We start from the raw sequence: 143,766 nt of genomic DNA, 5'->3' as shown, positions 1-143,766 counted from the left end.
ACCTGTCCTGGAGTTGTAAATAAAATCTGCCGTTAGAAAATGAATGAACTGGGAAACCTACAGGGGATGATGGTGGGGATGACCAAAAAGAGAAACAAAACCAAAAAAAAAGTAAAACCTTTTGTTCACACTTCCTACTAATAACACAAGGAGGCCTACATGCGAGGGTCAGACATTCAGTGTCCAGGGGATGGTGACAAATAGATCGAGTAGAGTGGCCTGCTTTTTGTATTTAAACTAAACGAGGCTTTTGGCCTTTTCTTTCTGAAATGGATTAAAACACTAACCAGCAGCATCTGTTCAAACCATTTTCTGATCATATAATCTTAGATCTACATGACAGGGTTGAAAAGTCTCGCTGACATTTTTGTGTTGACATTGGAACATTTGGTTGACGCAATAAGAGTAAAAAAAAACAACAACATCAGAATAGAATATAAATATTTATTCTCATGGTATTTTGTGGCCCATCCCAATCAATAACCTGATTAAATAGTTCAGATTTTTAAACTATAATACAAATGAAGTGATTCTTTCCTGCACATCTGTTATCTGCCCCCTTGATTTGCAAATGAGTCCCATAGGAATCACCATGTAGTCATTGATTTCTAACCCCAATATTTGTACTAATTTATATGTACCTGTTATGTTTCGAATGTTATGTCATGTCAGGTTTTATATCAAATTAAAAAAACAGTACAAAAAAAAACTACCACTTGCATGGGATTTCTGGTATTGTTCTAAAGTGAGGTAACTTTATTCGTATAGCACCTTTAAAACGCTGAGGCAGTGCACAAACATGCAGGGTGAAAACATTTAGAAAGACGTTAAAAAGCTAATAAATTGTAAGTCACTTTGAATTCAATAAGGAACATAAAAAGTAATATTTGGTCAAAGCTAAAGGATAAGCGCTGAGCTTGTGAATGGATAGAGTTGTGGTATATTTTAAGATTCATGTGTGTTATGTTGAGGCCATGTTCTTCAAACAAATGTTTTAGGCCAAATTAATCGAGAAATTTATCAACCAGCATTTATATTAAAATCTCTTCTATAAATGAACAGGAAGCCAGAGTAACTATTTAACAAAAGAAGTGTTAAAACAGCATTTTGAACGCACTGAAGTTGTCTAGTTGTATTTTTGGGGAGATGAGACGAGACACAATAGATGAAATAGTCCATGCTGCTGGAGATTGAGGCATAAATGACTTTCTCATGCGACCTCTAATTCTGTCTTTGAGTTTGAGATTGTAAAAAGTGTATTTAGTTAATAACCTGTTGTAGCTGCTGAAGCTCGGGAGGGAAACTAAAAAGGTGTCTCTTATTCAAAAAAGAGAGCACAGGAAAACTTTTTTTACAAAATGTATTTGAGGCCCTGATGAAGTGAAAGCACAGCAGGGGAGGTGCGGGCTGCACAAACATTAACCAGGCTTACACTGCCACCACGTGGCAGCAGTGGAAAATGGTCAACTTATTTCCACGTCCTGGATATATTCTTTGCCGCTGATATATATAATGACACACGCACACACACACACAGAACAACAGAGATCACGTACTCACCGTCGGATGTCCCATCAGTCAGCAGGAACAAGGCGTCCGTGATGAGGTCTTCTCCACGCGGGTTGCATATAATCCGTTTTCACGCTGCGTGTCTGAACGTCCCTCGCTGATTTCCATACAGATGGGGTTTTTTTTGTTGTTTTTTTTTTAACCTTGTTCTCTTCTCTCTCCAGGTGAAACCTATCACAGGTAAACTGAAACCCGGTCAACTTGAGCAAAACGTCTGCAGGGGAAAAAAAAAATTGTTTTTCCAGAACTGTCATCAATATTATCAAAATGAACAATTGAAATAGTGTAAAATAAGTTTGCTTAAAACGTGAAAAATGTAAATGAAAAAAAATTATTTATTTATGAGTTTGTTCTAATATGCATGTATCTGCATCTAATAACTTCAAAGGCCTTATAGAAATCCCTTGTGATAGATCTGAACATTATGGTCATGGAACGATCGCTTATAAGATACTATATGATATGATATGATATGATATGATATGATATGATATGATATGATATGATATGATATGATATGATAATAAATTATAATATCAGATATGATTATTATAAAAACACATTCAGTGAAGTGAAAATGTAAGAGAACAAAAGTAATGTACAAATTGATGAAAATATAATAGCAGTTATTTTACAGTAAATTAACTGTCATGTGTAAACTGAGTAAGCAATGCATACTGTGAGTTAGTGGTAAATTAACAGTCGCTTAACAGTAGATTGCTATAGTCTACTTATATGTAAGTTTACAGTAACATCTACTGCAGATTGTGGAAGACTGCATGAAAATGATGCAATCATTTCACAGAAACGGGGAGCTGCATGATGGAGAAACTTATTTTATTATTATTATTTTTATTTGGTGTTATTTCTACAGCAAGATCAACCAATGAGCAAATTATGAACTTTATGCTGTGAAGTTGTTTGATGCAGGCCTTGATCTTAAATGTCAAAACAAAGCACTTGCTGCTTCGTGGCTCTTTATTTTAAAGACACGTATTTCAGGGTATGGACACTAGAGGGAGCCATCTACACGGTCTCCACATTTTCCTGAACTTAAATAAGTGTTCAAGTATGTAAAATCCATCTGAACTAAAGGTGACATAAGGTCAAGGGACTGGTAACCCAATGAGTTTTTGGAGTGGACGTAAAAAATAGCCTAAAAAAACAAAACAGGATGCAAATAGGTCCCGGGGGTTGGTAGAAGACTCGGCACTGAGTCAGCTCCTCCATACCATCCACACACATACACTGGACATACATGCAGTCCACACATCTGGATTTCAGTAGAGGTCAGGGGGGTTCTGTCACTGTTCTCTGACCTTCTCTCTAAATTTACCAGGACTTGACATCACGCGTGTCTCATATTTCTGCCGGCCGATGGGACCAGCTAAGAATAGCACAGACACAGATTATCACTGCTGGTCCCGGTCTCCCTCTCACTCTTTCGAAAAACCAATTATTTTCCATCTGTCACTCTTACAGACCCGGACCTTCTCCTTCGCTACGAGTGTCTTGACCTTTTCCTATGTTTAACTACTGACCTCGTCCATTATAGTTTATGGAGGGAGAGGAGCTCACTGCAGAAGCTGCAAAGCAAAAATACATAAGCACTCAATAATTTGAACAGAATGGATAACATATAATGATTGTCTTCATGTGAATTTGTAGCATATTTATCGGGCCAGTGAAGGGATTGCAATGATGGTAAATCATTTGTTTCTCTTTTTTTTGGTGAGAAGCTGCTGCATGTTACGTCTTTGTGCTCTCACATTGGACTGCCTGTTTTCCCAGCATGTGCCAACAAAACTTTTAAATACACTTTACAGCTGTTTGCAAAAGAATACATTTTACAACCAGGAAACGTCCTTCACACAAAACTTCATCCAAGACGTTGAATGTGTAGCAGTATAGCAGACAAGAAAGACAAGAGAGTCACCTCCAGTGAAATGTCACATCTAATCCTGGGATGGAGCAGGATCTCCTGGATATGTGGGGTTGTCCCTCAGAGAAAGAGGAGTGGTGATCCAGCATCCGCCAGACAACCAATCACAGTGAGTCATCTAAAACCTGACTGGCTCCTCTGCAAGGCTGTTTGAGGTGAACTTTCAATCCATCTTTCACTTGCCTGTTCCTTCAGTCTTCCTCTGACGTCTTCGCACTGTGTTTCAATTGACTGTGTTGATGTATGTGTGTGTGTTGGTGTGTCCAGGTCATATCAGTTAAGAGTTTGAAGATGGAAAGTTACAACAGTACCTTTGATTACTTTCTTCAAACACCAGCTTTGTTGCGTAACACAACTCCAATGAGCATTTAGATTAGCTAAAGGCCAAAGCAAACACACCTGACTGACAGGCGGTAACGCAAACAGGCCGAAGGGAGGCTACTGACTGATATACACCTGCTGAAGATAAGCAACTGTGTTGTCCATATAGTGGCTGCTGTTAGGGTTTTATTTGACACATTTTCTTATATGATATGAAATAGACTGGATCATTTTTCATGATATTTTTTTTTAATGACTTCTGGGTTGTTTGTAGGTGGATTTATTTATGTATTTAGAGCTGCTGTTTTTAGTTCCAGTCCACTTTTAAGCCCAAAGTTGGGTCAAAAAAGTGGCACAGATGACTGAACTGTGTCAAATAGGCTATACATAGGTTCAAGACTCTTAAGTTTCCAGTTTCCATCTAAACTTCTTAGAATTACACATGTACAACGTGAGGTTGTTTAAATCCGGCTTGCTACTTCACTATTCAGTTTACCTTAATGACCACAGAAAGCTGGTGGTATTCTGTTGTGGTACATTGTGTAACAACCCCGTTGCATCATAAACATACAGTAGCTATGTAGCCACTATTTAACATCAGTGGGATGCCACAATTACATCACAACATTTAGGTACAAGGTAGTGATATATAAGTATATTTTTGAATCCATTTTTCCTGGACTATTACTTTTAATTCAAATAATTCCAGTAGAAAAACATGTTTTGTAATTTACCATGTCACCTAATTATATGATCATGGGTATGCTGATATAATCAAATGTGTTTACTCGTAAATGTGCTTGACTTTGCTGATTGTGGGTCCAATATTTGTTTGTTCATTTATGAAGAAGCAAATTAATTTTAAAAATCATGAAAAAAGCAGATACACATTATCATGCTAATAATTGTGATTACTTTATCAAAGCTAATTTGTTGGTTTTAACACTAGAGACCTCCCCAGCCAGGTGGAATTACAAGCCCTGATTTATGTCTTTCCACTTGTCGGTCCATACTGCGGGCTGTGGACAGCTGAGTAAACATGTAAATTAGTTTATTCACTGACAATAAGAGCTTTATGACATTTTGTTTGCCAGTCATCATGACTGAGTGCATTTAAGACACCATTAAGTCGGTAAGCAGAGAACAACATTTATCTACTGCATCGCAGATATCTGGCTAAACACAAGCGATAGGGCTTATCTTGAACGATAAATCTGCCAGTGAAGGCAAAGTGAACCTTTTTCAAGGTGATAAAGAGGAAGGTTGTGTTTAGACGTTATAACACGCCAGCTAATGGCCTTAATAGGTGGAGAGGCTAACAGTGAGTGAGTGAAGAAATGACATAGTAAATAAACGAGTGGCTTTGTGAGTAGAGTGCTCAGCTAAATGCTGATGTCAGCAGTCTATGCTCTCAGGGAAAGTGCTTTCATGCTGATGTCTGGCAGGTACAATGTTAACCATATGAACCATTGTACTTTTAGGATGTTAGCATACTAACTAATAAGAAGTAAACACAGAGTGCACCTGAAACTACTGTACAAAGTGTGATGGCAATCCATCCTGTTGAGATATTTCATTTAAAACCAAACAATGTCAACCTGATGACGACATGGGAAGAGAAAAAAAAAAAGGAAGAGGGATTACCAAAGTTATTAGGATTCATTTTCTGGGGACCATGAGCGTAAAATATTTTGTGACAATCCATGCAGCCTTTTAGATGTTAGAGGTATTTCATCAGATAAGTGAACAATAGGACCTGCTGGCAATTAGATTGTTGTTGAGACATTCAGAAAAATATTCCAACTTTTATATATTATTATTTAATTATTTAAACAGTTTATTTTATCATTATACGTTAATCCTTACGTTAATTTAACAATTCCTTATTTTCTGAGACAGTCATGCTGCATCTGGCCTCTGGTAAATAATTTCTGACATTTCATTGTGATCACGAGAAGAGAAGAGAAGAGAAGAGAAGAGAAGAGAAGAGAAGAGACGAGAAGAGACGAGAAGAGAAGAGACGAGACGAGACGAGACGAGAAGAGAAGAGAAGAGAAGAGAAGAGAAATATTATAAAGTGACTTTGAGGAAATGGATCCAATTTCCTTTGAGATTCCTATCTTACATTCTTGTAATGTAAAATTATCTTGATGATGATAACATTAGTGGCTGGGGTAGTATTCTGAAGAAAAATGATATATGATCATGAGGCCCAAAAGCAATAACAAAAGCTCTGGTGAAGCTGTGGTCAATTGAGTCAAGTTGCTGTTTCAAATCTATGAATGAGTATCAGTTTGTCAGTCGAATCCCTTCTCACATGGAGCTCTCTGCCTGTGTTCCTGGCACTTTCTACAGTATAATAAAGCTAAACATGCCATTTAAAAGGAACTGTGGTCATTTGTTTGGATCCCCAATAGCTTCTGCCACAGCAGCTTCCTGGGGTCCGCAATGGTATATGGCATATTATCACAATACATTTTGAAAACCAGATTGCTTTGAGTAATTCTGTGATTCTAAATATTTGACATAAGGGATTTTGTTGGTGATCTTCTCAAATATATTCTTCTGCGAGCTTCTGTTTGAGAGATGTGATGATATTTCCATGCACAAAATCAGTATTAAACAATATCGCCAATGATCATAATCAGAAGGTGTTACGTACCTGCATATTCTCTTATTTTGCACTTTATTGATGATGTGTTTATGTTCAGAAACATTAAAAAGTAAGATGTTTTATCTGTAAATTGAGTCCACAGAGAGCAGTGTAATTTATATTTGGGTAGACTCCTTCAGGTTATTATAAAACCTTCACATTTTCAAAAGCAACACTAAGAACATGACCTATATTTCCTGCCTATAGATACTCTCGCAGTTATGCCCCCTAAATTCAGACTTTACAGTGTCCAAAAAAAAAAAAAAACTAAATCACGCATGCAAATAGTGGAGTTCTTAAAGGGATATGTGCTGTATTATAAAAGGCACTAAATAAATAGTTGTGATACTTTGTGCAGCCCGACTCTGAAGCCTCGGGGCGGTACGAACTTCAGCAGGCTGCGCGAGAAGAAGGGAAAAAAAAAAAAAAGCTCCTTTGACGTCAGCCACGTTAGATTTCAGTAGTCCAAGATGGCGGAGGTGAGCGCGCTGAGGAGCAGAAATCACTTCGAGCCCAACTGCAAAAACCGAGTCGTTAAGGAAGGTAAATCGTTGTCGATTTTGTTTGTTGGGTGTGTGACGGCGGGTCGATCAGGAGCGCGAAGCTGAGGGGCTGATTGCGATTTCAACCGCTCGTGTTTCTGCGGTCTTTTGTCAGTTGCTTTTCCGTTAGCCAGACGCTTCTGTTTTCGGTTGGGGACCCGCGGTGTCCTGCCAAATGTGGTCCCGCTCCCGCTCCCCAACCTCCACCCTCCGCCCTCCACCCTCCACCTAACCGTGATGCGTCTCCTGCAGCCAGCAAAACACAGTGTCAAAACAGCCCAAACTGTGGAGGGGGGGGGGAATCAGCCACAGCGAGATCCGTTTTGTCAGCCTGTGTTTGGTTTTTTTTGTGTTTTTTTTCTCGGTTCAAATGTGTTTTTTTTTTTCTGTCGGTAACTTGGGCAGAAAAAAATAAAATGTAAACAAAAAACAAAAAACAGCTGTTGTCTAAAAGTGATTCTGACCCGGATACAAACATTTAACCGCGACACCTGTCGGCTCATTTGTCGCGGGGCCGTCACTTTCACCTGACCCGGAGGAGAGCGGAGCGGAGCGGTCCGGTCCGGTTCGTCCGGTCCGATCCGGTCCGGTCCGGTCCGGGGTTTCTTCTCTCTAAACCTGCCTTTTATTTGCTCAGTCACCCCGAGTTGCTTTCGAGTGTGTTGTTTCTGAACTTTGAAACCAGTTTCCTGAAACGGAGTACCGGTCAATATAGACTAAACGTTACACTTAATCCCACTAATGAGTCGGATATATTTAAATACCCTATTATTAGTGTGTTCAGTTTGGCAGCAGACTTGATCCACCTCTCTGAGGCAATTTGTAATACACAACTGCATGTCTATTTTACAGGCAGAAGGAGACTTTTGTCAGTCACAACAAAAGAAAAGACGTAAACCGTGAACATAGAGGTTTATTTACATTGAGGTATTTTGCTTTACTCAGTGTGGCATCTAATTCAGTTTAATACCGACTATCTCAGGGTGGGTTGGTTATAAATGTAGATATGACTCGTTTCTGTTCAGCACCTCCTTTGACCGGGGTTCAAAGTCATTTTTTAATTTTTTTATATCATGATCAAGCGGTTCATTTAGAAGTATTAATCAATCAGTAATAAAAAAAAAAAAAAAAAAAAAAAAAAAGATCAGAGTCTAAGGCTGTGACCATCTTTGATGTTTTCCATATCGGGTCAATTTCATCCAAATACCTGTGAATGACTATTTAAGTGTCTCTTTCTGTTAATTGTCTTCCACTATTATAGTAAAAGCATTTAACACTGGAGCGCAGATACTAATTTAGCCTTTTAGGTAAGATTTGACATAAATCACAATTTGAAACCTATTACTGAAATATACAAAGAAATTGCTGACAGACAGTTAGCCATAATTGAAAATAAACAATGCACTATAAGGGAGCTCATTAGCCAGTCCTGCCATTAAGACGTAATGCAGCTGTTTTCATACAGATGAATGGAAACGATTCTAACTAGCTCAAATAATTGCGATCAGCCGATTAATGTAATAATCGGGACTGAGCCTTAGGAAGTTATTATTTGAGGAAAATATGATGCAGATTAATTGATAACTAGACTAAATTGTATAGTTGCAGCCCTTGTATGTGGTGTTAGTCAGTCGCTTTGTCAAATGGGAGGATGTATTGCTAATACCAGCACCTTGTTTATCAGTACAGTTTACATTCACTACACCTCGTCGAGACGGGCAAAAAAATACCTAAGACCCAGCGCCCGAGGCTGATCTGGAGAAATGATCAGGAGGACCTTAACCTGATAACCTTTATGCCTACTTTCATGCAAGCCAGCAGACTCTGTGGCAACACCATTCACTGACTGCGGCTGCTCTCAATCTGCACTTTGTCCTCTCCGTCTCCCACTCGGTCCGCTTGCTGCAGCTGAACGTTTGGCCTCTTTGACTCGAGTCCAGAGAGGCCGAGTCAGGTTGTCTTTTGGTGCCGGTGTGCGGGGAAGTCAGTGTACTTGCATCCTAATAGGCTACAGTGGATTCCTCCGGCTCTGCAGGCTTGTTGTCTTCCCATAGAATAAACAAACACTGCCTGGCCACTCGCGGGGGTGTTTTAAGTCTAAAGGAGGGTTTTGTAACTCTGCTTCAGGGTCACTGGCATTAATGATCGGTGCTGCAACAGCAGAGAGGAGGTGGTTGCTCGAATTTCCCTTGCTTTCTCAACACTTTAAGCCCCAGCTTTCTCCCTCATGATCCCGAAGAAAAGGTGAAATGTCATAACCGACAACACGTCAGCGAATATTTGACACAATCTCGCTTGACGTACTAGCTCGACTACTTTACCCCCACAGGTTTCATTTCTCCACTTAATCTTTTAAAAGTGTCGCTGAAATGACCTCTTTCGAGTTCGAAAGCGTCCATATTCGGTCAGCTGCTTGGGGTTGAGTGGACCACGGTGCTGCGAAAGTCTGCCTCAGATGTAGTGCAGGAGTCGAGGGAGGGGAGAGCTGATTCGGGACATGTAGGCCAGTCAACATCTGCTCAGCGCCTCCACAGGATCAGAACTCACGTGGCTAATTTCAGTTCTGTCCTGGTTTTCTGCAAGTCGAGGAGCAGTTAGCCGCTTTATCACGAAGGGTTATCACGTGTGCGCATATTGGCAGAGCTGGGGGTTTTCTGTGTGTGTGTGTGTGTGTGTGTGTGTGTTTTTGTTGACCGGCTGCTTCTTTGCATGCTTATTGTGTTTTGTCTCTCACTCACGTTCTGCTGCAATCCAGAGTCCTCGCAGACCCGGCAGAATAGTGTCTTTGTGTGGGTGTCCCCTCTATGGCTGCATTCTGTGCCACTTCATTCTGCTGAGTGCTGCTCTGGACTCGATGGGGACCTGCAGTGCAACAGACTGGGGGGAAACGTTCAGGGCTTAATTTGTGTGCGGAGCAGATTACTGTAACTGCCCTGCGCTCGCAGCACTGCAGCACCTCCCGGTCGATCTTCAAATGTCCTATTTATTTACAGTCGTCCTCCGGAGCGAGAATCGCTTTGTATTAACAAAACTGCCCTTCAGCCACCTTGAAATGTTACTGGGCTTCCACTGTTGTCGTCGTTGGTTATAAACCCGCTAGTTTTTTTTTTTTTTTTAAGATTAATGATTTGCTAGTAAAATGGTGAAAATGCAATTTCCCAAAGCGGCACCTTCAAAAGTCTTTTTTTTTTTTTTTTTTTTGTCCAACCAACATTGGTTGGACAAACTTTAAAACCTTAAAACTTTTAATTTATCTAAATCACGAGACAAAGAAAAGCAGTAAGTGTCACAAATGACGAGCATGAAAAGTAGTTAAAGCGATCAATTGTTCTACAGAATAGTTCAAATAATGCAAAACAAGATTGCCTTCATTGCCTGAAGTATGCCATCAATTTATTTTGACAAACGATGAACCTTTTTCACCAATTCATCATCAAACTTGTTGAGGATTCTTTAACATGTTAATTGACTCATTGTTCCAGCTTCAGCTTAAACCAGCAGATTGACTGTGCAAGTCACAGAGAACCATTATTTGATGGAAATGCTCACTTTAAGTTCACGATGCTTCGTGTATTTGTGGGGAAGTAATGATCCGTAACTGGTTTTTAACTTGTTAAGCACAAAATCTAATATTTGTGAGTTTGCCGCTGAGTTCCCTGATGGGACTTGTTGGACTCGGGCTCCTGCTAGTACAAAGCCAATATGTGTAAAGCCCCCAGTCCTGCATGTTCTTTAATGAGGCAATAGGAGAAGATGTCAGGCTTCAAGGTGTTTATTTAACAGCAACAGAATAATCAGTGTTACAGAGCTCTGGGTCCAGACTATGTTTCCCTGACCGCAACAGAGTATGTGTCAGTTCACGAAGTCTGACCTCCTGACCCAGTCTTCTTATAGTACAGGAACCAAAAACTCATGTATGGTGATGTGTCCTTTGTTGATTGGTCGAGGTGGGCCGTCTTGCCTTGTAGGGACGTGTTTGTTCAGGTCAGTAACTTATTCCTGTTTTATGACTCGGAAGAAATAAGAAAGACGGGAGGCGAAACTAATGGTCGTGCCATCAACCGTTACAGCTGTGGCCTTGTTATTATGCACAGCAGCATGCTGACCCCAACAGGATCGCTGACCTCAGCAGTATCGCTGACCTCTACAGACACAACCTGTTGCATACGCCTGAGGATTAATAGTTGATTAATACGAGATTGTATATAAGGAATATAATATGGCATACATATATAGTATTATTGTAAGCAAAGACTAGCATAGGACAGCACAGACTCCGCATGCATGGAAGAAGTTTGAAATGAACGCCTGTACAGCGTAAAGTCTTCTCGTCCTGTCAATCACACAGGCGAGGTATCGGCATCCGATACTCAACAAGTTTGTTTTATACGAGTTTCACCACTTTCAGTCCTCTTTCTGTGAAACACTCCGACATGGAGACAATTGGGTTGGAAGAAACCAGTAAAATCTGCATTATAAATGACAATAAAAGAGCCAACTCGTGACTCTGATCATCTTCATCTTGTGGTAGTTATCAACCTACAGATGAAACAATTGATCCATTAATCGTTTAGTCATTCAACACAAAACTAAAACGTAACACTCCCCAAATCGAAACCTATTATTTGTGATGATTTGTCGTTGTTCTTTGTCTCACGTGATTCTTATGATAATTCAATATCTTTGAGGGTTTTAGAAAGTTTACTGACCTTTTGTGATTACTATGGATATCAGTGACTGATGTTTGTCATGTACTTATCACGAGTGGCTGCCAGATTTGGAGAGATGAGTTGTGATGGTTTGCTGCCGAAACCTAGTTTAAATCTTGTGAGAGACTCGCTGGATCAACATCTAATTACGAAAATATTTGAATGAGCAATGCTGAATATTTGTGGTCAAACCTGTTCGATGGACTCTCGAGTTGTACGGCCGACGGGGTTGTCACGTTCAGTCTGTACTCGAGGGAGTGTCATCCTGGACCTGTGGTTTCTACACCTGCAGAGGAGGTGAAAAAAAAGATTGTATTCTTCCCAAGAGAACATGAAAACTTTGGTAAACTATGACAATGAACCAAGCATATTTCTTCTTTTTTTTTTTTTCTAGAAGCTTAATTTGGGAAGGAATTGAACCAGCAAACATTTCAATCACTGATTCATAATTTGGAGTCGTTTTTGAGGCAGTTCCAGTTTGTGAGGAGTCTATATTTTATGCTTTCCCTGCTCTCGCATAATAACACGCTTTGAATATCTTTGTGTTTGGAATGTACCGAAATAATGCTATGCAGACGAACTACTAACCCACATACGTCGGAGTTTGTGGTTCAGCCCTCTCGCTCATACTGCAGCGGTGGTAGTTTGATAGGAAGGAAGGAAACGAGGTTTAGAATTTCACAGGAACACAAGACGAGTGTGAAAACACTGTCCTGGTAACTTACTTTACTCGTTTCCTTTTTTTTTTTTTCTGGTCCTTTGTGATTTTCGCTGCAAGGCTATTTTTGAACTTAACCTAAATGGGAAGATCAGAGTGGAAAACGGTATTTAGCCCAGCGCACAATGCCGGAAAAAGGTTTCTGTCTTCATTTTTGATCCATATAAGGCGTTTCACTTTCTCCTCATCTTCTCGGAACAATAATCCATCCCTCACGCAAACCAACTTATGACAACAAAAACCTTGTCGCTCTTAAAACGTGAACCTGCCGCCAAGTCCTTCTCCTTCTCACTGTAACTTTTAACATGCTGCGTGATGTGACGTAACCAGTGTAATTTTATCTTTTCCTCCGCTGTCCTTGTTTTTTTTTTTGTTTTTTTTTTAAGGCTTGAGCGGCGTGGAAGATGTCCCCATTTTTAGGCAAAATCAGAGGCCTCCTTTAGCCATGCCCGAAGACCTGGACGATGACTTGCTTCCCAGCAGAGGGGCCTCCAACTCGGGCAAAATCACCAGCCTCACTCACTCAGCAGATGAGGAGATGCAGGAAGAGGAGGTGAAGAGTTCAAGTGTTTGATAAATGTGTAACACTGTTCTGGACATTATCGTAGAACATTTTTGTTAAGAATAATAGCACAGACTATGCATTTTAAGGAAAGTCCAGATAAATGGTCTCCATTTCTCATCAACAGTTAGGACCACAAATATTGGTTGTATTCACAGTTATGGTAAATTATATTGTCTTTCTTAATTAATCAAGTAATTGTTTGGTCGATAAAACACCAGATATTGGTGAAAATGCCGGGTGATGTTTTTTGTTCAGCCAGCAATCAAAAACCAAAAGATACTTAAACAGAGAAAATACATTTTCTGTTTTACAAGGCAAAGCACAAAATGTAGTTATTCTGGCATTTTTCTGTATTTACCATGTTGAAATCTTTTGAGTTCCAGCAGTGTTTCTTTACACCAGAATGAGTTCATGTGATGTTTTGCTGGAAGATCTCAGCTTTGTAATTTTCAGTTCTCTGTCCCCCTCCCTGAAATCTGCCTCATCAGCACTGTAATGACTTGAACCTGTCTCTGTGCCAAGGAAAGCCCCTGATTGATTTCCAACTCGTGTCTTCAGGCTGTGGTGGAGGAAGAGAAGGCCAGGCCCGTCCAGATCGTCCTCGCCAACGATGACGAGCACAGCTTCGAGCTGGACGAGGCGGCGCTGGAGAAGATCCTGCTGCAGGATCACGTGAAGGACCTGAACGTGGTGGTCGTGTCCGTGGCTGGAGCTTTTCGCAAGGGCAAGTCCTTCCTGCTGGACTTCATGCTGCGCTACATGCATCAGGTGAGATGAACAACGTGTTCTTTCCATGTTATTGGACTTGCAAAGGAACATGTTCTTGTGGGGATTCATACAAATAAAGACAGTTACTCAGCGAAGTACCAAACACATAATGTTGTTGCAGATGCAGGCTATTTGGAAAGATCCGATTTGTTCACATGTCTTCTGACTTATCTATTAATCCTAAACTGTTTCTAAGGAGATAAGTACACGTAGACCAAGATGTACATTTATTCAGACATAATTTACATAATTTGTGAGTCCTTTAAAGTGTCCTTTCAAGACGCTGACTGTGACTGGTTTTTTTTTAAATTTATATCAGTAAGGAATAATCTGATCTGTTGAAGAATCACAGCAGCTTTTACAAAGGCACATATTTGATATCAACTTAATCAGTTTAAAAAAAAAAAAAACACTCTATTAGGTACACCTGTACCATCTAATGTCATCCAATACAACAGCCCGGCCATAAAATCGAAATGGCAAAACGTATAATTGACTAAATAACTGACGATTCATAAATGTTGACCATACAGCAGAGGACTCATCCACCATCCATATTTTCAGTGAGATCAGTAAAATAAATGGTTGACATTAGTCCCAACCTTGAAAGGCCCCCACAGTTAACAGACAACAGCTCATCGTCCCCCTGGGGCTTCATACTGTCACACTTGCAGTCAGCACAGATTGTGAAACCTGCCGGGCTAAATGAACAAGGTCAACAGATGAGATTACATCGAGTACTCTCGTGTGAAGGTGACAAGCAAAGACAAGTGCTATGAGTCAGGTCTCGTACAGAGATACTGGTTCACCCAGGAGAGGTCGATGTGGAAGAAAGTACATAAAGTAGACGGGGTGGTTGAACTGGTCCGGAAAGGGCGATTCTAAACAATAAATCTTCAGAATAGGAGTCGTAGACTTGTTGGTGTTGAATTCTAATTTTTTTTTTTTAACAGTTTTGTTTTCATTTTCCTGTGTGGTTACTGGCTCTTGTATAAATGTCTGTAAATATGAGCGAGAAAAAAAATTGCACGCTACACACACATGTACGCACAGGGCACGCAAACACACCTTCTTGTTAATGTGCATCTAACAAATGTGTACGACACAAGTGTCAACAGCCAGTCCTGCAGACCATCTGACTGCAGCTAAAAACACAAGTAACCGGGATCACCTTACACTCTCTTGCAAATACTCTTGATAACGCAATCACACACACACACACACACACACACACACACACAGACACACACAGACACACACACACACACACACACACAGACACACACACCATGAAAACACGAAGGAGCGTTATGACTCACAGCTGCTCGGGACCATGAACGTGGGCATTCATGCAAGTCTCCGCACATTTTCACACTGATGCTGTTGCTTCAACTGTTGACAGTTAATGTTTCCAGTAATTTTAATAAGTGTGTACAACTTTAATGGCTGTGCGTTTGGAGTATTATCAGATCGCAGGTATTTGCTATTATCAAATGCCACGTTGTCACCTTGCTCTGTCATCAGATCAGAGTTGGACCCGGAACTCAGATGTACTTTATGGTTTTCGTAATCAGGAATCAGTGTCTCCACATTCTGACGTGCAAATTCAGCTATTTGTTTTTGGAGCCGTTTTCCCTTCTTGTCCTCACCTGACTCTGGCATAAACGGACAAGATCTCAATAAGTTGATTTTTTTTTTTTACTCGATCTTTGTGTTCATAACAATTGTTTTGCGAGAAATGGCACGAACAAAGTGTACACTATAATCCCCAAAAATTATTTTCGGGGAGTATTTTCAATTTTTGCGGCGTAATGCTGATCTTTTCTTGCGTAGTTCAAACCTGTGACGGGAAGCTCTAAAAGACTGTGAACCACAGAAAGAGTAAAAGAGTGATTTGGGAGGATCGTGAGATAAGGGTGTAATTTTCTCCGTAATAATTGAACTGTTAGATGACATGTTAGTTATGACGCTAGTCAATAAGTGGCCTGACTGTGGGGTCAGCAATCTCGATACTTTTTCAAACAAAAGTGTGAATTTGCAGATCAGATTTCACACCGATATGGACTCGGGGTTTGAAGATGGTGTGGTAACAAAAGGGAAGGTAAATAAAACAATAAAATAATATCATTCTCCATAAATCCCTGTTCAAATCAGCTGCTGGTGAAACATGAATGTCTCCCTCTGGTGCTAATCTGTGACCAACGCTGGCCGACTTCAGTACGTTGACCTTCTGTTCCATTTTTCCACTCGTGCCATTATTTCTCCACCTCGTCGCCGCGATCTGTCTCGTCTTGCCCGTCGCACTTTACTCGTCTGTCCTCTCGATCCACGTGGTTTTCCTTCTTAACCAAACCATCTCTTCTTCCATTTCTTTTCTTTCTCCCCCCCCCCCCCTTCCTTCCGTCTCCTCCGTCGTTCCCTCTGCAGCAGTGCGACTCGTGGATGGGAGGCGACGATGAGCCCCTGACGGGGTTCACCTGGAGGGGCGGCTGCGAGCGGGAGACCACGGGGATTCAGATCTGGAGCGACGTCTTCGTGGTCGACAAACCCGACGGCAGCAAGGTGGACCGTCTCCGGCTGCGCTTGTCTTAACTTCAGCTTTTGTCGACGAGTTTTCACACGAATCGCGGACTCGTACTGACTCGCTCTCTCTCGTGCGTGTCGTCCCGACAGGTGGCCGTGCTCCTCGTCGACACTCAGGGAGCGTTCGACAGCCAGTCCACCATAAAGGACTGTGCCACCGTGTTTGCCCTCAGCACGATGACCAGCTCTGTGCAGGTGACACTTAAAAGCAGGGTTGTTGTTGCTGTTGTTGTTGTTTTTTCTGGAGACAGCGCCTCTGCCTTTTGTCTCTTAAAACATCCAACACTTCTGTCTCGTGTTGCGTTTGTTTCTTCTGTGTTTCAGGTGTACAATCTCTCCCAGAACATACAGGAGGACGACCTGCAGCATCTGCAGGTTGGCGTCACTTGTTCTTCTTCTGCAAGTAAAAAAAAAAAAGTAGCATCAAAGTCTTGTTTTTTTTAATGTTCTTATTTTTGTCTCCTTTCATGTGTAGCTATTCACAGAATATGGCCGGCTGGCAATGGAAGAGATCTATCTGAAACCTTTCCAGGTACTGACGGCTTCTGTTGTCAAGTCGTGTAATTAGAATCAATAATATGGAACTGAAAACCTGAACGCGATGGATATTAGTCGGGGTGGGGGGGGGGTGGGAGAGGGGTGTAATCGGAGAAGAGATCAATATCAAGCCGCACAATCGATATTAGTATCCAAACCACAATTTTTTGTTTACAAAATCAACTAGAACGCGTCTCTTTGCTGTTGGTTGCGTGTTTCAGTCTCTGATGTTCCTGATCCGGGACTGGAGTTATCCTTACGAACACTACTACGGACTGGAAGGAGGGAACGCCTTCCTGGACAGACGACTGCAGGTGAGAATATCTTTTCAAACTGTTTTTGTTGTTGTTGTTGTTGTTGTTGTTGTTGTTGTTGTTTTTCTACCCCGAAATTTCCGCGCGTTGTTGACGCACTCTCTCCGTGTTTGCTGTTCGCTGACGCAGGTGAAGCAGAACCAACACGAGGAGCTGCAGAACGTGAGGAAGCACATCCACTCCTGCTTCTCCAGCATCGGCTGCTTCCTGCTGCCCCATCCCGGCCTCAAGGTGGCCACCAACCCGTACTTTGACGGCAGGCTGAAGGGTGAGCAGAAGATGCTGAGCGACGGCTGCGGCATGCTGGACTGAACCGCCGCGCACCAGAACACCAGTCAGGGTTTGTTTGTTTGTTTGTGTGTTGCAGACATCGACGGCGATTTTAAAAAGGAGCTGGCCGAGCTGGTGCCTCTCCTCCTGGCTCCGGAGCGACTCGTGGAGAAGGAGATCGGAGGAAACAAAGTCACCTGCAGAGATCTTCTGGAGTACTTCAAGGTCCTGCAGGATTTTATTCAAGTCCGATGGTTTTCACTCTGATAGGTCAAAGTCTCGTGTTGTGCAATCTGCCATTTGAAAAATAATTAACAAAAGCTTTGAAGTGAATAAACGACACAAAATTGATTTGGGATTTTAGTCAAAGGCGATTCCAAGAATCCCCCCCCCCCCCCCAAAAAAAAAAACAGTGGTCAAGTTTTTGTGTTTTTTTTTTTTTTTTTTTAAATCCACTTAGTTTGACACACAACCAGCAGACTTGCGTCTTAAGTTCTTGTCACGTTGTTAATTCCTTGTATTTGCTGCCAGAACATCAACGCTGCATATGAACCACGTTTGTGAGCACACGCGTCGTTTTCCTTCCCTGCAGGCTTACATAAAGATCTACCAAGGAGAGGAACTGCCTCACCCAAAGTCCATGCTGCAGGTTAGTTACTCTCCCGAAACCGGGGGGATGATTTTAAGTCTCGTCTCACGTCATAGGTTTCAATCCTCATCTCCTACGACCAAGTCATCTCCAATCTCATTTGTCTTTCCCCGTTCGTCAGGCGACGGCAGAAGCCAACAACTTGACCGCTGTGGCAGGAGCCAAAGACATGTACAGCAAGAACATGGAACAGGTTAGGACGCGTTTCTCTTTCCCCGACATCATGAACCGTGATCAATTCAAACGAGTCCCAAAAGATTTCGGAGAGCGGCGGGTGTCGCTGCAGGACGGCGGCGACACCGGTCGTGGCCCGATTTTCATGTCGTTCTCGGGAAGCTGACAGCACAGCTCCTGCAAAGACGGACGTCGTGAACATCTAACCGGAGTTGCAGGAATTCCCAGTAAGTCTTCCTCTCTTCTGCCAGTCACTCACTCTTGTCACTGATTTCCACAGATCTGCGGCGGGGACAAGCCTTACATCGCCCCGGCGGACCTGGAGCGCTGCCACGGGGAGTTCCGCGAGCACTCGGTGGGCTACTTCCGCTCTGTCAAGAAAATGGGCGGCGATGAGTTCTGCCAGCGCTACCAGAACCGGCTGGAGTCGGAGCTGGACGAGGCCTTCGCCAACTTCTCCAAACACAACGACAGCAAAAACATCTTCTACGCGGCACGCACGCCCGCCACGCTCTTCGCCGTCATGTTCGTCACCTACCTGGTGTCGGGGGTGACGGGCTTCGTCGGCCTGAGCACCCTGGCGGCGCTGGCGAACCTGGCCATGGGCGTGGCGCTGCTGTCGCTCTGCCTCTGGGCCTACGTCAAGTATTCCGGAGAGTTCCGGGAGGTGGGGACGATGATAGACCTGGTGGCCGAGACGCTCTGGGAACAGGTGGGTCGTCTGTGTGAGAGGTCGGCAGAGTGTGTGAGGACGAGTGTGTTCGTGCGAGTAACAACAAGCCCGCACGGGGAGAACAAAGAATGTCCAGATGTTTTGGTTTTGTTTTTTTTTTGTTTTTCTTGGTTTTTGGTCAATTAAATGTCTATATTTGTGATATTTGTGATGATTACTGTTGTTGTTGTTGTTATGGCAGTGGCTGGAAATATTTTGGGTATTAAGACGGATGAAAAGCAAATCAAAGCGGGTTCAGTGTCTGCGTATGTCAGGTGATCAGTAAAAGCACGTGGCAGCACAGAAACGACGTGTTTTAAGGTGACGGAGAAACTATGACTCCACCGCAATCTGGCTGAAACTAGCGACAGTTTACTTTATCGTGTTTTCATGTTCTTTTGTCAATTCAAGACTTAAACTAGACGTATAACTGAGTATAAATCACCAGCTGATTTTCAACCCGTTTTCTTTTGCATCTATTCATAAATAATCCACTCATTTTTTTGACACTTAATTGAGAACAGAAACGAATCATCACATTTCAGAAGCTGCAACCAGCAAACGTTTGAAATTTGTATTTGATAAACAAATTTATCCCGTGATTCATTTTTCTGATTATCCGTAAGTGGACTAATTGTTTCATCCTGCAGAGACCGAGAGCTCTGAGAGGTACATTTATAAATGATTAAACCTGCCTCAGGTCAGACTGTTCTTTTATTTTACTGCAAATTACCATAAACGGTTTCAATCTTTTTTTATTTTCTTTGACATTTTCTCTTGATGCTGCTGTGTGATGCTGTTGCCAGTGTTTGGTTCTCCAACATGATTTCTTATGTTTTTGTTTGTGATTTTTTTAATTTTTTTTTTTATAATATTGTTTAAGATACATTTGTGAACACCAGGTATTCGTTTGGATTAAGTTGGAGTTCGGTTGAAATCAAAACTTAAAGTTAAGAGAGCAAAAAAATGTTTGAACTTGTTTTTCTCTACGGGAATATAATAATGCCGCACGTGTGTACAGAAGAAGTATTTTATCTGAAACTCGGCTCGTTGCCTTTTCTTTTCTTTTCTTTTCTTTTCTTTTCTTCCCCTGGGTGTCAGGTTTTGTCTCATGATTTTCTTCCACGTCTTCATCATCCATCGCACCGAGTCCAAAGATTCGTGCTTTCACGTTCAGAGTTCCTTCCTCGCAGCTCCCCTTCTTCCCTCGACCTGCGCTGACGTTGCTCGGCAGAACAAATGTGAAGCCGGAGTTTTGTTTGTTGTCCGTTTCGGAGATTTTGATGAACGTTTGGGATTCGCCTCAAACGCAGCCGTCACTCACGTCTTCTGTCTTCTCCCTCCTTGCTGTGTTTCTCTCCGTCTTCCCGCCTCTCCTGCTTTACAGAGGACGGTCAGAAAGGTGAGACGTGTCGCTTCCCGTTTCTCTGATCTGCCGCCTTGCCTGCCTGCCGTCCTCGACATCCTGCCCGATTTCATTTCCTCCTCAGTTTTTATTCGTCGTTTGTCGTAATGTGCCTTTTTTTAATTTATTTTTTTAATATTTTTGTATTTTTCCTTAATCTCCCTTCAGACTTCCGTTTCGATCCCTCTCATCTTTTTTTTTTTTTTTTGTCCCGCCCTCTGCTCCGCTGTCCGTCTTGGTCCTTGTGTAACTCTCCTGTTGTCCTCTCAGGTGTTTTCCAAACTTTTGGAGCCAGTCAGGAGCCGCCTGGCGTGGCCCGTCTCTCTTCTCCCTTCCCTCCCGTCAGGAGCAACAATGGGACTCGGAGCTCTGTCTCCTCTCAACAACAACAACAACAACTACAAGAAGACTAACTAGCTGCTGGCGGATTCACAGACTGTTAAACTTTCTTCTCATATCAAAACTTCTGCAGTTTGCTGGCTTTTTTTTTTTAATTTTTAACTTTCAGTCCAATGGTGCTGGATTTTTATACTTTAACTTCCTGCGTGTGGACGTAGACGCCTGAAGAAAAAGCCCGTCTCAGGATCTCGAGGACCCGGACCTGCCCACATGGTTTTTAATCAGCTTTTACTGAGTGTGGAAAGAAAGTTTTTTTGTTGTTGTTGTTTTTTAAACTTCTTTTCAGTTGAAGATGTTTTGTTGAGTTGTGAATTTGGATGCTTTGGATGCGTTTCTGTGGTCGACATGTTGAAGACTACATTTTATTTTGTTCCTTTATTTGACCTTTAAACGTTTTTTCTTCCCTAACTGGCTTTCTTTCATTTCGTCTGTCCCCATTATTGACTGTTTGTTTTTTTTTATAATTTGTTCTCGCACTAAACCCCCTTTTTTTGTCTCCTCTTTCGTCTCCTGCAGGTTTTGAAGCCACTAAGTGAACATTATATGGAGGACAACGTCAGACAGACGGTGGTTAACTCTCTCAAAGCCACCTTGACAGAACAGGGCTCGCAGCGCACCAAGTTAAAGACTCACTGACGCCCTTCCTCCTCCTCCTCCTCCTCCTCATCCTCCCCGTCATACTCATCGCCCTCCCGCCCACTCACTCAGCGTGTTCAGTCCTAGAACTATGGAACTAGTTCAACACCAAAGCTGACCCCCTTTTTATTTGTCCTCCCCGAACGCCCACCCATCACGTCTTCTTTTGTCCGTCGTGGACCTGCAGGATCACAGTCTGCCCTGCTCTTCATCGCCCCCCAGTGCCACAGATCAGATACTGCATGTTCATGAGAGAAGAGCGGCGCCTCTTGCCAAAACAGGACCTGAAGGATCTTCTCCAGTGTGCCATGCTGTGATAGACGCAGTGTTCTTTGTAACACATACTGTAGGCTGACTGACACACACACACACACACACACACACACACACACACACACACACACACTCACACACACTGTCGCTGGTAGCAGAGATGTAATTCAGGGAAAACTGAGGCTGCTGTGTGCAGCTACTATCAACATTGTATGCAAGCTGAATCACTGTAATGTGCATTTAATCATTTTGTCTTACAGGCAGACAGTTCAGAGCTCAGTTTACTTTCTCTTCAGCCTGTTAATAACATTTCTGACAAGCACAAGAGACGAATCAAATAATGACAAGGTGATTGTTCTGAATTTTCTTTCAGTAAAATCAACCAATTTGATTGTACTGTGGTGACTAGATTCAAAAAAAAAAAAAAAAATCACATTTATCTCTGAACTGAAAAGATGAGCGCAGGAAATGAAGCAAAGCTGTATTTCTTTTTTTCTTTTTTTTTTTTTTTTTAAATCAGTCTGCCTCGATTCTTTGGTTTTTCACACTAAGTTCAGAAGGCCAAGTAAACATTTGTATAATCTGGGCTCAGGTTGCTTCTAGATGATCTGTACGTCTTTCCCTTTAATATTATGTGACTTCTCAAACTAAAGAGCTGCAGGAAGCCTCTCGGCTGATTCTCTCCTCCTTTTTTTTGTTTTTTTTTGTTTGTTTCATTTTGTGTTTTAGAAAACTGACGTGTTTTATCTGAACTTTGGCGTCTCGTAGCGGACTTTGACTCTCTGCATGGCGTTAACACCGACTGTTGTCGCATCACGAGGAGTTGTTTTTTTGTAGAGCTTTTCAGAGCTGTAGTGAGGAAACATCCTCCTCCACCGCCTTCCACTGAAGCTGCACTAGCTCCGACTGTTCGCTCCAGTTTTAGGCTGCAAGTTTGATTCTTGCTTTTGGGAGCTCCAGCTCAAATGTTTTGCGAGTCATTCATTGTTATAATACTTGTTTGAATTGTTGCCCTTTTTTTTTTTTTTTTTTTTTTTTTTAACCCCTTTAAAGGATTTTTGGGAAAATTTATTTATTTTGTTGTCTTGCTGAAAGTAAAAAAAAAAAAAAAAAAAAAATGACAGGACACGCTGCTCTCGCGGTTGTGTGTGAAATGTGAAGTTGCACACGGCAGCTGGTTAGCTTAGCTTAGCACAAAGACTGGAATCAGGGGGAAACTGCTAGCCTGCTTGCAATTTTCATAGTCTTTCGTGCTAAACTTAAGCCGGCCAGCTGTTGGCTGTACTGCAGCATCGCGTGTAACTGACGAGACGTGAGAGGGGTGTCGATCTTCTCATCTACCCATCAGGAAGAAAATAAATCTCCCAAAACTTGTCTTAACTTCACATGTGATAATTCAATCCACTGCCTTTCCTTTTTTTTTTTTTTTTTTTGCTGTCCCCCTTTTTGAGGCGGCGGCAATTCAGGCTGCTGACCGTTCCTCCATCACATCTGGATCTCCCCCAGAGGCTGCTTAAATAAAAAACAAAAAAAACAAAACGCTTCCTCCAAGGCAGGAAGCTGATCTGACATTATTTAAAAGGACTGACTAAATCCGCTCGTCACACTTAACAGCTGCAGCACATCTGTCTGTGCGTCCCGATTCCATCCACATTATTTCTCACCTCAAGCGCCAGTCTCGAAACTGTACAGTCTTGTGTTCACGTCACAAATCGGGCATGTATGTTGAATTCAATATTTAAATAAAGTTTGTATATGTTTTCTAGTGGATGAGCTGACGACGGCTGTTTCTTTTTGTTTTTTTGTTTTTGTTTTTTCTCCTCTCGATCAGTTTAGCAGTCTGTGGTTTGTTAAAAGAGCGACAAGTCTCTGCTGTAGTTTTACATCAGTTTAAGAAACACACGGTGTGAACACTCGATTTATGAATGGGGGGTGGGGGGGGATCTCTTGATTGTCTCGAGTGGGTTGGAGACAAATGTCTTGTCTGCCTTTTGAAGATATCTCCGGTAATTTATTTTTGAATAAAATGTTTACCTTAAGAATAAATCATCAACGCAACTCTTTGGGCTCCTTTTTTTTTTTTTTTTTTTTTTTGTCTCTTTATTTCTTGAACCGGGCCTTTCATTTGAAGCAGTCGAGCACTTCTCTGTTAATTGTTAATTGACATTTGTTTGAGTTGCTCTGACCACAAGATGGCGCTACAATGTCTGGAGGAGAGACTGCAGGTGCCTCCAACGATGGTTTAATTATTATTGATGTGTATGGGGCTTGGTCTGGACCTCCCGGCTCCAGTAGTTAAAAACTACTGTATTGCAACAGATACTGACCTTGTACCTCTTAATATCTTAAAACTGTTCTGCCTTCCTTTCACCGTTTTCTCAAACACAGGTGGATTTATTTCAGTTTCGCTCGACAGGAACTTAAAGCGAGCGCCTTTCAAAATAAAAGCGTCTAAAAATGAAAACGGGGAAACAAGACCGTGCGAAACTCAAAAGTATGGTAAAGTACAAAATAAAACGGCAAAATGAACTGTTTAACAAGGTCAACCTTAGCTAGAGGTGAAACATAAATTGGGTTATTTACAGCTCCCTTTTGCCCCCCCGGGGCTAGGAAAGCTTTCACACGGGCATGTTCCAAACTTGGCCGACCCTGACTTCATCCCACGGCTCGCTGGCTCTGCTGGAGCAAAGTTAACCCTGATTTCAGAGGCCTAGCCCTTCAAAAAGAAAAAAAAAAATTACTTAACATGGGGCTAAAAGGCACCCGTGTGAAATGGGGTTGTAGTAAAATTATCCAGTGTCTCAGACATTTAACTCAGGGCAAGTCTGATGGAAGTGTCACTGGTGTAACCCTGTATGTGTATGTGTGTGTGTGTGTGTGTGTGTGTGTTAAATATGTACGTGGTGCTTAAAGATGCTGAATACCAGGATTTAAAATTCTTCCTCTTAGCAGGGAATCAGTGGCCTTGTTACACACAAAACATGTGACTTCATACATTAAGATGCTTTGTTACGGGTCAAGACACTTAGAGCTGAAAACAATCAATTTATGTATTGACGGTAAAATCATTCATTTAAAAAAAAGAAAAATAATAGTGGAATCATTTTTTTGTTGCAAAATTTGGCTGACAAGAGGTGGTGACACTTGGGGATGTTTAACAATCTATTGATTAATCAAGGAAACGATCATCAGATTATTACATAATATAAAAAAAAAAAAGCATTCTTGTATAAAACCAGCCGTGACAGTAAAATGCTCTTCACACAGTCACAGTAAACTTTTACTTTAATAACTTTAAGTGTATTTTTTTGATTTGCATAATTGGATTGAAGAAGGATTTTCAGTCCTCACTTTCACAATGAGGTAGTAGTTCTTTTACTTCTGAATACTTCCTTCAACTGCAGGACGTGAATGAAGGGCTTTTTGTATCAGCACCTGATTAATGTTGAGCGCTGCACTTCCAAGAACGGCCAACCGGAGGAGCCAGAGTCTTAAAAATACACATTTATTATTTCTCGTCACAGAACTATTTTAAGCTGAAATACAATTTAAGTAACATTTAAATAGTCTTATGCCAGACTCATCAGCAGAGGGACAGACCAGCGTTATGCTATCAAACAAGCAAACTGTCAGGATATCAATTGCTGGTTTTTATCAGTGTACAATTAAAAAACAAGCATCAAAAAGGCCACAGAAATGCACATAAACAAAAATATAGTCCTTCCATCCTCCAGAGAGGAAAATACTAAAAACTACTACTTGTATAAAACTTGTCTTTTCAATGAGAACACATTTGATGAGAAACAACCTCTTAAGAGGGAGATTTAAAGTCTCCTGATCGCACTCACGATGGCACACTTCACGCTTCTGAGAGCAGCGTATTTTCTGCATATTCATGTTTTATCAGGAAGACACAGCAACAGTAAAAAAAAAAAAAAAAAAAAAAAAAAAAAAGAAACCCATATGTTGTCTGAAAATTGCGACAGGAAATGTGAAGTCAGACAGAAGGAAGAGAAACGCACCGAGGCTGCGAACACAACTTGGTCTAAAAACTACAAAACACTCGGCGAGACGATGAAGATTCAGCAGGAAAGCTTCCGGACAGTCAGCGGCCCAGATTACACATTAAAAAAACTCACCTTCAGGACCGAGTCCCGTCCTCACATTCTTTGAGAGTTTACCGATCAGTTACGAGAAAGCTTAACGACAGAAGTAACCTGATTCGAAACGCTGAGAGCAGAGAGAAGGAGCGAAACGGTTCATTAGCTGTTTGATGGGTCGAGACTTCCCTTCAGAGTTCATGATTTTCCCATGTTGTCTTTGTGTATTTGGCTTGTTCAGAGTCAAAAGCTGCAACAGTCGGGAGTGATGCAACAGTCACGTTTCATGTTTGATGTGCAAAGATCATAAAAACAAAACAAAAAAACAACAACAACATCAACTTAATGATAACAGCTCACAAATTAAGATTTACTGAGTGGACGAACCGAACGGCAGCATCTCACAGCCTCATTCATAATCTGTTTTGACATTATTCACACACCGTATAATAATTAAATATGATTTCTAAGAATGCGATTGCTCTAAAAAAAAAAAGTTTTTAATGTAATCTTACATTAAGATTTTTTTTTTTGATCATTTCGAGCAAACTAACTTTTTATGAATGAAGCTGTGGGACGCTACGAGTACAGGCTGCTCAAGATGAGGCAGTTTGTACAACAAGAAACCGTTTTGGAGAATTTCTGCCGTCTTCTATAACAAGTCCACTACAAATGATTATTTTTTTTTACTTTTGATTTTAATTCAAACGATCTGTTTCGATCAGCGGTATTGATGAAGATACGTCTCCGGGAGAGACAGAGAGCGTTTGCACATTAAAAAAAAAAAAGAAAAAAGTTCAGTAACAGATTTCCACTTCAGTTGGCTGGATGAGTCTCTGCTGTTCACATCAGGAAGACGGAGGCTCTCTAGAGTCTTCTGTGTCCTCTCACTTATTGAAAGCTTCTTCTACTCAGGCTCGTGATGGGGAAGAAGGTTGTTGGGAGGGCGAGGTGGTCTAATCTACATCTACTAGCCCTGCTGGAGCTTCTAGATCATGGCCCGGAAAGCGAAGGAGACTGCAGCGCCCAGCGCCAAGCCGAGGGACAAGAAGAAGGCCATGATGGCTCCCGCTGTCTCTGCCTCATGCTGCGGCACCTTCCTGTACGGAGACAGCAGAGGGACAAAAACCTTCAGGGATGAACGCGTCGCCATCGAAACACAGAACAGGGTCAAAATGTGCTCGTTATAAATTCTGTGTGCTTGTGTGTACAGGGTTTTATTATTCATTTCACTTTTTATGATATACTTCTTTTTTTTGTTGTTGTTATTATGTTTCATGTTCCCGTTTCTGCGAGTTCTGTTTTATGTCGGTGAAAAGCAAACTTCTCTTTAACAAAGTAAAGTACAAGTATGTTGCTAGAAGCCGGTACCCCCGGGGACACGGGGGGGGGGGGGGGATAGCCAACCTGTCCGAAGTTAAAACAATCTGACCACCACCGTTGTTAACTCATATATGCGTCTTATCTTATCAAATTTGTTTAATTTGGAGATAAACCCATTAGGGGGAGTTACAAGCTGTAACTGCTTAATAACGAGATTTAATTGAATATGCAGAATCTCCTACCTCAGTGACGAGACGACGGGACGTCACAGCGACCAAGAAATAGTTCCAATCGGTACACATTGTGAGTTAATCGGAGTATTAGAGGAAATTGATTTTTTTTTTTTTTTTTAAAGCTCTGAGCAGGCCAGGCTGGACATTTCCCTCTGCGTCTGTTCTTTATGCAAAGCGAGGCCGCCGGGCTCAAGAAACGCAGATCTGCACTGCTGTAAACTGTGTTCATGATTTTTTTTTTTTTTAAAGGATCAGAAATCGTTGCGTAGAATCACGAGTTTCTGTCTTTGTCATCCGATTTCTTGCCGCTCCCTCGGAAACCACAAAAGACTTTCTACCAAATACTATAAACAGACTTGGATGTGTAACATTGACGGTGCTGTGCGGTCTGTGTGTGCGGTCTGTGTGTGTGTGTGTGTGTGTGTGTGTGTGTGTGTGTGTGTGTGTGCGTGCGGTCCTTACTTGGGTCCGAAGCACATGCAGAGGCTGGCCAGGTATCCGTTGGAGAAGGAGAAGATGATCATGAAGATGATGTACAAGGCGTCGTGGGCGAACAGCACGGGGAGGTAGTGACGAGGCTGCACGTTGCACAGCATGAAGAGGGGGATGAAGACGACCCGCAGGCCCACCAGGATGGGAAGCCAGATGCTGTCTTTACCTGGCTGGAGACACAAGAGACACGTACACAGTTCACCACGGGGACAGACGAGGACCTCACAGCTGCAGTGACACTGTAACCAGACACCATAAATGACGTGTGTGCATTTACAGATGAACCTGGAAAGAGTGTTTGTCATCATTTAGTGATAATTCATGGATGAAATAACCTCTAGATCAATCTAGATATATATATGTATATGTATATGTGTATATGTATATATGTGTGTGATACACTCGCAAAAAATACATGTTTAAATACAAGTAAAAACATAAATGTTTGCGTTTACATTCCTTCCACTTTATGTCACCTGTATAAGACTGAACGTGTGACGTGTCAAAACTTTCTTGACGCCGTCTCAATTCATTTGACCTTTTTAAACGAGTAGACATGATTCACCAGAGGACCTGAAGCCCTGGAGCCCTGGACCTCTTAAAACCCAAACCCTAAATCCTGATCATTGTCGTCTAATGATGACAAATAAACTCACATGGTCCTGCAGCAGCTGACTGCTGTTATCTGCACCAACAAGCTGCATTCCCCTGCAGGTCAGGCTGTCAGCTCACTGTACTCAGTTTGTGCATGATGACTTGATTAAATTAGATTAATTCCTCTTGATAACAGGAAATTGGACTTCTCTGTTAATTTGTCATTTTCTGGAATATGTTTGAAAAGCTTTGACTTTATGCCGTGCCAGAAAAGAAGCTAACGTGTTTTAAAATAATATCAGCCTGGATAATTAAACGTGAAGGAGTTGGGTGTGAACTCTGAGTCCGATTAGTGAGAAGACGCTCAGCAAGCTGAAGGAGTCCTGCCGGGAGCAGATGGGACAAAAGTAACAGCTACAAATACTGCGAATCTAAAAGTAGGATAGATGTTAGCCAGAAAAACTTTCATGACTTCAGATGTGAAACGGCACTGAGGGCTTCTTGAAGATTAAAATAACTTCCCAGCTGCCAGTGTTCATCCATGTGTAGGAGATGGTGGAGCAAACCTTCCCCACCAGGAGTGAACCATATCTTATTGTTTACAACATTTTTTTTTTTAATCATTTTGTATGTAATTAAAAATAAATGGTATAAATGTTTTGATCAGGAGACGTGATGATGTCGCACTGTTGACCATCGTGCATGTGTGGAACTTCACTGAATATTTGAAGGCGATCTGCATTTTTACTGACAAAAGCAGCTGTATGTTCACTGATGTATTTTTCAGTATTTTGTCAGACCATCATGAATATTAATGTTAAAAAAAACCTGAAAATCTGATTTTTTTTTTTCTTTTTTATGTTCCATGTCCACCCCCCCCCTCCCCCCGATCCTCCATGTCACGTCTCTCCGAGCCCTGAAGAAACTTCCTTCACACAGAAGACGCACGATTTTCTCCAGAACAAAGTCCTGACCTCAACTCCAAAAGTTGTCTCCGTCATTTCCACCATAAGCGTTTGTTTTTCCAGCGTCCCTCTGCTGACTCAGTGATTTATTGCCGGGTAAACATCTGACGTGGTCACAGAGTGCGTCCGTTGTTCGCGGCGCCGGACGCTCGCCAGAAAACAGCGGATCACTCTAAAACATTTCGATGCGGTCATTTTAAGCGGAGTCCGCAGTGTTTACACACAAAGGGTCTCAACGTTTGGTTTGTTGATGCGGCCTCGGTCGCTGTCACCACTTTGTACGTTTCGAGATATGCTCAAGTGTTTTATTGTTATTGTGTTGCGCGGACGTGTGGGTTGTTGTTGGATAATAGCCAGTAAAAGTTGCCTCTATCCGAAGATTTAAAAACCAGATTATGATCCGCGGTCAATTGAGTTCACCTGCTAATCCTGCAGGAACGTCACAGTGAGTGGGAACTAAGCCCGCATCTATAATCAATCTGGCTCTGAACCAGAAGACTCGGCGTCACACATCTGCACGTCCGGAACCGGTCTCATCAAGCCTGAATAATGGACTTGGCAGCGAGCTGGAGCCTCAACCCCGGCTTTTTGATCTCGTGACGTGATCTCGCCTACTGTACCGACAGACGGACGGATTCCTTTCGATGAAATGTTTCAGAGCTGTTACTGACCCACATGCAGACGGCCGTCAGACTCCGGCCAGCCCAGTCCATCAAGTTGAAGAGGAGGAAACACGACACGGGGATGAAGTACGTCTCTGAAAAGGGAGCAAAAATAACGAGCTTGAAGTAGACAGCAGCAGATATCTTTGCTTTAAAAACGTTCAAATTGCATCAAACTTCTGTTGGCTCGAGTGGTGAAGGTGAAAGAGTTTGTTGCTTCCTCCTTTTTTTAATGGAGGACAGCAGCTATTTTATTCTGCTGCGACTGCAGCTCATGTAAATCCAAGCTGACAACTTTTCCGAACGCGTAGAAGAGGTGATATTACGCAATAAAATACACATTTTCAGGAGATACTGTTCGTGCCTACAAGATTCAAACCAATTCCTGTAATTTTACGGGCCGTCCTCGTGTTTGAAAATGAAGCCGTTCCCACGCTATTTTTTAAATCTAAACTATGCAGATCTGCAATGAAAGCGGAGGCTGAGTGTAATTTTGAGAATCTTGGTGATTAGTAGGGAGTAAAATAATTAGCATTAAGGGGGGAAAAAAGAACATAAAAGGAAAACGATCCAATCAAATCAGCCCATCCAACTGTAGAATTAAAAGATTGACATTGAGTAGTATAGTGTCTCAACTGGTGGCGCCCTCATCTTTTAAGAATAAATAAGGGATTGATGTGATTATGTTTGAACTATTTCATTTGTTTAAATACTTGGTTTCTTTAGAAAGAGATGACATTCTTACCGCGTAAAAGTAGACAATATTACTTTCTGGGTTTAAAAAAAAAATCTCAGCACCTGATTATCATTATCTTTCCCGTCATCGCTTTAAAATGTCAGACTGCCACGGTTACCGTCTCTCGACCTGCCGTGAGAGCGTAGCTACGCGAGGTTGCTTCGGACTCACCCCAGGCGCCTCCGTTTGCCACCGTCGACTTCACCTCGACGGTCACGGCCGGGAAAGTTCCGATGGTGACGGTGAAGATGAAGCACACGGACAGAGCCGTCACCCAGATCTGGTCAGAGAGCACAGGAAGAGCATGTTCGATGTTACCGCAGCCAGTTTCATCTCTGCCCACGCAGCTGGGGAATGCTCATAAAGAGGTTTGTCCCGAGGGGAGCTGAAGGTCGCTGACTGGTGATGGGACGGCTGGCTGCACATCTACAGGTGTGAATAGTGATCTCAAAGGAAGAAGAGAGGTTAAGCGAACACCGGGGTGTCATTTAACTGCATATACCGTATTTCTAACTGACGCAAAGGCGGTGGGGACTGCTGGTTGCTGGAAAGTCTTTCATGATCAACAAAATATTCCAAAAATAGTTGGGGACGCTAACTGAATCAGGATTTAATAGCCGCGCGTGCACATTTTTCTCCGAATTCTTTCGTTCGTTCGAATGTGAGGAAGTCGTCATTTCACCTGTTTGAAGATGTTGAACACAGACACGCTGGGCTTGGTCTCATCCTCCATCAGATTCACCACCGGCCGCTTCTCTGCTGGACTCTCTGGGAAGGAAACAAACAAAACGGCTCTGTCATTATACCGGTCCAGTGACACCTGGAGGTTAAGACCGTTATAACCACCTTTGAGAGGGCGTACTCACAAGGGCTCAAAGCAAGGTTCCCATTACGCACTCAAACATTAGTAGGTTCCGCCACAGACCTCACACTGGTCAGACGAGTTGTCACCAAAACTTAAACTGAAACAAACTGCCGGTAGGTTTGGTTTCCAGGCGTGGTTTCAGTGAGTCTGGAGAGAAATCCTGCGATGCTCTCGACTCAAAATAATCCAGACGGCACTCCTAATTTAAAGTGACTCATGACTGTGTTTTTATTAGGAGAGGATTTTTTTTTTTTTTTTTTTTTTTTTTTGGTACATCCCATTCTTTTCCTGCATAGGTGAGGTGTGGAGACTGGCAGCTTCAAGCCCTGGATGTGGAGATGAAAGCCTCCCGATTGAATCACCAGAACTACAGATGAGTAGCAGTGTTCAATAACGCGAGTCAAAAGGTACGAGCCTGTGCACGTATAAATGCTACGAGGAGTAAATTAAGACCCCGAACAGAGCTTCAAATACTGGTGTGTGCTGCTCCAGATTATTCTTAATAAAAACCTGCTGATACCATCTGCAGTTTGCAGTGAGAGTAGTTGTGTTTTGTCTTAAATTGCAACAAGAGCCAGAATGACACAAAAATACCCCCAAAAATGTATTTCTTAGACAAAAAGCTGAAAACACATAAAACTGATGGTCCAACATCCAACATAAAAATAAGTTAATCTCCTTCATAAAACATGAATCAAGTATAACATAAACTTGATTCATGTTTTATCAAGATGAACTTGTTTTTAAAACATTAGTCAAGTATAACAAACTTGATTCATGTTTTATCAAGATGAACTTGTTTTTATGTTGAATGCATAAAGAAAAACTTTTTTTTTTTTTTAAAAGGGAATTTCCACTGTGGGTAACATACTTCTGTAACTCCTCCCACTTTATAACTCCACATGTGAGCTTCATCTGAGAATGTGTGCAGTCTAAGTTTAGCACCGTGATAAAAGGATCTGCAGCAGCTCTGTCATTAACGAGAAATGCTTCTTTTTTTTGTTTGTTTGCATGCTATAACCAACATCCTCTCCAACTTTAACACCGAGATCACCCTCCAGCAAAAACACATGTTCACAGCTTCATCCGTCATCATTATTGTAATTAAACAGGACTCTTGAGAAATCTTTATGCACCTTTTTTGAGTATGTCCATGCTGTTCTCCTCATCAACAGATGGTCTGGATCCGTGACTCTCTGTGTAGTACTGGAAGAATTCCTGTTGACAAAAACAACAACCACAATGAGCCAATTCCACCGAGCCAGTGGCGCAAAGAGAGGAAGACAACATTAAACCACGAGGAAGCCAACATAATAACACGAGAAAGAAGGCGCATCTGTTCGAGTGTAATGTTTATGAGGTCTTACCATCTTGGGCAGAGTGAGGTAAGACATGATGGCCAGCAGGATGACAACACAGGCTGTGATGAAGTAGCCAAAAGCGCTGTCCTGCAGTTCTGATCCAGCTGAAGACAAAAAAAACAACAACCGTTAGTGCTTTGTGTTCTTATATCCCGCTACGTTTCTTGAGCCAGTGTTTCTTTTTTTTTTTTTTTTTTTTAATGACCTTTGAAATCCAGTTGTCGATTTATATAATTCTTTTGAGGCGGAACTTGTACTTATTTCCATTATCATTTAATTTCTTTATATTCTTGATAAATGTACTAAATATAATGTAAAAAAATAAAAAAAATAAAAAAAAAAATAAAAAAAAAAAAACCAGATTGCTTGTTAATTTACAGTAGAATCAGAAAAATGTAAAAGACGACAGTGAGGAGATAATGAGGGGCCAGACAATGTTTTTCTTGTCTGTGTTTTTTTTTTTTTTGTATAAAGAAAACTTGACTTACTGACTCATTAATGATTCAAATGAGTCCTGGCTTCAAGGCCAAGTTCTCACAGCACCGTGGGAACTAATTCCTTATTGATAGTGATTCTGATGAGGAGTTCAGATTCACTGAATGGTCCGCTGAATTTATTATTAATCATCAAACGTATGGCTGACCTTCTACCAAAACCAAATTAAATCATTGAAAACATTTAATATCAAACATTTGTGTGTGAATGTATGCCTCGAACGTTGTCTTATTAACTCCAAATTTAAAATTGTGAATTGTGCGACACGGGAAGTCATATTTCTATAGTTGTAATAAAGAAATAGCTGAATTGTTGTCGGCAGAACGGTGGTACATATTGTATTTAATTATTTTGTCCACCACTTGTGCATCGACCATGCTATAGGTGTAACTTCTGGAGTGTGTGCGAGACGTACAGGCCAGAGCGCAGATCATGGAGAAAGCAGCGAACGTGCCGGCCAGCCCCTGTCCGCTCATGATGGGAGTGGTGTAGGTGGTGGGTAGAATCCCGGCCAGCCCGAACAGACTGCCCTGAAGAATCGCCCCGAACGCTGGCAAGGGACAGAGAGAGGAAGACGAGGTGCTTTAAGAGTAAGTGGAGTTTGTAGAGTCACTGGGACCAGAAAAAAAACAAACGCACCGCTACACAGCAACAGACGGAGGCCCGACAAACATATCTGCTGTCACAAACAGAGAGAAATGACACCAGTACAACGTGGATCAAAGTCTTTTTTTTTTTTTTTTTTAAATAACTGATTCAAAACTTGTCTCTTGTTTTCTTTATCGCTATTCACAGAAATGTTCATACAAACTCCCACCACACTGATGGATTACTACGGATGGAACGTGTCCAGTGAGAGGAATGTGCCGGTGAAGATATCAAAGCTTTAAGGTCACAGCGCCCACCCCTTTGAACCAAGCACGATGGGCTGTTCCTCAGGAGGACCCGGGGGTCGGGACTGCACCACTGGGGATGAAGAGGGGGGGTGAGCTTATCCCTGCTGCTCAGGGACTCTTTGTAAATAAACAAACACTGTGAGATTACAGACTGTGTTCTGAAGCTCAGTGTGGTACGAGGGAATATGTGTATGTGTGTGTGTGTGGGTGTGTGTGTGTGTGTGTGTGTGTGTGTGTGTGTGTGTGTGTGTGTGTGTGTGTGTGTGTGTGTGTGTGTGTGTGTGCAATACGGTGGATGCAGATGATTTGGATCAAAGAGGGAGAAGACACATGGAAAGAATTATTTACATGAGTTGGACGTGGGAATGAGGTCAACGCTGCCCTGAATGTAATGCTACCTTCATATAGATCATGTTTTTGTTTTTGAGACGTGGGGACTCGTGGTCCTTTAGGAGTTCCCCACCCCACCTGGCACGCCCTCCTCCTCTTTTTGCATCACTTCGGGTGAGGGGGAATATAAATTTTGTAAGGTAAAAGTATTCTATCTTGACCCTAGTGTACAGAGGCCATGTTGGTTATCATTACATTATACAAATGAAATAAATAATAAAAGCACAAAAGAAATTGAGTGTGAAATCTGATATGTGGCATTGTGTAATCGGATTAGAACTTTAGGTCATACACTTGGTGTAAAACTGCTTTTTGACCACACAGAAGCTTGAAATTTGAAATAAAATTTTTGTTTGAGGGTATGGTTCAAAGAATGGAGTACGCTTCTAAATAATTTTAATAATATAAAATATAATTATTAATTTATTGGTGATTATTTAAATTGGCATTTGACAGGCGAATGAATGATTTCTTGGCTGATTTTACGTGAACATCTTAATCTGATATTCATGTGAGATCAGCCAAGAAATGATACGGTATGCAGTTTATTATACACAATAATATGCAATCTTATCCTTTGTATTAACTTGCATACTCAAATTCCTTTCAGCTGTATAGCCTTCTTAGTGTGCCAGGCTGAGATTTTCACTGGCCCAATCTGCCTCCCACTAAATAAATTCAGCAGGTTCCACCGTTCGTCTCCACTTTATTAATATTTGGCAATAATAATACTGTGCAGTTTGTGAGGAATTCTGAGGCTACATTTATTCATTTTGTGCTGTGACTGTTGATTTTGATTAGGTTGGAGTTTGCTTTTTGAGTATCAGATTTTTCCTGAACAACAATGCCATTATAATTTGTTAAGCATTAGAAACTCACAGTTGATGCAGATAATTTTGATCATGGTGATGGTGAAGAAGGACATAGGGGCCATGTCCACTTTGACGATCACCGCTGTCAGCAGGAAAACCACCAGGATGACCGTCAAGCTGCCCGAGATCCGCAGCTTCTGAGGAATCCTGGAAAAAACACAAAAGGGCAAAACGAGAATAGAGGTTACTATGATTCTTCACAGAAACATATTTCAATAAAGTGGAAAACATGAGTGTGCTGAATCAGTTCCTCTGAGCAGGCGTTTTCCTCTTTCCGGAGAAAAGCAAAAATAAAGCAGTAAAGAAAGCAAAAGGAAAAGAGAGACAGCTGGAGAAAAGAACGTTTTGAAGAGAAGCAGGGAGAGGTAAAGATGAGGAAGAAGATGGCGGGAAAGTAGAGAACATAAATAGCATTCCTGGGTGTGTTTGCAGAGTGGAAGAGTCGGCCGTGGTCGGGGTCCACCCCAGATCTCTCTCAATCTGACTCTAATTAAACCAAACACTCTGTAGACGTATGTTCACATAACAGGATCATGTTACCGACTGTATAGTGGGGTGAGGGTGAGCTGAGCACAGACTCCCATTTACCAAAGTCGGACTTATTTTGGTTTTTATTATTACAGGACATGAATTGAAAATCTCCCAACTAGGACATACTTACAGCCATCACCAATTTAAAGATGTATAAATGATACACAGAACGGAGTCATTAATTGCAAGTCATTTAAAAAATGACATTAAGCTGTTAGTATGGCACAGGAGAGCACTATGCAAATTAAAAACAAATGTGAATCTGAGCTTGGGGAACATGTTGAGGATGAAATGTGGGGGGAAAAAATATAAGACTCAATACTATCAATATCAGTATCAATACTACTAAATCAAATATTTGAAAAGAAAACCAATTGGAAATCTATCAACAGATATATTTTCCATTTTGGTCTTTAGGTTTTAGCTTGCTGCTTCCTGGGTGTGGAGAAGAGTGCGCGCGCGCACACACACACACACACACACACACACACACACACACACACACACACACACACACACACACACACACACATACACACAAGACAAGACAAGACTGAAAGTTAAACAAACCTACAGAGGCAGGTTTGTGTTTTTTTTTTTTGCTGAGTTTGTCAGTATGAAGCAGGGTGGATACCTCTGATGTATGAAGGAGTTGAGGCAGGTGAAAATGAGCAGAGGCACCATGGCACAAAGCGTCATCACGTTGTTAAACTTTGATTCCAGGACATTGCGAATATCCCCGCCCTGCACAGTCTGGTTGTCCGTGTGATTGGAGGAGACGTCAATGGGCGGGTCTTTCAGTCTGCTGGTAAAGTACTGGGAAAACAAATTTAAAAAAAAGATGGAAGGATGCATTTATTACAGTGGTTCTCTTATAACTCAGCAGTAACATACAGTCACAAGCTCTTGTCACAATAATTACATTTGTGCAGATTCTTCTTTTTTTAATTTATCTAACCTTTATTGCGCCAAATAATTCCCAATGAGTTTAGCACATTTCTTTTTCAAATGTAGACTGGGCAAGGACGACGGCCCAAATAAGGCCAATACTGAAAAGCACTTCTACCTCAAGAGTCTAGGATCAATTGTTTTATTATTGCATTATACTTAAAAGTACATCTTGTTTCTTCAATTTCTCTTTGAAAAAAACAAAAAAAAAGCACTATAAGCTGTTTGCGCTTCAACAACAATAATTTCCTGTGAGGGTGAGTCCACATTAACTTTCCCAGGAAAACAAAAGTGGAATTCCACATCTTAAGAAGTTAACCCCTTAAAACTCAAGAAGAATGGATGGGATTAGGGAGACCATGCCACTGCCACAGAAATCCACCTGGATGGAGTCACCTCAGTCACCCTGAGTGAAGCCAGGTGGCTTTCAAGAAAAAAGGTAAACAAACAATCTTTGTTTTCGCTAAGTCGTTTGACCTTCCTGGAAGAAGAGCCCAACCTCTGAATTAAATATCCACAAAGGGAACAACGGGGCTCCTCTCTTCACTTCCATACGTCTCTTTTGCCGAGCTTTAAACGCATTAGCCTGCAGATGCTCTCTCATTCAGACGATTACAATTGTCCTGAAGTGCTGCAGTTTACCATTGTTGCCGTCATGAAGAAATTCCACGGTAAGAGGGTTCCCAAGCCCAGGATGAAGAAGATGATCCATACTGCATTGTATCTGGGGAAGCAGCCAAAGGAAATCCACATCAAAGTACATCAATCAAGTCATTCATCGTAATATCAACAAACAGTTTACAACAAATCATTTCCCGGGGTCTCATCCTATTCTCATTTTGAACTTGCTGAAGCTCAAACAGAAAACCCTGACAGGTCCTGAATGGGCCTAAACAAACACACTGTTTCCTCGCCGTTCACAGAACGTCTCTTACTTGTCTCGAGGTGCGTTGATGGCCGTCATGGTCCGGGTCAGGCAGTCAGGAGGAACGTGTTCAACGCTTGATTAGTCTGGCACCAGAATCTGCAATATACAGATAAGAAATACGTTACGGAACCGAAAAACATGCAGCGTGCCGGCACAGTGTTGGAAAAATTACTCAGAGGCTTGGTTCAAAATCAAACATGTCGGACATTTATTCTTGCAAGAAGGCGCAAATACATGCCACCCTCAAAGAGAGGTGTCCAGCAATGCTCCCCCCCCCCCCAGCAGTGCTCCCAGATCTCCTCCGTAGGGCAGCTTTTATACAGTGTGACAAACAGTTGACAGTCACCCCCATTCCCTTTGTATCTGCTTTCGTGTGGTGATACTGAGTTGGTTGTAGGGCACAAGATAAGGACACAAGGGAGTTGTCAATTAGATGCGGAAAGTAAAACAATAAAGGAATCACTTGCAAATAAGACAGACAACAAAAGACTTTCTGGAGCCACAATGCAAACAATAGGAAGAGACAAATCTTTTTTTTCCCATCGGTTTCGCCTTCCTATATTTAGATATTTCAATGTAAACACATGGGCCAAATGATACTTTTTTTTTTCTTAGGAAGAAAGCATCACGCAGAGCATCTTAATCTGATTAATGTTTGCATGGTTTTAAACTCTCCTCCAAACGGCACCCAGAGGGTTTGTGAGGTGTTTTGGAGGAAATCCAGCACTTAATGATAACATGAACTCTTTGAACATGTCAGGAAGTGTTTTTGTACCGTTAAAGGAATTCTTTTACACACCGAGTAACAAAACAACTCGTGTAAATTAATGGATTTACAAATTGTTATCTCCCAGATGAGGAGGAGCAGCTATTATAAAAGAGAAAGAATAGGAGCTTCAGCCAGGTGTTCACAACAAGCTGGCACAAGGAGGCCACGGGAGCTTTCCACTGCACGAGACCCTCAATGAAAAGTAGCATAGTTGTTTTTTTTTTATTTAATTTAATTTATTTAATCTTTGAGGCGTCTTCGGTTCCCGTTTGGGGGCAGCTGATCTGCATCGTAATTAAATCCTACAGTTACAGTTAAACAACTTAAAGACTTTTTTTTTGTGTGTGTCTGCAACAGACAAAAAGACAACAAAAAAACAATTCAGTTCAAACTGACAGTTTAAAAGTCAGCTCGAAATGGCAGCACCGCCTTAAACCAATATAAAGAGACAAATACAGTCAACATAGAGACAAACACACAAACCAGCAACAAACAAGACAGTTCAAAGAAATCCTGAGGTCAAGTTGTGTCACTTGTGAAATTCACAAGACCGTTAAATTGTTCAAACACACTTGCATCATCTCACAGTGCAACATTCCTCATAGATGGGAAATAAATGTGACACGTTAAACGCTTAAAAGGAAACTTACTTTGAGAAGAGTTCAAGCCTAGACAGGAGATTCCTCTTTCTACTGGTCACATTCACGACTGACATTCACTACTAACAAGAGGCCCGAACAAGCTCTGCATGCTTCACTTTATACATACAGAGGTATAGGTTGACACCCAGCTGTCTTCTGCCCATTGGACCTTCCCCCTTTCTGCATCTCGGCGTCCATCCCTCCCTCTTCCTTGTACTTCGAATGCCCTGTTGCCCTCGACCGAGCCCTTCCTACACATTTCCACATACGTCCCAAGAATGCGTGACATTCTCCACTTCCTGGATTTATATCATTTTGAGCACAAAATGTTAATAAAGGGATGTTTTTATTCACTTATTCCACAATCTTCTTGAGTTTCTTGCCTTCATGTTCCCATTTGTACTGTTCTCACTATGATACTTTCTTTTTTTTTATCTATACACCCACATCTGCCTACACCGAGGCTACGTTTTAGTTTGTCTCAGGAAGTACATGGCTCATGAGGACTTAAATCCAATAGCTAAGGAAATAATTAATCAGATGCCTCTTGAAAAGTTAATGGTTCTCAATTTAGTTTGTTCTTCTGCGGGAAAGACGTACACGGGTCAATGCTAATGCCTGCCAGCGGTTTAACATTATTAATGAGCCGAGGCGTCATCTGCAGTAAAAAGACAGAAGGAGACCGCTAACAATTAAATACAGATGTAAACAATTCAGGTTTCAGACATTTGTTTCTGATTTACAAATATTTTATGAGGATTGCATTCAATACGTTTGATAAACTTGTGTGATTTCGTAACATTGAATTTCATGATTTTTTTTTTTTTTTTTTTAGCACTCCTCAGGTGAACTTAAACGATTGCTCATCATACAGAAAAAAACCGTAAATATCTGAAAATAAATATCATCTGGTTCCTTTAATCCTACTTGATAGTAAACAGAATTTCTTTTAGTTGTGGACTGTTGTTCAGGACAAAACCAATAATTTTTTTGTCTACCGTCGGGCTTTTGGAAACACTGGGCAACATTCGTCACCATTTTCTGACATTTTAAAAGACCATCCCTAATTCCTTAATCACAGTACGTTAACATAAGACAGGCATGTAGAATTTGATTTAGTCTAAGTTGAATAGACTGTTGTTGGTGGCTCCTCCAAAGTGCATGATGTTTACTGTAAGTTGTTGGTGACAAACATATTGAATCCCAGGGTTGATCTGGCTGGTCATAAGTGTGTTGTCAGTGAGGACAAAGAGTCCTCTATATGAAGGGGGTCACACACACACACACACACACACACACACACACACACACACACACACACACACACACACACACACACACACACACACACACACACACACACACAAACTACACGGGACTGACTGAGCGGTCTATGAGAAAGGTCTGTATGGCACGTGAGATGGGACAAAAATCCAAACAGACCTCACATTTAGGATATTTGTGCGGTATGGCAAAACATCTCAGAACAAAGCAGGAAACGTAGGAGCTACCATGCTTTGCAGAAATCTAAAACTCCTCTCACTTTGCTAACCATGATTTTAACTTGCTCCAAATTCTATGTTACAAGGGCAATTAAGTCTTGAATCTTAATTCGAGTGGACCACCCTGAGGGTTGTCTCAGTCTGACGGCTTAGTTTGAGTTTTAAGGCATTCTTCTGGTGGTTTTATCCATCGAAGAGAAGATTTCTTTGAGTTTTGAAGGTGTCTGAGGCTTTGGTAATCCCCACGCTCAAACACCTTTCTGATGTCATGACTGAGGGGACCATGTCTGACCATTTTCCAAATCCGATAATGGGAGATTTACATCCACTTAACACTGAGACCGGCCAGTCGTCCAGAGGTGAGAAAGAACCAAGGATTGAGTTCTCACTAGCTCCTTTTTTATTTCTTACACAACTTCTTCATTTGTATTTGTCTCAAGTTAAGGACTTCTAGGAAAGATCGAAATAGTGAGCATGTCATCCTCCAAAATGCAACCCCGTGGGTGTTTTGTGAAAGTAGCTTATTTATGACCTACAGTTACATTTTAAAGTTGTGTGACCTCTTGCAGTTGTATAAATAACGACATATTTACCTTGTTATGGGGTGGCAGTTTGGGTGGATGGTTGGATACAACAGGAGACTTGGCTGCAGGAGACCTTTCTGACCATGAGCCAGGACCGGTTTTTAAAAAAAAATGAGTTTACTGTTGCCACGACAACAAAAGTTTGCATTGGGATAATTTACTGGAACCCAAACAACGGTGTTTTAGGGATTTAAAGGTACCTATATGGTGGGGTGCTTTGGAGGACTAATTGGAAAATGTATACCATTATAACCACAACTATAAACACCATTCATTTTTTTTGTATGTAGTTACAAAACTCATTGCTGAACACAGATCTAAGCAGCTGTCGGAATTAAAATGTGTCCCTCTTCCTAAACACATTTGCCTTGGCCAGTTTTTCTTGCTTTCTCCCTCTGGTTGTCATGGCAAATGTGAAATCTCTCCGCTCGGCTCAGTCAGGTCAAACCCCATCATAGCCGGCGGCATTACAGACACCACAACAAGTCACAGCTTAAAACACACTGGCTTCGCCATGTCCCAGATTCCTGTAAAGTATGCCTCTCTCAACCTAATGTGTCATCAAAATGAGCCAGCTGGCACACGCTGCCCGGTGCTGAAACGCTGCCCACCACACAGACACACACTCTCTCACATGGGCACTTTGCAGTCTGTGGAGTGGTACACTTGGGTTGGCCTCTCGGCGACATCCAACTCTAACAACCAGCACTCCAGTGGACAAAGACTTAACAGAAGTGATGCAAATTTATTGTTTCCCCTTCAGATGTCAAGGTAAAACAAAACAACAGTTCAATTCACGCCAAACTAGGCCAGTTCAGACCAGTCTGCTTGGCCACAACTGTGTCCAAAATTGTAATGATCCAACATGAAAAATAATACCACAGTTTGGTTTTTTTTTTTTAACCTCACAATGTTTTAATTACTAAAATCTAAATTTCCTGCCTCATAATTCCGTTCATGATTTTATAATGATTGAAAGCATGAAAAGCATGACACTGACACATTATCCTCTCGGACTGATGCTTTGGCGTGACACTGGGCTGGAAAACAGGTTAGTAACACCATATACTATAGAGGCAACTAATGTCAGTTTGTCGCCAAGTCCAGGCCACCAGTAACAAGGAGTGACAAGGAGTTCAGCACACAGGGACGTAAACTTTTCTAATTGGGAACAATGAGGAAACGAAATCACTTAAGATAACTGATTAAACCTTTCCCGACATTAGTGCTAGATGTTAATAGAAAAAGACAGGAGTTGGTTCCTCTCACCAGCATACTTCTCTGACAGGGTGGCCTTTATTCCCGGGCTGAGCCACAGCATAGTTCGATGGTTATCATATGATGAGGAGAAGGAAGAGAAACATTTTCCCTCGAGGTCATGGAAGACAAACACACTTATCAAGTCTCAACCTTTTCTCTGGCCAAGATGCCATTCTGGTAATTAACAAGAGGAAACGGACAGCAGTGACATATTTCCCATTTATATGTAAATCTCTAACAGCTATGCCACTCTGTAAAGAGTTCTGGTGCCTGGTATTACTGAATGTCCTCATTTCAAATACATAAAACGTAATCTGACAATTTACACAAATGTTCAAACTGTACACCTGTTTAATGCAAGATTGCTTATAGCGTCATTAAAGCCAAAGGATATCAACCCAGATGTTTTCCCGAGGTAAAGACCTCCTGGTTTGCATTCAAGCAATCTAATTAGAGACAAATGAGACACAACCTGAGTGCAATTAACTGCAATTAATTAGATAGCAGCAGGAAGAAAAAAAAAAATAGAAAACCACAGAAAAGGAACTCAAATTTGGTTTTCTCACTGCAGGAGAAAAGCACACACACAACCATCCCTCCAACATGTGTGTTTTATGCAGAAAAACAGAACAAATGGAAAATTGTGTAACACACACACACACACACACACACACACACACACACAAATCTTGTTCAACAGCCCAGGTCAAGAACATCCAAGAATACATCATAGCTCTGTTGAAGCACACTGACTTTTACAATCACGATTCCAATTTCACGCTGTGTTTCCTCCTGCTGCACTTTCAAGGACAGTATTATTGACTCTGGCCCCAGTCGGTCTGAAGAGACCTTCAACAACAGTCAGACTGGAAAAATGGAGGGACGTGTGGGTGACGGGAGGATTTGAATGGATTTAAGATTCTCACTTGAAAGCTTCTGTCCAAGATTCAATGCATTATAGCATCAACCAAACTATATGAAAATATTGTACTCAAAAAAAAAAAAAAAAAAGAATTTGTCTTGCTACTGAAATCCTGAGCAAACATATCAACACCTCATAACAAGAGAGCAGAAATGGCTTTCCTATCGCACAATTCGAGATGGAGTTGTTGAGTATTTGCAGCCAGCCGTCCCGGTAGCAAATTCAACACTGCATTAAAAATGTAAAAATGTTCTATCACATGAACACTGAGGCTCAATCTCACAGTCAGTGGCCGTCCCTTCAAACAGCTCGTCCACACGGCTATTTCATGTCGGGCACTAGCTCTTAAGAGGCCAAATGAAATCCCCCTGACACATAGTTCTCCTCATCACACCGACACGGACGGAGCAGGATTTGGGCATCCAGGGGAAAACCGAGCAGACACAGCGGGCCTAGGTAACACTACTGTCTCTGGTAGACAAGGAAACATAGAGACTGACATAATTACCTCAAACAAACCTCTAAAAACACTGGTTGGAGTGAAGCTCAAATCAAAGCACAACATTTAGTTTCCCCAACATGCTGCAGAATTCACCAGTAACACAGTTTGTTTTAGCGTGTAGATGAACAGATTTACAAAGTTTATATCATTCTTACAAGGTGAAATGAATAATTATCCATCTTTCAACAGGTGGTATTGTGGTAGTAACACCACTGCAAGCCTCTCATCGTTTTGAGGAAGCACAAACAACTGAATGGAAATCAGGTGCAGCATCCAAATAATAATATTTTCTATTCCTATCATAAATGTATCTAATCCCATCTGATGAAATATTTACCCCCAGTTTGTGCTTTTCTGCTGGTTACTCAGTGCTGAAAAGTTATTATGTGTATAATATGACTTATATCTGTGATTTGTACCTAAACATACTTTCATCGAGACAGGTTTGTGAGGGGAGTGAACCACAGAGATTGTCATGCTTTGTGAAGACGGGGATGTAATCAGGACAGTACAAATAATAGCAGGAAACAATAGCAGAGACAGAAAAAGCGACTTTTTTTTTTGAGACACTAATGAGAGCAGCATTAACTTAAGGGCCTCGGGGAAAACTGTGGAAAGTAAAAAAAAAATCAATGCCAAAAGAGGGAGGGGAGAGGATAAAAGGTCTCCAAATCTATTGTCTGCGCCGTGACCCGCCCCCTTTACACATCCAAATCCTTTTCCCGCCACTCTGAGCAGGAACAAAGCCCATCTCCAGCTGCCTGTCTTTAGAGTTGTTTCAAGTGGTTTGGATAGATGAACTGATAACAGCCACTTCACTGATCACCATTACGAAACCAGTCGGTGCTGATGGGCTTCAATGAGTGACCCTAAGGTTCCCATATTCCCTTTGATGAGTTAGTTTCGCCCAATCTTTTTTTTCTCCCAAAAAATGATTAATTCATTCCGTCAGCACGGACGACAACAAAATGACATCTGCTTCTTCCTTTGAGCGAAGCAGCGGTCAACTCAAGGAACAGGTGGGGAGGCAACTCCTACTCGTATGAAACAGATGCTCATGTGCGCCCGGCGGTGGGTCGATGCTGATGTCCCGTCAGCTGTTCAGTGGAAAACAAAGCCATCATTCTGGTGCGCTCTTCTTCCTCGCCTCGGGGTCACCACAGTCGCAAATAGAACAGACACGTGTGACGTGGAGCCGGGCCAGGAAACACACGATCATTGTCAGATAGATGCCTCGTCATTCAGAGGAGTAGTCTTGTAAGAAATCTTTCGAAGAATATATAGCACCAAAAATAAATAAAGTATCATTCAACCGCGATAAGACAAGTGCGTCACAGAAAATCTTACAGCTAACTTGTTTAAATTAACTTTCAAAAGGTACAATATGTAAGATTTTTAGTTTAAAACATAAAAAGAATGACTTTTTTTTTTTTTTTTTTTTAATGAACAGAATATTAAAAAAGTAGCAGTTTTGAAATTACACCAAAGAGGTCTAAGTACATGATAACCAGCTAGCCCGGGCCTTTTCCGTTGTAATACCAGCTCCCACCTGAAGAGGCGATAGTGAGTCACTGCAGCATCCAGTCTGCCCTCAATTCAACATTAGAGGAAGAAGAAAACTTAAAATATAACCAAATCAAGAGTTACGACATAAATACATTGTTTTGCTATGGCTGTTTTCTTGGTGCTGTGGTCTTGCTTAAAAACTGAGAAAAGCAAGCTGCAATGTAAACTATAGGCTATAGTCAATCCACAACTTGGTCCAAAAATATAACATTTAATAAATGAATCGATTAGTAAAAAAAAAAAAAAAAAAAAAAAAAAAAATAACTCAACTGTTAACTAAATAACGTCAGGGAAAGACAACTTAAAAATTTAACTACATTTCCAAAACTCTGAGCCGGCCTCTTAATGGTATTACAAGACAGGACTAAATTACTCACAAACTGAACCTTTAAAGTGACTCAAAGCATATTAAGGTGAACAGATTTGACAAAAGCCTGCTCATCTTAACAAACAGGGAGCCTCTTGTTACAACCACACGTTTGGTTTTGAGTCACCCTAACTTATGAAGCTTTCAAAAAAGATTCCCTTCTTAAGGTTTCAGGTCAGGTCCTGTGATGCAGTATGGGCTCCCACGTGCTCCCACTCAAAATCTGAATAAGGTTGCCAAACACGTGATTTCACGCAGCCATGCCAGCATGATTCATGATTAACATGTGGGGCACGATCTCGTTTTAAAATATATGAGCATTTTATTACATGTATATAACACCCCAAAAATAAGACACATGGTGCCTCAACTATTTTTTTTAATTTTTTTTTTAAATCAGTTTAGTTTAAAGGATATTTGGTTTATGTTTCCAAGGGGGGGCAGAAAACGTGAAACTCAAACAGACCACGTTTTGGCTACTGGAAGTATAAACCGGATTTTAGTCTTAAAACGCGTCAATTACACATCTCTCTCTCTCTCTCTCTCTCTCTCTCTCTCAGCACTGTAACCCGCCGGGTGGATGGACGGACGGATGATCTCGCCGACTGATCGGACCACGCTTGAAATTGGCGCTAAATTTAATTCCCAGCTTCAGTTTAAAAAATAAATAAATAATAATAATAAAAAAGGAGGCATGTTATATTGTACCATAAATCATCATCGTTTCTGTGCCATTCAAAGACATCAAAACGAGGAACGGACTCGTAAAATGAACACAGGAAAAAAAAAAACACCAAAAAGCGATGCGTCTGTGACAAGTTAAACGTTGTAACGGTAAATTCGCCTTTGACGGTCAGTTTTACGCAGCAAACAAACTGAAACAGATTGTGATCAAACAGCGGCATTGAGTCACGTTACACCTGCGTTAATGAACTACAGTGAGACGTCTTCTTACCTTGTTTCAAGCCTGTGGAGTCTTGTTGCTTCTGTGTCCTCAGCGCAAAGGACGAGGGGCAACAGCAGATCCATTCAAGTGTCCTCGTAAAAACCAGTTTCAATCGCGCCCACGGCTCCACGTAGACTCTTTTCAATACAATTTAAGTTGAATAACGTAAACAAATATTTTAGCTACAAATACAAAATATGACTTTGTATTTTATTGCCACACACCAGTGTAAAAAAAAATTAAATATTGTTAAAAACTTAAGGTGAGCCAGAACAGAACAAATAATTTAAAAAAAAAAAAGCCTTTTAGAGCCAGTGACTAAAACTTTCCTCAAGTGCTGTACCAATGTATTTTGTGGTACTTTTTCAGCTTCTTTATACTTGTTTTTACACATCAGATTAAAATATTGTACTTCATACCCCGCTATATTTACCCAACACCTTTAACAACTACTTAGTTTGCAGGTAAGATTAATAACACAAAATGGCCTGTAATCAGCAAATGAATTCTAATGTATTATTATTCAACCAAAGGAAAATAACAAGAGTTCACCACTTCAGGAGAAAATTAGCAAACTACCAAGTAGAATAAAGCCATTAAAATGAGCCCAACTGAGTACTTTTGGAACTTTAATTTTATTTGGATATTGCACTTTTACACAAGTAAAATTTTAAAGCAAGTATCTCTTCCACTACATGCAATGGCATCCCAATTAATTGTTTCAACTTCAGTGAACTCGCAATTCAGATTGTCCCTGAAGTCCCTGAGGAGGAGGAGAAAGGTTCGTAGTATTTTGGTTCCTCTTTGTTCATGACATAACATTAGTACTGACACAACCATAGATACTCACTCTTAATGAGGGACATCAAAGGTGCAGTTTACTGTGATTCAGAGCTCACTAACTGGAAATGGTGGTTAGACAGAGTGATTACAAACTAGATTATCCCATATTTTGTTCATAATTGATTCCATATCTCGTGTTTTTGTTTAGACACACAATGTACTGTAGCTGTACATGAGGTCATCAACTGGAGCCTTTCCATCAAGTATTGAGTTTCCACACATGCTGAGCACTTATTGGCTGTTTTTCTTTAACTCTTTGTTCCAATTCATCCCAAACCATCTGAACACTGTTTAGTTTGGTGAATGTGGAGGCCAGGTCACTCTCCTGCATCACAGAGCCTGAATTCTGAATAAAATCTCCAACAATGTCACCAGAAACCCCCCCACACACAAACACACACCATCAGACCTCCTCCTCCAGGCTTCACAAGGGAAATCACGCATGCAGATACCATCCTTTCGCCTTGTCTCTGTCTCACAAGGACATGGAACCAAAATTGCCCATTTTGGATTCCAAAATCCAGATTTCAACCGGTCTAATCTCCATTCCTTGAATTACTCAAGCAGTTCACTTCTTCTTCTTGGTCTCTGTCAGTCGTAGTTTCTTTGCAGCAGTGCCACCATGAGCATTGACACCGTTGATGTTGAGATGTTTCTGCTGCTTGAACTGCGAAGAGCATTGACGCTGGCTCTAATCGGAGATGCTGTTAATTGTTGATTTCTGAGATATTATAGATATCTACATAGATTACTATGTATTACTATAGATTACTACAATAGTCAAATAGGGCAATTTGCTGTATAACTACCTCGACAGAACACAACTGATTTCGAAAACATTAAGATTATAATGCGATAGAGAACATTTGATATCGCCAGGTGCTGGCAAAGGAAACAGTTTTCAACACTGAGCAATATAAAATATAAGATTTATCTTTTTTTTGTTGTGTTGTTCAATAATGTAGAAAATAAAGAGAAACCTTTGATGTGTCCAAACTTTGGACTCATACTGTATATAAAACTCTCTATCATGGGCATTTTTTTTTTATATTTATGTTATATAGTCACATATATTGACATGGTAAACTATTGAAAAACTATTTATAGGTTAAATCATTGGACTGTTTTTGGCTAATCTGGCAAAAACCAGACATATCAAGCTATTTCATCACATGGAAAAACAACATCAAGATACAATATTGGCATAAAGCATTACTGATTATTGTGCACTGAAATGAATGAATACAATCAGTTTCTCATTTAAGAAAACCATTTCCTGGATGCTTAACATGTTTGGTTCGTTGGAAAAGAAGAATTCGCTGAACTGAGTTGAAATGAGATAATAAGTGATGAGTGAGACATGAGAGATGATTGACAGAAAATTATAGTTGAACACAATGGTTCGTGCGAATATAAAGAGCGTGGATAAACAGGCACGGAGGGAGTTGTCTTCAAACTGTACCGTAAATCATGCATCTGCTGCATTATTCATACCGTAGAGTTTTCTCACATTAATTCAGGCTGAAGGTTAATGCTGTTCGTGTTTAACAATCTGTGGCATGTCGCAAAGGACAAAACAGCCCAGATAAGGAAGCAAGTGTCTGGGAGGCACTGTGTGACTGCACGAAGAGAAATGACAAATATCCAATTCTTGTTCTTTTCACAGGATGGAACAAATGACTTACTTCAGGGAAAATGTGTAATCAATTGATGCTATTATGTAACACAGTGTCCAGCTCAAAATCTTTCAGGGGGAAAAAATACAAAGTAAAATGTCACAATTTTCTCTTCGAATTTCTTTTCGAACACAGCTTGTTTTGTTTAGTGCCTGCGAGAAGTGACACCAATGTATAATTTCATCATAACACGTGGGCCCGTCTGAACTGCCGTGCCGAGGCGTTGTTTATGGACATTTTTTTGTGTGCCGTGTGCGAGTCTGAACAAAATAAGCTTCTGGCCTCTGCTGTTTACTCATATAGTTGTGGTAGGTACGCAGTCATCCACACCCTGTCTCCCTTCCTGTCTAAAAACAGCTTGCTGTGGTTTTGGACAGAGACCATCTGTGACGGGGCGCTAGTCTGGCTGCTTCCTTCGCTAAACCAAAACCCAACGAGGAGGAGCTCAGCCACAGAGGACTGAGGGACCACTGTCTCTCTCAGCTGGTGTGAACTGAAGACACAAAACTACACTTCATTTCCATCCAATGTATTTATTTCATTTCGCTAAATATGTCTCCCTACTCTCTGCATTCCTCCGAGCCTTGTTTACTGGCTTGTGTGGCCAATAGGGAAAGTCAGTTTGCAGCGTCTCAGTGCTGCAGGCCACAAACTTGACTTGGTTTTTCCATGGAGGAGACAGAGAGGGAAAAAGAAAATAAGAGAAAACGGGGGAAGCAGTGAAATATAGACAAGGAAAAAAGAGACATTATGGTTTCTGAGAGACCGCTTTCATCAGACAAAGGCGAAACATCCATCCAGAAATTACAAAATTGACAGTAAATGTAGGAAAGATGACTGCAGGTGATTTAAATGAGGTCGTATTTACTGTGTTCCTGAGAAGAGTCCATCTGAGCATTACTCTCTTATGTTACTCAGGATCTCTGAATTTTCTTCAATAATTTGTTTTTTAGGCTATGATTTTATTTTTTTACATTCACTCTTAAAAAAGTATAATGTTAACAACAGATCCTATCTTTTTTGGGGCTCCATCAACTCACTAATGTTATGAAGCAAATGGGCTAATCAGAGTTTTATGGTTCAGCATTACATAATTATGATTGGCCCCAGCCTGGTGCATATATTTTTCTTGGGCTCTTGCCCTCACCCCAAACGCCCCTCACAAGACATATCACAAATGTCAAGGAGCATCATTGGACAAAAAGATTACCAAATCCCAGCATGTTTTCTTTGGAAAATTAAGCAACCAAATGAAATAGATGTAAGTGATGGGTAGAAATAATATTTTTTTAGTAAGACATTTAAAAAAAAAAAATAAAAGTAATAAAATAAAAAAAAGATAACCTACATAAAAAGGCTGTGACTCAAAACCACAAGCGCACAAGATGGGAAGCTATATATCTATCACAATCGGCAGATGTGGATTACAGAGCAAATGCACAGATACGACAGTGAAGTCTCCGGTGTGCAAGAAAGTCTTCCTGAAGTCATACATGAGCTCCTGATAGCTCACAACTCTTTTAAACTGTCACCGAAAACATTGCGCTTGAAGAGCACTGCAGCCAAAGGTAGACTACAAATTGGCAGGCGTTACTGGTGCGTATTACGAAATAAGCTCCTGCCGGTGCCACTGATGCACACGTACCATGTTGTGACCACGAGTTAACGAGTTCCATTTGAAGGCAGCGAGTCTCAACTGTAGCTCAACAGGTGTGCGTCGTTGAGGTCTGTGCCGCTAACTGATTTCTGTAAGTCACATGTGCACCATCTGCCAGAAAGCAAAAGAATCAGTTTTAACCTGCACAAGAGGAATAAGCTGCAAAATCAACCTGATATTAAATCCTGTATTTCATATTGTTGAGAAGAACCTGAAAAAACAATCAATGGTCGTCTCTCTGTCGCATGGTTGTAGGCGTTTCCATTGTCAGATGAATACCTTGAAACCCCGTCACTTCCCGCTGAACCCGGACGGTTCTCTGATATGCCATTTTTAGAACAGAAGTTTACAAACAAATAAACATCACACATGTCTAATTCGAGACTATCCTGTGAAGTTTGTGGCATAAGAGGCGTGCTCAGGGAGAGGAGGAGGGCATGACATGAATGGGCTGGAAGTGGCTTTCTGACCACATACTGAGATTTAAGAGGCCAAGCGGTCCAAAGAGGAATTCCAATGGATGGCCTCTTCAACCCCTAAATGAAGCGGGAAACACAGAAACAGTGAAGGAAATCCCATTTGGGATTACAAAACTCTAGGCCAGGCTCTGTTGTGGGGGATTAAAGTGCGGATTGAAGAAAACTACTGATGGAGGTTTGTGAGAGAAGCCCTCTCCATCTTTACCTTAGTAGCTCCTTAAAATTCCCAACAGAGTGTGAGTGGTCAGCCGGGGTCACGCACTAGTTTGAAATCCCTGAAATGTCCGCAAAACAATGCATTCCTGTCATCCAATAAGTGTGTTCATGGACAAGAGTGATATTTGAAACCGTCCATTAAGGGATTCACCTTTTTAGTTGAAGTCCAGCAGCTTAAAAACTGCCATTAGTCCCAAAATTCTGCACTTGTGATGACTTGTTGCTCACATTCTTCTGTGCAGCCATGAAAATCCCCCCAAATCCTAAAGAAAACATCACGTTAGCGTGTTGAATTCACTCCTACTTGCACTCCTCCTTTATCAGTAACATGGTATGTGCTAAATGTTGAGAAGGATAACTTTGGGCAAAAGCTAATCTAAGAAATGACGGGATCCTCACAGTGATATTACATTTGAGGTTTATGACCCTATCATTTGTAGCTGAAATGTTTATTGCTCCATTTCTCAGATGCATCCATCTCTGTTTTTAGGTGCTTGCCTCGTAAATAAAGTTCAATAACATCTATTGTCTTTTTCATCTATCAACAACCTCATTATGTATTTCAGCGAGCGCAAGCAAGTGTGATCATTCATATGATGTGAACGAAACTGAAAAAGGTTTTTGAAACACAGCTGGAGGTCACATCAGTCATTTTGGCCAGTTCTTAACCTGCTTCCAGTGCGTGCTCATTAAATTTAGTAATTTTTTTTCTGATGTTAATGTAACCCGACCCATTCACCCTCAAGAATTTGAAGCAGTAAAAAAGCATCTTCAAGCTCTCCTTGATGCTGGCGTCATCAGCGAGTCCAAATCCCCATTTTCGTCACCTATTGTGGTAGTGCGAAAAAAGAATGGTGATGTCAGACTTTGTGTGGATTATCGGAAGTTAAATCTGCAGACCATCCGTGATGCCTATGCTCTTCCAAATCTAGAGGAGTCCTTCTCAGCTCTTGCTGGATCTTAATGGTTCTCTGTGATGAACCTCAAATCATGATATTATCAAATCGAAATGAATGACGCAGACCAACCAAAGACAGCTTTTGTGTGCCCCTTTGGGTTCTATGAATTCAATCGAATGCCCCGAGCACTTTTCAAAGGCTCATGGAAAAGTGCATGAAGGACATCAATTTGAAAGAGGTCCTTGTCTTCCTGGATGATTTAATTGTGTTTTCTAGTACATTCCAAGAGAACTGTGCCAGGAACAGGATGGAAACACACGTGTGATGGCCTATGCAAGGCCTGTGATCGGCAAAGTTATTAGCCTGTTAAAAGCGGGAAATAACCTACCTGCTAATTTCAAAGCCAACTCCCCTGGTCTCCACTTGGTCTTAAAAGAATGGAAGCGTCTGGAGGTTCATGATGATCTTCTCTACCGAAAGCGTCTATCTGGAGCAGAGACCTTGATGCAGCTAATTCTTCCCGAAGTCCTCGGGCCCATCGTGCTTCAGAACCTTCATGATGAAAGGGGCCATCTAGGGATTGAGCGCACACTAGAACTTGTGAGGTCTCGCTTCTATTGGCCTAAGATGTCCGCAGACATTGATGGTAAAGTGAAAGCTTGTGAGAGGTGTGTTAGCAGAAAAGCACCCCCTGATAAGGCAGCTCAACTTGTGAACATACAGACATCCAGGCCGATGGAGCTCGTCTGCATGGACTTGGGTACTTTAAAGAACAAAGAGAAATCCCATTGGTGGGATTTTGTCAAACCCCACACACATGCATATAACTGCACAAAGAATGATGTCACAGGTTTCTCCCCATATGAAATAATGTTTGGAAGACAACCCCGGCTGCCAATAGACATAGCCTTTGGACTACCTGTCACCAACAAACAGCCCCTCTCACATTCGCAGTATGTGAAAAGGTTGAAAGGCCATCTTGAGGAAAGCTACCAAGTAGCTGTCAAGAATGCTAGTAAAGTGGCGGAAAAGAACAAGAGAAGGTTTGACAAAGTTATCCGTGAGTCCACGTTGGATGTTGAGGACCGGGTCTTAGTCCACAATCTCCGTCTCAGAAACAAACACAAACTGGCTGACCGATGGGAACCAACAATATACCTGGTCACCAAGCAACGGGGAGACATGCCTGTATATACTCTGAAACCAGAGAAAGGTGATGGACCACGGCGAACGCTCCGTAGACATCTCTTGCCCCTTTGTGGCTTCCATTCACAAGTAGAGGAAGAGGAACCAGTAAGCCTCAGACGCCACAGACGCGACAAAGTGCAATCCAACCGGAAGGCTACAATTCAGCTGAAGAGGGTGATGAAATCTGTTTTCAGTTTGCACCATCACATGAGATGACAGAAACACGCATTATCAAAATCTGATACACCAATACCAATACCAGACAAACACAGAGAGGAACTTCAGAAGCCTGGAAGTGAACCGAGCAACAATTTTCTTTCATCACCTGTGATATTGATAACAAGTTCATGAGTGTTATGTTTTCGAGCTGCTAAAGCAGTTATTGTTGTGCACTAAGTATTGCATATGTTGAACCTAAACTGTGAGTGTAAATAGTTTAATGTTTTATTGTTTGTTAAAGTTATTACAAATTACAATTGAACGTAAGCCTACGGCTCCAGTTGATTATTGTGTCTGTTATCTCCTTACAATCTCTCCCTTACCAATCTAGACACTGGTCCAGAGCATATTGAGTCTTCTGTTAACCCCGTGTGCGTTACATTAACAGTTCAGATTTTGTTCTGAGGATGAAGAGGAGGATTATGTGAGTGTGCATTCCTTTCATTTCTACATTTCCGCGCTGCTATGCTTGAATTCAATGTGTACTATGTGAATTTGGGAACGACAATTGATCGTTTTATCACTTAGAGTGGATCAGAGTTAACAAATAAAAGGTTTTCACTAAAGATATTTGCAATGCATTTCTAAGTAGAGTTACAACATCATGTGTATCTCAGGTGAAGGAGAGTGGGACCAAACTAGGGTGGAGGGATGTGAGGGGTCAAGTTAGGCATTTCAGTCTTTTTTTATTGCCAAATCACTAAGCTAAATAAAAAAAAAAAACTTCAAGGTAAACCCGTGTCAAGACAACAAACCAAAAGTCCCTAAATTAAAATGAAATCACAATACAAACTAAACTACACCCAAAACTAAAGGTACTGAATCCTCCATATCAACAGATTAAAACATGACATTTAAAATGGCAGCACTCCTCTGCAACACTTTGTGGCAAGTAGTTAAGAGTTTACAATCACAACATACTGGACAAAAGGGAATAAAAAATCTATGGACAACTTGAATTTAACAACTCTCACTATCCCTGACTGTATCCTAGCAACAAGACAAGACACTATACTATATAACTTGTGTCTGATGAGATATTCCCACACTGGCCAGACGAGGCACGTACTGAGCATGCTCTACAGGCAGAGCCTGTGCACCAGAGACTTATGCTGGCCCACCCGTGTAACTTCCACTTCAGCCCTATGCTTACTTGAATGGAGATAAGATAATTCAATCATGTGAAGTTAGAGAGTTCTGACCAGTTTAAAATTATTTCGGTCAAATAAATGATTGAACAGCACAATGACATCATTTCATATATTCAAAAAGCAAAAAGATTTTTTTTATTTTTATTTTTTTTTTTAAATCAAATTAAAGATAGTAAATTGGAACTTGGCTTATTATAGATGACATTTATGGTCATGGTTTATGGACATTTTAGGTATGTTACCTTCACTGTCTGCGACATTGATCAAGAGGAGCCCAAAGCACTTTTCTTCATCCAACTCAGACATGCTAACTCGCGGTGTCCTCTTGTACAGAACTCAGGACTTCATAATGGCCTAATCTGAGACACTGACCATCCTATCAGATACAAATATCATGTTGTCTGAACCCATCTTTAAATATCAAATCCACGCTGACTCACATGAACAGAAAGTTAATGCAGTAAGCAATAAAAAAAACCTCTTGAGTCTGTTTAACCTTTGGCTCCACTGCAGTCAGTGATGTCACAGCAGATGCTTCACTTCAGGGCTTGTAATGCATTCCCTGGTGGTAATTTAGAAACGTATTGTTAAATCAAGTCTCCCCTCCTTGTTTTACTTTAAAACAATCCCCCAACTCACTGCGGTGACCTTCACTACTCTTCAAGGAAGTTATAAAAGTGGCGCCCTTCAGGCCTGCCAGTCCCTTTTCCTTCGAAATTCCTCTATGCGCCAGAACAAAGTTTCGACAGGGATTTATTTGAACCGGTTGATATTTCAGCCTCGAGTAATTTCCTTTGTATTAGTAAGGACTGAACATTACTACCTAAATGACAAAGAAGAGATTTTTTTTTTTTTTTATGATGTAAGTGAGATACTGATATCTTGATTTACTTTTTGAATTTAGCTCAAACTACTAGTTTTCTTAGTAACTGTTAGCCTCACTTAAACTTGATAGTAAAGACAACAAGCAAACAACATCAGAAACAACAACTCGTTGTACTATCAAAAGCAACCATAACTTCCAAAGATGACAGTTTTAGAGGAAGGTATTTGACCTGCTACCATCTAGATATGAAAATCTAATTGATGTTTTTTTATTCATTCCACATCATTTTAAAATTGTTTTATTTAAGGTATGTTGTGTTATTTTTGTGAAATGTAAATTGAAATGTTTTAGATTTACATTATTATCAAAGAACATTTATCAAGATTCAGATCAGATAACTTGATTGGATTTGAAATAAACTCTATTGGTCATTTCCCTAAACAGGTTATATGTTAGCTCATGTTAGTTTTGTCATGTGGTTCAGTTACAGAGTTACACCTGCAGTTTGTGGGTTTAAACACGCAACAACAAATAACAAGAGATCCAGTTTATGAAAGTAACTTGGACTTGGTTGATTCACTTGATTGTTTCCACAGTTTTTGCGAAACATTATAACACAAATAAGGTCATAAATTACATTACAGTTATTCAGATAAGCTGCTGCAAAATAAGTTTCAGTTTAAATTTTAATGTTGGCACACATTTCTTTTGTCTTTTCCCACCAAAGAAACGTTGCAGCATCCCTAACGTTCGAATACAGTATAGTTACATTTATCTCTTTAGTGTCAACAGCAACTTTTGTAACTGCTTGTTAAGCAGTTTATTTTTTTTTATCATGGTACAGTCTGTACAAGTGTACATCTGTGGTTTTCAGAGGTTTCGTGCGTGTCAGCTCATTCCTGTACTCCTCACACAAATCAGATTTACCATAGGCTGAAGTGTGCTATGCGTTATATGTTTGCCTGAATCTGTGTTTGCCAGCGGCCACATATGTTTTCTTATCCCCACGTACATAACATCACCTGTTAAATCAATTCAGGAAATCTGAATTCCCCGATGACAGTCGCAGCTGCCCAGATTCTTGGCCCTAAATTTTGCGGTCAGCTCGTGACCATCTATAGATCGACTCTTCTGCTCGATGATTCTTGTTGTTCTGGGTTTTGTACCCTCATGGTTGAGATGCACTTATTGTAAGTCGCTTTGGATAAAAGCGTCAGCTAAATGAAATGTAATGTAATGTAATGCTCGGTGAAGTTTGTCTATTTGATACTCGTTCTAACGTGTCGTCTTTTTCCGTCCTCATCCTCGTCCGTCCTTTTATCTTATCAGATGCTGACAGCCATCCTGCTGGACTGTCCCGATACGGAAAATAATCAAACAGAGGCAACTGGGGGCAAGGTCTTATTTTTATAAGATTTTGGAAGGCTGCCATCACCACATCTTCTGTTATGAGAATTCAACATCCTGTTTGCCCATTCGAAACCCATTACTCAATTGTTCTTTCTCTGCTCCTACGTGAGACGCACCGGTAGTACTTTTCAGTCCTACTGACACCGGCCAATTAGACCCTGACTGTTTTCAACCCTCTCCACTTACTGTAACTCAAAGGCCATCTGCTGTAGCCATCAGATCCAGAGACCTTTCTCAAACAAAAGGAACATATAATGAGAAGAAGTCAGTGATTAATACAAAAATATTTATCTACGAGGACATATTTACAAACTACTACAGTCAGATAGTTTCCTCTGCACAATTTGTAGAAAATAAAATGTGTAATTGGCTGAAAGACCCACATCAACCACATTCATGTTCACTGGGTTTGCCTTTTCAAACAGAAACCATTTCTCTGGTACTAATTTGGGGCCAAACAGTTCTAAAGGAAACAATAATTATGAATGTCCCCTCATTAGACCTTTACACTGCTCCTAAGGTTCCCAGTTTTTTTTTAGGGGCTGAGGTAAAGCACTTTCAGAGGCTGACACTAGATCCCCTCAGCTGCATGAGTACTGCATTGCAGTGTGACACTTATACGATTAAATGAGATGCATCTGCTACATGTACAGAAGATCCCAAAGACAGAACACGTGTGAAACGTGTCACCGACCACAAAATCCACATCTCTGAAATGAAAGTCTAACAAACAGATCATGAAAAAGTTCAAGTTCCACATGTCTCCTGAAGAATATTGTAACATTAGAATTTTCTCATACTTCTTATAAAACACAGCTAACGACACAATAATGACAATATTTATTTATCAGTCACTGTGCTGCTTTTAGCCGTGTCCCCCGCGTGGCTCCGAGGTCATTATACAACACAATAAAAGGTGAAACCTGAGTTTACACATGAAAACCTGACGGCGCTGGTATTTACAACTAACAACAAATAGAAGAGAACAGCAGTCCAACATGAGGCAACGGCAAGTCTCTTAAATACATGCTTGTCAATTTACATGTTTATATTAAATCAAGCCCTCTGTGGATTTAATCTGTGCTAAATTTGATCTTTTCAAAATGTGCGTCTCTTAAAGTAGCCTAATTATAAGTAATGCATGATGGTCGTATGCTTCCTACAAAATACATACAAACAAAATGAGGATATCTCCTCAAAGTCTGTAAAGCTAAAATTCTTCCTCCTGAATTTGAGGTTCAACATCAGTCAGACACTCTGATTAGTCGTGTGATTAAGTGAAATTATTTTCTGATACTGAATGTCTTCACGCGGTTTACTTTATGGACAATACATTAATAGCATCAGACGTAAAGCTGCTGGCAGTATAACAATGTTCCTGTCATATTTGAATGTTTAAAATGGCAAACATATGTTTCTGATTATTGCGAGGAGTTTTCCTGAACCAACATGGGAAAGTTATGTAATCATAACATTCATCCCTTGATAAAAAATGGCTTTCCGACCCTCCCAGTCTTCATGCAGAAACATTATGAGACGACGTCGTTCCTTTTATCATAAACATATCATATTCATCAACATTGTGCTGAATATAAATCTGTGTGAATATTTGTTGATAAAAACCAAACTGACCCCAATTTGCCTCCTTTAAACTCAACAAACTCGTGTGTGTGTATAAGATGCTTTATCCAAGATGTAAAAACAAACCTGAGATTATGTTCTTATGAAAGTTAATGAGACCACATTCCAGTGTGTTTACATTAAACTGACCTGTCGCATGACATACTTTCTGAACAAATATGTTTAAGTATTTTACCTCAGAGATTTTTTTTTTACCTCAGCATTTTATTCCCGATGACTATATAGGAGCTCTCTAAATTCAACTTGTTCCTTTCTTCTCTCCATGTTTAAGGCTTCAGGTCAGTTTACATGAAGAATACAATGCAACCTAAACATCTGAACGGACCGCACGGACGCACGCACGCAGGAAATACAAAACACGGTTGATCCTCTGGACTCCATGAACATCTGACAGTTCATGTCAATCGTTGACAAACTTGTTGAAGTGTATCAGTCTGAACCAAAGCCGTGATGGAATCTACTCAGAACTTCAACAATTTTAAAAGATTAACCACAAAAACACGAATAATAAGATCCCACAAAAGGTCCAACAATACCCAGTCTACTCATGTCTACGTGCCTGCTCTTGCGTTACGATGAATCATCAGTATCCAGGGCATCAGAGGGTTGTAAACACAATGACGAATTTCATGATCCAGTTTTGGTCGCCTGGTTTCACTGGTGCATCATGTTACCCTGCTGCATACTTACAGTACGTGCTGTTGCCCTTGTCTGGTTTTCAGATTGGGCCTTCTAAGAATAGCCGTCTAATTGTCTCACGGTCACACACGGTCCTGGTGGGAGATCAAGTGTTTGAGAGAGCAGCAGAAAGTGACAGTGCAACTGGGTTACGGTTAAGGCAGCGCTGGAGGCTGAGTACAAAGCTAGTAGGAGGTTCAGAGTCCCATACAAAGGCGCTTTCACGTGACATGTCCAACTTCTTTCTATACTCTTCGGCCACTTAAGAAAATTACGACAGAAAGCAGTCGGGGATGTCACATGGGGTTCCTGTCATTAACAGTTAATCTCCCCTTTCATTTTTCAGAATAACTGATTAAAGTGGAACTCTACTGATTTTGCACATACAAGGCAGTTTATAGGAACATAAACTATTACTCAGCCTGTGAAAAATAGTATACGAGAGCCAATCAAACTGTTCAGAGACTGTTCCCATTGGGAGCAAATGGAGCACTGTGACCGAAGTGGAGATAAAATCTTCATGAGGGAGTATTCCACGGTTCGTTGCTTTATTAAAATCAGCACCTGGTTGGCGCCTGGCCCGATGCACCTTCTTTGGTTTTGCCCGTCGTGATGCCACACTCTGTTGGCATGCAACTGGAGCAGTCTCTGAACTTTTTGATCGCCCCCACCTACAGAGGTTTTTGTTCCTCTGGAAAAGGAGAAATCTAAGAAAATAACCCCTGATGATGTCATAGTGATGTCATCAGGGTTATGTGGGTTTGGGCTGGTGGTATATGATAACTTCCACGTGCTGCTTTGATTGTGACCATTCTTTTTTATTTTTTTATTTAGTCAATTCAATGATAGAAAATTAGGACTAATACAAGTTTCTACAACACAAGCTTGTCTTTACTTTCTTATTCGTCTAAACAAAAGTCAAAATCCAAATGGATTCAGTTTACGACACAAGATTGAGAACAGCAGCAAATCTTTAAGATCTATTGTACTAATGATTAACGGATTATTGACACATGTTTCAGCTCTGGCTACAGCAGCTTATTGACCCTGAGCGGAGCATCTTAAACTCTCTCCTCCTTACGAACCCAGCAGCGCTCGCTGCAGGTGAAAACTGACATCAACAGAGCAGCTTATCACTGTGAGAATAGCAGCTTTCTCAAAGCCCCGGGACCACTGATAAGCAAGCAACTTCAAAAGTTGCGAAACACAGTCCACCAACATTGTATCAAGCGCACTGAGGAGAGAGGAGTTTGGAAAAGTGTGTGTGCAATGAAACAAATCATTGTTTACATGATACAGTAGTGTTTTTAGCTCAGTGGGTCTATTCTCAGAGCTCTTTCATGTTATCTCCTGCTGTGGACAGTGTGTGTGTGTGTGTGTGTGTGGAGGATCTATATTCTCACACTTTCCCCTGCTGTGATGCCTCAACTCAAACTGTGTATAAATCTCATCCTCTGACCCGCAGCACCTCTGAATCCACAGACTTGTCATCTTTTAACTTCCTCTGCAGCTATCACAACATGGATGCAGGATTATTGACAGAGAGATACTATCCCAAGTCCCAATGTGGACTCTTAAAGCAGCCGCACAAATGCATTTAGACTGTCTGATATCAAAAGTCAAGTATAGCTTTCAGTAAATGCCCCGAGTCACGCGCACTTTCAGCTCCGTGGAAACGCGATGGGCCAGTCACGGCCAGCGCACTGCGACTTGGTGACCATTTGACCTTGTCACTGCTGCAGCTGGAGCTCGCGCAGCTCTGCTCTAAAAGCAAACATATGCATTACTGGAGTTTACTAGCAGAGAATACTAACGTGCACTTTGTGGGCATCATGCACTCCTCGCGCCACCCCCCACCCCCGGGCTCTTTTTTTTTTTTTTTTTTTTTTTTTTGCCAGGCTGTCAGCAGTCTGCACACCGTCTTTTACTCTCAGCAGACGTATGACAAACACAGACTTACCCTCATACAACGGGCCTGCGATGCCTTTGAGCAGCACGTCCGGTTCGTGGGCAACAGCGTTGGCACGCGCATTCGTCTGTTTTTTGTTTTTTTTTCCCCTCTGGTCTCATTCAGCCGCAAAACTCAAAGCTCCGTATTCATGCAGCTGGCACAGAGAGACGGGCTGCAGGGCTGCAGGGCGGCAGAGGGGAAGCGGTGGGGCGGGGGTCGGGCGGGCGGGGGGGGTGGGGGGGGGGTGCGTGACTGGTCCAGATTCCGACAAATAGCAGGCCGCCTGGTTATTTGGAATTTTTACAAATAAACCACCATTTTATAATCCTTTTAAAACAAGCAGAGCCAGATACTGGGTCAGACAGAGAGAGACGGAGTCACAAGTTCCTTATTCATACAACAATCCTCTCACCGGCTCACGTGTAACACCACTAATAATTTACACATCAAACATCCAGAACTATGAAGCAATCCGATGAAAGCTGTTTCTGAGGTTTCTACAACATATATGTTGAGGGGAAAAGTAACTGTTACTTGTTCTCCACTGGCATTTTTTTTTTTCTGTCATTATTATTTAAGAAATGCTACATTTTTTTGCAGCACGCAAGTAGGAAAGAGGTCAGGGAGGATGACCGGCATGCAGAGCTCAGCACTTAAAAGCAGTCTGAGTCTCGTGGTTTTGTGAACGTTAGGGAAACAGCGGTTTCATTTGAATGTCAATAAAGTAAACACAATCTCCTGCACGCAGCCTGCAGATGTTGCGTAACCGAGTATCACCCCAAACTCTGTAAACTGTGTCAGTTTTGATAGGTTTAGGAAAAGCAGGTTGGGCACCAAACTACTTGGTTAGGGTAAGATTTATTTAAAGAAATCCACTTTGCTTTCTGTTGGATTTAAACTCTGGTCTCCTGGGTTTGATCCATCCATCCAACCAACCTCTGGATCATACCCGAGAGTACTTATCACACTTGAAGTGAGGCAAAACGTGACACTGACACACGTTGGCGTGATACTGGGCTATAAGCAAATACTGAGAAAAGTTTTAACATTTTGCAGATGTAAAAACATGGCATACATGTGGATTAATAATGCTTCTTCAGGCTATGTTGCTTTAAAAAAAAGAAAAAAAAAGAAAGAAAAAGTAATCCACGTCATGTTTCTTTAAAATGAAGAAGCCTGTCTGCTTCACACTGTCGTTGGTTGGCTTATTGAGAACGTGTTACATCATATTTTGTCGATAGAAACATCTTCAGGCATGAGTTGCATCGACCGCTGAAGTCTGATGAGGGTGAATTTGTTACTGATCAGCAAAGATAAAAAAGGAGGAAGTGAGTTGTGCAATGCTGCTTTTACTCTGAGGCAGATCAGCTGTTTTCTGCATTCTCTGTCTATTCTGACAACTCACCTATGCATTAAAAATAATTTCTATTTATTGTTGATTTACATGCAAAACTCACTTTAAATGTGTATTAAATGTAGCTTTCCACTGTAGGTACCCTGCCACTAAAAGGTTATGTTTTGCATCCTATTTTTCTGGTTGAAATTTTTTCGTATAAATAAGGTAACAGATGACAAGTGAGGCTTTGCTCGATCCAGTCATCTGATCTGTAAAGGGCAAGTGAGTGTTGGGGGGGGGAGACGACAACACAGCAACAACTGCAGCAACTCCATTTTTAATAGCCGAGCTCCTCGCATGCACGAATTCTCCTGCGTGTGATTTATATCCACTGTGATTAGCAATAAAAAGTAAACAAGAAGCCAAACGGATCATCTGGCCATCCTCAAGGTTTTTCCACGAAACAAACCGTCTTCGAGTTCACGCCTTGGATCAAAAAAAAAACAAAAAAAAAAATCTCCTGCAGGAATGTGATTAGATGGACTGCAAAATAAAAAACAGAAATGTACACAGTATCTACACAGTGAACTCAAAACCATCATCACTGTTCACAATCCTAAACACAAATGTTTTCCTCCCATTCAAACTCCCACATTCAAACGGATGTGAGACTATACTAAAACCTATTTTCATTTAACCAACACCCTCCTTGTCGCTGTTATTGTGTTTCATTTTCTAGAAAATGTCCACCAGATGTTTCCCGTCCTCCTCTGCACCAATCCCGGCCCATGTGGGATGATGCTGATGCGAGGCAGAGCTCATCCCTTTCTTTCACAACTGGATTCCCCCCAAAATACTTTGGCTTCTCCTTCATCCTGTGTAGAGACTTCCCTGGCTGGTTTAGTAATTCAGTGACCCAGTTATGCAGCCGAGGACTTGTGGAATTCCTGATCGTGGCCGACTTCCAGCTAAATTCTTTGTGGGTGCAAAATGTCAGTTTTCACACAACCTGCACACGAATATGCAGAGAAGCTGCCAACGTAAACCCCTCTTTTTTCCTGTGGCGGACTGAGAGACACACCCGCATAAAGAAAATCCCTCCAGTTCCCTTGAGTAAGCGTCACATTATTTAAATCAGAGATTAACTTCTTCCCCCATTTTTTTCAGGCATGTATGGGGCAATTTTCTCAAATAGCCACAATTCTGGATCAAACACAACAGAAGACTATAGAGTACAGTAGTGTAAAACCACGCTGCAGCTCAGATAGTTTTCATCTATAATTTAGCAGTGATTCAAGCAGATCAGGCCAGCAGAGGGTTTTTTAAACAAATAATCTTATCTGATTTTAACCATTGAATCCCCATTAAGATGAGACATGAGCTGACACGTGGGAAACTGTCCCCAAGGATCCAGAGGTGTCTGCTGGCGACCCCGTGTCTTTTGGGTGGGGTGTTGCATAATCAGATTAGGGCAATTAGCTTTAGGCTCGAGGGTCACTGAGGCCAGATTAGCTCTTCAGTTTTACAATCTAAAATCTGAAGCGCCTGAAGCGGCTTCTGAAACACACAGAGTCCTGAATGAGGTCCTGTTCTGAGTGAAATTACCAAATTGAGCTTTTTATGCTTTTATGGTCCTTTGATTCGAGCAAAAAGTCACAAATGAATGGCTCAAAACCTTATGACTTGTGTGAATGAAGGTGAGAATTGAAATAAAATCAACATTGGACGGGGGATCTGAGGAAAGAGTGCTCTGGACAAAAAAAATATGTGTGATTTAAATTCTTGGAGGAGTAGTTCTTTGGAAATGGAAAGATGACTTAAATAAGTTACAAATTTAAACACGTTGCTGCTCTCAGACTGAGCAAGATGTGCCAAATATCAACAAAAAAACGTTGTCATTAACTCACAAATACTTTTTAACAGTTGTATGATTAAAATCACTCTCAAACTAATTAGATTTGTCTTTTAAATAATAATTCAACTTCGATATAAAAGTGGCAGTTTGAGTGTAGACTCTGACTGACCTGCTCGTGAGATAAAAGCTCCTGCAGTGCCACCTAGTGGTAAATTACATTTCTCTCAGATCAGAAACGAGCGATGCAAAGACTAAAAAAATAGGTTAACACTTTTCTGCAACCCGTGCTATTAAGAATCCATAAAAGCAGATAAACATTTAATGCAGTTTTTTGACACACTATAATGTAGTTTTCAGCAGAAACAGTCCTCCTGTAAAAAATATTGTTAATTATCGTTTTGTTTGGTGCAAAAAAAAGGGACATTGGATTAATTCTCTTCTACCATGAATACAGAAGTTTTTATTTTTATTTTTATCACCATGTTTTTTTTAACCGATTAGATTTAGTCACCTGTAATGCAGCTACAATATCATGTCTTTCGCCCACTTCATAGTTGATGACTTCTCCTGAAATTCACAGGAACAGCTCCTTAATATTAAAAAAAACAAAATCTCAGTTGCATATTTTCAACAGCATTTAAAGATTTTCTTTAGAGAATGAAAAGGGTTTGAAGTCAGTTTCAGTCATAAACTCTCTTTGTGACACTACAGGCAGAAAATCTGTTTCTACAGAAAATTGTAAACTTGCACGCAAGTGTACAATTCAACACATAAGAAAAATTGAACTTCCAATAGTAAACAAGCAGTGAATGAATAAGTGCTTGCACGGAAATATATACTCTTTCCTGTAACTCGTAGCAAAGTTCTTCACAATAAAAATCCAAACCTTTTAAATAAACCAATGACACAAGTCGAACAGAGCAGAATAAAAACAGCTGTTAAACAAGTCAGCACACAAGTGTGAAAGTGTTGTTTTATATTTATGGACATAATCAGATGATGTATCAGACAGCACATCTGATTAAATCCTGGTGAGATAGTGCAACATGTTCCAGTTTGTCATTAGTTAACTACTATTAGTGGTTAGTGTTGGTCAGCAAGTCTGATCTGAACCAATAAAACTGTATGCACAGATTTAATGCCATTACATTTCTCTTGATGTTTACAGCAGCGTTATTGCTTCTTTTAGAGAGGAACAAACCGCATTTATCAAACAGCTAAAAGTAAAACTTTTTTACTTAAAAATAAGACAAAAATGTTTCCTGCTGCAGTTTGTATTTCTTGTCGTTTCCATCTCAGTAATTTTAAAAATAAAGACACGTCTCTCGGTAAAATGTAATACCTTTGTTAAAAGATAGATTTTATTTTCTCTGATTCAGTCCCTCCAGGGAATCGCCAGCGAAGGCAATCATTTATGCAAATTCAAACAAGCTTGCAATTTAGCAAGATTTCCACAATTTCTCTGATGCGAAAATAAAAAGGAGAGGCTCTGCAGAGGGAATTATGGCACAACGTGAACCTTTCCTGACAAACAATTTGCTTTATCGACAAGACAAGAGTTTGCAGACATTCAGTTGGAAGAGACTTCACTGTGATTTTGTGCAAACAGTCTGATTTAATATAATTTTAAATGCATTTAAAGCACTTTAAGGCACCTTCAAAGCACTGGTTTTACCGAAGTAGCAGTCTGTGTGTTCTTTATCATGTTTTGTAAAACTATGTCACTTTTATGACTTTTTTTTGTATCTTTGAGCCCTGTGTTTCTTTTAGTTCAGATGGTAAGATACAGATGAGAACTTAACTCATTTCCAGCTGTCCTGGAGTGATCATAGAGAGAGAAAAATATTTATTCTGATGCCTTACTACATTGCCGTGTTACCAACTTTATTCCGACGTTTTAATTAATTTGTTACTCCAATTTAATTAATTCCGGGCGCAGAGGATAATTTTATAGAGAGACGGCACAGCACAACAGGCTTTCTTCTGCCAGCAAAAAGTGCACTGCACCTGCTCCAACTGTCAGTTGACCAATTATTATTATTATAAAGTCGACAGCATCCTCAAAGTTAGTATATTGCTAACGATATAATCCATAAGATCTCGATATCCTTGTTAACTGCCTTTTACTAACAATACCTTACAAAGGTCAACATGTCTTGATAACTCCAACTTCAGAAGTTTTTGAGAAAATATGCTGGAAAAATTTTTAGCACTTTTGATTGCAACAATCACAAAAAAAAAAAAAAGAAAAAAAAAAAAGCTATATCCTGGAGGGACTGACTCTTTATGCTCAGAGCCAGAAGTGATTGATCATTTTATCTCCTAATGGCACCTTTTAAATCCGTGTCCCGGTGGATGAAACAGTCAGTATTTCTGAGTGTGAGTCCCGAGGTGGTACTTCAGGTGGCCGCTCTGTAGAAATCCTCGGCCGCAGACGTGGCACCGGTGCGGTCGCTCTCCCGTGTGGCTCCTCATGTGCTTCTTCAGATGTCCGCTGGAGGTGAAACTTTTGCAGCAGTAGGAGCAGCAGAAAGGCTTCTCGCCCGTGTGAATCCTCATGTGGATCTTCAAATCTCCTTTGCGGCCGCACTCCTTCCCGCAAATGTGGCAGCGATGCAGCTTCACGCCGGTGTGGCTGGCCATGTGCTCGGTCAGCGCGGACACGCTTCTGCACTGTTTGCCACACATGTGACACTTTGAGCCCCTGTGCGAGCCGAGGTGCACGCGAAGGCTCTCGGTGGACTCAAAGGTCTTTCCACACACAGCGCAGAGGACGCCCGCGTCCTTTGAATGCTTGCGAAAAGCATGATTTATCAAGTGATTACTGAAGGAAAAAGATCTATCGCACAAATAGCAATGAAAGTCGGTCGCTACCGAGTTCAAGTGAGAAAACTCAGTTGTTTCTCTGGAAGTGATGAAAGAGGTCGGGCTTTGCTCTGTCTGCGTTTGGTCTGATGTAAAACTCGAAGCAGTTCTCTCGCTCTCCCTTTCGTCTTGGACGCTTTCATTTTGGAGCGGAGTTTGTGACGACAGCGGTGAGACGAGCGGTAACATGAACTGTGCAGTTTTGGTTTCCTGCACTTCGTGAAATTCCTCCTCGCGTTCGCAGTTTTGCGCCAGATGTTGCAAAGACGGTTTTGTGTCCTCCTGCTGGTTTTCCTCCCGGACAGAGGAATCGGGTGGATATAAGACGTCGGCATCCTTAAACTCTCCTACCTGTTCGCCCTCTTCTTGTTGCTGATCGGCCCAGAGTTCAGGATCTTCCTCTTTGATGTGTCGAGGCTCTGGATCCACCTGATGGATGCTGAAGCTCAGCTCCTGCTCACACTGGTGCTGCTCGGGTGGAGTTTCCACTTTACAGACAGACGACTGGGAGACGTCTAAAAAAAAGAAGAAGAGTAAAAGCATCTTATTTCTTCATCAGTTTTATCGCCTAGAGAGTGGTTTAACTATAATCATTCAGAATAATTATTGTAATCATTTTTAATGTGCTGATTATTTTCTCATTCCTGTAATTTCACACAGCTGAAGCTGACTTCTTCATATGTCTTTGTTTTGTTAAGCAAATAGTCCATAAGCCAAATAAATTTAGCCTACTCTGTATAATGTATGACAAACAAAAGCATAAAATCTACTTATTTACTTAAAAGATTACAAGTAAGTATTTTAATGGCATAGGAGTTCCCTATCTGCTCTCAATCGACTGATTAATCGACAAAGTGTTGAAGCTTTAATTTCAATCTTTGAATATTTTTTTCCAAAATTTCAAATTCAAATATTCAACAGTTAATCAGTAATCAAAACTATTTGTTATTTTTGGCCCTAATGTAAGGCAAAACTTCTTTTTTTTTTACTTTTTAATACTTTCAAACATCACCTTCACGTCATTCAATTACAATATCAATAATTTGAGTTTTTAGATGATCATTTAAATTCGGAGCACAAAAAAAAGACATAAAACAGATCCCCTCGGAGAGACGACACTGTATGATAAATACTCCAGATTAGTGTGACACCTAAACAGCATTAAATTGCCTGTAAACACACCTGTTTTCTGCAGCAGGCCTCTCAGCCGCTCGATCTCCTGCTTTGAGCTGGAAGCTTCTTCTTCGTATTTTGCTATCGTCTTTTCAAAAACATGAAATATTTCCTCGGCAGCAGCCGTCAGCCGCTCGCTTACGAAAGCCCTGAGAAGCAGCTGAGGAGACATTTCAGGACAATGTTAAGGACGTGAAACACCCCACGTATGGAGGAGGTTATAACCGGCAGCAGCGGCTCCTTTGGTGTGAGCTCACATGCTACGGAAATAAAAACAAACAAAGAGTGTAGCGGCCAGCGACCACCGACGCATCAGAAATGCGCTGCCCCCTGCAGGACAACAGATGATCTGCGCCTTACCTGAGAAACCCTGACATGTTGACATGTGAGTCTTGCTTGCCAAATATTCACATATGCATACCCCCAAATACATCATTTGGTATTTTGAGTGGCTATCCAGTTAATTAATTTGCATTATTTTGTATTTTCTGTACCAAATGTTTCTTATTCAATGCAGGAAGACGGAGGATGTTTGTTCTGATGAGAATGAACTCGAAAGTAAAGTAAATTTTGGTGCTGAACTTAAATCTGAACCATTAGATGTTTCTGTGCGAGGTTCAAATAATTAGAAAAAAAGTTCAATATTTTAAAAAGTAAGGCCATAGTTGTTGTTTTTTCTTGCAAAAAACATTCACACTAAAATAAAATAAACCTACAGGTTACTTTAATGTGTACTTTAATGTAGACTTACCAGTGGGGCAATGTGTTGTTGTTGTTTTAACAACAACAAAAGTGATATTCAGAATAATTCTGACTCACCATTTAGAAGCAAACCTGCTGACTGGGAATGTATTCGTTGAGTTTTCGGAGAAAAGACTACAAGAAATCCCAGCATGCATCTTTTTCACCGTTTTCCAAATAATTGCATAAACGTATAGTTGATTGTTATAGCGCCACCTTGAGGTGAATGTGTGTCATTATTTGTGTCTGAGTAGCGGGGTGAATTTGCAACCTAGTAGCTAAATTTGCTGCTTGGACCCCTAATAAAGAGATTTATAATTGGTGGAAGAAACAAACAGAGCAGTGATGGAAAAGCAAACGTGAAATCCTCTCACACCAGTTTCCTTTTTTAACAATTCTGTGTAGAACAGCTGACAAGTGAACACAAGGTCTGAGGCAGCAGCACTGAGCTCCTTGGCAGCAGTTCAGGGAGTTCAGTGCTCTGGCGGGCTGTTGGATGACTAAACACAAATATGTGTAAACAGGTAAATATTCACACACATGAAATCAGTTTCTGTAGTAATGTCATGGATTTAGTAGGAAATATGTGACCTCACAGCACAATTCCAGTTAATGTTGACTTATGGAGACATAATTGTCTGACTATTTTCATAAAACAAGGTCAGTGTGAAAAACCTGCATGACGTTAGTTTGTTTGAGCCTGAGTCGTGACCTGATCCTTCAGCTGCCTCTTGTCCACCCACTTGACCATCTGTGCCACGCTGAGCTCAAAGGAGATGAAAGCACAGTCGTGACGTGAGCTGCATCGAGGACCGCTGACCTCCATCTGCAACAGATAACAAATTATGTTAAAAAAAAAAAAAAAGGAAAACGTTTTTATAATTTATTGATTAACGAGCTTTAATTTGAACAACTTTGACAACATGTTGTGTTTCACGGTCATTGTTTCAACTAAGTTTGGCAAAATCGGTGGGTTCCACATATTATTTTTGTTTTATCTTTCCTTAAGGAAGGAGTGTAAGCACAGCACACAGCAATGCCTTATACTGAGGAAATGGGAACATGCGTGCATTTCTAGTCACCATCAGAGGGAGCCAGATATTTCAAAATATGACATTTTACAGCTTCAGTATTGTAACTACAAGCTTGTTGCCTGTTGAGAGAAAGTCAGTAATCCTTATTCCTTATATAGACACGCAGGGGCAGGATGCAGCTGTTTGACAGATCTGTAATGGTTTATGTTGCGACATGCTGTTTCCAAATGTCGACATCAAATACTTAAATTACTGTTATTTTCCATTTCACTGTTTTTTTCCACACCTTGGTCTCTTCTTGTTGATCAATATAATAAGTGTGAATGCTGCAATAGCAGATACATTTCTTGTTATACAGCTAATCTTTTTACTTTTCATTTGTATAACTTAGCATTAAAATTGTTGCTTTTACTATTCTGTGAAACTCAGCTGCTCTTTTGTATGATGATAATATTGACTTTAATTTGACTTCATGCAATGTTTCAATAAATATAATGACCATAAAATCAAAGAATATTATATTATCAACCTGATCCTTCTCTTTGCCAAATTTCATATCCACAAATCCAAGTTTAGTAACTCCAATCCACTATTTATTACATTTGAAAATTTAAACCAAGCCATACATAACGCAAGGTGAAATTAATTTGCACTTTTCATACCTCCATGCCAGACAAAGTGCTTTACAAAATGTAAGAAAAACAAGTGATAAAATTATAGGCTAAAAGCCAGGCACAATCAGAAGCGATCAATAAAAACAAAGCAAACAACCAAAAACACACAGATGTCAGTCAAAAGCAGTGGTAAACAGATAGGTCTTTAGTTTAGATTTAAAAGTGGTTAGTATCAGCTTGAGTGTCATAAAATGTCCAAATTTGTTCAGAAAAAGTTAACGTGAAGAGCACATCAATTGCGCAGCCTGCTTGTGTAATGATTGACCGTTGTCTCCTTTTTACTTCTTATATTTTGTTTTTGCGCTCGTATAATACAATAAAGAATTAAAAAAAATAAAAGGGTACCGCAAAGTGAAGAAAGTATTATTTATTTATTTATTTATTTATTTATTGGTGGCGATTTCAGACGTTTGTGCGCATGCGTGAGATGTGCTACTCCGCTTTAGCGTCCAACGTTGCCGTGGAGGAGTCATCGGAGGGAGGAGTGGGCTCCGTTAGTTCTCCCTGCCGTCTTTTGGTGCAGCGGGCGGCGCGGTGCTTTTTTTTTTTTTAGGGTGGACAAGTCAAAGCAGCAGAAATGTCAGGAAGCGGGCGCCAGGAAGCCGCCGGGCCCCCAAACGGCGGCAAAGACAGCCCGACGAAACGGGCGCCTCGACCGGCCGTTGGCAACCAAGTGACCGTGGTGTTGGGGGCTCAGTGGGGCGACGAGGGGAAAGGAAAAGTTGTGGATCTGCTGGCGCAAGACGCGGACATGGTGTGCCGATGTCAGGTAGGTTTTGCGTTCACTTATTCGGCTTTTTTTTTTTTTTTTTTTTTTTTCCCCGGTGGGGAACCCCCCCACTCCCCGTCCCCTCCTCTCCCCGTCCCCTCCTCTCTCTCCGCCGGTAAACCGTCACAGCGAAAGCGCCGCGTTCATCTCGCTTTGTTTTGATTACGAGTACGAGTAGGTGGGGGAGGAGGAGGGAGGAGGAGGAGGAGGGGGGGGGGGGGGGGGTGATTGTAGGAGTTTCTGTACAGCAACGATACCAGTTGATCCGGACGTGGTACCGAAGTGACGACGGCAAGGTGGCCGCACAGGTGAACCACGTACATCACCGTGTCGTATCCGTCCAAAATACATAAAACAACAACAACAACAAACAAAACAAGCAGGCTGTTTTACCGGGTGTGCATAAAAAAAAAATGTTAGCACGAGCGCTTAATCACTTTTTAAAAAACAACCTCAATAAGAGTTGTGTGGGTTTTTTCTTTTTTTTTTTTTTTTTCTTTCTTCCGCTTTTTTTTTTTTTGCCGACGTGACGCGAATGCAGCATCTGGCTAGCTAACGAACATCTCGGCCGCGTCGCTGTCGGTGTTTCCGCTAATGTCACCTTGGATGTCTGCTAACTGCGCAGCTCCGCGGACACGTCTCACCGTGGTGATGAATTTTACATCCCGTCGAGAAGACAAGCTGGAGGCGGGTTTGGTTTACCTGCTGGTGACCAGGTGGGCTGGTTTATTGTGTTGTTGTTGTTGTTGTTGTTGGTCACAGGTCTGGTTTTCATTCATCTTGGCTGACAGTGGTGGAAGATGACTACGTACATTCACTCCGGTACTGCACTCAACACCAAAAAAAAAAAAAAAATTCATGTATTTGTACTTTACTTGAGTATTTTTCTTTCACTAAATCTCAGATGCAAATCTTGTACTTTTTTTTTTACTCGACTACATTTTGACAGCCTTTAAGACCAGTTTTTCTTCCTGTCCAGTGAAAAACGCATATACATTTTGGGGGAATTAATCTTTATGATAAACTGAAGGTTCTCATACTTTTTTAAGATACATAAACTATTTAAAAAAAAAAAAAAAAAAAAAAACACACTTGGCTTTGTTTTTATGAGCCTGTAGAGTTGTTTTTTTTTAAGAGGTTCTTGCAGAGCGGAAACAATAAATAAATAAATGTTCAGTTGATCCAATTTCTTATCAAGTATCAAAGATTAGATACGACTGAAAACCAACTTAGTTTTTTCTTCTTTCCTTTCCCGGTAATCACCTGACAACCCCTAAAGATTTATCTGCTGCTTCTGTATATGAACATGGTTATAAAGATACCAGTTATAAAATCTATCTGCAGCAGCTACAACACTAACATGCTTCACCGTTACGAAGCGAATGATGTAACCACCTTTATTTTGTTACTTACATCCACAATACTAAATATTTTTAACGTCCCGCTGGAGTCGACCATCAACACATAAATGTAATTTGGTGTAAAATCATTTCTGAGCATTCAGATGTGTGTTGTTGTTGTTTTTTTTTTAAAGTACAAACTACAGTTGCACTTGGTCAACATACTCATACTTACACCGTACATGTACATCACGTATTCATCGCCTTATCAGTTCGGACAAGCTGGGAGGGGCCGGGGTGCAAAACAAGATGACACAACACATCTATGGGTTGATAACGTAAACATGACGACTTCAGAATTGACAATTGCTTCGTGACTGGTTCTGTGGGATCCTTTAGTGCTGTATAATTAGGTCATATGCGATACATAAAACCGTGTGAATGGGATTATTTAGCTAATGATGAGTCGTTTTTCACCTTCAATGACTGTGATTGTTGTTATTTTACCTTTTTAAAAAGTGGCAGTTGAACTAATTTTGCATATTCATTTGGGTCGTTTCATTCATCTGGTTCTCTCTGAACGACGCCCTCCCTTTGTGCTGCCTTCTTCTCCTGCTTTGGCTTAATGGCACATTAGCGGCGAATTAGCACCACAAACTGTTTGTCTTGAGGCACTTAGCCTCTCATTTTTGTCCGACGGCACCTGATCATCAAAGATTTAGTCGCAAAGCGGAACACCACAGAGCGTTTTGGTTTCAAGCCAGATGAAAACTGAGAGCCCAATAAATTAGGAGAGGCGATGTGTCAGATTTGCAGCGAAAAGCTGGGAGTCAAATTGAAATGAACAGAAAAAGACAAAGAATTAATTGCAGTGATCCGTACGTTAATACATTGGCAACTCAAATTTCACGATTGTGACAGCCCCATCTAGACTTGGTCAGAAGTACTCAGCGGGTTGGCACTGGGACACCCGGCATCAACGTCTGTCCTGGTTCACGAGTGATCAGATAAAAGTACAGGTGTTGTTAATGCCAGGTGTGCGTTTCCCCTCGGTGGTTCATCTCCTGATGTGTTGGATTTTGCATCCGCTCTGGTTTCTTCATTCAAAACAGGTGGATTGGAGACTCGACGAGTCGCGGCCTTTGACTTGTGATATGACTCTCTATTCTTTGCCCAGTGGGTCCCGGGAACTTTCCTGTCTTCGATCCCCCGTGAATAAGACAATGTACGTAGGGAGTGAAAGCCCGAAAGAATTATTATTATTATTATTATTATTATTTTTTTTTTTTTTTTTAAGTCTCCGTTGCGATGGCATAGAGTCACGTATTCAACCGAAGAACAAAGCTGAAGTCAGGCCTGCCTGTCGTAGACTGGTCATATTATATTTGGTTCTTTGGTCCCTGATGTATGATGTGTAACCACATCGAGTGTGTTTAGTCAACCTGTCTGCACTTAAAATACCAATGCTTTGGACTGGTCCAGTTATTGTCAAGGCAACAAAACATTAGTCAGTTTGGCTTGTGTAACAATACTTCCTATTTGTGTTGAACATGTGACATTTAGCAATGAATAGTCACTTTAATTATTGATTAATGTGTTGAATGTTTTAAGTTAAATATATTAATACAAGTCAGACGAAGCTCAACTGACGCTACCTTTCAGCTCAACCCTCTGCTGTGCTCATGTAGGTACAGAGATTCAGTCTCGTTTAATTTAAGAAAAATGACAAAATATTTTAACTATCAACATAGTCTAATATTAAGCAACCATACAAGAGCTTTGCCTAATTTAGATACAGTATAAACCTTTCTAATGATTTAAATCTCCTCGAGCAGAAGTCACAAGTCAGGCGTGCTGGCAGGGTAGATTCTGGATTTGACAGAAGGAACTGTATTGTGGTCACGAATAAGCATGTATGAGACGCTTGGGACGTTTCGTGGAGGTACGTACTCGATACCGCCCGGGAGATGCTGCACACTCTCACCTCGTCAATAAGGCTTTTGTACTAGGTTGTGTCCTACTTTGGTGTATGAGCATAGCGTTCATAGTGTTAGCATCGCACACTGTGACTTCCTGAGGTGGTTGGTAGAGGAAGACGTGTCATAATATTGGGTCAGTCGACCCATACGATGTTATTTTCCCATTATTACGGCGCTTTCCGTGTACTTTAAAACTGTTCGAGCAAAAAGTAATTTAAGAAAAGTGTGTTTCCTGTCGAATTGTTCGAAAAATTTGGTTCCGTGAGGAAATTCTGGTGTAGGTAATTAAAAAAAATAAAATAAATAAAAAGCTCAACTGCAGCGTGTTCCTCGGCCTCATTGATAACGCACCCGGTCAACACTCAGAATAACTGAAGTTCAGAGAACTATATTACTGCTATTTTATTGCTTTTCTATTATTCTATTATTATCTTATTGCTTCTGTATGCTGCTGTAGCGAAAAAAATTTCCCCTCGGGGATTAATAAAGTAACTACCTAACCTAACCTATTACTTTACTGTTAATAACAAGTTGACACAACAAAGATTCTCCTGAGTGCTGGAGCGTCCTTATCTTGCAGTTCTGCGGTCCTGCCAAGGCTGAAGACGTGTAAAAATAAACCGTTTTCTGGCAGGGGGCCCCGCACAGCGTCCCCTCCATACATTATAGTGCGTGTGTGTGTGTGTGTGTGTGTGTGTGTGTGTGTGTGTGTGTGTGTGTGTGTGTGTGTGTGTGTGTGTGTGTGTGTGTGCGTGCGCTGGTGAACGTGTGAGTGAGCAGATAACGTTGATCTTTTTATGAAATAGGCTTCGCGAGCAGTCTCGCTCTGTGCGCATCACAGTCCAGACATCCCATAAGTTACAGTTTGGGTTACAATGGAGAGAGGGGGTGCGTAGCTGAGGGGGCGTCATACCCGAAAAGCACCGCCGAGGAGACCGGCGGTTGGTTTGTCAGTAATTATTGTGGAGTGTCGTATGCAGATATACGCTGCGCCGAGCAAATACTGCAGATGCTTAAGCCTCTGAAAACCTTTTCGGGCCAGTTGAGATCAAAGATTCACGACGTGCCGATTTGAAACTTTCTGCTACTCCCAATTAGCCAGTCTGTAACATGCTGCCAGTTTACACCGTCTCCATAGTAACGTCTCTCTGTACTTCTGTTTGAACTCTTTGTTTTTTTTTGTTTTTTTTCGTAGCTGGATATAATTTGTAGCTTCTTAAAACAGGTCTTCTACATGTAGCTTCTTAAAACAATTACTTGCAACGGTTAGATTTTTAGTTATGATGAAAACACTGAGCAGTTCTGTCGTTTAGATAATCAGAAAAAAACCTCAAACTCAGTATTCTCAGTCTGGAGTTGTATTTGAACGCATCAGTTGAATAGTAGAAGATAAAAACAGCACTTATTGTGTTGCAACCAATTATGCAGGAAGGGAACTGGCGCTGCTACTTAACTGTAAAATAAACCAAAAAATAAATCGGATAATTTCCCCCAAAACTAAACAGCCACAAGTTAGCAGCCAGCCAGTCTGATGATCTGCAAAAATGTCTGCTCTCAATTTACAAAATGATACCAAAAAAATTAAGTTGAGTTGACAACAAGGTTATCTACATGGGTTGCAATGAACAGGATCTTAAAAATATTCTTTTAGAGCTGAGTCAGTCGACAGAAAATGACTCGGCAACTATTTTGACAATCGATTATGCAAGGCGTTTTGTTTTTAACAACGTTAAGCACTGGAAGATTTGCTGCTTTTGTTAGTGTATTAAAGCGTTTTGGTGTTTGGGAAAGGATAATGGGTATATGTTTCACCATCCTCTGACATTTGATTTTACAGTTGAAACCCTGGATGGTTTCTTTAGCTTCGAGGTCGCGAACCTGAAGCAGACAAAAGCTCATCAGATTAAACAAATCACATTTCTTTCCTGAGAAGCTGAGCCATGTTTAATCTGTAGGTTCAGCCAGTGTTTGTCTTGCCAGGAGTCACTTTATTTGCAATGGGCCGTGTCATAGTGATGTATGATTTCAGCTGGCCGCACCGACACCACACACGCAGATTCGATGCACTGGACTCTGTTGCTGTGGAGATTTTTTGCTAAAAAACAAAACAAAACGAGGCTTGTTTGGCTAACAGAGACTGTTGCCTTGTTCGCCCTTTCACGAGAGGTTTTGGTACACAGAGGTTGTATGCGTAAGATCTTTCAAGACTTAAAAGGGTTTATTAAAAAGGTTGGATATGATTTATCTGTCATGACGCTGCAGAAACATCCATCCATGCACAGGCCTACAAAGCCAAAGCGCAGCAACTACCAATTTGCTGAAGAATCTGTGCTTTTGATTGGTTTACCTTTCAAAATTTCCACATTTATATTTTCATCGATTATTTATCAGAAATGTGTCATTTTTAGAGCCCGACTGATATAAAAAAAAATTTGGGCCAGTGCCGATTCCGATATTAGGGAGTATAAAAATTCCGATATCAATATTTTGGCCGATATTCTTTATTTATATTTGTAGTATACAAAATGTTAAAAAAAAATATGTTTTTGCAACAATCCCTCAAATATGGTTATTGAACAACTTTGACACTCATCACAAATATAACTAATTGACACAGAATATTTTACAGTTTATTGTACACACAGACATCAGTGCACTGAAATTTCACTGGGAATTTAACAATTGTAGAAAACTATAAATTAAAAAGAAAAATGGAGCAGTTTCTCATTTCCGACAAGCATCTTTGTTTTTTGTTTTTTTTTTTGCATTATGTTCTTAAAAAAAAGTTTTTATATTGGCACATATAGCTCAACATATACCCAGATGAGGATGTCTTTAATAGGCCGGAAAAAAAAAATCAAACCACAGTGGCTGTGCTAAGTCAGGGCTTGTCTGAGTTCAATCACAGCTACTGTTAGCTAAAGAAAATTTACCGCAACTAAATGTAAGCACAATGGAGAAAACTAAGTGCTGCTAAATGCTAACTACTGTAGCTTAAATGTCTTCTAGGCTGAGCAAACTATCTGATTCAGCTTGTATTGACTGACCGGAAATGCACGACACAAGTACCCGCAGATTAATGTCAAACTGTACTTCATGAGGGGCAGGTGGTTGCCAACATCAGGGTTTGTCCTTGAGAACCTCAATCCTATTCAGGAGGCGGTTCGTGTGCTCACCATGACACCCTGCTGCTCAGAGACAAAAGTGCTTTTTCACAACTCGTGTGTTTGACACAACCCCCATCTGGTATCAACTGATAAGTGATTGACACATTAAACAGAACAGAGTTTACGCTGGACTGTTGCTATTTTAAAGATCACGTCTTAACCTGAAACAACTCGAATCAAAAGTTCCGAAGATTCAGCGTGCGCACAGTTTGGCAAATTGTTAAATGTTTTGTTTATTTGGTTTGCTTCTGAAGAATTTATATAACAGAATGATGTTTACTATCAAAATAAGCAGAATTTACAGTGGCTGAAGTAATCCTTAATATCTAACCTCAGGTTAGTACTGTAATCCGATGGTTATCAAAGCACAGGGCTACTTTCTTTTATTTATCACGTTATTGATTTATTAAATGTGTTTTTAGATTAATCAAAGAAGCGGCAGCATTGACAGAGCTACACAAACTCCCATCAATAGGCCTTTTCACCACAGACAATGTGTCTTGTGTTCCATTGAACACTGATGGTGTTTGTAACACCACCAGCAGCAGCTAAATTCATTTCAACCATCTCAGTGCTTCCTATTTACACTTGTGATTTTCCCACTTTGACATGTCAAAATGTCTTCTGTGACAGAAGTCCATTTATCTGACGAGCAAAAAGCCCAAAGGTGTCCGAGTCCTACTCTGCCACTGAAAACAGATGTGTGATGTCGTCTGTGGATCTGGTTTCTAGACATGTCTCCTCAAACATTTACAGTGCATATGTGCCAGAAACTGGGTGTTTACCTTGCAGGTAGGATTTAATGAGACGATTGACTTTTATGATGTGAAGTGCAAGAATTTGACCCTTTTTAGACACTAAAATCTGAATATCTAAATAACTTTTCTTTCAATCTTTCTTTCAGTTTTTTGAGCAAACGGCCCTTTTACACAAACCAAACAACATTGATTTGGTGTTTGTGGACACCCAGTGAATGTAAGTCCAGTAGTTTCTGTTCTTTCAGCTCCATTTCTTTTTTTTCCAAATAACCGCAGGGAAACATCTGGCTATTTCGCTGCCAAATAGTCTGAATAGTCTAGTCTGTCACTCAGTTGTGTAGTTCAGCCGGGGACGCACTGCCTGCATGTGCGCGGGGGTCGTGTAACGTCTTGGTTTTCATCTTGGAGCTCTTGTTAACAGGTTTGAGCCGCCACTCGGCATGACTTGGCGAGTGCGGCGTGTCGTCTACAGAATAGACCTGACACCCATTTGTCACGCACTGTTCCCAGCAAAATAGACATCGAAATGATGTGTGATCACATGTGCACTATGTAATCATATCAGACACCCAGTGTTGCTCTTGGTATGTCATGGTGATATTTTATCAGGTGAAGGACGGTGTCTTAACACAAATTACGTGCCTGCTTTTTGGTTGCAACTCTTCACTTGTTGGACCTCAAACATTGATTCATGATGGCCGTTATCAAAGGAAAACTCACTGATTCAATGACGGGACTGGCAGCAGCAGCACTGCAGCAGACACGTCGCCAGTATGAAACACGCACGCCACGCACCCTTTGCGTCTCGGGCCTGTTTGGTACATGGCAAATGTGTGCGGAAGGTTTGGAGGGCAGTAAATAAAAAATGCCGCTACGAAAGCGCTGAGACTGAACCAAAATAGAAAAAAAGCACAAAAAAACCCCTGCATGCTTAAAGCTAAAGGGTAGAGTGAAGGTGGATTCATCACAAACACGTGTGGATCGACTAATTACTTGACTTGATACTTGATATGACGACGACATTCCCAGCAGGAATAGTAACCCGTGTCTGCCCTTTTATATCGAAGCAGAGAGCTGCGAGTCCCGTGTTTATCACAAGTTCAGGGTCAGAGCCGCGGGTGCAGGACAGTCTGGATCCGTTACCACCAGGTCAGCTCAGGTTTTATCCAGGTCCTTTCTCTTTTCAAACCTTCACTTCTGTGTTCGTCTGCAGGTACAGGGACGTCTCATTGTAACACACAGCAGTGCACAAACCATAGAGCGGTGACAAAGGTTGCGTATCTCGTGATGAGAACGGGAGGCCGATCATGGGACCGCAGGAAGACCGGAGTTCTTCGGTACGGTTGGGGGTGGGGTGAATTGTAAAAGTAGTATCTAAAAAGGAGAGGCATCTGACCCCCCCCCCATTTGTTCCCCCGCTCCATCTTCAGGGTGCCGCTGTGGCCAGGAATAACTCCATGTGGTCGGAGCACATGCTGTGCTCGATTTATATCCGCAGGCTACAGTGCTGGGAACACATCCTGGTCGCAGGACAGACGGATTTGAAATGGCACCTCGGGTCGTGGCCAGTGACGCAAGCTCTAGAGTCAAAAACAGATCTGCAGTTGTGTTGCTATCGCAGCAAAAGTACTTAAAATGTTGTATCTAGCTTCCTTTCTTCTTTTTTTTTGCTCTTGGTGTGTGTGTTGTTGTTGTTGTTGTTTTTTTTTATCTGCAGAAATCATCTTTAACTTCTGACTGAAGTAAAGCAGAGACGAGCAAAGCGGGTCAGATCGTGCCGTTCTGGCCCGAGGACTCACTGCTTATGCATTCATATCTCTGAAGTCAGCTGTGCGAAGTCATGTACAGGCCTCGATGATTAACACCCAGCAAGCACAATCAAATGCAGCAAGATTAAATATAGTCTTCGGTGTCTGGCTGTCTGGAAACTATGCTCCCTCTTGACCGGTGGATGTGTTCTCCTGATGTAACTGAATCAGTGTAAAGCCATGTTTCAGTACTGTGCGGTTAGAGTGCTTGTTTTTACACACAAAAAAAATGCTGCTATTTACAATTAACGCTTGAATTGGTTAACAGGCCTAATTAAGGAGGCTGTATATGTGATTGTTTCTGGGAAATCTTGCCATAAATACATGTACATTATAGGCCTGGCCTGTCACAGTTATTACATAATTGCGATTATTTGAGCTGACTGCAATGCTTTTGCATAATCATTAGAGTCGTTTCCATTCATCTGTAGGTAAATAGTTGAATAGAAATGTTATATTTCAACCAGTATTTCCACGTTGTTTTCCATCATTTGGACTTTGACTGGAGCTCTTTTAGTGAAATGTCCTTGTTGTGCCCCTTCTGCAAAGTTAGAGGTTAATAAATACAATTATAGAAAACCTCTATTGACGCCAGAGGAAGGTGCACAAAGTCTGATAAGTTGTTTCAGGTTATGTTATCTCGCATTGAAATGTGGTGGTGTGGAGTCGGAGAGAAACCAGCCTCTGTAGCTCGCTCTTCATCTCTGCTTGAGGCTAAAGTCCCGGGGCCATTTCAGCAACAAATAGCACGACACGCTAAAAGAGAACGATTGAGTTTGCATGTAAAGTACGCAACCAGAGAGAAGATATCTGTCCTTTAACACTGAATTGGTGTGTTACTGGTGCAGAGTCTTGTAACTGAGTTCCAGCATGTTTACCAGTTAAGTGACTATTGCTGCCAAACCTGTAAATATCGTTAAAAGTTTTATCGTCACGTTTGATTTAGCTTGTTCTTTTCCTCCAGCTACATGATTTCTCATGGAGTGTGATTGGGTTGTATTGCTTCGAGGCAGATGTTTTTAAGACCATGAACTGCAACAAGTTGTCGATTTTTTTCTTTTTTTCTTTTTTAATATACTATATTTTGGTGCCGAGAGCAGCAAAGTCCTGACAGGACGTGTCGGTGATTTAGGGTGTGGAAACGAAAAGATTATGTACAAGTTTAACTCCTTTATACTTGTCATTTGTCAAATATGTTTAACCTTGAGAGAAGCCTTTATATGTCAGCAGGACAGGAGTCTCTATGCAACAGCGCAGAGTAACACGCATACTAACCGACGGTTGCCAGCGGTTTATGTACGATGCTTGTTGTTACTCGTCAAACTATTCAGCCTCCTTCTTCCTGTTTTTCAAAACAAAAGTTGCGTTGCCTCCGTGTTTCCGTTTGCCTCGCCTCATCGGACTCTGTTTCCTCTCTGCAGGGCGGCAACAACGCTGGACACACAGTGGTGGTCGACTCGGTGGAGTACGACTTTCACCTCCTCCCCAGCGGCATCATCAACCCCAAGGTCACCGCCTTCATCGGTGTGTAATGCACGCAGACACACACACACACACACACACACACACGCGCGCGCGGTTACCCACAGCTGAAAGGCCGCCGCCCCTCGCTATTTTTCCCCGGCGAATTGATCGAGATTCCTTTTTAGCCGGGTGCACGTCATCGCTGCTGCAGCCTCCATTTTGACGGCTGCTACAGTTTGTGTGATCGGCTTGACGCGGAGCCAGACTGCAGGCTACATCACATCCATTCATCTGCAGTAACTTCATTAGCTAATGGGGTTTTACTCCTTCTTTAAGGCTCCCAACCCTCCACACATCTGCACTTTAACATATTCGGCTGTATGATTTGTCGATACTTAATCACGTTTCTGATTTTTCGTCCTTGATATAGGACACGTTAATGCTCCTCTGCAGGCACTAACATTCAGGGAGGTTTGCAGCAAGTGTGACATGAGGGTGTGTTTTAGCACACATCGCACTTGTACGACCCATAATTATTGACATATTTTTTTTGATTTATTAGTTCATCTGACAAAACAACTTAAGACATTATTCAATTGCAGACGTATATAGTTTTTTTTCGACATTTTTTTCTCATCAACTCATTTGGTGTTTTCATGACACTTTTAAGCCATTTTGTCATGAGAAATGCTTTTCTGAGTTCTTCTCATCACTGGCCAGTCTTTACGAGACATAAAGCATGTATAATATAACTATATGCTCAATTTGGTGGCAGCTTTTACCAAAAACACTACTAAAACGCTAATTCAGGCTGCGATTAGTTTGTGTTGTATATTCTACTATAAATGTGATCAGAATTTTAGTTTGAAATCACCATTTGGGCTAGTTGTGCTGTGGAAGGTGTGAAGATTATTTCTTAATTACACAACAGGCTGGTCTGTCAGTCATGGTAGTCCGATATTTTGGGCACCTGCTTTTCATTTTGCAAAGAAAATCTAGATTTGTTTGAAAATTAGTTCTAGTGTTTTTACAAAGTGGGGGATTGTTGTTTGTCATTTTACTTCCTATATGTAAAAGTACATTAATGGTTTCTAGCATTGACAGTAAATCTGTTCAGGTCTTTCCTGATCTTGAGCTGCAAACGGTTTCTATCTACATCACCCTCACTGTGTTCCTACAGTGTGAATGAAAAGAGAGTTTGCAGCTTTTGTTGCTCCGTTCCACATTTCGTACATTTAATTTGGTCAAAGTAATTACCTCACCTCCTCCACTTAATGCAGCCCCATTAAAGGATAATTAGAGCCAGCTGTTTGAATACTCCGGTGAGCTGGTTTTGTTCAGCTGTGCTGAACAGACATATTTCTCTTAACGTCGCAGTCAGGATGGCAGCGCACAGCCGGCACTCCTTTCACAATGCTAGATACTGACTTTTGTTGAGATGCAACTTGTAATTCGACTTCAGGTGCCAGGAGGTCATAAATAGTCTGATAGTATGACAGTTTGAAAGCTGTAAAACAAACAGGGACTCTTTGTCATCACTTCACAGAAGACTGAAGATAAAGTGGCTGGACAAAAAGTTTTATACATTTCTCAGTATAACGGTAAGAGTTGCAGGTGTTGCCTACTAAAGTTAGTGCATCTTATTTTTCACAAGTGTCTTCATCCAAATATTCTGTTTGAGTTATCGGGATGACAGAATCAGTCCACTCACGACCATACAGTGCTGTTACAGAGTAACCCGAGTACAAACAGCGACTGCAGAGAAACGGTCACACTCATCAAGTTACTCAATGACTGAACATTAATTAGTGAGTCCGGTGAAAGTGATGGCTAGAAATGAGAAGTTGCCACCCCGATGTTTTGTTTTCCGCTCGGAGAAGATATAAGTTCAGGTGTCATAGGTCAGATTTACTCGCCTCAGAGCACCATTAACTTTCACTGGTTTACACGGAGCAAAATGCGGCTCCGTATGAGCGGTGCTGAAACACTCGCAGGCTGAGATGGACAAACAACACAGTACTGTAAGAACAGGCTTGGAATTTGATCAGGTTTATTGTAGCTGATACTCATCTATTAAATAAGCCTGGATTGGCCTCGATAACGCTCCTCACATCTGCTCAGGACGACTCTGTCTCACAGCATCACAAACCTCACAGTGAGAAGTAATGGTTCGATCTCCACATGAAGCACGTTCAGAAAAAGGTCATACTTCAAAAAGTCATACTATCTCATGTCGTCCAAAAAGTGACCCAAAAGTCAGTTTTGTATATAGTATAGAGTATAGAGTATAGAGTATATAGCATATAGTATATAGTATAGAGTATAGAGTATAGAGTATATAGCATATAGTATATAGTATAGCCGGGGCGATGCGGCTAAGTTTGATGTTTCGCCATGACACAGGAAGTTGATGTTTAAGGTCAAACGATGCTCCAAACCTGACGAAACTTTGCACATGCGTCAGGCACCAACTTTCATGAGTTTTTGAAGATGTTAAAGCCGCCAAAAAAAGGCAATTTTTTTTAAGAAGAATAAGGAACGAGATCGAGAAAAAAATTAAGACTGTAAGCGGGAATATGCGGACCCTCGCGTGATGCACGTCGGGGAGCCGGCGGCCCTCGACCCGCTGGATCGATCTATTTTATTGCATTTTAGATGTCGATTTTAGCTTCGTATTTCCAAGGTGTCACAAGCCAATTATTCTGTATCAACTTGTGTAAATCGTGTAAAGTGGACACTGAAATCAAACTGTGCGTGGTTCTGTTTTATCAGAGACTGTGAACTTAAACCTCATTTATTTGTTTACTTCAGGTAATGGCGTGGTGATCCATCTTCCAGGCTTGTTTGAAGAGGCAGAAAAAAACGAACGCAAAGGAAAAAGTGAGTTATGTGCAGCTTCTTTTTTATGTAACGGGCAAAACAAGGTTGTGTTCAGTGTTGAGACTCAAAGTGTGCTTCTGTACGTGTGCGTGCGTGCGCGTGTGCGCGGGTGTGTGTGTGTGTGTGTGTAGGTCTGAAGGACTGGGAGAAGAGGTTGATCATCTCCGACAGAGCACATATTGGTAAGTCCTCCCGGGTCTGCTCCTTTTTCACGGATCTGTGCGTGAGAGTTGGAACGTGTGCATGAAGAAATGTGGGTGCGCGAGTCCTGCTTTCTCCGAGGTGTGTGAGAGTGTGTGTCCCCTCTCTCCCTCCTCCGCAGTGTTTGACTTCCACCAAGCGGTTGATGGCGTTCAGGAACAGCAGAGACAAGAGCAAGCAGGCAAGAAGTAAGAAACCTGTTGCTTGAACAATGGCTGCAACACGTACTCACGCACTCACTCACTTTCACCACAAAACTTAGAGGGAGAAATCGGATCGGCCTTCGTTTCTGCTTTCGGGAGGTATTTTTTTTGAATCTCACAAGTCACTCAGTGTTACATCCCATCCAACTATTCAGTCTGTTTGTAAACAAAACAAAGACTAAAGTAGGTCATGGATTTAAGAAAGAAAAAAAAAAGCACCACTTTTTGCGTTCCTCAGCTCAGATCGTGTGCAGCTTATTTTCGTTGACAGTGATTCATCCTCTTGTCATGTGACTTTCAGTAAAGTCTCCGTTCCTCCTTTTGGATGACTTTAGAGATTATTCCTCTTTGTTGTCTCAGGGTCAACACTGCTACGGATATAATACACTAAAACCGCTCAATTAACACACGATAACCTTGATGAAGTTGCTAAATCTGCTGTGCAAATGTTAGATTTATTGCAAGTGGAATGTAATAACTTTAATTTGAGGGAAAAAACAATATTACCACACCTTTATACCTGAAAACAACATACTGTGTTGTTACTCTAAAGCTGTAGTTACTAATTCAGTTTGTATTCCTGCCTCGGGCAAACCTCTGGAGTTTGCTTAGAAACGTAAAGCGGGGATAAATGATGTTTTTCTAGTAACAAGCAAAGGATGGTGTGAAAGTTTCTGTGTCACTGACCTTTACGGTGACTTTCAGCTCATTGTTTAGCTGCTCGGCTGTTTTGTTTCGCTCTCGTTGCTCTCACCGTGTTGTTTTTTTTAGAGAAGCAGCTTTAATAATCAACTTTACACAACCTGCTCATCACCAAACGGACACTGTTAGAGACACAGTGGAAGAGTCAGCAGCTAAAAGCATTTGATATTTCCTTCAGGAGTTGGTGGAGACCGAAATGGAGCTAAAAGAGGGAATAACGGACTTAATGTCACCGTGTTGCTGCTGGATGTGTCAACTGTCAAATGTGTTGTGTTTGCGGGTTTAAGATGGTTTATCGCTGATTTACTTCACTTCCTAGAAAGAACGTTGCTCTGTCTGTCCTTTCTTGTGGAATAGCCCCTATCTGCTGGTGAAATCTTGCCACTAATCGCGCACTGCTCGTGACTGTTTTCCTGCAAATTTCACCACAAACACTCATCATCTTCAGTTTGTAATACTGTAAATAGGCTTTCATCAGTGGATCAATCAACCATTGTGTTGCCTCATCGAGTGATAGCTAATGACCTAAAAGATATTTATTTAAATGAAAATATTCAAGATTATTACTTTAAGATGGAGCAGAAACCTACTTATCCTCCTTTATTTGCACAAACTTCAGTTTCCATATGTGCATATGCACGTCTTTCTGCAGACATACATGACTTTAACCTCAACACGGCTCCTTCCGGAGTCTAACTCAGAGAGGTCGCAGGGTGGGCAGAGTCTCGCAGCCCTGAAAGCAGGTGGCTTCTGTTAAGGGCCAGCTTTTTACCCTCTTTTTATAAATCCAGGTATTCATTAGTTTGTTTCATTCCACACCAAATTCAAAGACATTCCTGATATTTGTCCAGGCAGTAAATCATACGCAGCAGAAGCTGAAGAGAGACGTGTTGTATTTCTGTTTAAAGCTCGGTTGTCTTTAGCAGCTTAGCAACCAAAGCCACAAACTCCCCCAGTCAGCACGTGTGTGTATGTTCATGTTCATGTTTGAGTGAGTGTGTGTGTGTGTGTGTGTGTGTGTGTGTGTGTGTGTGTGTGTGTGTGTGTGTGTGTGTGTGTGTGTGTGTGTGTGTGCGTAGTAGGGCGAGGGCTAGAGTGGTCGGGATTCTACATCTGGCCAGCTTGTCCTGCCACAGACGAACACCCCTGCTGGACATTTGAAGGCTTTTACCTTCCAAATTCTTTTTTTTTTTTGTGTGTGTTGTCTTCAGAGTATACTCCAAAAAAAAAAATCTAATTTGATTTGTTCGCACGGGGCAAACTGCCACATTCGAGACCATAAGGAGGCCTGCCGTTTAGCTCTGATCACCACACCACTCTCCACTGACGCAAGCCGCCGAGTTAAACTGGTTTAAATGTGTCCGTAAATTCACTGTACTTGTATTTCACTTCTGCATTGATAACATTTTGTCTGTGTGAGAGTGAGAGACAGAGACAGAGACAGAGACAGGGTGCATGTTCACCAAGGTGCCTTAATGGCACAGCCATTATAAGCTTTCAGCAGACTGCTCTGTCAGGCTGCTGGATCTCCAGGCATGCCAGAGCACGAGCTCTGCCGGAAGTCCGAGCAGAATACAGTCACGGAGTCGGATCGCGCAGTTCAGATTCATGAAATATCACAACTGTCAGCTGTTTGTAACTGTTAATCCTGTGTTCAAAGCTTGCGGCCTTAATTAATGTTGTACGCTTAGGTTTCTGCCTGTAATAGTATTATAGAAACGGGCCAAATGGCCGCATCATTTACTTAACATACATTATAAATCTGAATAAATCCTACAGCAGATTGGATTAAAGCTTATAAACATTTTGAATTTAATCCAGCAGTTTACAAAATATACAGATAATTAAAGCTCACTCGGATATACAGTTACAAATTTATATTTCCATTTTACAAAAGGTACTCAACCTTCAAGCGTGTCTTTTCCGATGATATGTATTCACTTTAAATACTTTTCATTTTGCACATGTAAAGTGACAAATACTTCTTTCCTTTTTGTTGCCACATTTACAATCTGAAATATATTAATCTGTACGCGGATAAAATTTTGAGGTTTTTGCACTTTACTTGATCATTCAAAAAAAGTAAAGTTTAGAGAAAAATTTCACAAATTTATGTTGTAGCTTTGAATTTTTTCTGTCGTGACTTTCTCCCACCACTGGCAAAAACATGTCGGCTTTTCACTCGTGCACTTTGCAGACACGGTATATTGCACGTTTTACATGGGTCATGATAAAAGTTAGCAACCGTAGAAGATCTTTTACTATTTCTGTTCTTTAGTTTGCATGGACGGTGAGCAAATGTCTACTTTGCCATGCCCTTCCTTTTATTCGGCAGAGTTATCACGGGTACATGCAAAGGTAAAAAGATAAAAAGTTTTTGGAATAGTCCTTCTCCAGTACTCTGTTATATATTAAGGGACCATACTGTTGGGATACAGAAGTGTCAGAAGACATTTTGTGTCTGAGTTTGGCCTTAATGTTTTGGGGATTTGGATTTCTCAAGTCTGTAGAGATTCAGAAAAGAGTTAAACAACTGCTTTATGTCTTTTGGGAGATAATCAAGCATCAGCAAACGATTTAGAGAAAGTTTTCACATCACAAGTTTACAAAATTTACTGTATTTGGATCCAGTTTGGTGATGTTGAATCCGACATGGCGGGTTGAATGTCTGTTGTAGATTCTGCATGCGATGGACTTTTCTTCTTGTTCGACTCAGGGATTTTTCCTTTATACTCAAACCACTGAGTCCAGAGGTGTGTGGATGACCTGATGAACTTTGAAACTGTAATAAGGCATGTTGTAGACAGAGATCACATGTTAATGGTATTTTGTTTTGTATTTTCTCCCTCCTGTCTCGGCCCTGCTCAGCCTCGGGACAACAAAGAAGGGGATCGGTCCGGTGTACTCGGCCAAGGCAGCACGCAACGGACTCAGGATATGTGATCTGCTGGCGGACTTCACGCAGTTCTCTGAAAGGTCTGTTATATGACCGGTTTTTTTTTAATGATAGCTGTGTTTTAATGTATTTGCTCAGTGTATTAATGGTGACGCGCCTCACAAAGCATTGGCCGAATACTCCCAGATTAAAGTCTGTGAGTCAGAAATGTCATTTACATTCCAACAACACGTACCTTTCTTCAGGTTTATTTGAGGAAATGAGGAAATACTTTCTGCCTCCCCAACAACAACAAAACAAAACAAGTCTGCTTCAGGGGTTATGGTTCCTGATGACTGGATCAGTGTAGTCAAACCAAACGTCACTTAAAGCCAAAAATAACTGTCTCCATTACTGATATAGTTTGGTTAATCTTTTTTGCTGATGTGACAGAAATACCGACATTAAGGAGAAGAGATAAATTGTTTGCGAGCTGCCTGACTTTATAATCCCATTGCAAGATGATGCAGAGTGGTATCGTATCAGCCTGCTTATGGGAGTGAATGACAGGCAACAGTGACCAGTCTTCCTTAAATTCCTCTTCCTGTTACAGGTATAACGTTTTGGCCCAGCAGTACAAGGCTATGTACCCCACTCTGGAGATTGACATAGAGGGAGAGCTGATCAAATTAAAGGTAACACGAATCAACCGGAAACATATTTTTTTTGGAAACACGTATTCATTCTTTTTTGCAGTAACATGATGTATTATTTTTAGGACTACGTGGAGCGGGTCAAGCCCATGGTGAGAGACGGCGTGCACTACATGTACGAGGCGCTTCACGGTCCTCCGAAGAACATCCTGGTGGAAGGAGCCAACGCGGCGCTGCTGGACATAGACTTCGGTCAGTGAAGCTCTGTGTGTGCATGTGCACTGCAGTTAAGCATGCCTTAATCTTAACTGGTACATTTATCGTTTCTAAAACAAGCCTTCTTCCTTGTGCTAACCTGAACTCAGAATAAATGTCATTTCTGATTGCAACGCGCCGTTCGGTGCATCTGCAGTGACCCAGTGATGTTGCCCAGAAACACTTTAGCTTTGCGGTGCTCTTTACAAAAGGCTGCTCGGAGCTCAGACGAGGGACGGCGGTAAGTTTGAACTGTTACTGATGTGCTGTGGCATCCGGGCTTGACGTGCACGCTCACGCAGTTTAAAACCACTCAATGCCACCTGCCTGTGCATGAGCACGAAGGCACCTTGTGTCAGCGGTCTGTCAGTCAGTCAATCAGAATCACACAAATATTTACATAAGACGGATGTTTTAAAGGTGTTTTTGCCTTCCAGATGATGACACGCCAGACTGAGCAGTTGTCTGTTGCTGTTACAGAGCAGACCTGTTATTATCGAGAGCAGCGATCAGACTGAATTGCAGTCAAGGTTCAGAGCTATTATGAAAACACCATGCTGGTAATAACCAGTGGACACAGTGTCCTGCACACTGACAGCCACACAACCTCTCTGTCGGTCTGACTGACTGCATCTATAGTTGATTAGAAAATGTGACAGTAGCAGCAAGTCTTAAGTTCAATCTGTTCGTTTTGAGCTTCACAAAACTTTCATTTGTGTAAAGAGCACACTCGCTGCCGGAGACACGAGACCTGTTCTTTGATTACACAACAGTACTTGAAACGGAGCACAGTATTTTCTGAATATCCGAGGCAGAGCTGATTTACTGTCTTGTCAGTGGTTACCACCTCAGGGACGTCCTCAGGTCTTGTTCGACAAAAGACAAGATGAGTAAAAGTGCTTTAAACTCAGAGTTTTGTTCTGTTTCAATGTCGTGTTTTTCTTCTTGAGCAGCTCCATTATCAAAGAGCCCATTGGCTTCAAGGCAGCTTCTTGGTGGGCAGGTTTGTCTGATCAGGTGTAGCGTCCAGAGACTAAAGGGAGAGGCAGGTCAGAGCTCAGTCTCACAGGATTCCCACATGGAAGATCATCGATTTAAGTCTATTCCAGACGTGGAAAGTCTCGGCATTTGAAAAAAAAAAATTTGGGCCAAGACGTGGAGTTTTATTTTGTAGCATGTTTAAATTGTAGTTGCTGCTTAAGAAAATGTCATATTTTTTTTTCTATATATGGTTATCTAACTTGTTTGGTTTTGTCCCCCGTCCCGCTCGTCAACAATCACTTCAGTCAAGATGTGCTTTTTCCCGTCGCTGCTAACGAAGGCGAACATGCCCGGAAAATTAAAAAAAATTCCAAGAACTTGCTACAAAACGATGACTTGAATGATTGGCTGAGTACGCAAAATCCAAATGCAGAGTCGATAAAACCACAACTGATCGGTTAAGATCTGGGAAGGTGTGCCTGACGGGGCCACGGTGTCTAAACTTTGCTCCGCACAAATCCCCCCCCCCCCCCCCCCCCCCCCAAATCTTGTTTTTAAGTTGCACGTTCGCTCCACCAGTTTCCACAGTGTGAATGAGAAGTGTGATCAGTCTGCATTCCTGCTGTCGTTTGCAGGGACGTACCCGTTCGTGACGTCGTCCAACTGCACGGTGGGCGGGGTGTGCACCGGTCTCGGCATGCCGCCTCAGAACGTCGGCGAGGTTTACGGGGTCGTCAAGGCGTACACCACCAGAGTGGGCATCGGAGCGTTCCCTTCAGAGCAGAGCAACGTAAGAAGACGCAGAAACACGACATGAAATATAAAGTGGAGCTCTTTAAATACTGGGTTTTTTTTTTGTTTTTGTTTGTTTTTGGCTACAAATATGGATTAACAGGGCCAGCAGTGGGATAAGCCAGAACTTTGTGCGTCTGAGAAAATCAAGAGCGTTTGGGGAAGGAAAACACGTTCCTAAACCACACGTCTTTCTGTCAGCGGTTTCTATGTACATAGTTACAACGTGGTGCAACGGCTTGATATGACTTGTGTAACGACACAATGTGACTGAAGTTTGTTTTCAAACGGCAGCACCACCCAGAGGAGAATTTGCTCCACGGCTACCGACAACCGGCTGCAAGCATACCTCGTTCACTGAGGTCAATAAATCAGCCCGTGACACCGGCTCACGACTGAAACCGAAGCCCCGACGTAGAGGCCGAGCTTTAATGGCCAGATATTTTTTTACTTTGGTCACTGCAGGATGACATGACGCTCGATAAACACTCGCAAAAAAAAAAAAAAAAAAAGGCTTATCTGAGAACTCGGGATCTGATCTTGTTGTTTTTAGGAGATCGGAGAGCTGCTTCAGACTCGAGGGAAGGAGGTCGGTGTGACCACGGGCAGGAAGAGACGGTGTGGTTGGCTGGATCTGGTGCTTATCAAATATGCACACATGATTAATGGCTTCACCGCGTGAGTTTCCAGGGTTTAAAAAAAAAAAAGAAACATAAATTTAAAATGTTTTTGAAAGATGTTTTGTTTTTTTGTGTTTAGAGTATAAAATAACTATAATAATAGTATTAATAATTACTATTATAAATCTTTATTTAAACACTACAAATACATGAAAAAAAAAAATCTCTTAGCGCTATTATATGACAGCTTTGATATTACCTGCTGTTTTCCTGGTCTGTTTTGTTTACAAAGACTATCTTTAGTTATTGTTTAATAAAATACTTTTATACGTGCTCCTTTTTGCCTTCATGATGTATTTTGAGCTCGTGGTCCTCAGGAAGACTGGCAACTGCTGTGGTGAAAGCTAATGGGGATCTTAATAAACTAGTAAAAGTGCTGCAGCAAAATAAGATGGGATAAAAATGCATAAATTATAGCGGAACTGGGAGGGCGAAATTTTGGGTTAACATTCATAAAAAGCCTTGATTTAAAAGATTAGTTTTAAGAACAGAGAGTATTAATTCACAGCAAACTTTTTTTTCTTCCTTCCAAATAACAAGGTACATCAGTTTTCTCTGATCTGTGATTTGCTGTGAAAATGTCTCAACTACATATTTTATTCCGTTGTTGTTGTTGTTGCTGCTGTAAATCTGTCCCTCTTCTCTTTCAGTTTAGCGCTCACCAAACTCGACATCGTTGACGTGTTCCCGGAGATCAAAGTGGGCATAGCGTACAAAGTCGACAACCAAACTATACCTCACTTCCCAGGTGAGCAGAGTCAACAAATCGACAATGTCGTTGTCGTACCGGTTGTCCCTTTTTCGGGGCTCGATAGAGAGGGATGAGACAGGCTGGAGGTATTCGTACACAGCGGTGTCAAACTAACAAGATGAGTGGTATTTAAAGATACTGAACCAAGAATGTATCAAAAAAAAGTGGAGTCGATGCATCTCTGCCCTCGGTGGATATTATTGACCCGCCCCTCCTCCTCCTCCTCCTCCTCCTCCTCCTCCTCCTCCTTCTTCTTCTGGCTGTTATGATTTATTACAGAGAGCTCCACTTCGAGGCAGAAACACATCGACCCGTTGTCATCGCTGTTTGATTGAGCTCCGCCGTAAAGCTAATGGTGTGATATTAACCGCCCCAATCTCTGCTGCTCTCGTTGATCCGTGCCAGCCAATCAGGAGGTGCTGCAGCGTGTGGAGGTCGAGTACGAGACGCTGCCCGGCTGGAACAGCGACACCTCGGCTGCGAGGAGCTTCGAGGACCTGCCTGAGAACGCCCGGAAATATGTCCACTTCATTCAGGAGCACGTGGGAGTGCCTGGTATGATCGCGCACGCGCACGCACGCACACACACACACACACACACACACACGCACACACACACACACACAGCGAGACTGAGCTCCTTAATTTATAAATTAGAGGATTTAAAGTGTCGCAGCTGAATGCTGCAGAAATATTTTTACGCCTCGTAAAGTGCTTTCACTTTTAATCCCAGTGCTGCTTTAACCTTCTTTTAATGTGACTAAAAGGAGCTGCGACCCGGCAAAACAATCAGGGCTGCGACTCGCGATCATTTTTAATTGATTAATCTGCTGAGTAGTCTTTGCATTAATCAATTATTCATTTGGTCCACTAAATGTCAGAAAAGACTGTCCGTCATAATTTTACATATCACACGCTAATTCACCCTCACTGGGTCTTCTCTCACTAATGCAGTCAGAACAAGTAAGACGTGCTGCTAATGTAAGATCACGGGTGGTAATGAAATCTGATTACTGACCCGCTGCACGCGTTGATTAAACATTCTGCGATTACTGGTGTGATCTGGTTTCTCTGAGTGCACATAAACATACTGACTGACACACCGACCATAAACCATAAAAAAAAAAAAAAAACAACAACATAAACTATATGTAAAGATGGACGATATGCCACCACTTCCTCCTATTGACGCGGGGCGCGGTGGGGTCGTTGTATCGAGGTTGCCCAGCCGACTCTCTTATTTTTCAGATAATATTTATGAGTAACTGCCAGTTGGCTAGCTCGCCAGATATCCGCTACTTTTTCTTCGTACGAAGGCTATGCTCTTTGCCTGTTGTCTATTACATGAACATTAACTTGGTAATAAGTTGGCTTTCAAAACACAAACTGCAGCTGGGTAAATCGGTTCGTTCGGTTTACCGCAGGACGGCTCCTTTTGTGGTTTGTGGCAGACGGCGATAAATCTCGCTTCGTTAACGAAAGCAGCAATCTGTTCACGTTCTTAAATATTATTTCGGTTGGCAGGTGTAGCCACGACTACTTCTTTTTTTTTTTTTTTTTATAGCACCTATCAATGCTGATGATATACACGCTTTTACTAGCATTGAGTAACTAACTCAAAACACTGAAAAATAAACACAAAAACAAACAACACCGTCATAAGATGTGCTCAATATGTCAGAAGTTTGACTCGCGTCCAATCTGCTAACATGAAGGGGGGGGGGGGCGGGGCTTTTGACTTATACAGAAAGCAGCCACCAGGGGGCGATTGAGTTGCTTTGGCATAACTTCTCAGGTGCTGCCATGTCGTCCATCCTATTGTTTGTTTATTCTGGAGAGAAATGAACAACTATCTCTGCTTCCTGTGTCCTCAGTCAAATGGATCGGGGTGGGAAAATCTCGGGAGTCCATTATCCAGCTGTTCTAGACCGGGGGAGCAGAAAAACAAGCAAAGGGGATGCACAGCGGCGAATCAACTGTACCCTTCTTCCTCTCTCCCTCCCCCCTCCGACACACAGCCTACCTACCTGTCTCGACTCCCGACGCAGACACGAGCATCCTGTCTGTTCTTAGTGCTTCATCACGGTACCATCAGACTGTCCCACGTTACAGAGAGGAGCTCTCTGGATCCCAACAGACTGACTTACACCCCCCCCCCCCCCCCACCCCCGTTTCAAACATCTCCATCTGGATTTTTTTTTTTTTTTTACTTTAGGATTCGACATCACAAGTCCCTCTTTTATTTGTATCTGTTGATATTGTAGCGGTTTATTTCAGAGGTACGATGCACTCAGAGGTACGACACACTCAGAGGTACAACACACTCAGAGGTACGACACACTCAGAGGTACGACACACTCAGAGGTACAACACACTCAGAGGTACGACACTAGCTGCCATCAGGTCTGAGAGGACGTGAGGGAATGGACTCCACGCACACACACACACACACACACACACACACACACACACACACACACACACACACACACACACACACACACACACACACATTGACGCAGACCGGGATCACTGCCCGGAGGGACTGTCGGCAGACGTTTGGTTGGTCAAACTCTGTTCACGTGTATTGTTTTGTTGATCCATGCTCTGATTTAAATGCGCTGTGCCAGTCTGGTGTAAATCAGTTGAGCAGTTTTTAACCTCAGCCCTTTAGATGCTTTGGACTACGTCTGCTTCGTGTTTTATTCTGCCAGGTGTGCGGCACATCCTGACAGGATAAAGCGATCCGTAAATAATTTAAACGTGTCTTTTTATTTTTGTGTTTTGGTTGTCGGACGGGTGTTTGGACTGATATTGCCTTGTCATTTAACCAAAAAAAAAAAATGTGCGCTTCATTTTCTTGTAGCTAGCGGTCGCTTCGAGTGAATGCTGCTGATGAAAAGTTGGCGCACATCTTTGCGTACTGTTTCAAGGTTTAAACTTAGCAGGTGAGTTTTTCATTAAATGGTACAGAGAATCGGGTCTATGAAACCCTTTTTAATATCACTTCAGTAGACCAGCATCTTTCCACTCACATTCTCGTGATTATTTATCTTGGTACTACCTTTTGATTTTTGAGCACACTGTTCTGTTGATGTGGGAGGGAAGCAACTACTTATATAACTTATGAATTGATAAATAACTGCATCAGACAGTTGGTCATCATCTTTATTGTGTCCAGTCTTCTGCTTTTGTTATAACGTGCATTTTTTTCCCCAATCCAGACGAAAAGGCTTGTCAAGTCTTGTATTGCATTTTGCCATCAGGACAAAAAAAAACAAGAAAAAAGAAACAGTACTACTCACTCACAGCGTTTTCGACTGACGCTGAACTGGTTCACAAAACTAGATTTGGATTGCTCCATGTGTTTCTGCCAAAAAAAGAAACAAATATAAAGGATTCAGAACCCAATGGTTGGTTCCTGAACTACAAAATACAGGAACGTGAAGCGTCATCAGTGGGCAAATCTTATTTCTCAGAGAAAAACAACAGAAAGCGTCTGCAAATACAAAAAATGTTTAACATGCCTTCAGGAATGTGCCGTATCGTATCGTTATTAATAATATTGGTATGATTTTAGAGATGGAAAAAAACATCACGCGATATTGGCAATGTTCTGACTTGTTGACGTAACGGCGTCATATCGTTGCGTTTCTGTAACAGCACGATGAACATCACGCGTGCGTCTTAGTCTGCAACTAATGGTGGTGGAAGTTAGTTCTGAAACGAGCAGAGATTTCCGCGAAAGTGGTTTTTAAAAGATACCATGTCCAACAAACTTCGTTTATATCACATCACTTATTTTATTGCAATTGAATGTTCTTGAGATTAATAATAACATAATTTTCAGTATTTTGTGGCATCGTCAAGAATATGGCAGAAATACCCTGAAATCGCCGACCCGTACGCTCCATTCCTCTGGCAGGTACTCGTTTCCATCTGTGAATTATCCATAATTAGATCATGTAGCTCTGTCAGATTAAAATAGATATTCACAATAAGATGCTAAAAGCTTGCGGGTAAACGTTTCTGGATCAATAACCAGAACTTTTCTGGTGCGAAAAGCCGTTTTACCAACGAAATGGACGACTCGTGTTTAATGTTGCGTTCATGTTTTGCAGGATGGAAAAAGCTTTGGGAGAGTTCACAGCTCATTCAGCACGGCCACCCTGATTTCAAGTCCTTCAATCACATCAATGAGCTTATTTTAAATTCCCCGAATCACAAGTATTAAGTGTTATTATCCTACTTTGTTTACATTTTTAGTAGCTACCAACCATTTTTCTTTTTTAAACTACTTGTTGAAACTAGAAAGCTGACGTGAGTTTTTCCCAACTTTGGTTGCTTGTAATTATGGTCTCAACCATGTGACATGAACATGGTATTATTCTGCCAGTTTCTGGTCTAAATCAGGTTTGTATACATGTTAATCTGGGTTTAATCTGTTCAGATTGTGATTTTAAAGTATTGTATACACAAGAAAGAGATTTTCAAAGACAACAAAAAAAACAGTCAAAATTGAAGAAGCAGAGACAAAGTTATCCAGATTTTTTTTTTTTTTTTTTCCCCCCCTCAAATGTTGTACCACACATTTTCCACAAGGTATTCAGCGGCTTTCATTCACATGCTGCAGGCTAAAAGACAAGGTGAGCTCACACGATTGGATGAACTGCCGTGGAAGAGTGACAAAATGCAGTTCGCTGACAAAATAAATGAACACCATATCTATTAAATGTGAGTTTCATCATGTAAACGGCCAACTGCGATGACGCGAGTTTGTTTTTGCAGACGCCGCCGTATCATGAAGCACCGAGTTGCATTCATCACAGCTGCTCGGTTGTAAGTTGCCACTTTGATTTTGACGGGGACCTTTTCGACAAGCCTGAACTACACGCAGTAACTTTGCTATGACGTGAATGTAGAATTTGTCCTGACTTTGGAAACTACACAGTGACATTTCTCCGGAGGCCCCTTGACGCGAGGACGAAACTGAACTCCCAAGTGTTAAACCGGCGGGGTGTCTGATCGGAGGTGAAGGTGAAAGAAAACGACACGGATGAACCAATTTTGGCTGGAAAACCATCACGGGTTTATGACACGGTCGTTTGTCGTAAATGTAAAGTCCACAATTTGAAGGCATATTATCGATATTTGAATGCGCTGGTAGATTCTGGAATACTTTTAATTTCACATCTCTGGAGGCGATATTTGCAGCCGGGTGAACTCTGAATGTAGTCGTGTTTTTAATTTATTGAATTAATTGAATTGTAAACCTGATGACATGAATGAGTGTGATGCATTCGGTCAAATGATCAATATGTAATTTTTGTTTGTGAATATGAGTCCTAGAAAATGTAATCCACCTCTTCTCCGGTGACATAAACGTAACTCGCATACAGGCGAAACCTCAGGACAGATTCAATTTTCCTTTATAATTTTTTTTTTAAAAGAAATGTATTAACTCTTCATGTTTCTTTTGTCTTTAGATTGTTGAGTCTCACTCACCAAAAGTCTGTATGGTCTCAAATACTCCTTTTAATTTTATAACTGTGTTTTCTACTGATTCATTGACACCCTTTTTGCTTCTGTCTGTGTGTTGTGGAGTTTCGGATGCTAAAAAAAAACAACCACCATGAAACAGGATCTTTCTGTTATCTCTATCTGCTCTACTGAACAGTATGTTTGACATTTGTGACCCTTTATTTCCTGTTTCCCAACAGCGGCACTTTTTTTTTTTTTTTTTTTTTCCTCTCTTCCTGTTTTGAATGAACGTTTATCCTTTTACTTGCCCACACTGCCAGCTTTCTCTGAATCACAGACTCCTACCAGACATCTGGTCAAGACTAAATAGCTACATACGCACAACGTTCACACAAAACCCTCCACACACGTTCTGTGAACTGTTTGGTCTCATTTAACCTCTTTAGATGCAGCTCTCCTCTATTCAGGTTGAAAAAAAAAAAAAATCACCATATCTTCATATTCCTCTCTGTTTCTGGTATATTTGGTGTCTCTGGAAACTTTTGGGATCTCAACTAGAATTTAAAAAAAAAATAATAATAATAAAGTTCTGTGGGTTTGAACAACGTTTGTCTGCAGAGCTTAACTTTGTAACATCAGTGGGGTTTCAGATCTGAGAATTAAAACTTCAGGCAGCAGATATATGGACCCTCGCACCCGGTTTGGGGACGAGCGGGACGGGGACGGACGCGGTCGTGGAGTTTTCAGCATTTTCGTTTTTAGTAGTTACGCCCTTGCGTGGCGTCGGGCGCGATGTATTTCACATCTTCTGTCACTTCCTGTGTCCGTGTGGCGTCACTGGAGGTGCACGTGTTCAACCTGCTAGGGAGTCACGTGGCCGCGCCGAGGCGCGAAAACATTCTTCTTCTTTTTTTTTGCTCTTTAATCCAAAGTAAATCCATCCGTCTATTTATTTAATTTGTATTCAGCATTCATTACCATGATGACTGGAGACTCGCCAGTCAACATAGTTCAAGAAAAAAAAAATGTAAAAGTCATTCAAATTTTTATGGAATAACGCATTTAAACACACAATCATTTTTTACTAAAACAATTTCCATTTGCTTTGTGTTGTTGTGTTTTGATGCCTTAAGTAGAAAATTAATTTGACCGTTTGAAAAACGTTTAAAAGGCGTCTGCGTGTCTGTCGCTTAGTCGGAACTCTTCTGAGCATTTAAGCGTCTTTTAGCTCGTTGTTTTGGCTTCATGTCCAGCAGCTGTACTGCTTGGTTCACTCTCTCTGCTCTTGTTTGCGGCTGTTTTTTTTTTTAGTGTTTAGTCCCACACGCTCAGCGCTGTGTTTACTGAAATATGCTTTGACGGGATCACAAATTGACCTGTCTAATTCCATAACACCGTAGCCTCATGTGCACTCAGTAGGCAGCATATTTTGTTCTTGATTTATGAATATATTTGCTTCTCATTAACGTTAATTTGGGCCTTTCTTTGATTGCAGACCTTCTACACCGCAGGTATTGGCGTGTTAAAAGCTCTGCAGTCCCAGTCAGTCCTAAAGGTAGCAGCTACATTCATTCACATCAGTGAGGTAAAATGGTTTAACTTCTCATTTTCCCCCTCACATTTAGTTTCACGGATCTCGACGGCTTTATTCTTTAAAAAAAAAAAAAAAAAAAAAAAAAACAGACGTAATCAAGTCCTTTCTGGTATTAATAGTGCAATGATGTCCAAACAAAGATGAATAAACTTGATGAAGATATGATAATAAAGTAGTCTCATTTGTTTGTCAATATATGAGGATGGATTATTTCTGTCTGGCAGACACAAAATCTGTGGGCACCAGTGTGCTTGAGGCTTAAGAGTCTCAAATAACTAATTATTTATTATGTGTGCTCTTCAGCTTAAAAAAATTGGTAATGACTAAAACAGGCTGAACTTCTGACTTGTACAGATCGTACTGTCTGTAAACAAACCTCCAGCAATTTTAAAGGCCGTTGCTTTGGCCACAGTTGATCCTTTTATAAAGCGTCAGTAAAAGCCTTATTTATACATACACCACCTGGTGGCAGTCAAACAAGTCAAAATGCACATCTCAGTCCGTGACAGATAAGTGTTTGACATTTGTGAAAATCATTTTAAAGCGGAGCAAGAAGTATTCAGTTCCTTTACTTAACTACAGGTTAAAGTCCTGCATTCATTTGACCATTAATATAAATGAAATAGTTGCAGGAACATGACAGAAAAATTCAATAAATAAAGATAAACAACATTTTAAAGATAATGTTAACGTGAACAGGTGTTAAAGAAGAAATATGTATGTGGCGTGTGCAATATTACACACTCTGCTGCTAAGAGCACTAGTTTTACCCTGCAGTTACACATATAGTGGTAAAGAGGTATTATTATTATTATGCTTCAACAAGACTGAATCAACCAATCAGAAATAGTTTGGTCATGTTAATGTCTTACTTTGCAGAGGTTTTGCATTCTCTAGTTGTTCCTTTTTATATAAAGAATCAGTCTTGTTAACTTTCTTTCTGGGTTTGTTACTTTCTGTCTTGGTTTCTCGGGGAGGTCCACCCTTAAATTAATGCGACTATAAATGTATAGAACAGTTTTCTTCCCGAGCACTAGAGGGCGCCATTCCACCGCAAATGACTGCTAAACACTTGTTAATGAACTGAGAGGTCATTATTCTCTCCACAGGATTTGTGTGCAGAAAGACAGGCAACGTAATAATTTTATATATATATATAAATATATATATATATCACTTCACGGAAAGACAAACGAACCACACACAGCTTAAATTAGTTATTGTTTTACATCAGCCTCTCTCCTCTCTTTTAGTGTTTACTATTAATATGTGACCACAAGTTGGCTCTGACCACAGCCTCACCTGCAGCTCATTTCCCTGCTTTCGCCCGGCTTCCTCTCCCTATTTGACTGCATCTGAATGCACCGACAACCTCCGAAAACCCGCAAACACCCACTTGGATCTGCCCAGATGCGTCCTGGCGCTCGAAACACACCTCGCCTGGACGTTCATTGTGTGTGTGTGTGTGTGTGTACCAAAACTCCACAGCTGCATGGCCAAGAGTGAGGTCATTATGTTGAATAAAGTGTGTCACCTTGAAACACGCACACAGTGGCATCTGGCATAAAGCCTAGCCCTCGTCCGTATTGTGTGACTGTTGATGAGAGGCTGGACGGCGTCACGGCGGGCCGGAGGGCACCGCTGCCCCGCGATTTGGGTCGGGGCCGCGCTAATTTTGTGACCAGCGCGCCCCTCCCTCCTCTTTTACCCCACCACCCCCCTCAACATCTATCACCTCCCCCTCTCCTTGTCCGACTCATTCAGTCCTGTCTACCCTCCAACCTCCGTACCCCCCCCCCCCCACACACACACACACCACCACCACCAGCCCCTTCAGCCTCACTGCCTCGCTGCTGCCCCCCCCCCCCCTTCATTTGAATCCCACAGTGAGGCCTCTTTGTCCAGTCGCTGCCGCTGCATTGTGCTGAGAAGGGAAGCAGAGTAAATGCACAAGCAAATGAGTTTTCTCCTGCAGATGACTGCGGTGTTTGGACACACAAACACACACACACACACACACACACACACACACACACACACACACACACACACACACACACACGCCCTGATGCACTCCCCGACATGCACAAACATACATGCAACGATTCACCCATTCAGGAAGCTTTAAACGTTTTCTTGAACTGAATGTTGTCTTTCTTTTGTGTGTCCCTGACCCTTTGACCTGGAAACAAAGGAAGGGGAGAGAGCAGAGAGCGCACCTATAATCAAATCCATCATGTTCTCCTTCAGTCTCCGAGCTCTGCTTTAGAAAAGGCGGCTGATGATGTTTTGTTTTTTTTAAATCACTTTACTTCACTGCGATCCTTCTCGTACCAGGAAACTCTTGAGACGTAGGGAGAGCAGAGAGAGTGATTCAAAGCGGGAAAGTCGGTGGCCGTTGTGCCAAAACAATGAGCTGAAAGATGGTTGAAGTGCTCCACACAGATCTGCAGAGTTGGGTTTGCCACGGTTGTCGGCTCGTTTCGCATCATATACGTGACCTTCGTTGCGTACAAATATCGATTGACTTCCATTGACCTAGAAATCATGATTGTTACCATAACGACAAAAGTAAGGAGTCCTGTCACTGTTTTTTTTTTTTTTTTTTTTTTTTTTTATTAGCTATGCTCCTGGTTCTCAGATCGCATTAATCACGCAGATACGATCATCTAATAAATGAGTTTCCTAAACTGTCAAAAATATTCCTTTAAATAGCAGCTCTGATGTGTTTCCGGGGGCTGAAGGCGTGACTGTGCGCTGCTGGCCCGATGGGCTCGTGTTGTCCTCTCGGCAAAGGTGGTCTGACTCGCGTGCAAAGGTCAACAGCTTGCAGCGTTCAGGTCACACGTGTGCTTTTGTTCGGGCAGACGGTTGGAGGCCTTTTCCCGCATTCTCACCATTTTATTATTTTTTTTTTTTTAAAAGGGACTTTCCACCCCGGAGCAAGTTGACGACAAAAGTTCGATACGTGAAATGTCTTTTTACGGGAACATTTTTGCTCTTTACCTCCAGTGTGAAGGTTGATGTCAGGCTTTTTGATTTATTTTATTTTTCTTAAATCAAATGTGGCACGCTTTCTTTTTCTTTTCTTTTTTTTTTTTGGAGTGGGGGGGGGGGGGGGGTCTCCTTCGTCCTATCAAACACTACTCAGGTGTTCGATAGCTTCTGCAGGGCCCTTGAGCAACCCGGCGACCCTCCGCCTGCCCTGCTCTGCCGTTCACCCGTCACCCTGACCTCTCCTGAGGAATGCACGGCTGTAAAAGCCTTTTAAAGTTGTTTTTGCTCGGCATCCCGCTCGACCCTCCTTCACCTGCTTCAGTTGTTCTCTCCTTCTCTTCCCGGATACCCCCCCCCCCCCTCCCCACCCCCACCACCGCGCCCTCCTGAACTGTGGCCGCTCTGTAAAACAGCCCATATGCAGCAGATGTGTGACGGCCGACGCCGTTAACAGCTGTCAGCTCTTATATCAGCTCCTGTTCAGCCTCTCACCCCACGCGCCAACCTGCAGTATATAGTCTCCGAACAGTTGTGGTGCAAATCTCAAGGGTGAAACCCAACCTGCCAGTCAGAGAAGGCCAAAGGTTTCTTTCTTTTTTTTCCTTTATTTGATTCCTGACGCTACATTTCATCGAAAGTATTCGATTATCAAGGAGCCGAGATCCTTTACATCCTCCCCGTCTCCTTTTTTTTTTTTTTTTAACTTTACACAGCCTGAGCTTCACCGCACGCAGGATCTCCTGCACTTTCATTTTGCCTTTAGTCATTAAAATAGGGGAGGAAAAAGTACGAGAGGTGCTCTTTCAATAAGTCGCTTGAGTACAAAGGGAGGCTTTCAAAGACTGTCGCTGTGTCACGCTTGGTCTTTGTGACGCTGTCTCTCCTGACGTTTAGAGAAAATGCGAAAGAAAAAAAAAGAGTTGAGAAAACTGAATGGAATATCCTGCTGATGGTCTCGTTACAGCATCTGTGGAGGACTTGGTTATTGCTGCTTTACAATTTGTCTGTCTCGATTTATCCCCGTTGTGGTGTTAATATTTCATTGTGTTTGAATCGCCGGGACAACAAGTATGGCTTTTACTACTTGGTGCCATTATCAACACTGGGATTATGCTATTTACTATTAAACAATTCTTGCACCCCAACTTTGTGTCATGAGCCTCTCAAAAACATTTTTAAAAAATCTAGTTGCTGCACTTAAGACTTTATTCTTCCCACATATACCGCACATACAATTTAGAATTATTGTGCATAGTTTCAATCCCTAGTTTATCTTATCTTTTTATGTTAATACTGAACATTTTTGTGTTACTCTAAATACATGCAGACGTTTGCTCTCGTGCTGAAGATGCCTGAATTTCAACGACGGGATAAAAAAAACAAAAAACGTATGAAGACAGAATGCTTCAATTGATGGGCTTGATAGTCAAACAGCGTCCGAACTCTCCCACCGGTCGCTGATTGTTCTGCCCTTTAAACCTTAATGCAAACAGGGTTTCCAGACTACGATCACGGCAGAGACTAAAGCTGTGAGCGGTAGGCGGGTGAAGCCAGGCTTTGCGGCGACACCATCTGAGGAGCGACTTGTGCAACCGGTTGTGGTTGATTGAATGGCGTCCCTTCCTGTGACGGCAGGTCTTTCACCGTAACTTTAAGTGTGGTTGCTTGTATCGTCACTTTGGCTTTTAGATGTTCCGATGACACTACGTACTGTACGAAATAGTTTTCTTTTTTTCCCCAAGCACACCCCGGATTAAACTCTACTTGATCTAACCTCATTGTTTCTTTCTGGCATCCATCCCCTGCTCAGCATCTGGCCGCTGTCCAAGGCCTCGCTGCTCATCTCTGGCAGCTTTATCCCCTGCCTGTTGCCCCTACCGCTCCCCACCCCTCCCCTCAAAACTCACTCCTGTCTGATCTCTACTGCGGCCCGAGCCCGAGCTCCGACCCCGCTCCCCGTCCCGGCCTGTAGGCTCCGACCCCTGGTCCCAGCTTCTGGCCCTGAGCTTTTACCTTCTCTCCAACCCAGCTGCTGTCGCCTTCCCAGCCGTCCGGCCCAGCATGAGAAGCCGAGCAGCTGTTGATCAATGGGCTGTCGGGGCCAACGCCTGCCTGTCCCCTCCCCTGACCTCCTACCCTGACACACACACACACACACACACACACACACACACACACACACACACACACACACACACGCGCGCGCGCGCGCGCAGATGCACGCACACACTCCCCAGGGAGGCAACAGATGGGGGTCAGCCAGAGGAAAGGGGCGTGGTGGGCTACAAAGGGCCAGGGTGAGGTGTGTGTTTATGTCCTGGTCTCTATCTGTGTCTCTTTAATATTTGTGTGTTTGCCGAATTGCTTATTCCATAATTAGAGATCGATTCACACGTTTTCTCTCTCTCTCTGTCTGTCTGTCTGTGTGTGTGTGTGTGTGTGTGTGTGTGTGTGTGTGTGTGTGTGTGTGTGTGTGTGTGTGTGTGTGTGTGTGTGTGTACACTTGAAGGGCTGTGGCTGGACATTTGTTAGCCGCGTGTCTCCAGTATGGACAGGTGTTGGCGTCAGCAGTGTCCAGACTCGTTTCAGCAGCTGCTGCCACCTCCCCCCCCCCCCTCCCCCCCCAGTCCTCCCCTCTCATCCCCCCCCCGACAGATGTAGCCACACCACCGCCACCTCTCAGCTTTTTATGGGCCCGGCCTGTTTTGACTTTAAATATTTGCCCAGGAGGCGCTCGCTGTCTTTGGGCAATAAGAGGGTGGGTTGAAGAGGAGTAGAGTACGCCCGGGACGCGGACACACAAACACACTCGCCGTGTATGAATATGTACGCCTGTGTGCCCCTCCCCCCTCGTGTACACACACACACACACACCCACACACCCACACACACACACACACACACACACACACACACACACACACACACACACACACACCCACACACACACACACACACACACACACACACACACACACACACACACACACACACACACACACACCTGTGTGGGCAGAGGTGGAGAGCTGGTTTATCTTGTTTTCGAGAATAAAAGCCTGTTAGTGTACAAACACAGAGAAGTAAAACAGTTCGCTCAGTGATCTGTGGCCCTGACGGGTAATGAAATGAAAAGAAAAAAAACAAAACACACACCAGGATTTAACGGCCAACAGCAAATGGATCTTCAGAGAATTGGGATTTTATGGCACCTCAAAGAAACGTCAGCCGTAGAAACCACAAGTCTCCAATGTGAAGTTATGGTGCGGCTTCGTATTGTAGTGCGGACATACTTTTAGTGGGTGTGAACTCGCTGCTAAACAAACAATTTTATGCAGATTACGATTCGTTTACAGTAATTACCACAGAAGTGGGTTTACTGTAGTAAATACAAAGTTCAGACTTCTTTAACGCAAAAAAATTAAATATGTATCGTGAAGTAATGTAGCTACAGATTATTATCACCTGCCTGTGCAGTTCCTCTTCAGCTCTGTATGCAAAAATCACTGAAGAGAGAAAGTTTAAAACAGTAGTGTTTAAAGAATCTGATATTACTCTTAGGAGCAAAACAGAGCTGCAATATTAGACTTTCCTTCATCATGTGCTGGGAACAAAGCTCCAAATCGATACTAATGCTCGTATCAATTTTAAAGAGGGATTTGACATCAGGTTTTCGTTTACAGCTTTCTGCAACAGGAAGGCAAAAATAGGGACTCGAAACTGCGTAAATGAATATTTGACCTCACCAGTCACGACAAAAAACCTTTCTCGTTAATTTTCACCTTTCGAATGAATCACATACATGTAGAAATACACATCCCGATTTCACCAAATGAAGTCCGCGCACTTGTTTTTCAGGAGCTTTCAACCGCATCTGGTTACTCCGATATCAGTGAATGGATTTGGCTCGTCTCTGATCAAATATTGAACTTCATCTATATGAATTATCACACCACAATGCATAACGAAGAGTGAAATAATGTCCGCTTATGCGCACATTTCCACCTTTTCTGCATCCAGTCAAAGGGAATTCATGATTCCCTCTGATCCTGCAAACAAGCTCGCTGCGAGGTTTTCCCAAATAATTCCCCCTCCTGCGAGTTTGAAACCGCTGCACAGCAGCCGTTCAGGAAATGGCCGCAGAAGAGAGCGGCATTAATTGAAGTCGACGTTTTCATGTTTTATACAGAGACAACAGCAGAAACACGGAAGGGGCTAAAACTGCACATCAACAAATGGTAATCGCAAGGTGACACACGGGCGGTGAAATGTTGTGTTTCTTTCAAAAGTCTCCAAAGAGCGACTGAAGCTTCTGCTTGTGATCCGTCGGAGAGAGAGAAGTTGGAGAGGAATGTGGATATAAAAGAATGATATACAGTTGGGGTTTGGAGTTGAAAGATAATTAGAACAGCAGTGAAGAATTATGCTGCTGATCCCAGAAAAAACACCTCCGCCAGCTGGGTTCAAAGTCCAGGAGGGAGAGAAGACAAGACAGAGAGGGAAGGAGAGAGAGGGCCACAGGAAGGGAGAGATTTGGGGATCTAGCAGAAGAGTGGTGGAGCGCACCTTGTTGTGCCATCTGGGCCGACTCCCCTACCACAAAAACACACACACACGCGCACACACACACACACACACACACACACACACACACACACACACACACGCACACACGCACACACACATCTCCTTGCCTCTTCTCCTCCTCCTCCCAGCCCATTAGGAGGGAGGATTAAGGTGGTGGCAATTACAAGACGCAGCCGACAGGAGCGTACCTGGCAATACATTTAACTGTCCAGGGGAGGGAAACAGGAGGGCGAGAGAGAGAGGGGGGGGGCGAGGGGGGGAGAGAAGAGGCCGGTCGAGAAGGAGGCAGCAAAAGGAGGAGTAACAAATGAGATGGGAGGGAAAGGGAAGTAATTAGATAAAAAAAAAAAAAAAACACCACGGCACACGCGTTAGGATTGTTGTGATAACAGCAAAAAGAAACTTTCTTCATCACCAACTCAGCCGACTCATCTTCAAAAATGGCAGAGTGAGCAAGGGAGGGCCAAACAGATGCCGGTACAATTGCTGCCATGCCCCCCCCCTCCTCCACCTCCACCTCCACCCCCCCCCCCCCCCCACACACCCCCTCTCCCGCCCTCCCAACACACACAAACACACACACACATTCCCGACAACCAGCACCAACTCTGCCCCTCACTCCCTCCACCCACCTAGCCAGCCAGGGGGAGGGAGGGGAGGAGAAAGGGGGGGGGGGGAGGGGGGGCTCCAGCTATGGATGGCGCCCATATGGCCGCAGCTGATGGGGGGTGATTGTCGGTATTGTTCACTTTGTCAGCGATCCTGGGGATGCGGGGAGAGAGCTAATGATAATGCAGAGTGCAGATGTGCTCCGGAGCAGCCCAGTCGTTAAGCAACAACAGCTTGTGTTGTGGTGAGTGTGCACGCGTGTGTGTGTGTGTGTGTGTGTGTGTGTGTGTGTGTGTGTGTGTGTGCGCGTGTGTGAGAAAAGAGAGTTACAACCACAGCTGCTTGCCAGCCTGTCTGCCTTCTTGTGAAGACCTTCTGGAAGACCTACTACACGCACACACACACACACACACACACACACACACACACACATACATACAAGCTCACTGCATGCCACACGCGCGCGCGCGCGCACACACACACACACACACACACACACACACACACACTCAGCCTTTTGGTCCTTTAATGTTGATCTCATATTTCTTCGTCTGAAGCTTTGAGGTGATTTCTATTTTAAAGTAGATGAAAACTTTCTGAAGTGACGGAGAGGTTATAGCAGTTTTGAACTGTTTGGACAGTACGGTACCAGTTTGTTCCCGTTTTTTAGGGATGCATCGAAGGTATTGATGCTGATACTGACCTGGTTCAGCTAGCGACCTTAACTGATTCACGGTAAATACAGTTTTTTGTCTATTTATCATATGCATACACAGTCTTTGTTCTGCCTTTGTCGTTTCTTTCGTGAAAAATCGACTTCCTCCTGTTCCATTTGTCTTCCAAATTTCTGCTTTCCTCCGCCGGCAACATCTCTGCATTCACAGTTTTGGATCGGTGGTCTTTCTGCCTGCATTTCTCCGGTCATTCGATCTCTTGACGCCGTCTTTGGACTTCATTGCAGTTCTGTCAGTCTGTCGGTCTCCTGATGTCACGAACTGAAGGTTTTCATTAACCACCTGCTGGCTTTACTTCACCACCTTCAGCATCTGGACTCTGGGGGGGGTTCCTGTCCTGTCCTGTCCTGTCCTGTCCTGTCCTGTCATGTTTTCAGATGAAGATGCTTCACATCAAACTGCCACAATCCTTCTCCGTTGTCACCTCCATACATACAGTATATTCTTTTTATGCTTCCACTTGGAACTTCCCACAATAAGATGTGATGAGCCACCATCTTCTTTTTTTAGTGGCCCGACGATCTCTGGTCTCATGTTACTTTACATAAATCTGTATTTATAAAACGAGAAAGCTGGATCAGAGCATTCCATATCGGAAATCCAATCTGCTGCTGGTTTGCTGGGGACATTCATTTCTGTGTGAAGCGGTTCCCATTGCCTTTCCTCTGGGTGCACCGGTTTGTGCAGGGTAGGTGAATTGGAAACCACAAGTATCGGTTTCCGTTTGCCTGCGTGTGTGTCATCTTTGTGATAGACCGGCGACCTGTCCGGCGCGTTCTCACCTCTCACTCGACGTGTGCCGGGAAGGACTCCAACCGCAGGCAGCCGAACATCAGAAGCCCTCTGAGCGGGTGAATTGAAAGCTTTCCACTTTGCTGTGATACTTTTTTTTTTTTTTTACCGGCAAATGTCCCGAATTAGTGGAACTACAAACTCAAGATGACTCTTTGAGTTCCTTCAGAGGCTTTCTTTGAAGGGAAAGGCTGCATGCACGTGTTTATTATATTGGACTGACACCTGCGTCCGTACTTGTTGAACTGATTTGTGCCGACTCATCGTACCGGTTAGAATAAGTACCGTTTTTTGTTTTTTTTTGTCACACGTCAAATTTGTACGCTGTGTTCAGGTCTCAAGAATCGATATCGGGAGTGGAGAGGACATCGCTCGGGACACCGAGTTCCCCCAAGCTGTTCTGTAGTCGACCCTGACCTTTGACCTTGCTGTGTAAGAATTTAGATTCATTCATCACGTTTTACTGCATTGACTGATAGTCCTGATTATTATGCTTTAGCCACAGTTGTGATTTTTTTTAAAAAAATTTTTAGTGCTAATAAACTACAAAAATTCAGATACTTCCATTAATTCAAAAGAAATCCTTCACTGCTTCCTAAATCTATACCTTATAACCCCTCTGGCAGCTTCTTATCATATGATGCATACCGTACGTCGGTGAGTTGTATAAGCCCTTTGACGACGAGATTTTCCCTTTTTCAAACGGCGTTATTTGAAATATTTCTCAAGGCTCAAACCGCCTCATCAGCAGCTCTGTGAGGCACAGCAGTACAACGACTGCTAAAATGCTGATATTTTGCCGCGGTAATGTTTGGAGTTTGTTTAGCATGCTAACATTTGCTACTTAGCACTAAGCACAAAGTACAGTTGAGGCCGATGACATTATTTCTGGAAGTACATTCGGACCTGATTGTGGTGAAAAGTAAATACATCGAAGTAAATACAGTTCATCCTGCGGGGGGCGACCCGGCGTCATGGCTCATCAGTATCGTAGGCTGACCTGGCACGTTAGGTTCAGGCACCAAAAACCACGTGGTTAAGTTTAGGAAAAAAAAAACAAAACCCCTCTTTATCAGCGTTAACAAAAAGGTCGTGTTTTGGATTAGAATGAATCATTTTACATAAGCAATGTTATGTTTGTCACATAAGTAAATGAACGTGCTTTACCGTGGTTGAATATGCTACAGTATGCAAGTTACTTACGTCAGTTTAAAAGAAGTCCACTTTTTCAGACTTCAACGCCGGTCTCCCGGGTGAAAGGTTCTGTGTTTCCATCCTTCCCGGCCTCCTCCCTGCATGGAGTTTACGTTTATTTATTTTTATTTTTTTAACCCCTTAGAATAAGAACTAGCTTGTGATAGATACGTGTATTTTTAACTAGGCGAGGCAAAACGGGACACTGACACGGTGTCCTCTAGTGGACCGATGGACGGAGCTTCGTGGGGGGGGGGGGGGGGGGGGGAAGAGATACGGGGCTGGTGGGGGACATGTTCGTGCCGAAATTGGTGTAGAGAAAGATTTTCCTCTCAAAACCACAAACGTGAATGGAAGTCATCGGGACTGATGATCTGGGAATGATGAACGTGCAGAATTTCATCCGTCCAGACGTTGTTGTGACTGACGCTGCCAACTCGAGAGTGAGAAGTGAAAATTAATATGTTACGGTATGTTTGAAGCAGAAGAAAGGTTCGCTTCTCTCCTCTGGTCCGGTTTTTTTTTTAATCTCTTGGAGCTGACCCCCCCCCCCCACCCGTCTCTCTTCCACGCGCGAGGAGACAACGCGACTAAAACACCGATGAAACTGAGGCCGGTAAACTCGGTTCTGTTTGAATTTGTAAGGATGAAAAAAAAAAATCTAAGTTGCTAAAAAGAATGAAAAAAAAAAAAAAAACCATCTCTTTCGACAGATCCCCTTCACTCCTTTGCTTCGTCTCTTCCTCTTCTCCTCCTTCTCCTCCTTCTTCCCCGCCACCATACAGATGGTCCCAAGCTGCCTTCAATAATCCAATGCACAGCCATGCCAGCACACCCCAGGCTACACCCATGATGCTACACTACTCACACACACAGAGACAGTGCCAGTTCCCTAGGCAGGACCCCTGTCTCCCTAGCCCAGATTGGATCACTTTGGTTCAGCATGGAGCAGTAACACTGGGCCTTAGGGCTCTACATGGGCCTGCAGGGTCCCACGGTGGCCTCGAGTCGCCGTGGCCGCGGTGGAAAAAAGCTCCGAGGCTCGATTGTGTTATCTTTTGACGACGACTGTTTCTACTATTGTTACACAACCTGGAGCCGACTCGGCCACCACACGTTTGTCTCAGTTTCGTCAGGGTTTATCCACCGGCGCTCGAGACGCAGACCGCGAAGACGGAGAGCGGCGAAAGGACGAGACGAGCAAACACGGAGGAGGAAACTTCGTTAGAGAGAGAGAGAAAAAAAAATAAAAAAAGTCAGAAAACAGATACGAGGAGCTCACGGAGGAGAGGACGGAGGGTGACGGAGGCTGAGAGAGAGAGAGACGGAGGTAAATAAAGAAACAGGAGGGATGGAAAGGGAGGACGGGTACGCAGAGGGAGGGAGGGATGGACGGAGTGAGGCGGATTGGGGAGGGATGGAAGAAGGGATGGAAGGAGGAATGTGACAGATGGGTCGTGCCTGGCCAGAGCTGGGAGGGAGCGGAGAGGTTGGCATCACAGGGTGAGAGAACACACACAAGCACACACGGTACACACGAGAACCGCACGCAGACACGCGTGTGCGCAACTTCGCTCCTCTCTTGCACATGCTCTGCTGTCAGGAGTGTTTTCGATGTCTTTCCTTGTGTCAAGAAAACGTCGAGCATATGATAAATAGACGGCGCGGCGGACACGCTCCGACATATTGTTTGCATAAATTTAGTTTCTGCTCCTGCAGTCAATTTGAGCAGTTGGCAGGCTAAGATAATACTTCAATATGGTGAGTCTAATTCATGCTTTCGCGTCGAAAGTTGTCCATGAAATCAAGATTACCCGAAGTCGGTGGGATCAACAGACTTCACACTGTTGCTGGAAGCGCGAGTAAAACCTCGATAGTCACATTTTGTTTTGTTCGCTGGACAAACGAGGAATTGAGATTGATTTAACGGGATAATTTATAAAAGGCAAACTTTTTATTTTAAGGAGCAAGAACTTGTCTCCGTCTTTCTGTGCATTCGCGGCGTGAACTCAATTCAGCTTTATTTATCCAACAACTTTCATGCAAGCCTTCAGCCCCGAGTGCAAATAAAAAACAGAAAATACAATCGATCAATAAAGCAAAATATACACGAGGGATAAAAACAATAATTAAAACTTAAAAACCAGGCCGGTTATTAACTCCAAATAAAAAAAACAGATGAAAAAGATTGGTCTTTAGTTTACTTTTAAAAATGAAGTCGGAACGAATCTTTCATTGTGTTGTATTGTATCTGTGCTGCGTTGAATGTGGCAGAAATTTCAATTCCATTTTTTCTTCTTGCTTGCAGCTTTATCAACTCACTCGTACCATTTAACTACAATTTATCATCGCTCCAACTTTTGGCCGAACAGTTTGTGTAATTTTTTTTTCCCCCTTTTATAATAGACTTCAGTTTAAACCTGTGCTGTGTTTGTTTTGGGTCTCTTCTTGTCTTTTTTTCCCTGTTTAGTGAATATTTGGACAGGTGTTTCATGTGTGTATGACAGAGCTGAATCAACTCAGCCACCGGGCGTTTTATTCCCGAAATCTATCTGGAGTTTAGATGTGATGATGCCTGTTTTCATTCATTTAATGTTTATTTGAATCGGGACGATGCAGCATAAACCAAGGCGACACACCACAGCATTGACAGCCTAAGTTCATTTTCCCCGCCCGTTCCTCGAAGGGCCTTTTAAAACAGGCGACATCAAACTCGACAACTCGCGTCGCAAACACAAAAGACAGCAAAGAACATAAAGTCAACGTAGGTATGACCATTCAAAACACGAAAACTCAACAAAAGAACACATCAAGAACAACATAAGACTTATTAATTGAGATCACTCCTGGCTGCACGACTGGTCCCTCGCTGTTTCCGGTTGAGTCTAAAATGATCAAAATTAGGATTCAGTTTGAGTTCTGTAAGAATCCAACATGTCGATCCCCGGAAATATTATGATTTATTTTTTTCTAGATTTATGTAAGGGCATCTTACAACGCACAGTTCCCGTCGGATGCTCCACGTGTGACTGAGCCCGAAGCTCTGAGTTGAACCACCAGGAGAGACGGATTATTTAGGCATTATAAATGAGTTTAAGGTTGAATAAAATGAAAAAAATCTGAACACATTTCATTTCTTAAGAACACGGCCATGACGTGACCTTGTTGACTTCCCTGTCCAACGTTTTGATTGCTTGATTGTGTATCGTCACTTGGTTCAGGCTTGGTTACTGTAGATGACCGAGACGTTACACAATAACCGAGATGAGAAAAGATCACGGAGTGCACGAAAGCACCACTTCTCCGTTGTTTCAAATCTTAAATCTCAAAACTATCAACGTTAAACGTTACGATAAACCGAGAGCTGGACGTCGGACGCGTGCGATTTGAAAATGCATTGCGTCTCAAACGTGCCCCGACACGTCACGTCGGACGCCGAATGCTGCGATTTGCTGGATAGGATGCAGCACACAGCGACGGGGATGTGAGGCAGAATTACCCAGAATGCTGTGTGTGTGTGTGTGTGTGTGTGTGTGTGTGTGTGTGTGTGTGTGTGTGTGTGTGTGTGTGTGTGTGTGTGTGTGTCCCTTTCATCACGTCTCCACTGCGCTGCAGCGGGAGGAAAGACATGACAGGCAGAATGAACTTGACTCTTCCACAACACCACAGCTGGCTGGCTGGCTGCTCGCTTGTCATGTGTGTGAGTGTGTGTTTATACATGTGTACAGCTCAGCAGGCAAGTGCAGCAGATGTCCGGCGCACACACACACACACACACACACACACACACACACACGCACGCACACACACACACACACACGCACACACACGCAGAGTACAGTAACGCCGTTAACGCAGGAGACAGCAGCAGCGGCCCGGCAGGTTGAGTTAGCGACACTAGAGGACCCCTCCCTGCGTGACCCCGTCAGGTCACCATGGCGATGATAAAGTGCTGAGTTGTGCTCATGTGTCCCGGTGCCAGCAGTTTCCAACAACACCCTAAACACACCCCGTTAATGCCCCTTATCTGGCACACACATACACACACACACATACATATACACACATATACACACACGCGCGTGCACACACACACACACACACACACACACACACACACACACACACACACACACACACACACAGCTGCGAGGGGATGGCAGAGGGTGAGGGAAGAGGAGCTTTCATTTCTGTCTGCAGGGCTCCATTGTTGCTTTAACCTTAAATCCAATTAATCAGGCACTTTATCCCAGATGCGTTGTCTTCAAATGAGGCCTCCTGATTGAGAGATTTGTCTCTCCGTCCCCTTGTCTCTGCCTCTTTCTTCTCTCCCAGTGTCTCTGTCTCTTCTGTCGAGAGTTCATGGCTGCTCTCCTTCCATACAAGAATCACACAAAGGACAAGTACTGTTTAATCCCATCGTAGCCCAGCCCTAAAGACAGACCAGCTGGACGCCTTTGTGCGTGTGCGTGCTTGTGTGTGTGCGTGTGGGTGTGTGTGTGTGTGTGTGTGTGTGTGTGTGCAAGGTGACAGGTTATATAAACCTGTGTTGCTTGTGTGTGTGTGCGACCACGGTGCGTTTTCCCTGCAAGTGTGTGAAAACTGCTCAATAACTTTCTTATGTGAGTTTTTCTTGTTAGTGTATGTAGATATATGAGTGTGTGCGTGTGTGTGGAGGGTGTGCAGGAGGGAGGGAGGGGGGGGGAGGGTTATGGTAAGTGGTGTTTGGAGCCCCCCCCCTCTCAGAGACGCTCAGATATTCAAGTTCGAGTTGCGTCGTCTTTTGTTTTCGGGGCGAGGGGCAGGAGGAGGGACGAGGGTGCAGTGGGTGGCTGGGTGGATGGATGGCTTGCTGGGACAGTGTATCTCCCCCCCCTACCCCTCCTACCCCCTACACTCCCCACCCCCCCCCAAAAAAATATCCCTCCCCCTTTTGCCTCCCCCATTTCAGCTCTCCACCCCCCCCCCCCCCCCCCTCCCCTCCACCACCCCAGCCAGTGTAGTGTCACTGTATTGTCTGCTTGCAGGCGGGCCGCTTGTTGCTTGCCTTCTGTCCTACTGTGCTGAGTGCCTGACAAAGGAGCTCTTTTAAATATGTAGACAATCCTGGATCACTTGCACACTCTCTCTCACACACACACACACACACACACACACACACACACACACACACACACACACACACTCACACACACAATTTTTTCCCCCCCTGGTTTCCCCTCTCTCGCTCTCTCTCCGTCAGTTCTTCCGTGGCTGGACCTGGCCTGGGAATGTTTCCTTTTTTTTCACGGAGAATCAACAAGTCTCAGACATGAAAAGGATGCAGGAGGCTTTTCTCCCCGTCAGCACCCTGTAAGCTGTGAATGAATGCTTTGTGGCGTGGCTGTCTTGTCAAGGCTAAAAAAGCTGCAATCCTGTTTGTTATGGTGCTTTATTCTTACTGTACATTTAACCAGCTTCATTTTTTTTTTTTAATGCTGCAGGAAAATCCATTTGGTTGAAAAAAACACACAAAAAAACCCACGCACAAAAAAAACAGGTATTCTTAGTTGGAGTGTAAAAACAGAAGTCCTTGACTTTTTTTTTTTTTTTTTTTAAAGGCCTCATACAGAGTTACCCAAAGATGCATCAACATATGTGCCTGCTATTCTTTAAAAACCGAACTTCCAGATGGAAACATCTGCTTTGAGCTGTTTCTGGAAGCCGTGGCGACGTGGCGGAGTTTGTTCTCTCAGCCAGACCTGCAGATGTCAGTTCAGAAGACGAGCTGGAAACCAATTTAAAGATGTGACACAGCAGTCAAACATCAGGACGGTGTCCACATGTCCACACGGCTCTGCCCTCTTTATCTCCTTCTCCTCCTCCTCCTCCTCCTCATCCCCCCCCCCCCCCTCCTCCCCCCCACCCCGGTATACCAGAGCCATCCCTGGCAGCTTGGCAGAGTCGGGCTCCCTCACGCGAAGCAGCAGAGTGCAGGGGCCCGGGCCCCAGACAGGAGCCCAAGCTGGTCTCAGCCTCCCAACATGTTGAGCTGGCCCGCCTTGGGCACAGCCAAATGGTTCTGCAGCTGCCCCTTTGTCCCCCTTCCTTAAGTAAACAAAGGACAGAAACAAATTAATGACCTACATTCCACAGCAAACCTCGCACGGCCTCCTTGCGGAGAGAGAGAGAGAGAGAGAGAGAGGGAGAGAGAGAGAGATGGAGCAGTTGTCTTACAAGCAGATGTTCACTTACAACGCTGCAGATTGCAATTAATGATCAGCAAGCAGCGCACAACCAAACGAGAGGGTTAATGTGTTTTGGGCTTCTGAAGTGACGACTGAGAGCAGGTAGCGCAGAAACACTCTTCTTACACCGTTTGGACGTTTCATCCGAGACGCTCCAAAACTGTCCGGCATGTTCGGTGGTAGAATAAATGAATTTCAAATAGTTGCACACCTGCAATTTTTTTTTTTTTTTTTTTTTTTTTTTTACATAAACCTCATTCAGTGAAATAAATGCAAGATTACCGGTTTGAACTTTTTTTTGGAAATGTGTTTCGAAGCTGGGCTTTGAATCGGACACCGAACTTTAATCTTTTCAAAACTTCCCCGAGTTTCTTGAACCAATATTAGGATTCATTCATCAGACGGAGGAGAACAATGTCATAAAGATTAGGAGCGAGCTTATCGCGTGAGTGTTCGTCGGGGGCTTACCGAAGAGGACCATCTGTGGCCTAATGAACGCTGCTCCTTGGCCTCGGAGTGACGAGGGCTTTCAATGCATCTGTAAGAGCAGGTTTACTGAGCAGCAAGACATTAGCTAAAGCTGATTTCTTTACTGGAAACCTGTACTTGAGGATCTTTGGAAGGAGTGTGTGTGTGTGTGTGTGTGTGTGTGTGTGTGTGTGTGTGTGTGTGCGTGTGCGTGTGTGTGCGTGTCAGAGGATTGGATCTCAACAAGCTGCTGCACATTTTCTTCTCAAACGCAGCCTACGCTTCAGCTAGTGCTTCAGATATATCGGGACACACACACACACACACACACACACACACACACACACACACACACACACACACACGCACACACACACGCACACAAAACGACGTAATTTCCACCCACATGACAAGTCACAGAAGAGCCGGATGCCAAGACCTCCCGCACCGGCCCTTCCGCAACCTGTAACTCCCAAGTCTCTCTCTCCCCCCCCCCCCCCCCCCCCCCCCCCCCCCCCACATCCTCCCCCCCACCGACGGACGCGCGCTTCAACTCACGAGCATTCGGCCCGTTTTTTCTTTTTTTTACGACACTGATGAAATCGTGATTTTTGAGTGAAATTTACACAAGAACAAAAACTTCACACGCGGGTTGAATTTCAAGATTCTTATAATTTATTGCAGTTTGCACACAATTTAAAAATGTCAACAACAGCACACCAAAAAATTACAAAACTAAACACAATTAGAATTTACTCCCCTTGAGAAAGAAAAAAAAAAAAAAAAAAAAAAAAAAAAAATCAACCCAACTATGATTGTCAAAGCTAAAATGACTAAATCCGAAAAAGGAACATAAAAGAAAAAGCAAAGGAATTGTAATCTCAAGAGGGAGCAAATATATCTCAATCAAAATCTGCTTGTTTTTTTGTTTTTTTTCCCAGACAGTGATTGTCCTTTTTCAAAACAGACTCAAGTCATTTCATGGCTCCCCCCCCCCCCTCCCCTCCCTTCATCTGCATTTCCATAAACTGTCTATGACATTTGATTTTTTTTTTCTTCTTTTTTCTTTATTTAAAAAAAAAAAAAAAAAAAAAAAAAAAAAAAATCCTCCTCCCCCCCCCTTTGTTTTCAAGTAAGCACGGCAAAAGATGGAGATGTCTCGTCGGGGTGGTTACTTCACAGCGTCTTGAGCGTTTGACGTCGCTCCCCGCGACTCCACCCCACACTCACACTTTTTTTTATTTATTTATTTATTTATTTTTTTAGAAAAATAAAATAAAAAAACAAAACAAACAGCCCGGACTACAGCAGTTTAAGGCGGTCAAGTACAACCAGAGGGACAGAACGGGAACAAAAAAAAACAACAACAAAAAAAAAACAACAACAAAAAAAAAAACCAGCAGTAACGATGAAAACAACAGCAGGATGGAGGGAGCCCATATGCAGAGACGCTGCCAGTGAAAGAAATAACATTTCGAGACACAAATGAGACGATGTGGTGCAAACTGCCCGCAATGTCACCCACACTGTTGCGTTGGCAAAGCCTGTATGTGCCACCAGATGACAGGGTGGCACATACAAGCGCACCCCACCCACCACATGCACATCAGTGGAAGGGGAAGGGGGTGGGAGGGGAGGGGAGGGCGCGCACGCACACATCTGAGCGAGGGGGGGGGAAATGTGGCGCGTCGGTATCTTCTGGCGAAGGTTTTTGGATTGTTTAAACGCTCGACCATTATTTTAAACTTTTCAAACAATATCTGAGATACGGAGGTTAGAAATTTAAAAAAAAAAAAATAGGAATAAAAGAATTATTAAACTGGTGTAGCCCCAACCCAAACACAACATTCACATACGAGTTTTCCAATCACATGATCAAAATATAATAAGACAATAATTTTTCTGATAAATTCAATAAATTCCATGAATTTACACGTGATTTTCAACAACCATTTCTCAATGCTCTACAGTATCAAATACTTCCGTAGCGTCAGAAATGTTTTTGAGTTTTTTGTGAGTTTTTTTTTTTTTTTTAATAAAGGCATCTTTTCAGCAAAAAAAAAAAAAAAAAAAAAAAAAAAAAAAATTTGATTTCATGTCTTTTTTTAGCTTAAAAAGGTGCATTCAGGCATGCCAACCCTCTCCCATCGATCTGAGTCAGGACCACTTTTAAATAGGAAAACACACACGCACGCGCACGCACGCACGCGCACACACACACACACACACACACACACACACACACACACACAAACACGTCTTCTGACATTCACTGCATCGGACGTGAAAAGCGCCGCGCTGAGCCCGGGCGAGTTTATCGGCCTCCCTCAGCTGAGCACAGCTCGGCTCGACATGAAGCAACGGCGTGACAAAGACATCTGACCCTTTCAAACTTTCAGCAGGAGAAGCTCAGGTTCGGCCTCGCTCCGCCGTGTCCTTCACACTTCAGCCGAGCCACAAAACTGCACTCGGCAAGACCTGAAGAGCCCCAAATCAGGCAGAAATATTTTAAGAAACGGCTCCACCTGCGGGTTTTTTTTTTTTTTTCTTGTTTTTTTTTGGGAGCCGGAGAGGACAGGGGGGGGGGGGGGGGGGGGGTGGGGGGGAGAGAGAGGAAGGAAGGAAGGGAAAGAAACGGTTGTAGCGGTGGAGGACATGTAACGCCTGAGGAAGAAGAGGAGGAGGAGGAGGAGGAGGAGGAGGAAGAGCAGGAAGTGCTGGGTGTGGACGTAGATCTTCAGTAGGTTTAAACTGACTGGTGCTAACCGAGTCACGCGCTCGTAAACACGCGCAAACACACGCAAACACACGCAGCAGAGAGATCAGTGCATATAGACACAGGCTTAAAATGCTTCATCGTATCGCTTCAACATCCGACGGAAACACATTCGGTAACATTCTTCTTCTAGGAGCCCGGCGACAGACCTACGACGAGTAGAAAAAAAAAAAAAAAAAAAAAAATCCAACGTTTCACTGTCAAAAAGTGTTACTGTTCAAACATCCCTCCCCCCCCCTCCCTCCCCCCCCCTCTCCCCCCTGATGCAGAAACCACAACTTAAAGGTTTAAGACAAAATCAAATTTTCATGCATTTTTTTTTTTTTTTTTTTTCCACAGTCGTGAGAATTATATTCAGTTTTTCAACAGACCGCACCCCGGAGTAGTATTCACAAAGAAAAGAAAAAGGAAAAGCCTGTTGTCAAATATTTGATCAATTACAATGTGTACAGTAATACAGCAAATTCACATTTTTATTTTTAAAATATACAGGTTTGGACGTCATGCAACAACAGCAGGTCCCATTACAAAAAAGTAGCAAAATAATAATAATAATAATAATAATAATAATAATAATAATAATAATCATTAAGTTAAAAAAATGTAAAGGATTAAAGTTTTAAAACTATAGCAGAACAATATACAACAACCTTAAATTAAATACCTTTTCAACAAGAGATGTTTTAAAGACTGCCAGCTAGATTTAAGAAAAAAATTCTATCGATAACAATAATAATAATTATTATTATTATTTGTAAAGGTCTTTTCATTTTTAGAAAATACTTCAAATTGATTGGAAGTTGAAAAAAGGAGGCTGTGCATTGCATGAGTGCAATCAGTTAGTCTGTCAGTCAGTCAGCTTTCCCCTGAACACACAACACCAAAGAGCTTAACGAGAGAAGCCGGGGAGCGCTTTCGCCAACGACACCTCCATGCCAGTCGAAAATAAAAAAAAAAAAAAAACGAATACACACAAAAACACACTCATACACACTCGCGCACGGTCGGTGAAATTTTTGCCAGAGTAGTGCAGTATCGCGCGCGCTTCTTCCGACCGCGCGGTGCGGCGGCGTCGACTCGTGGTGATCACAGTACCCGTTTAGTGTATTGTAATGCTTTTTTTTTCTTTTCTTTTCTTTCTTTTTTTTCACTTCAGTGTGTTCGACCTGAACTCCTGCGGTGGCGTCAGCCGTCCGTGGAACCGGGACCGATACGCTGGCCAGCGTCGGGAGTGTTGTGTCTGGGATGAAACACGAGCGGAGTGAAAATTGTTCGAGAAGGCGAGACTTTTCTCGCCGGGACGCCGTCAGAAACCGCCGACGGAAGAGAACGTAACGCCAAATAAAAAAAAAATACAAAATAAAAGAGTTTTAGAATAAAACAAAATTACCCCGAATAGCAACAACAACAACAACAACAACAACAACAACAAAAAAAAAAACTCAGTAGTAACATTTTCATGTGCTATTAAAGTGCAATTGAATGAGATGTTGCGACAAACAAGAACAAGACTCACTTAAACCCCCGAATATCAAACTGTGCCGCCTCCCTTTCACCTCCCCCGGTGCCTCTCCGCCCTTCTTTCACTCTCCCGTCTCTCTGCCCCTTAATCAATCCCAGCAGTCTGGTTCTACTTCCACAGTTCCTGGGAGCTGTCCTCGATCGCCCAATCCCTGACATTGGGCAGCGCCAGCGGTTCGCTCTTCACTGACAGCGAGTTGACCAGTTCGCAATGGAACTTGCGGATGTGTCGGTAGAGGTCCCCTGATTGCGTGAAGCGCCGCTCGCACCACTTGCAAGCGTGCGGCTTCTCGCGCGTGTGCACCACCGCGTGGCGGCTGAGGTTGTGCGAGTACTGGAAGCTCTTGCCGCAGGTGGTGCAGGTGTAGGGCTTTTCGCCGGAGTGTGTCCGCTCGTGGCGCTTCAGCGTGTACATGCAGGAGAAGGTCTTGCTGCAGATGGTGCACGTGGGCACGTTGACGTCTCCGGCGGGCTTGGAGCGGATGCCCTCGAGGTGAAGCTGGAGGATGTGAGGCGAGGGGAAAACCTTGTTACACAGCGGGCACATGAAGATCTGGGTGTGTTGGGCCGACAGCATGTTGGAGACGTAGGGCAGCAGCGACGAGTCCATGCTGGCCACCTCGGCCTGGGCGCGCTCGCTTTCGCCCCCCAGTATGTCCTCGTCGTCCGCTGAGGTCGGAGGCTTCTCGTCCCGCTCCAGCTCCGAGGCCAGGGAGGCCTCTCGCAGAGCGGACAGGTGCGCTTCCAGGCCGAGCCGCCGCTGGGCCGACAGAGGCCCTCCGACCCCGTGGTGGGTCAGGCCCCCGTTGGTGTTGGGAACCGTGGCCTTGGTGAGGCCGCTGTGCTCCATGTCATAGTCCCCACCTCCCAGTTCCTCTTCCTCGTCTGAAGCCACGCCCCTCTCCACCTTCACCCTCACAGCCAATGGGCTTTGGAGGCTATCTGGCGTGGCCGCTCCACTGAAATAGGACTGGTGGTGGTTGCTGTGGTTGCTGCCGGCGATCGGCTTGACTGACAGGTCCAGGACGCAGTCGGCCGCATCATTCGACACCCTCCTGCCCCTGTGCCCTCCGCGGGAGCTGACGGAGCGGTGGGACCTCTGGGAGAGAGATCCGGTGGAGCTGGTGGGGCTGCCAGCCGGGGAGAGCAGCTTCCCTCCCTCCCCGAGGCCTTCCCCACTTTGGGTCTCCGCCTCGCCGCGTCCTGGGCTGGTTGTAGCTATGGCCGGTGTCCCTGATCTGTCTGCAGACGGCAGCCTCAGCCACAGTTGTCCTCCCTCGGCCTTCCCCTCCTCCTCTTCATCACTGTGCAGCAGGTCGGCAGTAGCGGGTCGGTCTGTGGAACCATCTGATAGACTGTCGACCTTGTCGGAGCAGCTGGACCCACCGTCCTCCTCTCTGCGCGTGCTGTCTGCCTCGGCCGTGGCCTTCTGCTTCAAGCGTTTCTTACACACCTTGACAATATCGTACATGTGCAAGTAGCTGGCCGCTGCCAGCACATCCTCCACGGGAAGGTCCTGGAACTGCAGCTTGCCCTCGTACATGAACTCCAGGAGCAGGGAAAAGGCCGGCGCTGTGACAATGTCGTTGTTGAGGTGCACCACGTCTCGCTTGTCCAGCTGGTCCTTGTAGAAAAGGTGAAAGTACATGCTGCAGGAGGCCAACACAGCACGGTGGGCGCGGAACTGAGCATCACCCACCAACACCGTGGAGTCACACAGGAAGCCCTGGTGCCGCTGCTCGCTCAGACACTGGAGTAAATGTCTACTGTGGTCTGGGAACTCCATCCTGCCGTCCTCATAACCTGCGGCCACACAGACACAGAGACAAGAGTCAATGTTAGGGACATCTGATGAAGGTCTCAGCGTTCACGAAGTCTGACGTTACGTCTACAGTCGGGTTTTCAAAGGAGGTTAACGAGGTTTTTTTTTTAAGCACTTTGTGAAAAATGCTTAAATGAGAGTAAATACACAAGGGAAAAAAAAAAAGGAGATAAAATGCAGACATCAAGCAAAACTAAACAAAAGACGATATTGAATGACAGACAGCAAATACGGAGAAAAAAAAGCGGATAAAAGTCAAGGTAAAATTCAAGCTGAGCGTTGAGATCGTAACAGTTGTTTTTTTTTATCGTTACTTTGCCGTTTCTGTTAACAGCACGATTTCTGCAAACAAAATTATCTTATATAAGGCCAATTAAAAAAAAACAACAACCCTGAGAAACACAGGAGAGAGGAGACAAACACACATATGGTATGAGCCGCTGCAAACAAACCAGAGAGGGAAAAAGACGAGCAGACGAAAGACACATACGAGGCAGGTCAGTAAAAACAGAGAAAGCGACGTAAAATAAAACACACAAGAAGCTACCTGCAAAAAGACAAAAAAAAAAAAAAAAACGCAACTAAACGTGCAACACGAGTACCGAATATATTCAAAATTTGTTTATATTTCGACCTATACAAAACCATTTTTTTTTTTTTATAGTCGCAACATCAATAGAAATATTTCTAGTAAAGTCAAAGATGCATTCCTTCAAACAATATCAAATGTTCACTTTAATTCTATAATTATTTCATTTATCTAAACTAGATTAAAAAAAAAAAAAAGGAAAATAGACGATCATTTCCATTTAAAAAGATATCATTTCAGGATAGTCACTACTTCAGTTTTTACCAGGAGGAAGACTTAATCTCAGCGACAGATTCTTCTACTCTGTCTCTCCGTTCTCTCGCTCTGTATCTCTCTAACTCCTCTGCCTGCACTCCTGGATTGTCGCTGCTCCTACGCTGGTTATTTTTATTAACCCACTTTGGCCTGGCCTGGCACAGCCCTTTTAGGTAACCGGCTTTCAGCTGCACACACTGTCCTCACGTACAACACACACACACACACACACACACACACACACACACACACACACACACACACATACATACATACACATAGTACCAGCCTACCTACCAACCACCTCCACAGGCTAAGTCGAGCAGGAAAACTGGCCAATTGAAATAGCACTGTCAAAAACAAAACAGCTTGTCCCTTGTTTAACCTCTGAGCGCCGGCTTTAGGTGTAAGATTAGACGGGGCAAAAAAAACCACAAAGACAGTAAATTTGCAGCAGTTCTCTGCAGGTATCCCCGGAAAAGAGCCGGCAGAATTGATCTAGTTTGAAAAAAAACAAAACAAAACATTACGATTAATTCGGCCAAATCTTTGACGAAGAGGAGGCGAAGAGGAAAATAAATCTGTAAAAAGTCCCACCTGTTAACCAAGTCGATTTGTGCTGCCTGAGAAAATACATTGGTCCCCGCTCTGCGCTGTGTTAACCAAAGCAGTTAAATCACCTCATTTGAATGAAGCTAAACCAAGAATGTCAGTGTGCGTGCGTGTGTGTGTGTGTGTGTGAGACTGTGTGTGCGTCTGCGTGTTGTGTATGTGTGTGTGTGCTCGCCCTCCGGCTCGTTCAGACTGCTTTTAATGAGGGGACTTACAGGGACAAGGGTGTACCACCTCCCAACCCAACCCCCCCCCCTCACCAGCCCACCCCAACACCCCAACCCCACCCTCCTGTCCAGCCAAACCCCTCTGCTACCTCCTCCTTACGCTTACACACACACACACACACACACACACACACACACACACACACACACACACACACACACACACACACACACACACACCATCCGTCACTCACAAACTCCTTCCCATCTGAATCTTACAAGGAGAAAAAAATAAAAAATAAACCTGCACATCCGCCCCATAGTAGAAACTGCCCTGTTCCTCAACCCACCCCACCCACCACCACCCAGAAGAGAAGATTTACAATACAATCACTGTAAGTGCCCTGCTCGTCACAGCATCAATCCTAATCCTTAAAGATGGCTAAAAATAAAGACGGCGGTGGGGAGGGAGCCGTCGGCGGAGGCTCAGGAGGGCAGCAGCCCGTCACCCGGCCCACCCGGCTCACCCGGCCCGGCCAGCCGGCTCACGCAGGGGTCTGAGAGAAACACACACACAGAGGGGCAAGGGAGGGAGACGGGGCGAGGGAGAGGCTGGGACGGCCGTGGAGGGAGGCTTACCCACATCTGATCCAGCTGACGGGGGCCATATGGCAGCTGCTAGCCAGATAAAGAGATTAAGACTAGGAGGGAGTGCGATTACAGCTGTCTAGCCAATTCAGGCAGCTCAAATCTGCAACTTCTAAATTAGTCTCCTCTACTCCAGCCGACAGGAGGGGGAAAAAGTGGGCAGCGTAGACCGCACATGCTTTCAAGTAATTTTACAGCGCATTAGAATTAACGGAAAGAAAAGAAAAAAAAGATTAGATAACTGCGATTAAATAATTACACATTTTATTTTTTGCTATTTTTTTTTTTTTTCCTCTTTTGCAAACTAAAATTTCCTTATTTTCTTCCCTCAAATTGAACAAATCAGCATTACTTTTAACAACGTTTTGACTCGTAGTGTAATGAACGAGCGGAGATAAACGAGAGCTATTTTTTCACTTTGCTGCTAATTAACAAGTGTCCAAACAAAATGCCTGACAACACAAATAGGAAACAGGGGCAGCAGCAGAATGCAGCTCCCTGGACTACAACCTAAAAACACAGCAGAGTGTTCCCAGACTGCAATTACCCCTCAGACAAGGCAGCACCAACTACCTCTGCCGTTTACTAGAGAAGCATTCACCAGCAGTTTCACACAGTTCTCACACTGGTTTAACACACAGCAGATCTCCACAACAAAACAAAATAACTACTCCACAACCCCGGACTCTCTTGCTCTATTCACCCGCACACATACATACACGTACACACAAAACGATACCTGCAGCAGTATGCATCAACTTGATTAACTCCACTGTAGCAGAATAGCCGGGGCTCTCTGGCTGGGAATGGCTGTGTATCTCTCTCTCTCTTTCTCTCTCTCTTTCTCTCTCTCTTCCTCTGTCTTCCTCGCTCGCTCTCTCTCTGAATCAATGAGTGGGTAGGAGAGGAGAGAAGAAGAAGAAGAAGAAGAAGAAGAGGGAGGCAGGCAAAAAAAAAAAAAAAAAAAAAAAACGCTGTTCAAACTGCGAGGGACAGATGCAAAGTGGAGGAGATGTTGGAGGGGGAACGAGATACCACCTCCCTCCTCCTCTTCTTCCTCCTCCTCCTCCTCCTAACTGGCGCTGATCGGCAGCCACAAACACATACACAGCGTGCACACGCGCGCGCGCGCGCACACACACACACACACACAGCACACTAACTCTCCCAGGCTGCCGCTGAGACTCACAATAAAGGACTGGGGAGGGGTGGAGGCGGTGGAGGGATGGAGGAGGAGGAGGAGGTGGGGTGGATGGCAGCCTGTCAGCTGCTCTGACATCATCCTCAGATGGAGATGCTACCTCCAGCTGTGCTCTTTCTACAGCCATATGCTGCCTCCTCTACACTCCTGCCACCAGACTCCTCTTTCATTCTACCAACACCGCACAACTTTGTCTCTCTTTCTCCCCCTTTTTTTTTTTTTTCGCTCTCCCTGGGAAAAAAAAAAAAAAAAAAAAAGAAACACAGGTCTACAAACTGCAGTGCTGTTTTAGTTTTGTTTTAAATATAAGCGAGTTTACTCTCTAAATCATTAAACCACAAACCGCCCACTGCTACCAAAACTGTCAGGAAAAGGGAAAGTTCATTCAGAGTAAAAAAACTTTATTCTTCTTCCCGGCGTTGTGAATTATTATAAAAATTTTTTAAATGCACCTCTGTCTTTCTCTCCGTGTCCTTCCAGTAACCATAAACAAAGGCCAGCACAGCACATTTGCAACTGACAGACGCACGCAGCTGATATTGTTTTCCACTTCTTTACGGTTCAGCGCTGCTGCCTCGTCTTGTATTCATTCACTCATCCATCCATCCATCTTTCTATCCATCCATCCACCCCCCCCCCCCCCCCCCCCCACTGCCCAGGCCCTTCAGACAAAAAAATGAAATGAGGAAACAATGGGAATAAGTCATAAAGAAAGAACTCAGTGAGTGCAAGTCCCAAACAAAAGGTAGACAAGACTTTAATGAGCCGGGAGAAAAACTTATTACAACAGCTTTATTTCGCTTTCGTTTTGGGAAAAGTGTGCACGTTTGGTGCGTGTGAATGCACTCAGCTGTTCATATTTTAGTCCGGCACATTTAATAAAAGTTTTCACAGACGAATACATCTAATAAAGTTGTATTAAATGAATGCAGCGCGTCGGTGGCGCGATTACATATCAGTTTAAAGTCGCAGGTGCACATAAACGTCGAGATATATTATATGGATATTTGTTTGTTTTTTTAAATTCCTGTTAATGTGCACGCAAAATTAAAGACTCGGCAAATATTTATAACAAATATTTCTGAGTAAAAATCCGTAAAAAAAAAAGAAAAGGTGCCAAACCTCCAGCTCAATAACAACACAGATGTAAAGTGGGAAACTTGTAATTAACTTCACTGCTGGAGTTTTTTTTTGTTTTGTTTTTGTTTGCATCTTTAATTACAGTTTTCGAAAGTCTTTCATTTTAAATCATTTCGACTTTACTGCTGTGACAGTGCTATACCCAGAACCAGGACTCGGAGAAGTAAACACCGAGACCAATAGGTTTGTTGTAAATTAAGACAAATTACACGGTTTTAAGTTGATTTCTTTTTTTTTTTCTTTTCTTAAAAGCAGCCTACCGTGTTTAGACGCGCTGCCCCGGAGGAAGAAGGAGGAAAAAAAAAATAGCTATAAAAGTGTAAGGCTGTTAAAGACACTCGCCGAACAACACCAGAAGACTGCAATTAAATGTCTTATTATCAGAAGACACAACAAAAACACGAAAGACCGGGAGGAGGGGGGAGACACACACACACTGGACCCACGCAGCTAGCTATAGCCCGATCGCGGCTAACAAAAGTACGGCGGACGGGCTCCATTATGGAGCTATTTACAGTTGTCCGGAAGGCCCCGGTGCTATGACAACAGCTGCTAAAACAGCGCGCGGAGCTCCGGCTAACATAGCAACTATTCGTGCGTGGAGACAACACAGTCATGCTAAGAAAGGTTTAGCTACTTTTTTCCTCCGTAACCAACCCTCCCTCTCTCCCTCTCTCCCTCCCCGTCCCGAGCCTCCCTTTAATCGGACTCCCGGTGTATTAAGAGGCAGCACTTACAGTCAACAATGTCCAACGTCTTCCCCGCTTCCTCCGTCCAATCCCCCTCTTCTTCTTCTTTTTTTTTTTTTTTTTTTTTTCTTTTTGTTGTTGTTGTTTTTTTTCTTTTTTTGTGTGTGTGTGTGGTTTTTTTTGTTTGTTTTCCTCTTCGGAGTCAAAACTAGAATGACTTTGGACTAATTTCCATAACAGGCTTTTGCCGGAGCGAGCAGGCGGAGACGAAAGGAGGAGGGGACCGGGGGAGTCTTAAAGCACTCTGCGGCGGCCAGATGTTTCCGAGCTTGTTGCTGCTCAACTCGAGCTGAAGGGAGAGAGGAGGAAAAAAAAGAAAAAAAAAAAAAAAAAAAGAAAAAAAAGAAAAAGGAGGCGAGTTGACTGGCACGGCACGGAAGCCAATGGTGCCGGCGAGGAGGAAAGTGAAGGCAAATTGGAAGCGGCCCTCTCGCGGAGGAGAGGGAGGGATATGTCTTCTTCTCTCGTCGGCGGAGGTTGACACCGGGCAACGACAGCAGCGGCGGCGGCGGCGGCGGCAGCGGCGGCGGCGGCACCACACAGCGAGAAGGCAGGAAAGAAGAAGCTGGGCCAAGCCGACTGGTTCTGCGAAGTCGGTGAGGCGGACTGGCGCAGCGGAGAGCGAGAGAGAGTGGTGAGCGGGCGCGGTGCGCTCTGGGTACTGTAGTCAAGCCGGAGCCGGGAGGAGAGGGGGGAGGAGAGGGGGGAGGGAGGGAGGGGGGGGGAGGAGGCGGAGCTGACGTGAGCAGGTGCACCACCTTGACGAGAAAAAAAAAAAAAAAAAAAGAAGCCTTGTTGGTTTCCAGTGGTGCTGGATAATAGCCTACTTAACATGTAATTTCTTGAATAACAATAGCACATTGCCAGGGCTTAATCAGTGGCATAGAAAAGCTGCATCACTTCTAGAGTGGTGTTATGACTTTATAAAGATGCAATAAATGGTTTGTGATCACTATGAAGCAGTTGTAAACAAATCTAAAGTTTTTTTTCTTTTTTTCTTTTTTTTTCTTTTCTGCGCTAGTGGCAGCCTGCTGCAGCATCTCCCCCCTGAAAGCCCCCCTGCTGTAGTGAAGAAATTTCCCCTCGGGGATTAATAAAGTGTATAAAATCAAAAATCAAATCAAAAAAATCAAAAAATAAACAGCCATACCTTCTTAGGTGGAGACTGTTGTACGCTTTAAACACACAGTGAATGATAATACTGTTAAACACAGTTAAAACATACTTATAGGATAAGTTTAAATAGTTGGAAAATACCGTACATTAATAAACAGCTGCTCTGAGCTCCATTAAAGTCGGTTCAAAACCTTTTATTTAATGTTTATATAGTAATTACAGGGGTCTAAAGTAAACAACAGCATGTTGGTTTTCCTCTCAATGACTCCTAAACCTGTAGTCTTTTTTGACAAAGTGGGGGAAAGCACAGGTGCATTAATGATAGCTCAGTTCTTTTAAGTGTCCCAGTAAGTCATGATAATAAACTAAAGTGGTGAGGCAAAATGTCTGCTGTGAAAAAAGGTTATCGGTTTCTATAAGAAGCAAATCCTCAAAAACCTTTTCCGACAAAAAAAAGCCCACTTAATTTCATAAAACAGCAGGGAACTGTCGTTTTTAAAAACTGTTACTTACATTTTTGGTTCGCTCACTACTGAGAAATCCCTACAAGCAAACTAAACTAAACAAGCAGTTTGAAGAGTTACTGTAAACATGATCTCAAGTGATGCCCTTAGTTTTACATTGATAAACAACTGATGAATGAATTAACTGTAACAAGAATCTACAGATTCATCAATGATTAAAAATGTGTTTGATGCATCAGTTTGTCTGCAGTCACCATCTATACAGTTACATTATAAAACACACCAAACACTCAATCTAAACTTACAATCCAGTTACTTGATCAGATTGACCCGCAAGTTTACCTCCTCCTTTGAAAGCGTGCATCTGTATTTCAACTTTAGGCAAAGAGTTGACAAACTGGAGACTGTCTTGCTCTTTCACAGGAGCTACCTTTATTTTTTTTTTTAGAAAAGTGACTACACCTCTGTGCTCCAGGTAGCTGAGTTTGTAAACAAAACATGCTGTCGATCTTCACGCATGAAGCACTAATAGTAAAATATGACTGTGGGACTAGTCTGATTGTCTGAAGCTCTGTGAGTAGTAGAAACAAACCCTCAGTGACCACAGGATGTAGTGGAAATGTTTGTTTTCCATTTATTTATATTTCTCTTAAACGCTAATTTGCCACCATAAACAAATTGAGTCTTCAGGACAAAAACAAAAACAAACGAAAGGAGTAACAAGGAAGGTGATGTCATTCTTTTGAAAATGACTAATTTAGGCCAAGCAGTGGCTTTGCATACAAAATGGGGCGATCAGGCCTCCCAGTGTCTCTCTTGAGAGACACATGACTGGCACCGAGTGACCTATGACTTGCTGAATAACTCCGCGGTTTTTTGTGGCAAGACCTGTTTAACCTGTAAGTTGCAGTTTACAATAAACAGGCTGCTGCATGCATTCACATCAGCGTCACTCTGTTCCTCCTCTGGCAGATGAGTAAAAAAAAAAAAAAAAAAAAAAAATCAAGCAGCTCATTTTGTTTATCACTCCTCATCACGGGACCTCACAGCTTATCTACAGCCTTATGTGAGATTGTATTTTTCTCATACATCTGCCCGTGTTTGGTTTTTATTCCTATTTCGTGATGAATGCATTTTAGCAGTGTGAATCGCTGCAGAGATATTTGGCCTGTAAGTTTCCTGCACGACACCAAATCTAGGACACAGAGCACCGTCATTTGTTTAGGCCTCTTTCTCCCTGTCCAGAAAAAAGACACCCTCACTTGCTCCAGTCGGGGACTTAAAGGGAGCCCAGATACACAAAAAAACAACTAGTTAATTGTGTTGTAACGAGCTGAACTCGTATCCTAGACAGACAAAAGAAATGATTACATTTATAAAATACCACCAATCGGATGTTTCACTCGGCTTTAACAAGTTTTTAAAGTCCTCTCAGATGTGGGTCACTGGGACAAAAACCTTTATCAAATGTCTTTCTGTCACGAGAGCCTTGACATGAAAAAGTTTGGGCAGCCCTGGTTGCCCGAGCGAGTCCGCGGGCCTATTTGCATCTCCTAAACCTGTCCCACTAAACTAATTGGCGTTACTAATAGATGGCTGGATGAACTGCAGAGCTGTATGGTAATGAATTCACACGATCTGGTGTCATAGCTGAAGGACTTGTTAAAATGCAAATGAATGATGACCCTGTTATGTGTCTATCAATTTGGGGATCCATGTTACCAGCGCATTACAATGAGCCCCTTGTTCATGCTGGAAAATACAATTAGGCCCACGGGAAGGAACAGTTCAACAAGGGGCCTGTACAGAAAATTGGATTTGAGGGTGGACTTTGGGAACTATTAGCTAATTTGAGTGATAAATATACATAAAGCAGTCCAACCATTTTAGGGGTAATTGCAGATTTCAGTGAATGTCCTATTTAGAATTATTCCTTTCTGTGCAAAGATGTGAAGTGTTGGAGGACTCGCCTCTCTGTCAGATGGTGTCTTTTGTAGCTCCTGTATGTGAATACTGTAAAGAGAAAGATGCACTTCACATAACCTTGAATGCTCTGAAATCGGCTCTGTGTGTGTTTCTGAGTGTGAACGCCTCAAGAGATTTCTGTGCAATTTAAAAAAAAAATAAAAAAAAAAAACTTCTTTCACCTTTCCTGTGTTTGCCCCTCTGATCCACATATTGTTTTGCCACCGACAGATGCCAGAATACATGTGTGCGCACGGGAGCCAAAAAAAAAAAAGCTTATAAAGACTGAGAGTTTGAAATTATGTGCATCGTACGAACGTTTCATCCTCCCTACGGCTCAAAACTAAAGACAAAGCAGAAGGTAGGCTGGACAAAAAAAACAAAACATAAGAAGACTAATATGCAGAGCACAGCTTATATCTATGCATGTGTATGTCTACAGCAAAAGTTTTTGTTTATGTTTAGTTCTCTTTTTCGACTTAAAACTGAGAGGAAATTAAATGTACTCATCCACATATAGTCTCACATACAGTGAGGGAAGACCTTCCTCTAATCTTCAAACACTGTCACAACAGTACAAACAGTTGTTTCCCATAAATATGAATTCAACAGTACACGTTTAGGAAAATTAAATAGAGCCAAACTAATTTGAGCATGTGTGTCGTTTTAGAGTAAATACAGCAGTGTTTTGAGCGGATTTTCTACTCTCCACCTCTGGAGGTCGCTGTAGATCCCATGTTTTACACTCCAATTCTCTCTCTATTCAATTCAGCACAGTGAATCTTTGCTGGCATCATATTTCATTTAAAAGGAATATGAAAGGAAATAAAAGATATAGAGTTATGTACAAGGAATAAAACAAGAAGTAACAAGAAGTGAGCTCCTAAATAAAGTGAGAAATATTCAAAATTATATATATAAAAAAAAAAGCAGAATATTATCAGGATACCCTATATAAAATGAAATAATAATGTGTTCTTATTTCATCTTTTTCAGATTTTTACATAATTTATTTTACACTTCCTTGACTTATAGTTGTTGCAGTGCTCCCAGTGCTAATTGTTTCACTGTATTTGTGGCATCTTTTTCCCACTAAAGTGTTTGATGGCAGCATTCAGCTTTTTATTTCAGCCCCCTGAAGCAGACAGTCCTGAGTGGAGCTTTATTTTATTTTAATTTTTTGTCTGAAGCACAGAAAAAGCATTTTGTAAATCTGGCAGAAGAAGCGATTCAGTGAACACCTCTAGCCATACCTGAGATATTACGACTGTATGCTTCACAGGTTCTGGCTTTCGTTGCCAGCATTAATTACATTTTGCTTGTCAACGTCTTTTTATAGTCAAAGCTTTTCAACACAGACAGCTGTTTGAAAACAACTCTTCAGCACCACTAAAATGCAAAATACATGGTATCTCAAGGTATTTAGGTGAAAATACATTTAATGTATTGATGCCTTCTGTATCTTGATTTATTTTCTGTCACTAATATTTCTCTCTATGGACATAAAAATAATATGCCATCTGTTGCCATGCAGCTTGCTGTGAATCTGACCTTAACGTTATTGGTAAATTTGGGGATGAAGACATTTAATCTTATTTGCTCTCATTGTAAGTTTCTCTAAATGAATATGAGCAAAGTGCTTTAAGTGAAAATGTTAATTTGCTGAGATTTCCCGTCTGGTAAATTGTTCAGCTCAGTTTCAAAGCAGCAGGGGGCCAAAATAATTAAATAAACACATAAAAAGAAGCTCACGGTGAAAATAGAGTACGCAGCACCCAAGATCATTATCTCACTTCCTTTGACAATGTCTTGAGCGACTCTTACAGACTATAAATTAGTACACCAGTTTTGGTACGAGACGCTCCACCTGTATTTTCATTTCTTCTTGTAAAGACTCAGCTGGTGTGATGGACACTCAGACAACTTCCTGTCCATCTATCAATCCATCCAGGAGCCTCCCAAACCCACAACGGGCAGCGGTCCTCCACAGCTCGTCCCAAGGCTTCCCTCATCATGCCCATAATGGAGGCATGCAAGAGGGGAGACACTCTGGGAGACACTGGCTGGCTGTCAGAGGGAGAGGAAGGGAAGGGGGGTGCAGACAGATGTTTGAATCTCAGCCCTGGGGCAGATGAGATTAAGCCGTCCTCCAAGGCAAAGACTGAAACAGAGAGATAGGGAACGAAAGGAAAGCAATATCTATTAGTACAACTGGCTGCCCTCTTTCCTCTCTGCATCTCAAACAGCCTGATCCTCTCTTTTTTCTTGCAGAGGTGTGCAACATATCCAAACCCATTATAAGTTCCTGGATCAAGCTGCACCTGTAAAAAAAAGAAAAAGTAAGTTTGAGAAATTTGCCTAAGTGTAAAAAAAACACTTGATGAGGGTTAGGCACCATGAACTGTATATGAAAATGGATGTATCTTACAGGTCTGTAAGGTAAAGCCAATGAGGATATGCCTTGCAACATGTCCTGGGGCCACTAGGGGCTGGCTCCAAGAAGCCTTTGGCTCTATAGACTCCCATTCAGAAAGAGTCACTTCTCTCATTAACTATAAAGTCAATAAATTATTTCTGTAGTCGGGTTTCTGCTAAAGGTAGGCGGGCGATGCGTCCTTGTGTTCTTAGTCAGATTACCTCAGATCATCCAAATATGGTCATTTCAGGCTCCAAAAAAAAACATGATGGGACAAAATACCAAATTCAAAGCTTCAACAACGTGAGTTCACAGCGGACATCGACACAATAAACTGCCACTTGTTAGCGAAGAAGAATTCTAATGCAGACACTATTCTTTGATTACTCACAACCTGAATGTTCGTACTAATTTTGATGCAGTTCGAATCTACATGTGAATATGGTGTTTTGTTAATGTCAACTGTCTGCAGAAGTCATGATCTCATGAACACCACCTGTATAAATGCTTCATTCTTTCACATTTTTTGGGTCAGCTTACCTTCCCAGACCTGCACTGTTTCTGCAAAGCTCACCATATATCGATATATCATTACACCCCAACTACAGCAAACTTTGGGACGGGACTTTGGGTGATTTCTTTAACATTACACACCAAAACCACTTGGTCAGGGTTAGGAAAAGATTTTTTTGAAGAAATCCTTATTGTTGTCCCGAATACAAATCTTCTCTCCAATGCAAAAGTCCTGGGTTTGATCCTTATTGATTTAGCACTTCTGTACTTTGTCACATGACCTCTGTCACATCACGAGGCGAGGCAAAACGTAACACTAATACGATATCGTCTCGTGGACTGAAGTTTATCACATGCTTTGGCGATGACTGCCAGTTAAGGTTGTAATATGACAAAGCAACAAGCAGGCCGAGAAGTTCTAATCATTTCAGTTGTAGAAAAAAAAAAATAACAGCAGATACATTTCACATTCAAGATTTGTAGCATGACAAAATTACAACTCAGCAGTAATTTCTCTATTGGAAAATTAACATTTTAACAGACAATTAACAACAAGACGTATTCAGAGATTCAAGAAGAGGAAAATATTGGATGAAAATCAAATTGAAACACACTTTACACCATACTTTAACTACATAGTCAACACAAACTTTTTTGTCAGTGTCAAAATGTCCAAGAAACACTCGAGCAACTTTGTTTCAGCTGACAGTGGGAGGAAGTCCGTCCGTACAGTTTAATGGTTTGATCATCTGGCCCAGTGTGGCTGCTGTTGTAGGCGGTCTGGAATACAGCCATTTTGACTGAGTGTAAAATATTCATGAACTATCAATGGTAGCCCATCTGACTGGCTGGGGAACAGCTGCTGGGTCTCTGTGCCTCTAGAGGTGCAGCATCTGTCCATTTGAGGAAAGTGAATATGTGTGTTGGTGTGTGTGGATGCTGGCGTTTACATGTGTGTTTCTGTGTGCATGTGTGTGTGTTCATGTCTCAGGGGGACTAGACATCAGGAGAAACAACTGTGTATTTAACTTGCTTATCTCCAGATGGTGGGGGATCATTTTAGGGATGATCAAAAAGGAAGACTCAGTTTTATCAGGATCTGCACTTGTCAATCAAATATCACTCTCATACACACACACACACACACACACACACACACACACACACACACACACACACACACACACACACACACACGAGGCAAGCAGCCCTGGTGCAGCCGTCCCTGCTGTGTGTGTGAAGTGTTGAAGGGAGTGTGTCTTTTGTACATCTGAAGCCATTCTATACATATCTGTTTGTGTCTCAGCATCAGCACATCACAGCCTTGCAGTATGTGTGTGTGTGTGTATGTGTGTGTGTGTGTGTGTGTGTGTGTGTGTGTGTGTGTGTGTGCGCGCGCGCAAGATTCACACCCGTTCGTGTGAAGCTCACAGAGAGCTGTGCAGCTTTGGCTGTGGCTGTATGATGGACATCTGGAAGCTAAATTGGTTAATGGCGCCTCCAAGCCAACAGCCAGCCGGCCGTCCCCTCGCTGAGAGAGAGAGGCGTGTATGTGTGTGTGTGTGTGTGTGTGTGTGTGTGTGTGTGTGTGTGTGTGTGTGTGTGTGTGTGTGTGTAGTAGGGCGAGGGCTAGAGTGGTCGGGATTCTACATCTGGCCAGCTGTCCTGCCACAGACGAACACCCCTGCTGGACATTTGAAGGGTTTTACCTTCCAAATTCATTTTTTTTGTGTTGTCTTCAGAGTATACTCCAAACAAAATCAAATTTGTTTTGTTCGCACGGGGCAAACTGCCACGTTCGAGACCATAAGGAGGCCTGCCGTTTAGCTCTGATCACCACACCACTCTCCACTGACGCAAGCCGCTGAGTTAAACTGGTTTAAATGTGTCCGTAAATTCACTGTACTTGTATTTCACTTCTGCATTGATAACATTTTATCGTAAACATAAAACAGAATAAACAGAGGAAGAATATGATGTAACACTTCCCTGTAGGTTATATGAGCACTACAAAAGCGGTCAGTGGCTGACAGGGCTTTGTGGCCACTCTGGCTGAAGAGGAGTTCGTCGATGAAGTTTCGTTACAACATCCACAGTTAAAAAAATAAAAATATTAGAATTTGTTCTTAAGTCTTACTTTTGAGAATAGTTAGGTCATGGTTTGTCATCCTGCTTGAACACATGACAACAGTCACATGTCTAAAGGCCAGGTATGGAGATGGTCTGGCTCGCTGCAGCTGCATTGTGTCCAGGCAGAGCGCACATACAAACAATATGAGAGAGAGGGACAAACACTAACATGCACAGAGCTTTAAATAAACACAGACGTGGCAGATGCAGCCGAGTCCAGTCCAACAATGCAGCAGTGTGATCCTCCTCAAATCTTTACTATAAGATCTCGGCGCTCATGTTGAAATGAAATGAGCTACTGTGGCCTCTGTTCTGTTCTGTTTGTCTGTCTGTCTGTCTGTCTGTCTACCCGCCTGCCTGTCTGTCTCTCTACAGTCCAGATGTCAGAGGAACTAGCCAACAGCTGCGGCAGGAAATGAGCCCCCAGGCAGTGAAAAGGCTAATACACTTCCACACAGAGGAGAGAGACCAAAACAAAACATGGGCGAACACAAGCACATACGCACAAAGACGAACTCAGAAAAAGCCGGTGAATGACAGAAACTGTGCAGAGGTTGACACTTAAGGTTTACATGCCTCTTTCTTGAGGCCAAAGCAAAGTCTTTGCATGTGTGTTTGTTTGTACCTGTGCTCCTCACAGTATATGGATTCTCACTGGTATGTTAGTATGCCTGTGACAGTATTCATGTGTCTTTCTTTCCCCTCTGGTTTCATTCATTTTTTGCTTAAATTGTGTGTGTGTATGGGCGATTGTGTGCCAGCCTGCCAGCCTGCCTGCCACAGCGCCAGCCCCCCAGCCAGCGGGAACATTTGCCTTGTGGCTCCAATTCCCAGGAATGTCTAACCTGCGCCAGCTGTTGAGAACATGTTACCTGTGCCAACAATGCGCTGGCTCTGCCCACCACATCACCTACCATTCTGTCTCCATCTGGGTGGGAGATTGGATTTGTGTGTGTATTTGTTTGTCTGCAGCTTACTGTATCTTTAACTCTTCCCACATCTGTATTTGTATTTGCATCTGTCTGCATGAATGCACAGCCTCTTTCATGTGTAGCGTGCACGGTGCCAATATGTATATAAATGTATGGTGTGCATTGTATGTGTGTGTGTATACCAGCTCAAGTGTGTGTGTGTGTGTGTGTGTGTGTGTGTGTGTGTGTGTATGTCTCTCCATCTGTATGTGCTGGGGCTCTCTTGCCTGCATCTGGAGCAGCATTGAAGTGGCTTTCCAACAAGGCCAATGGCGGCCAGCCTGCCAAACAGCCCAGATGTTAGTTCTGTAAGCCTTAGGCTAAATGGAGGGAGCCACACTCTCATTATTCAGGACGAGTAAATTGCAACTGCTTTTTTTTTTTCAGCAGAAGAGAAAAAGAGAGATGACATGAAAGACTAAAAGAAGGGGAGTGAGAGAAAGAGGAATCAGATGAAAAGAGAAGTCATTTGATGTGATTCTTGCTATAAACCTGTTAATCTTGCTGACAGAACAATTAAAACATAAATAAATAATATGAAATGCCACTTTAATGGGATAACAGCCTCTGCAGGTTGAATTTCACACAATATAGGTTCAAACTAAAACCTGTGGCTCCCTGAAGGGAAGGAAATTCATCTTAGTTTTGGTCAACATATCTATTAGTTCTAACCAAGTTACTGACTGAGTTCTGAGTCATATATATAGTGATTATGCTTCTATATTTGTATGTAATGTGCTTTAATCCTCTGTGTGCCTCTGGATCTCCCTTTGTCCCACTCTCTTTGGTGAACCTGCCGTGGCGGCTCTGTGACTGACAGGCAGCAGGTGAGCCTGTTTCTGGCCACCTTAATAATTCAAATCCATTATTCATTCTGCTTTCAGCTCTGTTTTGGTCTCCACCACCTCCTCTTCAGCTGATAAATGTTCTACTCTGTTCAGCTGCTGTTTGGTGTTTTCTACAACCAAAGAGCTTCCTGTTGAGGCTGAGGATGATGCTCTTGTGAGAGGAAACCAAAACAGTAAATTTGTGGCCCAACCAAAACAAAAGATTCTCTGAGACATTACAAGTGACCCCTTTGACTCCTTCGTATGCATAGTAACCAGATACACATCGAAACAAAAGAAAATGGCATCAGAAATTAATTCTGTTGACTTGTGATCAGGTTATTGGGAGGTCACCCTCTGTCCTCTCTGCGAGCTCTAAAGCCAGCGTTTTCCAAACAAACAAAAAGCTGATGTCCCTCCATAAACAGGAGAGCAGTTTGGAAATGAAAACACAACATGTTCCATCAAACAGTGGGATGCAATTAGCTTGATCATCTGGACGGGTGTAGCTGTGATGTTGGGACAGATTTAACGGTATGTGTGTGTGTGTGTGTGTGTGTGTGATTGTGCTATGGTAACCACAGAGGTGGCATCTGCGAGGCCGTTTTAGCTTTGTTTGTGAGATCCATGTGTGTGGACTTCCACAGGGCTTAGAGAATACACCCCCCATATGGTGAGCTGTCACTGGGGCAGCATGATGCAGCCCTCCCCTGTGTGGGACCTCCAGCCAGCCATCAGACTGACCGAGTAAACAACAACTGGACATGGACATGGAATGTTGTATTTTTCATTTTTTTTGGATAGGATATTATCTCCTAAATCTGTGACGAAAGACCACAAATGACATCAGTATAATCCATTTCTCACATGAATTACCTCGGTCATATGTCAGTATTTATAACTCAGTGATATCCCCAAATCTGTTTATCCTTTTTGGAAAGCAATGTTTTTGTCAACAAACTCCATTTAGGCCCCAATTGGAAAGATTTGACTTATAAATGAGGTCAAAACTGCAGCAACATTATAGTATAGAGAACAACTTTAATATTAGACCGATGTGTTTTGGCTTATGTCTTTCAGGTTCAACAAGAAACACATTACAAAAAGTCTTAAATAGGCCAGGTATGGAACAGGAGAAAAAAAAAATCTAAAAGATTAAATATAAAGGACAACCAAGTGTGTACAGCCAAACACACATCAACCAACACACTAATTAAAGATTAAAGTTGTTGTTGGAGTTTTGACCTCTGTTAATTCTTTTCCTTCATTGGCAGTCAGTGACGTTGTGCCAGAAAACCCCTATCCTACTTCTAAATGATTTCACAGGAATTAAATGTTTATGACTGATGGCTGTCAGATGTTACTGATACAAGTGAGCTGTCTTAAAATGGCACAGCAATGATAATGATAAAAATAAGAATCAGAAAAAGAAAAGAAAAGAAAAGAAAAGAAAAGAAAAGAAAAGAAAAGAAAAGAAAAGAAAAGAAAAAAGAAAAGAAAAGAAAAGAAAAGAAAAGAAAAGAAAAGAAAAGAAAAGAGACAAGAAGAGACATAAGAAGAAATACAGCACAGCAGTGATGGTTGTATCTTCCCCACGTTAGTCTGCAGCTTTCTATCAAACCCGGCATACGACACATTTGGGAAATGCAAATTGCTGAGAGACATCTCCTCCCATGACAGATATCTCTCTCACATCTGTCTCTCTCTTCCTGCACACAGATGTTGCACAGCAGTTTGTTCAGAGAAGGAGAAGAAGATTCCTCCTGTGGCTCCCCAAGGAGTGTGTAGCCTGGGGAAAATCACATTTACACATAAACTGCTAATGTGTCTCTGTGAGCAAGGTTGTGTGTGTGGAGACAAAAGAGAAAGTAAGACAGGGAGAGAGAGTGTGTCATACAAAGGAGGTACTGGAGGACCAGAAGTAGGATGTGGCAGGATTAGAAACTGGGGGTCCTTGGGGGCCATCAGAAGCTTCAAAAGTGTGTGTGTGTGTGTGTGTGTGTGTGTGTGTGTGTGTGTGTGTGTGTGTGTGTGTGTGTGTGTGTGTGTGTGTGGGAGGGGAGTTACTGCTGCTCTATCCTCTGGCTGTACTCAAACTGTGTGTGTTTTTGATGTTGATCTCACCCAGTTGTTGGAAAGCCAAACACAGTCTGTGCACCCAGATGTTGACAGATGTGCTGTGCACAACCTAACTTCCTCTGAAATTCACGCACACTGTGACACACACACACACACACACACACACACACACACACACACACACACACACACACACACACACACACACACACACACACACACACACACACACACAAACAGAGAGACAGATGAGAGACAGTGACACACATCCTTCCTATGGGCCCACTAGAGACAGTCCTCCTGGCTTGCATGCAGTATTCTGCAAATACGGCAATATTTCCTAAAACCAATCTTGGCCCCAGTAGTACTCCAGATGTTCTATAACTGACTAAAACACACAGAATGTGTCTCATACAGATGTGTTTACTTCAGGCTCAGAGAAGGACAGAGGGGATGACAGGCAGAATGCAGCTCTCCCTAGTGGTCTGAAGTGGCTCTCGCAAATGCAGCTGTGCACATGCAGAGAGGATGTAAGTAACCGACTGGGATGGTTTAGAGTGGTGGGACAAATAGTATGCATCTGTCACAGATTGAGCTGGTGGTGATGTTTTCAGGTTTCAGCTGTTATTTTTCATCCGGCTCTGTTCTGTCTCATTCTATTTGTTGTATTTCATCCTGTCCGATGCCCCCCTGGTCATTATACTCCATTATAGACTCAGTCTGCTGTATAATGTCTTCTGTGTTCCTACTAATGTGCATGACATAATGGCCTTTTATACAGCTGTATACCAATACTAAACCAATATAATACAATGCAAAGAGGAAGTACTCATATCGTGTCATACTGCTCGGTGGACTTTTGTTTGAAAATATGCCACCAGTTATAGATTACATATAAAACCCCAGAACAAGTGCTTTCAAATCTTATGCATTTCTTTTTAACATTAAATATTTATTAGGAATAATTCAACAATCAAACTTAAAGTGGTAAAAAACATCCAAATGTATTATTTTCTAAGAATTTAAATCAGTTAATTTTCTTCATTAAGACTGTAATGGTGTGGTTTTGATCAGATGCCATCAATGATGTCATCAGAGTTTGAGTTAAATGTTGCTTTTTCATAATTGGCACTTGGAAGTATAGAAAAATCAGTATAGAAATATCT

General features: G+C 42.4%; 5 protein-coding genes across 17 annotated transcripts; 2 read left to right on the top strand and 3 right to left on the bottom strand.

The window, feature by feature from the left end:
- The first annotated feature begins 6,851 nt into the window (after positions 1-6,851).
- atl2 (atlastin GTPase 2) lies at positions 6,852-23,507 on the top strand. 2 transcript variants are annotated; one of them, XM_069144420.1, is made up of 16 exons: positions 6,852-7,028; positions 12,841-13,007; positions 13,578-13,787; positions 16,215-16,349; positions 16,461-16,565; positions 16,695-16,745; positions 16,846-16,902; positions 17,129-17,221; positions 17,351-17,489; positions 17,589-17,716; positions 18,084-18,140; positions 18,262-18,333; positions 18,595-19,026; positions 20,414-20,428; positions 20,702-21,043; positions 21,347-21,436. In XM_069144420.1, exons 1-15 carry the CDS (start codon positions 6,956-6,958, stop codon positions 20,846-20,848), a joined length of 1,881 nt encoding a protein of 626 aa, XP_069000521.1. In that variant the 5' UTR covers positions 6,852-6,955; the 3' UTR covers positions 20,849-21,043; positions 21,347-21,436. The 2 variants fall into 2 exon arrangements, with proteins under 2 accessions (XP_069000521.1, XP_069000522.1); XM_069144421.1 differs by lacking the exons at positions 20,414-20,428; positions 20,702-21,043 and having other exon boundaries at positions 21,347-23,507.
- Positions 23,508-25,228: 1,721 nt separating this feature from the next.
- LOC138195212 (equilibrative nucleoside transporter 1-like) lies at positions 25,229-68,491 on the bottom strand. Of its 4 annotated transcripts, none has more exons than XM_069144418.1 (13): positions 68,431-68,491; positions 38,138-38,226; positions 37,845-37,926; positions 36,889-37,070; positions 35,731-35,870; positions 33,981-34,115; positions 33,077-33,174; positions 32,846-32,927; positions 31,527-31,612; positions 31,016-31,124; positions 30,118-30,203; positions 27,858-28,057; positions 25,229-26,939 (listed from the first exon to the last, which is right to left on the bottom strand). In XM_069144418.1, the coding sequence occupies exons 2-13, from the start codon at positions 38,164-38,166 to the stop codon at positions 26,828-26,830; spliced, it is 1,341 nt and encodes a 446-aa protein (XP_069000519.1). In that variant the 5' UTR covers positions 38,167-38,226; positions 68,431-68,491; the 3' UTR covers positions 25,229-26,827. The 4 variants fall into 4 exon arrangements, with proteins under 4 accessions (XP_069000519.1, XP_069000516.1, XP_069000517.1 ...); XM_069144415.1 differs by lacking the exon at positions 68,431-68,491 and adding an exon at positions 62,033-62,189; XM_069144416.1 differs by lacking the exon at positions 68,431-68,491 and adding an exon at positions 47,199-47,278.
- Positions 65,608-73,295, bottom strand: LOC138195213 (zinc finger protein 37 homolog). The gene is made up of 3 exons (XM_069144419.1): positions 73,173-73,295; positions 69,262-70,819; positions 65,608-68,594 (listed from the first exon to the last, which is right to left on the bottom strand). The coding sequence occupies exons 2-3, from the start codon at positions 69,422-69,424 to the stop codon at positions 67,579-67,581; spliced, it is 1,179 nt and encodes a 392-aa protein (XP_069000520.1). The 5' UTR covers positions 69,425-70,819; positions 73,173-73,295; the 3' UTR covers positions 65,608-67,578.
- Positions 72,135-97,111, top strand: adss2 (adenylosuccinate synthase 2). Of its 4 annotated transcripts, XR_011178002.1 has the most exons (14): positions 72,137-72,470; positions 82,944-83,046; positions 85,798-85,866; positions 85,998-86,048; positions 86,189-86,255; positions 89,841-89,948; positions 90,461-90,542; positions 90,626-90,752; positions 92,372-92,526; positions 93,082-93,206; positions 93,859-93,956; positions 94,365-94,514; positions 95,834-96,306; positions 96,341-97,111. XR_011178002.1 is itself a non-coding variant. In XM_069144411.1 (13 exons), the coding sequence occupies exons 1-13, from the start codon at positions 72,279-72,281 to the stop codon at positions 95,884-95,886; spliced, it is 1,380 nt and encodes a 459-aa protein (XP_069000512.1). In that variant the 5' UTR covers positions 72,137-72,278; the 3' UTR covers positions 95,887-97,111. The 4 variants fall into 4 exon arrangements, 3 of the variants coding, with proteins under 3 accessions (XP_069000513.1, XP_069000512.1, XP_069000515.1); XM_069144411.1 differs by having other exon boundaries at positions 95,834-97,111; XM_069144414.1 differs by lacking the exon at positions 72,137-72,470 and adding an exon at positions 81,007-81,051 and having other exon boundaries at positions 95,834-97,111.
- A 24,751-nt stretch (positions 97,112-121,862) lies between these two features.
- On the bottom strand, positions 121,863-130,213 carry zbtb18 (zinc finger and BTB domain containing 18). 6 transcript variants are annotated; one of them, XM_069144407.1, is made up of 2 exons: positions 130,108-130,213; positions 121,863-124,739 (listed from the first exon to the last, which is right to left on the bottom strand). In XM_069144407.1, the coding sequence occupies exon 2, from the start codon at positions 124,720-124,722 to the stop codon at positions 123,046-123,048; it is 1,677 nt and encodes a 558-aa protein (XP_069000508.1). In that variant the 5' UTR covers positions 124,723-124,739; positions 130,108-130,213; the 3' UTR covers positions 121,863-123,045. The 6 variants fall into 6 exon arrangements, with proteins under 6 accessions (XP_069000508.1, XP_069000507.1, XP_069000506.1 ...); XM_069144406.1 differs by lacking the exon at positions 130,108-130,213 and adding an exon at positions 127,769-127,944; XM_069144405.1 differs by lacking the exon at positions 130,108-130,213 and adding an exon at positions 126,200-126,444.
- Between the last annotated feature and the right edge of the window lie 13,553 nt (positions 130,214-143,766).

The sequence above is a fragment of the Embiotoca jacksoni genome, unplaced genomic scaffold, assembly GCF_022577435.1.
Source record: "Embiotoca jacksoni isolate LCO1_2020_lvr unplaced genomic scaffold, fEmbJac1.0.p SCAF_12, whole genome shotgun sequence".
In the NCBI taxonomy this organism is placed as follows: Eukaryota; Metazoa; Chordata; class Actinopteri; family Embiotocidae; genus Embiotoca; species Embiotoca jacksoni.
The sequence above is the reverse complement of the archived record's forward strand: the minus strand, read 5'-3'. Positions and strand labels throughout refer to the sequence as shown.

Bases quoted from the DNA above. Each gene is read 5' to 3' on its own strand.
- atl2 (XM_069144420.1), top strand. From the start codon at position 6,956: ATGGCGGAGGTGAGCGCGCTGAGGAGCAGAAATCACTTCGAGCCCAAC. The intron at 16,350-16,460 runs GTGGACCGTCTC...TCGTCCCGACAG, and splicing joins ACAAACCCGACGGCAGCAAG to GTGGCCGTGCTCCTCGTCGA. The intron at 17,717-18,083 runs GTCCTGCAGGAT...CCTTCCCTGCAG, and splicing joins ATCTTCTGGAGTACTTCAAG to GCTTACATAAAGATCTACCA.
- LOC138195212 (XM_069144418.1), bottom strand. From the start codon at position 38,166: ATGACGGCCATCAACGCACCTCGAGACAA. The intron at 34,116-35,730 runs GTGAGTTTCTAA...GTCCCTTGCCAG, and splicing joins CAAAATTATCTGCATCAACT to CGTTCGGGGCGATTCTTCAG. The intron at 31,125-31,526 runs GTGAAATGACGA...CTCTCTGACCAG, and splicing joins TGTTCAACATCTTCAAACAG to ATCTGGGTGACGGCTCTGTC.
- LOC138195213 (XM_069144419.1), bottom strand. From the start codon at position 69,424: ATGTCTCCTCAGCTGCTTCTCAGGGCTTTCGTAAGCGAGCGGCTGACG. The intron at 68,595-69,261 runs GTGTGTTTACAG...TCTTTTTTTTAG, and splicing joins AGGCCTGCTGCAGAAAACAG to ACGTCTCCCAGTCGTCTGTC.
- adss2 (XM_069144411.1), top strand. From the start codon at position 72,279: ATGTCAGGAAGCGGGCGCCAGGAAGCCGCCGGGCCCCCAAACGGCGGC. The intron at 85,867-85,997 runs GTGAGTTATGTG...GTGTGTGTGTAG, and splicing joins AAACGAACGCAAAGGAAAAA to GTCTGAAGGACTGGGAGAAG. The intron at 86,049-86,188 runs GTAAGTCCTCCC...CCTCCTCCGCAG, and splicing joins CTCCGACAGAGCACATATTG to TGTTTGACTTCCACCAAGCG.
- zbtb18 (XM_069144405.1), bottom strand. From the start codon at position 126,239: ATGTATTTTCTCAGGCAGCACAAATCGACTTGGTTAACAG. The intron at 124,740-126,199 runs GTGGGACTTTTT...GTGTGGCCGCAG, and splicing joins CAAATCGACTTGGTTAACAG to GTTATGAGGACGGCAGGATG.